At 44.9% G+C, this 133946-nt stretch overlaps 2 protein-coding genes across 4 annotated transcripts; both read left to right on the forward strand.

The window, feature by feature from the left end:
- The first annotated feature begins 17651 nt into the window (after window positions 1-17651).
- On the forward strand, window positions 17652-83249 carry LOC134346679 (natural killer cell receptor 2B4-like). Its single transcript, XM_063048181.1, has 11 exons — window positions 17652-17992; window positions 36836-37138; window positions 40298-40555; window positions 49356-49481; window positions 50053-50157; window positions 52794-52919; window positions 53010-53105; window positions 58698-58793; window positions 59750-59799; window positions 61774-61805; window positions 83119-83249. Exons 1-11 carry the CDS (start codon window positions 17743-17745, stop codon window positions 83120-83122), a joined length of 1446 nt encoding a protein of 481 aa, XP_062904251.1. The 5' UTR covers window positions 17652-17742; the 3' UTR covers window positions 83123-83249.
- Window positions 83250-92485: 9236 nt separating this feature from the next.
- LOC134346680 (hepatic and glial cell adhesion molecule-like) lies at window positions 92486-117074 on the forward strand. Of its 3 annotated transcripts, none has more exons than XM_063048183.1 (5): window positions 92486-92845; window positions 95579-95887; window positions 101530-101790; window positions 109241-109337; window positions 115765-117074. In XM_063048183.1, the coding sequence occupies exons 1-4, from the start codon at window positions 92734-92736 to the stop codon at window positions 109333-109335; spliced, it is 777 nt and encodes a 258-aa protein (XP_062904253.1). In that variant the 5' UTR covers window positions 92486-92733; the 3' UTR covers window positions 109336-109337; window positions 115765-117074. The 3 variants fall into 3 exon arrangements, with proteins under 3 accessions (XP_062904253.1, XP_062904254.1, XP_062904252.1); XM_063048184.1 differs by having other exon boundaries at window positions 115795-117074; XM_063048182.1 differs by lacking the exon at window positions 115765-117074 and adding an exon at window positions 111452-111588.
- Window positions 117075-133946: the final 16872 nt, after the last annotated feature.

The raw sequence follows: 133946 nt of genomic DNA on the forward strand, positions 1-133946 counted from the left end.
GAAGCCTTGAAAGTAAGTCCATTGGTTGTGAGAACATTTCAAAGATGGGGCAAGTAAAGTTGAGTGAAGCTATCCCCTTGGTTCAAGATCCTAGTGGTTGAGGGTTAGTAACTGTTTCTGAACCTGGTGGTGTGAGTCCTGAGGCTCCTGTACCTTCTTCCTGATAGCAGCAGTGAGAATAGGGCATGTCCTGGGTGGTGGAGGTCCTTGATGATTGTTGCTGCTTTGCAGTGACCTTGTAGATGTGCTCAATAGTGGCGAGGGCTATTCCCATGATGGACTTGCCTGCACCCACTACTTTTTGTTGGATTTTTCTTTCAAGGCTCTTGGTGTTTCCATACCAGGCTGTGATGCAGCCAGTCAATATACCCTCCAGTACACATCTACTGAAGTTTGTCAATGTCTTATTTGTCATGTTGAATCTCTTCAAACTCCTAGGGAAGTAAAGGCATGGCTGTGCTTTCTTCATAATTGCACTTACATGCTGGGTACAGGACAAGTCCTCTGAAGTAATGACACTGAGGAATTTAAAGTTGTTGACCCTCTCCACCTCTGATCCTCCAATGAAATCTGGCTCAGGACCTCTTGCTTCCATCTTACTTCGCCCATGAGATGGTTTTCTGTATATGGACTTCTTTGTCCATATACAAGTCCTTGGTCACCAGAGTTGAATATCTTTGATCTGGTTCTCAGCAAATTGTGGATCTCATGGTTTATCCAAGGCTTCTGACCGGGGAAGATTTTGAATAAATTTGTGGAGACACACTCACTACAACTGCTTTAATAAAAGTCCAAGAAAACCATGGTGCAAACATTCAGATCTACAGATGAGTCCTTGGACATGGTCCAGTCCACTGACTCAAAGCAATCCCATAGCCTCTCTTGTGCCTCCCACAATCAGCTTTTTGTTGTCCTTATCTCTGGATTGGAAGTGCGTCAGGATGGACTGTTTCTTCTTTGGAGATGGTATCATGCAGCATCTCAAGTGCTTGATTATAATCGGCCACTGGTGATATATAAACTGTGGAGAACTCTCTAGGTAAATAGAACAGATGGCACTTGACCATTAGGTGTTCAAGGTTGGAGGAACACAGGTTTGACAAAACCACCACATTGGAACACCACTGAGAATTTATCATGAAACACACACCTCCAGCTTAGCCTTTTCCAAATCAACAGTTCAGTCTATATGGAAAATCGAGGAGCCTTCCAGTTTGATCGACGAATCTTGCATACTGAGAGAATGTCAAGTTTCTCCCAGACGTAGAACACAACAGTCCCTCATTTCGCTCTGATACAGCAATCTTACTGTCGGATTCTCAATTTTGTTCCCCAGTGACAGCACATTTGCTAACAAGATGCTGGGTAGTGGGGAACCCATCGCTCTGTTTATCAGCCTTGCTTGGAGTCCCACCCTCCTGCCTCACTTCTAGCTGTAGTGATGAACCTTCGTCAGACAATCATGAAATCTGTAGATCAATAAGTTGATTTAGCGTAGATTGCTTAGGGGGAAATTGTATGCTGCAGATGACAGTTCTGTTATAAAGTTATCAATCCATGTTGTTAACAGTTTGACTCATTTCCAACATTTTCCACCGTGTGTGTGTGTGTGTGTGTGTGTGTGTGTGTCTCTCTCTCTCTCCCTCTCCCTCTCCCCTCCCTCCCTCTCTCTCTCTCCCCCTTCTCCCCTCCCTCCCCCCTCCCCTCTCCCCCTTCTCCCCTCTCCCCCTCTCCCCCCTCTCCCCCCTCTCCCCCTCTCTCCCCCCTCTCCCCCCCTCTCCCCTCCTCTCCCCTCCCCCCTCTCTCCCTCTCTCCCACTCCCTTCTTTTTTCTGCTTTCCTCTTTCCCATTTCTTTCTCCCCCAATCTCCCTGTACTGTTCCCTCTATCCTCCTCTCTCTCACTCTCTGTTCCGCTTTTTCTCTCTGTAGATCTCTCTCTCTCCCTGCTTCCCCTCCATCTCTCTCTGTCTCCCACCACCTCCCTCCTCACATTCCTCTCACTCTGCCATCAGCTGGAGCCGCTGAAGCTCTGAGTACTGGAGCTGATGTAACTGCAACCTGTAAGAACATCGGGAGGAACATTGGGAGCAGGAGTAGGCCTCTCGGTATCACTAGTCTACCCCTCCATTCAATACGATCTGTCCTGGGCCTCATCTCCTCATCTGTGTCCATTTGCCAGATATCAGTTCCCTGATCTTACAAACTACGTAAGTGGGAATATGTCTGCATCTCTGTCACACCCTCTCAGGATCTTATACAATTCCACGAGTTCGTCTCTCATTCCTCTAAAGGCTAGACAATGTACATCTACAGCCACTTGTAAAAGGACAACCTCATCATCCTAGGAGTTATCCAAGTGAATCTGTGTTATCCAAGTGCAGACAGAGGGATTAGTTTAGCTGGGAGTTTAATTACTTCAGCATCACCTCATGAGATGAAGGGTCTGTTCCTGTGCTACACTGTTCTGTGCTCTATGAAGCCCTTTGGACTGTCTACAATGGCAGCTTATCCTTGCTGAAATAAGGGAACCAAGATCTCTTGGTGTGACCTCACTAGTGTTCTGTACCATTGTATTAAGACTTCCCTACTTCTAAACTCCCGTTCTCCTGCACTAAATTCCATCTGCCTTTCCGACCTCTTGCTGAACCCTGCAGGCTAACTTTTTGTGATCTGAGCACAACATCACCTGGATCCCATTGTACTTCACTTAACTGCAATCTTTCTCCATTTAGATAAGAGTCTTGCCTTTAGATTCCTCATATCATAGTGCAGGACCTCACATCTGCCAAGTCTTCACCAAAGATAAACTGTGGATCGCACATTTCTGGTGGTGGTTACCCCATTAGAGGAGACACACAGAGACCAGATCTCTGCCAGACAGACAGAGGCACAGCCTGTTGGTTCAGGAGGTGCCTGGGGTGTTTGAGAATCTGTATCCATGATCGTTTGAGGTGACCAAATATCATATTTCCAATTTTACTGATGAAACCAAATTAGGTATGATCGCAAATCAAGAGTCGGATGTAAAGAAGGTTCAAATGGATGTAGACAAGCTGAGTGAGTGAGTGATGGATTTAATGTAATGAGGACAAATGTTGTCAGCCATTTTAGTGCACACTATAGAAAAGCGAAGGTTTTTAATGGTGAAACAGTAATGATGTTCAAAGGGACCAAAGTTTTCTTGTACACAAGTCGGTCAGATTCAACAGACTGTGCTGTATAACGTTAGGGAGGCAAATGGTATGTCGTCTTATTTATAGAGAATTTAACTACTGAAACCTGCTGCAGTAAGAGCCTTTGTAAGATGGCAGATAGACTATTGTGTACAGTTCTGGTCAGTTTAACTAAGAATAGATTTACTTGTCATAGTGGGAGATCAATGAAAATTCACTGGGATGGTCCAGAATTGTCAGTTTGCTCGAACAATGAAGATCAGTTGGACTGGGCCTGCATTGTCCAGAGTTTACAGAAGGTCTTGGTGAAACTCAAAAAATTCTTTCAGGGCTTGACATCCCAGATGCCAATAAAAATATTGCCCTCTGCCTGAGGAGAACAGCATTCAGGTTCCTGGGCATCATTACTTTGCAGGACCTTGTGGGAGAACGATATCTCCTTCATTCACAAAAATGAGGATGTACTTCATGTGGCAATTGCTAAAATTTCATCATAAGTTAGAAATGTAGAAAAAAATTTGGAATATACAAATTTTACCCAAGCATTGAGCAGCTTTTTTTTGGATTAAAGTCTGTCACAAGCCTTGTGGCCCATCAGGCCAGTGCCAATGGCGTGAAGCGACTGAGTGTACGAGACTCCCCCCACTCCCGGATAGGACGCCAGTCTATCGTGAGTTTAACCCCCAGCATTTTTGCCGGTACTCATTCTCAGGTGGGCAGTCTGGAGCATTGTGTGGTTAAGTGCCTTGCTCAAGGACACACACGGTGCCCCTGGCCGAGGCTCGAACCTACAACCTCCAGTTCGCTGGTCCAACACTCTAACCACTTTGTCACGCGCCACGAGCAGTAATGTCATGTTATTGTTTTGCAATTATTAGAACAAAGATGATGTCATTTCAGAGTGGAGTAGCCTGCCGCAGATTGGATTTTGTTAATGTGAGATTTGAAAACAGCTTTTCAGGAGAATGTATGATTCTAAAAATAAGCAGAATCTGAACTTTCCTTGTAGAACAGAGGAACAACTGTTTGGCTGCACATTGTGTCAGTCACTGCAATCCCCCTCAGTGTCGATCTGCCAATGGATTTCATCCCAGATTTCAGTCAAGCTCTTTGAGTTTCTGCTCTGAATGTATCTATAGGATAGTACAAGCCCCAGAAGCACAGATCTCTTCTATCCGTGTGGGTTACTGAGTGAAACTTCACCCTTTCATGAATATGTCTCCCTTTGATAACAGGAACCACAGGCTGGAGATGGTGTGCTCTGCACTGAAGTCAGTTGGACACAACAGACCAACGCGCAAAGGAAAATGCACACATCCAAAGATACAGTTGTGTATGCTTCAGTGCAAGAAGCAAGTGTTGAGTTTTCATGTTAAACCCACCCTAAATATCAGTGGAAAAGATTTACTGCAATATGTCCGGGTGGTATAGTTGTATTTGTCTGTGTAGTCATCCTGGTTCTCTTCAGCCCAGGAGACTGCCCCTTCTGTTACTTGTTTATTTGTTCTCCAAGGAAATATTTCTGAATCTTAATATACTAAATTTTACCTAATCTTAATAATTACTAAGCAATTCTGAATGGGGATAACAAAATGCTTCCCCCCCACCCCCCATTCAGCTTCTTCCCCTTCACAATCAGATTTCTGAATGAACAATGAACCCATGCACTACCCCACTGGTCTTGCTCTCCTTTTGCACAAATTATTTAATTAATGTGTGCGTGTGTGTGTGTGTGTGTGTGTGTGTGTGTGTGTATATATGCACACACACATTATAAAGTACTGTGCAAAAGTTTTAGGCTCATATATACTGTATAGTGAGGGTGTCTAAGACTTTTGCACAATACTGTCATATTTTATGCGTTATACTGTACTGCTGCAAAAACAATCAAATTTCACAACATATGTGGGTGATGATAAACCTGAATCTGATGTGGGTATCTGTTGTGGATTGAGAATGGGAAGGGGGCAGGGAGAGGGAAATCATGGTTGGGAAAACGGGAAGGAGAAGGGAGAAGGGAGGGAGTGGGAATCATCAGAGAGACATTCTACAAGGATCAATAAAACAATTGTTTGGAATCAAGTGACCTTCCTGGCGTCTCAGGGCTGGACATGTCTACACCTGTGCCAACTGCACCCTCCCCTCCACCCCTGACACTCCTTCTCTGCCACCTGTCTCACATCCCTCCTGTGGTGCTCCACCCTCGCCATTGTCAATATCCTTTGCTCCCGCTAGAGTTACAAACTCGCTCTCCACTCCATGTTGATAAATACAGTACTGTGCAAAAGTCCAAGCCACCCTAGCCACATATGTATATGCCTAAGACATTAAGACATTTGCAAAGTATATTATAATTTATAGTATGTTTTATTTACTCCCCTGTGATCCTGTCATAAAACAACAAATACCGAATTTCGTGATGCATTGTCTGTCAAATATACTAAACCTGAGTTTGGCAATTCAGCCTCACGTTTTCCCAATGTTTTCTACTCCTTGCATGCAGACATTTGGTCAAGAAGGTCTTGCTCTCAACTTCCTACAGAACTGGTACTCAGCAAATAGATTAGATCCAATTTTGGATTTCCTGGGTATTGCTGTTATCCCAGGAATGGAAGGGTTAATGTTTGGGGAGTGTTTGATGACTCTCACTTGTACTTGTTGGAGTTTAGAAGAATGAAGGGGGATCTCATTGAAACCTATCGAATATTGAAGTGCTGAGATAGAGTGAATGTGGAGAGGATGTTTCCTATAGTGGAGGAGTCTCAGACCACAGGTCACAGCTTCAACATAGAAAGACAGACCTGTAGAACGGAAATGAGGAGGAATTTCATTAACCAGAGGGTGGTGAGTCGGTGGAATTCATTGCCACAGATGGCTGCGGAGGCTAAGTCATTGGGTATATTTAAAGCGGAGGTTGATGGGTTCTTGATTAGTACGGGTGTCAAGGGTGACAGGGAGAAGGCAGGAGAGTGGGGTTAAGAGGGATGATAAATTAGCCGTGATAGAACGGCAGATCAGACTCACTGGGCTGAGTGGCTCAGTTCTGCTTCTATGCCTTATGGTCACATGGACTTATGGTATAGGACTTCTGTGGAAAATTGTAAGTCTTCCCAAAAAAAATTTAAAAATTCAGCAGGGTGCCCTTCATCCAAAATCATATATTAAAATGTGAAGTGTGTAGTTCCATAGGGAAGCTCAATCACTTAGTAGGAGTGCAGACATTTTCCTGTGCACTGATCCCAGATGACATTAACCTATGAAGGCACACTCCCTATCAGAGTCCTACTGTAGAAAAACACATTACAGCTGAGAGGGAGGAGAGAGGTCCCAGGTTTATATCTTAATGGAATTCTTAAACTTAACTATTCTTAAGGTTAACGCTATATGTGACTACACAGAACTAAGGAAAGGCTGACGTGCTCTTAATAATTTGGCAAGCACAACAGCACTGCTGTCACGTGACAGTCACGACCCCTCCAATACACAGGCCTGTCTGTGTCCAGCACAGGCCCCTGTCAGCACACCCCCTCCTGTGCCAATTTCTGGTGTGGAGCTGTCTGGTGTTCCAGCTGAATATGCTGACCTTCTTGGGGTCTTCTATAAGAAGAAGGCCACCTCCCTGCCTCCACGCCGGCCATACAACTAATACAGACTAATTACCCGGTACTGGTCCTCCCCAGGGCTGGCTCTTTTCCCTCGCTCATCCTGAAATGGTGGCCATGGAGGAAAACAACAAGGAGGCATTAGCCTTCGGACTTATACATCTGTCAACCTCACCAGCAGATGTGGGCTTCGTTATTGTCAGCAAGAAGCTCTGTTCCTGCATTGACCATCCGTCCCTCAACAACATCGTAGTGAAGAACTGCTACCATCTTCCCACGCTTGCCTTTGCATTTGAACATCTCCAGGGAGCAACCATATTCTCCAAGGTAGATCTGAGCAGTGCTTACAAACTGGTTCACATCCGAGAAGGGGATGAGTGGAAGACGGCGTTCAACACCTCCACTGGCCACTGTGAGTACCTTGCGATGCCATTTGGTCTGGCCAACGCCCCTGCTGTTTTTCAGACCCTGGTCCGGGACATGTTGAATCAGTTTCTTTTTGTGTATTTGGACAACAGTCTTATCTATTCCCATCCAGCATGTCCAGAGTGTCTCAGATGGCTCCTTGAGAACAACCTTTATGCCAAACCCGAGAAGTTGTAGAAAGTTGAAAACTCAGCCAACTCCATCATGGGCAATAGACCTCGCCAGCACTGGGGACACTTTCAAAATGCAATGCCTCAAAAAGGCATCATTCAGGCCCACCACCCAGGACATGCCCTCTTCTCATTGCTACATCAGGAGGAGGTACAGGAGACTGACGGCACACTTTCAGTGTTTCGGGAACAGTTTGTTGCTTTACTTCATCAGATTTCTGAATGGACAATGAACCCTTGTACACCACCTCACTATTTTATCAGATTTCTGAATGGACAATGAACCCATGTACTCTACCTCACTATTTATCAGATTTCTGAATAGACAATGAACCCTTGTACACCATCTCACTATTTTGACTCTCTTTTTGCACTGCCTATTTAATTTAGAAACATAGAAAACCTATAGCACAATACAGGTCCTTCGGCCCACAAAGCTGTGCCGAACATGTCCTTACCTCAGAAATCACCTCAAGTTACATGTAGGCTATTTTTCTGAGCTCCATGTACCTGTCCAGGAGTCTCTTAAAAGACCCTATCGTATCCGCCTCCATCACCATCACCGGCAGCCCATTCCATGCACTCACCACTCTCTGAGTAAAAAACTTACGCCTGACATTTCCTCTGTACCTACTTCCCGGCACCTTAAACCTGTGTCCTCTTGTCGCAACCATTTCAGCCCTGGGAAAAAGCCTCTGACTATCCACACGATCAATGCCTCTCGTCGTCTTATACACCTCTGTCCTGTCACCTCTCATCCACCGAGGCTCCAAGGAGAAAAGGCAGAGTTCATTCAAGCAACGCACCCCACATTTGCTGGTGAACACAGCAGGCCAGGAAGCACCTCTAGGAGGAGGTACAGTCGACGTTTCAGGCCGAGACCCTTCGTCAGGACTAACTGAAGGAAGAGATAGTAAGAGATTTGAAAGTGGGAGGGGGAGGGGGTGATCCAAACTGATAGGAGAAGACAGGAGGGGGAGGGATGGAGCCAAGAGCTGGACAGGTGATTGGCAAAGGGGATATGAGAGGATCATGGCACAGGAGGCCCAGGGAGAAGGAAAAGTGGGGGCGGGGGGAACCCAGAGGATGGGCAAGGGGTATAGTCAGAAGGACAGAGGGAGAAAAAGGAGAGTGAGAGAAAGAATGTGTGTATATAAATAAATAACGGATGGGGTACGGGGGGGAGGTGGGGCATCAGCGGAAGCTAGAGAAGTCAATGTTCATGCCATCAGGTTGGAGGCTACCCAGACGGAATATCAGGTGTTGTTCCTCCAACCTGAGTGTGGCTTCATCTTTACAGTAGAGGAGGCCGTGGATAGACATGTCAGAATGGGAATGGGATGTGGAATTAAAATGTGTGGCCACTGGGAGATCCTGCTTTCTCTGGCGGACAGAGCGTAGGTGTTCAGCAAAACGATCTCCCAGTCTGCGTCGGGTCTCGCCAATGTATAGAAGGCCACATCGGTAGCACTGTAAAGATCCTGACATGTCTATCCACGGCCTCCTCTACTGTAAAGATGAAGCCACACTCAGGTTGGAGGAACAACACCTTATATTCCGTCTGGGTAGCCTCCAACTTGATGGCGTGAACATTGACTTCTCTAACTTCCGCTGATACCCCACCTCCCCCTCGTACCCCATCCATTATTTATTTTTATACATACATTCTTTCTCTCACTCTCCTTTTTCTCCCTCTGTCCCTCTGACTATACCCCTTGCCCATCCTCTGGGTTTCTCCCCCTTCCCCTTTTCCTTCTCCCTGGGCCTCCTGTCCCATGATCCTCTTGTATCCCTTTTGCCAATCACCTGTCCAGCTCTTGGCTCCATCCCTCCCCCTCCTGTCTTCTCCTATCATTGTGGATCTCCCCCTCCCCCTTCCAACTTTCAAATCCCTTACTCACTCTTCCTTCAGTTAGTCCTGACGAAGGGTCTCGGCCTGAAACGTCGACTGTACCTCTTCCTAGAGATGCTGCCTGGCCTGCTGCGTTCACCAGCAACTTTGATGTGTGTTGCTTGAATTTCCAGCATCTGCAGAATTCGTTGTGTTTCCGAGTTCACTCAACCTGTTTTCATAAGGCATGCTCCCCAATCCAGGTAACATCCTTGTAAATTTCCTCTGCACCCTTTCTATGGTTTCCACATCCTTCCTGCAGTGAGGCGACCAGAACTGAGCACAATACTCCATGTGGGGTCTGACCAGTGTCCTATATAGCTGCAACATTACCTCTTGGCTCATAAATGTAATTGAATTTAGATATATCTATTTCCTATTGTAATTTATAGTTTATTGATTATTATGTATTGCAATGTACTGCTGCCACAGAACAACCAATTTCATGACACAGTATGCCAGTGATATTAAACCTGTCTGTCTCTGTCCATCGTTAGTGAGAGAGAGCCTGTGGCATGTCACACTGTTGGGTAAGCAATAGTTTTTGTTGACTGTAGCTCATGGTCTCTCTTTGGGTGCTTTGCTGTTGCTTGGTGGGTGGTGGGCACTGATGCATTTTGCGGAAACGGGTGGGGGAGGGGAGGTTGATGCTTCGCTGTTGTTTGTGTGAGGGAGGGAGGAGAGGGGGCTTGGGTATTCTAACGTTTTTCTGTCGTTCATTCTTTCAGGGTTCTTCTGTTTCTCGTGGATGTCTGTGAAGACAAGTATTTCCGCTTGTATACTGTATGTATTCTCTGATAATGAACGGAACCATTTGATATTAAACTTGATTTTGATTCTAATTAGTCAAAAGTATAATCTACGAAGTGAAATCGGTAATATGTGAATATGGATGTGATTGGGCTGTGAAACCTGATGATTTTCCCTCAGGATAACTTCTTATTTTTGACCCATTTACAATGTATGTCCAGAAATGGACATCCCACCATGCTGTACGTAATTGGGCTTCATCATCTGAACTTTGTGGTTGTCTCCATTTTCTTCACCCTCCTGCTACTTCCTTTGGAGTTATGTCCTCAGGTGAGGGCTTTGCTCTTCTAATGGTTGGACATATTGATGGAGCTGCTAAAAGTCACAGACCACAATGTCAACAGTCTTGAAGAAACTTCATGTCAAATTCAAGAGGTGAGTATGGGCTCTCTCCACATCTGCTGGGTGAGATCTTCCATGATGAGCTCTTCATTGCCTTTACTTGCCTGTCAGTGATCCATTTACAAGTCTTCCAGCAATAGAATGCCAGCACAGGTTGAAAGGCTCGATAATAGTCAAAAATGCATTTTTCTCCAACTTAACGCTTCAGTCCCACAGTACTGAAAACAATGCCATAATATGACTGAATGTTTGAAATTAAGATTTAAATACGCATCTTTTAAATTACATTTTTGGATCTGGTCAATGATGAGAAGGCTGGCATTTCTCACCCATCTCTAATTTCCCATGTGAAGGCGGGGGTGAGCTGCCTTCCTCAACCACTGGTAAAGGAGCTCCCACAGTGCTGTTGGGGAGGGAGTTCCCAGATTTAGTCCCACCAGCATTGAGTATGGGGATGAAACTGGAGACTCTTCTTCTCAGAATCAGTTTAATTCTCACCACTGTCCACTACTAGATCTGGAAGGACAGAAAAGCGTTGAGCAGATTGATTATGAGAATTATTAACTCTGACTATTGAATATATTTTTCAGTCCAGCATGCCATTTGCCCTCTTTTGCAGCTTCATTCGGCTATTGATTTTCCATCTATGGGTACGACAAATGTTACTCTTGACAGTCCCCCTGAATTCCTTATTGAACCAGCATTGATCCCTGGCTTGACAGCAATGGTAAGGGTATACCGGGTCATTAGGTTATACGTAGTGGTGTGTTCACTGGCTGCTGCTGAGAGTCAAGGCCCCTCATGCATGGTGACACTCATCGTGTCTGTAGGGAAGCTGGGATATTCTCCCCATGGGATCTCAGTCGTGGTCACTTCTGCCAATGAGGTCGACGTCGGATGCACCTGCTGCAGGTAATTTGGAGAGGACAAGGTCAAGGAGATATACCTCTTGTATCAGTTTGGATGCTGTGTCTACCACAGACCCAGTCTGCCAGCTCTGTTCTTCAGGTCTCAAACAGTCTTGTCAGTGCTGGATTACTATTCTGGTTTTAGTGATGGACATTGAAATCACCTAACAAGTGTAGGGCCTGTGCCCTTGCTATATTGAGTGCTTTTTCCACTGTTGTTCACTGAAATAACAGCTGAGGAACGACATGGGTGTTAATCAGGAGGAGTCCCCCCGGAGGTTTATGTTTTGCAGGAATTTTCCATTTTCACCCTGAGGCATTGAAAACACCTGGGTCTAAATTTGACTTTGAGGACTACAAATGCTACTCTCCATTGCCTGTATTGCCATCTTCTGGTAGGTTACTATGAATGCACCTAGTCTGTGAGATATGGTTCAGTCAGGCTGCTCCTTGACCGGTCAGTGGGACAACTCCTCCAATTCAAATACCGGGTGTTAGTGAGGAGCACTTTACAAGATTGATTGGACTGAGAGTGACTTTACCACATCTGAAATAATTATCTATGCCAATATAGAGTTTTCAGATCCATTAATGCCCAGCTCAAAACCTTCTTCAGCCATGGACTTTCCACTTCTGGTCTCCTACGGAAACCACTCTTTCAATTCATCCACCATCTGTAGCCATGACTTGTGCTGGCTAAGGCCGAAATTCTGGGGTTCCTTCACAACTTGTCAACTTCTTCCTCCATTACAAAACTCTCTAAAGCCCATTTTTAAACAGCTTTTCAGTGATCAGTCCTAATACCCCCTTTTGTTACAAAGAGCTAAGTTTTGTTTAATTACCTTCCTGTGAAATGCCTTGTGACATTCCACTGTATTAGAGATTCTATATAAATGCAGAACTTTGTAAATAGTCCAAAGTGTAACCAGAGTTTTGTTCCATTTGATCTCAAAGTTCATCAACGGGCTGTCCTGCTGTGTTATATATGGAGGTAAAGTCATCGGGCGTCACTAGAACTAAAAGGGAGTTCAGAATATGCTGAGATCCAAAAAATTTAGAAATGATCATTAAATATTGATTATGGATACATATTGGGCCATTTTTTGTAAGGAAGTGTTTAATTGCTATTCTTTGTCCAGTAAATGAATAAAATAATAAAATTCTTGTTTAAAGCATCAGACCATAAAACATAGGAGCAGAATTAGGCCATTTGGCCATCGAGTGTGCACTCCACCACTTTATGATGGCTGACCTATTTCTCTCTCAGTGCCATTCTCCTGCCTTCTCCCTGTAAACCTTCATGCCCTGACCAACCTATCAACCTCTGCTTTAAATGACCCAATGACCTGGTCTCCATAGCCACCTGTGGCAACAAACTCCTCTGACTAAATGAAATCCTCCTTATCTCCATTCTAAATGGACATCCGTTTATTCGGAGGCTGTTCCCAATCCTCCTAGACTCCCTCCCCCCACAGGAAACATCCTCTCTACGTCCACTCTATTGAGGCCTTTCAACATTCAACATTTACCAGAAGTGGAATCATTTCTATCTCTGGTTTTAACAACTGCATGTTGCAGCAAGGCAAGGGTTAAGCTGAGGTGCTGACAGAACAGTGTGCAGACATTGTACAGTTACCGAGCTGAACATGGTTCCCCAAGCAAAACTCAATCCTTGAGAGCCCAGCTCCTCTCTGCTCAGCCTCTTTGCCAAGCCTGGGAACCAAGGCCACCAGGCATACCAATACATGATAAGGATGAAAACAAAGGCAGTCTAGCAATTGAACAGTAATTTTACTAATTCTAATGCATTACTGGCCTTTAACTCATACATTTTACTGGCTATTAGCACATGAAAAATGTATTATGATTGGAACTTAAATATGCATATAACAGGATTCAGAAGTGCATTATGTTTGCGGATGACACGAAGCTGGGTGGCAGTGTTAGCAGTGAGGAGGATGCTAAGAGGATGCAGGGTGACTTGGATAGGTTGGGTGAGTGGGCAAACTCATGGCAGATGCAATTTAATGTGGATAAATGTGAAGTTATCCACTTTGGTGGTAAAAATAGGAAAACAGATTATTATCTGAATGGTGGCCGATTAGGAAAAGGGGAGGTGCAACGAGACCTGGGTGTCATTATACACCAGTCATTGAAAGTGGGCATGCAGGTACAGCAGGCGGTGAAAAAGGCGAACGGTATGCTGGCATTTATAGCGAGAGGATTCGAGTACAGGAGCAGGGAGGTACTACTGCAGTTGTACAAGGCCTTGGTGAGACCACACCTGGAGTATTGTGTGCAGTTTTGGTCCCCTAATCTGAGGAAAGACATCTTTGCCATAGAGGGAGTACAAAGAAGGTTCACCAGATTGATTCCTGGGATGGCAGGTCTTTCATATGAAGAAAGACTGGATGAACTGGGCTTGTACTCGTTGGAATTTAGAAGATTGAGGGGGGATCTGATTGAAACGTATAAGATCCTAAAGGGATTGGACAGGCTAGATGCAGGAAGATTGTTCCCGATGTTGGGGAGGTCTAGAACGAGGGGTCACAGTTTGAGGATAGAGGGGAAGCCTTTTAGGACCGAGGTTAGGAAAAACTTCTTCACACAGAGAGTGGTGAATCTGTGGAATTCTCTGCCACAGCAAACTGTTGAGGCCAGTTCATTAGCTATGTTTAAAAGGAAGTTAGATATGGCCCTTGTGGCTACAGGGGTCGGGGGGTATGGAGGGAAGGCTGGGTTCTGAGTTGGATGATCAGCCATGATCATAATAAATGGCGGTGCAGGCTCGAAGGGCCGAATGGCCTACTCCTGCACCTATTTTCTATGTTTCTATGTTTCTATGTTTGTATTGGACGAATGTCTATATAAAAATCGGTAATTTTGAGCTGAGACTTCAGAATAGTTTAAAGACCCTGAATGAGCTCTTCTCCTTGTGCACAAGTAAATAAAGTGTGATTGACAAACGAGTGCAATTGTAAAATACCTGTCCAATAGCCCGTGTGTGGATGTCTGAATGAATTTGACATGGGATGTGTAATCATACAATCGTTCACTATTGTCTACTCCTCAATGTGAATATTACATGCTATTTGTAAATCAATGAGATATTTTGTCATTGTGTTTATTTCCTGTTTCACTGTCAGATATGAACATTTCATTGGAACTGATTTTTCTTTTTGATAAAATAAATGCAATGTTTCACACAGATCCAATCAAAACATTGCACAGTTGTAGCAAGACCACCCTGCTTTTGTAGTCCTCCCTTCTTATGCTAAAGGTAGCAATATTTTTGCTTTTCTAGTTGTTGTATTTGAAACTTCACTTTGTGTTTTGTTTCTGAGGGTGTCTGATCTCCCGCATCCTGAATATTCATTAGCCTCACTCCATTTTAAATTCCAATGTGGCTGTTCTTCGATCATAGTCCAGTTACCATATTGTTCTCACTCTGTAACCATTCTTTATCCTGTGTTAGGATTCCTTTGTCTTTGTGCAATGTATTTTCCAACCTAAGTCCTTTCATTGTGGTCATTCATACAACTCTAACCAACACTAACTGGAAACACGAGGGATTCTGCAGGTGCAACACACACAAGATGCTGGAGGAACTCAGCACGTTGGGCAGTATATATGGAAATGAATAAACAGTCAATGTTTTGGGCCAAGACTCTTGTTCAAGTCTAACTGTGCCCCTTTAATAGTTCTGCATCCAGCAAAACTAAAACTGATGATTTACATGGTTTCCCTGTTGTTGCACAGTAACAAATTTTCTGTCAATGGGAATATGTTTTTCTCAATTGGATGAGATTTTATGCTGTGAATTTTTTTTTAAACGAGGTTTCTATCCCTCTGAAGATAATGAGAAGAGGACATGTTCCAGGTGGTGAGGATCCTTAATGATGGGTGTCACCTACTTGAGACACTGCCTTTGGAAGTTGTCCTCGATGGTGGGGAGGGCTGTGTCCGTGATGGATCTGATGAGTCGACAACTCTCTGCAGTCTCTTTCCCCTCATTCCCACTCATTCTTCCCATGCCTTCCCCGACATTCATAAGTTCATGGCTGGCATTTTACCTTCGTACCACTCTCCTGCACTAACCCCATGATTCTCTTCATATTTAAAATCTTTCTCTTTCTTTTTTGAATAGGCTATACTCAATGATGAAACCCTTGTGTAAGGAAACTCATAATTTCTGTACTGAGCAGCCAACCTCTTATTTTGTGGTTGGGGACACCCAGGAAAACATGTTTTCAGAATTTAGTAGATTTTATTGGGATTATATTTTGTTACTTTAAGCTCTGGCAAGTACAGACCCACACTGTTTAACCTCTCCTCATTTAACAAGCTTGTACAGACTTTCAAAAGGAGCCACTCCAAAACCCAAGCCAACAGTCATAGTTTCACTACTGTTTTTTTTAATTTAGAAATAAATATTCATAATACAACATATATACAAAAAGAATTGGTTGCAAAAAGAAAATTGTTTTTTTTTACATTCTTAGTACCATCTAGTCAATATTTCAGTAGATTTATTTTTAAAGCAATAGCACTATTAACACTGATATGGCCCCCCCTTAGGTGCTGAAAGCAGAAAGTGGGGAGGGGGGAGGGAAGTATGTGCTTGGTGGTGGGATCCCATTGGAGCTGGTGGAAGTTATGGAGAAATATGTGCTTGGTGGTGGGATCCTGTTGGAGATAATGGAAGTTACGGAGAATTATATACTGGATATGGGGGCTGGTGGGGTGGTAGGTGAGGACAAGAGGAACCCTATCCCTGGTTGTGTGGTGACAGGAGTAGGTAAGAGTAGACGTCCATGAAATGAGAGAGCTGCAGTTGAGGGCAGTGTTGATTATGGAGGAAGGGAAGCCCAAGTTTTACATGCACCTCCATATGTACCTCCAATTCAACCCTGATGGTGAAGGGAACATTAGATCGGCCCAGTGACCTCACTCTTACCATGGTAAACTCTGATCCCTGATGCCCATTCAGATGGTCATAGATACTGATGAGTTTGTGGCCTGACCTTGGATCTGAGCACAACTTGGGGACATCATCCATGTTGAATGAGGTTTCAGCCTGCAACACATCCCTCTTTTGCATTCGTTCTTCCTGATAGATTCAGCAAAGGTTTCTATACAGCAGACGGACAGGGGAGAGTGGACAACCGTGCCTGACACCAGAATTAATGGGGAGTCTATGTGATTCCCACCAATTGATTTGGACTGCACTACAGATATCTATGTAGAGCAGTTTGATGCAAATCCTGACTCCAGCCCAAAACCCATTTTGGAGAGCATGTCTACTGTGTATGTGTATGATATTATCCTATCTCAGTCAGCATTAAGATCCACCCCTATGTCAGCAGGTCAAGCTCCCAGGAGGCCCCCACTTGATCGTGAAGTGTTCCCATTATCCCCTTCCTCCTGATCAATTTGTATGTGCAGAGTTTGCTAACGAATCAACAAGTATTTCGGCCTCTGTGATTCCCATCCTGAGGGATCCACAGAAGAGATCACAGACTTTTTGATCACAGCTTCTCCCCTCGGGTCATCGTCCTGTTCATCTGTTCATCTGGAGGTCCAAGGTGGAGTGAGTCCAACAGGTCATGGTGCACAATTCTCCAGAGACTGGGGACAACATTTAATCAAAAGTGCCTTCACCCTGATGACCACCTTCATGCGCAGCTGCATCGGGCTGAACGTGGATAAAAGATACATGGGCACCAAGTATCACAATGAGATGAGGTTCTACTGGTCACTGGCGTTGTGGAGGATGGGTCTGTCCTGTTCCCAGGGACACACACACACCGAGATAGACATCAAGTGCTGCTGGGAGATCATCAACCAGGTGGAGGGCTCCTGTTGGTGCTTCGGAAACGTGTTGCTCTTCCAGCACAGCGAGGCGTCTGCCAGGAATGCTGCTGACTGGCACATTCAGGGTGTATGAGGACATGCAAGGGTCCAACCGAAGCTCGGCGCAGCCAATGCAAAGGCTTTGTGGGGAAGGAGCACATTCTAGGGTCCTTCTAGTTCTGGACAGGGAAGACCTGAGTCAGCTAGGATAACCCCTCAAACAATGTAACCTCAGTGTTACCCATGAATGGCATTTTTAAACGTTAGCACAGCTGAATATATTGACCATGTGACACGGAGGATGTAAATTATTTTTGCATTGCGTTGTTCATTTCGTGTAAATATTATTGTGAATAAAGATTATTTGTGAAGTTAAAAATGTACTCCTAACACAAACAAGTTCTTACATGTTCCTGAAATCTCTCGCTCCTCCTCCTCCTTGTTTAATACAGTGAATTGAAACTGAAACAGATGTGAAACTGTTGGTAGCAGACAGGTTAACTGCTGTTAAAGTGTTCACCTGGAATAGTTCTGCCCGTGATCAGCTTTACTGTTCACCAATCGTTATGAGTTCACTCCAGATCAGTCTCCTCCACTCCCCGCTGGGAAGCTCCGTGACCCGGTGTGCGGACCCTCCTCTGCTCTCTGTCCGCCAGCGAACGGGGTCAGTATCCCAGAGCAGGTCCGGCACCGATCGGTTGAGCGTCGGACCCAAGAAACGTCAACCCCGGGTTATGTCCCTTCTCAGTCTCCGGATATTTTCACTCGTTCGCCTTTTCTCGCTTCTGCTCCAGCTTGGTGTGATCGGTGCCGAAGGTAAGGGAATGACTTCATGTGTGAATCCAAGAGCCACAGTCTCCATTTCCGTGCTCGGAGACTGTGGTGTCACGACAGATTGCTGACTGAACCAGCTTTTTCTCTTGGGGAACTGCAGCTTTGCGAGCTGAAGTCTGTTGTCCGAGACATAAGTATACAGAGTATAAATAAATGACACGGCCATTAGCTTTTGTAACAGCACAGTACATTACAAACATGACAAAGATCATTTGTTCACGTGACTGGAATTATACACAATTTACAGGAACAAATAAATACAACACATTGGTGCCAGCTGAGAGAGAGAAAGAGGTAATGTTCGGGGTTTTTAGTTCAATTCCAGAACCTGACTCTAATGGTAAATTGGAGGGACATGTAAAACTTCTTTTGCAAGTCATACTGAACTCCCGCGACATCAGTACATTGAGGTGGTACAAGGGACTGTGTACAACAACGGAATGAGGTATGAAGTGTTACAGTTCCCAGAAAGCTCAGTGCAAGCAGACTGTGAGGTGAAAGGGCATGATGCGGTCAATTGTGAGGTCAATTTTGATGCTGCTGTAACGTTTGCTTGATGGCAGAAGAAGAAACAGTGCTCAGTGTGATGGAGTCAGAGATGTTCCTACCAACACTGACTGACTGTGGTCTCTCTGTCGAGAAATCCAGAATCCAGCGACACATGGCAGTGTTAAGGCCAAGCAGCGACAGTTTCTCCACTAGTCTCTGCGGGATGATGGTATTGAACACTGAACTGAAATCAATGTACAGGATTCTGGCATAAGTGTCTTTGTTGTCCCAGTGAGAGAGAACTGTGTGCAGTGTGGTGGATATTGTGTCCTCTGTAGAGCGATTTGGACCATAAGCAAACTGTAGAGGATCCAGCGATGAGGGGAGGCTGGCTGTGATATGAGGCTCGACAAGCCGTTCAAAACATTTCATCATTATGGGGTTCAGGGCAATGGGACGGTAATCATTCAACTGATTTCTTTGCTACAGGGATGATTGTGGAGGTTTTGAAGTATTTGGGGACAATGGCTTGACTAAGGGAGATGTTGAAAATGTCTGTCAGGACATCTGCTAGTACATCAGCACATTCCTTGAGCACACGTTCAGGGATGTTGTCGGGACCTTCCGCTTTTCGTGGATTGATCCTGTCAAGGGTCCTCTGTGTTTGCTCTGGATCAATGATTGGAGCCGGCTGGTCAGACGGTAAAAAAGGGACTGGCTCTCCCCCTTGCTGTAGTGTTTGATGCTTCGAAGTGTGCAAAGAAATTGTTAAGCCTGTCTGGAAGAGAGGCGTCGCTGTCATCAGTTTTCTGCCTGATCTTGTAGTCTGTCAGAGCTTTAATTCCCTGCCACATCCGTCTGGTGTCACTCCGCTCCGGCTGATCAACGTGTACTCCTCCCCCATGCGGAGCGTGCGGCTGGCCGTCTTCGAGCAGCTCCCACAACTGCTGGTGACGGCCCAGCCGGTCGTTCTGGCCGGAGACTTCAATTGATGCGGCTGGACGATCCGGCAGCGCCGACAGCAGGCTGGACAGTACCTCTAGACTCCTGATGGAAACGGTCAAAACAGTCAAGTTGCGCGACACCTTTGGCACCCCCACAGGTGGAGCGCAGCCACAAGCCACCTGGACACGATTGGACGGCTCAGCCCGCTCCCCGATCAACTTCCTCTTCCTCTCAGAGTCCCTCACGGTCAGGTCCACCGACGTTCATCCGGTGTTCCTCTCTGACCTCTGCCTTCTGAGAGCCACCTGTCGCTTACGGGAGGACCAGAAGGCAGGCAGGGGGACTTGGAAGCTGAACGTAAAGCTGCTGACCCCAGAGAACATCGAGGAACTAGAGAGGGAGTACACAGGTTGGAGAACCTTGAAAGCCTTCTTTGACTCCCCGGTTCACTGGTGGGAAGCTACCAAGGAGAACATTAGGAGGTTCTTCATTCGCAAAGGTATCCAGAAAGCAAGGCAGGAGCTGCGTAAACTCCAGACAGAGTTGCAGCAACTTCTCCTTCTGCAGTCGAAGGGGGCGGATGTCAGGGAGGAATTACGAGAGGTGAAGGGCCTGCAAGCCCAGCTCCTCGCCGCTGAATCCTCCAAGATCATCTTCCGATCAAGGGTCCAAACCGTGGAGCAGGACGAGACGTGCTCACGCTTCTTCTTCCAAAAGGTGCACAGGGGGAGCTCTGTGATCCACAACCTTAAGGAAGAGGACGGCTCAGTCGCGTCCTCGCAGACAGATATACTGAGGATCTGCAGGTCCTTCTATGCCCGTCTATACGACAGAAAGGCCACAGACAGCACAGCCTCCCGCAACGTCCTGTCGTCTATCACGCAGGTCTTAGATGACGGAAAGCGGGAGACTCTAGACCAGCCACTGACCCTGGACGAGCTGACAGGCTCCGTCCATTCCTTTGAGTCGAGTAAGACTCCCGGAAGCGACGGCTTACCGGTTGAGTTGTATTCGGCCCTGTGGAACTGGATGGGCCCAGACCTGCCGGAAGTGTACAACGCTATGCAGCATGTCGGAATCCATGAGGGTGGGCATCACCACCCTCATCTACAAGCAGAAGGGGGAAAGGGATGACATTAAAAATTGGAGGTCCGTATCATTCTTGAATGTGGACTACAAGATCCTGCCCAAGGCTATCGCCAACAGGGTCAAGTCTGCTCTGGGTCAAACCTGTGCTGTACCGGGCAGGAAGATCTCGGACAGCCTCGCGCTGCTGAGGGACACCATCGCCTACGTGCAGGACAGGGGAGTGGACGCCTGCCTGGTCAGCTTGGACCAGGAGAAAGCCTTCGACATTATATCGCACACGTACATGGCGGACGTGCTGTCCAAAATGGGATTTGGGGAGGGAATCCGGAATTGGATCAGACTGCTCTACACGGACATCCGTAGTGCAGTCCAGGTCAACGGGTGGGAAACAGACAGCTTCCCCATCAGGTCTGGAGTCAGGCAGGGCTGTCCCCTCTCCCCTGTCTTGTTTGTCTGCTGCATAGAACCCTTTGCGGAAGCCATCAGGAGGGATGAGGGCATAAGAGGGGTGACACTGCCAGGCAGTGGAGGGACCCAAGTGAAAACCTCCCTGTACATGGACGACGTCACCGTCTTCTGCTCTGATCTGAGGTCAGTTCGCAGGTTGATTGGCATTTGCGAACAGTTCGAGCTAGCGTCGGGGGCCAGGGTCAACCGCACGGAGAGCGAAGCCATGCTCTTCCCCTTCACCATCAGGTCTGACCACGTGAAGGTGTTGGGGATCTGGTTCGGAGGGGCGGAGGCGTGCAACAAGAACTGGCAGGAGCGGGCTGCCAAGGTGAAACAGAAACTGGGACCGTGGGGAGGGTGCTCCCTGTCGATAACGGGGACAATCCTGGTCATCAGGTGTAAGGTGCTCTCAGGGCTGCTGTGCTTGGCGCAGGTCTGGCCCGTCCCCCGCTCCTACAGCTCGGAAATCACCCGGGCTGTCTTCAGGTTCATCTGTGCATCAAAGATGGAGCGAGTCAGGTGGATCACCGTGGAGAATGGAGGCAAGAACTTCCCCAGTGTCAATAGCAGGCACCAAGACCTCGTCTGGCTGGCGGTGAGAGGGGAAATCCCAGTCAGATCCCTCCTGTACGCCCGGAACGTCGCCTCCACACCCCACTGCCCACGGGAGGACTGCAGTCGGGGGGGGGGGGGATCAGTGACCCACCTCTTTGCACACTGTCAGTTCGCAGAGAGAGTGTGGAGGAGGATGGACGGGCTAGTGTCACGTTTCATCCCCGGCAGCTGCGTAACAGAGGACTCTCTGATCTACGGGCTGTTCCCGGGGACGCACACGGAAACCAACGTCCGGTGCTGCTGGCAGATCATCAACTCGGTGAAAGACGCTCTTTGGTCGGCCCGAAACTTGATGATCTACCAGCACATGGAGATGTCCGTGGGAGAATGCTGCCAACTGGTACATTCTCGGCTGCAGGAGTCCGTGCTGAGGGACGCACTGAAACTTGGTGCAGCCACCGCAAGGGCCCGGTGGGGAAGGACCACGGTATAGGTTTCTCCACCCGTGGGAGTGGGAGGGGTCGGGTGGCAGGGAGTATACCCCTCAACAATGATTGTACAATATGAACCAGTAGAGCGCCACGTGAGTGGCTGAAATTGTTGAACTGTACAGAATGTAATGGTAATGTCTGTAAAGTATTCAGAGCTATTGAATGGTTTATTGTAAATAATTTTATTGTGATAAAGTATATCTTGTTAATAAAAAAAAAGCGTTTGTTGAATTCAACGAGCTTCCTCGTCTATCATTGTGGACCAAATACTCGCCACAATAAATTGGAGGTACATTTAAAACTTTTGTTTCGCAAGTATACAGAACTACCGCGCAACATCAGTACATTGATGTGGTACAAAGGAATATGTACAACAACGGAATGAGGTATCAAGCGTTCCAGTTCCCCAGAGAGTTGTTCTTTCAATAGTCTTATGAGAGTGGGGTAGAAATTGTCCTTGAGCCTGGTGAGATGTGCTTTCAGGCTTATGTATCTACTACACAAACACGAGAAATCTGCAGATACTGGAAATCCAGAGCAACACACACAAAACGCTGGAGGAACTCAGCAGGCCAGGTCGCATCTATGGAAATAAATAAACAGTCGATGTTTCAGGCCAAGACCCTTCTTGAGGACTGAGAAGGAAGGGTGGAAGATGCCAGGATAAAAAGGTGGGGAAGGGGAAAGACGCTGGCTGGAAGGTGATAGGTGAAGCCTGGTGGGTAGGAAAGGTCAAAAGCAGGAAAAGACAATAGAAGAAAGGGAAGGAGGAGGGGACCCAGGGAGCAGTGATAGTCAGGAGGGAAGAAGTGTCATAGTCCAATCCGTGAAGTCCGTATTCCAGTTCACTGTCCCGTCCATGGTTCCTTGTTCCAGGGTTTCTGGTTTTTCCCAGTTTCTGTTGTGGGCACATGTTTCTTGTTATGGGGCTGAGACATAAATACCTCTACAAACCAGGGATTCCCTACAGGATTGTCTTGTTTCCCCCCTGTCTTCCCCCTCACTGTCTTCCCCCCATCTCCCCCCTGTCTTCCCCCCCCGTCTTCCCCCCGTCTTCCCCCCCGTCTTTCCCCCCCATCTTTCCCCCCTGTCTTTCCCCCCTCGCCTGACTCTGTGCCTGTATACCCTGCCTGTACCACAGAAGTGTTATCGCCAGAGCAAGACCGGAGTCTTGTTAGGTCAAGATAAGGAACTGTCTTTTGTTGTGTGGAATTGTCTCTCTGTGTCCACGCCTTCGCTAAGTGGGTCGGGCCGTTTGTCACCACCTTGTGTTGGGATCTGTCTCTTCATATTCAGTGTTATGTGTATGAGTCCCGACCCTATGCCCTGTTCCCAAGGAGGGGTCGCGGCTCTGTGTTCCATGCTCCTGTCTCTTCTAGTCCAAGGCTCCATGCTTCTGAAGGCCCTCGTCCAGCCCGTGCCTAGTCAAGTCATATCCGAGTCCTGTCCATGTGCCTTTACCTGTCCTTGTGTCTCACCCTACCCAGGAGCTCCTCAGCCAAGCCATGTCCAGTCCTGTAGCCTCATCTTGTCCTCACCTAGTTGTGGAGTCCGAGCCTGAGTCAAGTCCCAGGTTCTGGGTCCTTGCCCAGTCTCTGGTTCGGAGTCCATACCCAAGCCTCGAAGTACCCTAGACAAAAAATCCCAGACCCCAGCCAGCAGCCAAGCTCCAGGAACCCAAGCCAAGCTCCAAGAACCCAGGCCTTGAGGATCCCAAGCCAAGAACCCAGGCCTCGAGGATCTCAAGACAAGCTCCAAGAACTCGGGCCTTGAGGAATTCAAGCCAAGCTCCAAGAACCCAGGCCTCGAGGATCCCAAGCCAAGCTCCAAGGGCCCAGGCCTATAGAACCCAGCCTGTCTCCAAGCTCAAGCCTCAAGACCAAGACCCCAGCCTGTCTCCAAGCTCAAGCCTCAAGACCAAGACCTCAGCCTGTCTCCAAGCTCAAGCCTCAAGACCAAGACCCCAAGCCTGTCTCCAAGCCTCAAGCCTCAAGACCCCAGCCTCCAGTCCTGCAATCATGTCATGTCCATGCCTGGTTCTGGTGCCCAAGCCCGAGGCAAGACACAGGCTCTGGGTCCTTCTCCAGTCTCTGGTTCAGGGTCCAAGCCCTAGTCTGCGTTCTTGTCCCTGCTCCTTGTCCATATCCTGTCACGTCCCTACTTGTGTCAAGTCCTGTTTCTTGTTCTTCAGTGTCTGTGTCTTGCATTTGGGTCCGTTCCCAGCGCCCTTTTGTGACAAGAAGTGAAAGGTCAGAGTGGGGAATGGAGGAGCGAGGGGAGGAAATTGGTTCACTGGAAGGAGGAATCAATATTCATGCCATTGAGTTGAAGGCTCAGACAGAATATAAGGTAAGATCCTCCACCCTGAGGGTGACCTCATCTTAGCACAAGTGGAGGTCATGGAACGGGAATGGGAAATGGAATTAAAATGTTTGGCCACTGAAAAGTCCTACTTGTGGCAGGTTCTGTGGAGGTGTTTGATGAAGCAGCACCCTTCCCCCCCCAACCCCCCAGTTTACGATGGGTCTCACAAAAGCAGAGGAGGCTGCATCAGGAGCACCAGACATAATAGACAACCTCAGCAGATTCACAGGTGAAGTGTTGACTCACCTGGAAGGACTGTTTGGGGGCCTGGAATGGAGGCAAGGGAGTAGCTTATATGAGCAGGTGTAGCACTTGGGCCTCTTGTAGGGATAAGTGCCTGGAGGGAGATTAGTGGGGAAGGACAAATGGACAAGGGAATTGTGGAGGGAGCGATCCCTGTGGAATGTGGCAGGGTATGTTTTGTGGTGGGAAGTTGCAGGAGATGGTGTCTTGGATGGGGAGGCTGAAGAGGTGGTAGGACAGGAGGAAGATAGCGTGAGTACAGATGTCTAGGAAATAGAAGAGATGTGGGTGGGGGCAATATTAATGGTAGAGGGAGGGAAACCCTCTTCTTTAAAGGGGGACATCTCTGATACACTGGAATGGAAAGCCTTATCCTGGGAACAGATGCAATGGAGGCAAAGAAACTGAGAAAAGGGAATAGGATTTTTACAGGAAATGGGGTGAGAAGAGGAATAGTTGAGATAACCATGGGAATCAGTAGGTTTATAAAAGACAATTTGTCTCCAGGGTTGGAGATTTTTGGAGAAAGGGGCAGCAGGTGTTTGAGATGGATCAGGTGAATTTAAGGGCAGGGTGGAAGTTGGAGAGAAAGTTGATAAAATTGACAAGCTCAGCATGGGTGCATGAGGTAGCGCCAATGCAGTTATCATTGTGGCAGAGGAAGAGCTGGGGAGTATAACCAGGGAAGGCTTTGAACATAGACTGTTCTGTACAGCCAATGAATAGGCAGGCACAGGTTGGGCCCATGTGAGTGACTATAGCTACCCTTTCAAGTTTGGAGCAAGTGAGAGGGAAAATTGCTCAGGGTGAGGACCAGTTCTGCCTGACGAGGGAGCGTGGTGGTGGAAGGGAAATGGTTGGTTCTTTTGTCGAGAAAGGAGCGTAGAGCTTGATGGGGGATAGAAGTGTATAGGAACCGAACATCAAAGATGAGGTGATCAGGGCCTGGGAATTGAAAGTTACTCAGGAGATCAAGGGCATGAGAAGTGTAGTGGATGTACGTGGAAAGGGATTAAACCAAGGAGGATAGATGGAATCGATATATGAGGACATAAGTTCAGCGGGACAGGAGGAGGAAGAGACAATGGGCCTACCAGGACAGTCCAGTTTGTGGATCTTGGGTCAGAGGTAGAAGCAAGAGAAAACCTGCAGATGCTGGATGCTGCCTGGCCTGCTGAGTTCTGCCAGCACTTTGTGTGTGTGGTAAGGGAACTATAACCTTGGTGGCAGTGGTCGGGACTTCCCCAGAGTGGATCAGATCAGTGATGGTGTCAGAGACAGTTTTCTGATGGTGTGGAGTGGGGTCCTCCTCGAGGGATAGGTATGAGGAGGTGTCTGAGAGTTGCCGGCTGGCCTCAGCGAGGTAGAGGTCAGTGCGCCACACAACAACAGCACCCACTTTGTCTGCAGGTTTGATGGTAAGGTTGGGACTGATGAGAAGAGGGTGGAGGACAGTGCATTCGGAAGGGGTCAGGAGGAGAGAGGAGAGTTGAAATCGAGTTGGTTGATGTCTCATCACCAATTAGATTGAGAAGGTCCAGAGCAGGCAAAGAACCAGAGCCAGGGCGGGGTGTCACGTCCAGGATGGAATCCCCTGAATCTTCATGTATGTGGAAGTATGTGTGCGTGCTTGCGTGTGTGTGTGTGCGTGTGTGTGTGTGTGTGTGTGTGTGTATAAAAGGCTCTGAAGCTCGTTTCCACCCAGGAAAGCACAGAAAAGCTTTTGTTCCACCACCAGTCCAGTGCAATATCCTTTGAAACCCAACAGGTCTGTCAGCATCTACGGTCCTTTGAAACCCAACAGGTCTGTCAGCATCTACGGAGAGGATTAAAGACGTCGATGTTTTGGACTGAGACCCTTTATCAGGACTGGAAAGCAAAGGAGAAGAAGTCAGAAAAAAGGGTAAGGGGAAAGGAAGGGAAGGAATACCATCAGGAAGATGTTAAGTGAAGCCACAGTCCACTCTCGTCTCCTATCCCTGGAAAGGAAGGGAGGAGTCCTTCTTATTTTGTCTTCTGCCCTCTCCCTTCCTTTCCAGTCCTGAGGAAGGGTCTCAGCCTAAGACAACTGTGTATTCCCATCCACAGATGCTGCCTGACCTACTGAGTTCCTCCAGCATGTTGTCTGTTATTCTTGAACGATATGTTCTTGGTCATTACTGTACTTCGTCAGGGACAGCAGTTAATAGGAATGAAGTCGGAGTAAAGCAAAATGACAAAAGAAAGGTAGAAATAAATACATAAAAAAGCATCAGTACCAGAAGCTAAGCTTTAGAAGAAATAATGCATCAACAGAAGAAAACCCTTGAGGGAGATGAGCAGAGGTAGAAAAACAACAACTAAAAATACACTTGGAGGTGCTGTGTCATGGAAAAAGACAAATAGAAACTTTATTGATCCCAAAGGAAATTACAGTGCCACAGTAGCATTACAAGAGCACAGATATATGAATATCAGAAGAGAAGTAAGAAAGAATAAAAATAAGTTATCTTAAAAATAAGATCTACAAGCTTTACAAGTCAAAGATTACAAGATCATTTCCCCAGCTATAAGTTGACTCATTATAGAGCCAGATGGCCGAGGGTAAGAATGACCTCATATAGCTCTTTTTGGAGCAGCACAGTCTATTACTAAAAGTGCCCTCGGTTCAGCCAAGGTGGCATGCAGGGGGTGAGAAACATTGTCCAGTATTGCCAGGATTTTCTGGAGGATCCGCTCATCTACCACAGTCTCCAGTGTGTCCACTTTGACTCGTATAACAGAACCAGCTTTTCTAATCAGTTTATTGAGCCTGTTGGCATCACCTGTGTTGATGCCATTGCCCCAGCACATCACCGCATAGAAGATTGTACTGGTGACAACAGACTGGTAGAACATGTGAAGGAGAGGCCTGCATACTCCAAAGGGCCTGTCTCCTCAGGAAGTAGAGGTGACTGGGCCCTTCCTGTTCGCAGCCTCTGTGTTGGTGCTCCACTCAAGTCTGTCATTCAGGTGCACCCCCAGGTACTTGCAGGTCCTCACCACGTCCACATCCTCACCACCAATAGTGACAGGGAGCAGTGCATGCTTTCTCTTCCTAAAGTCCATCACCATTTCCTTCATCTCAGTGATGTTGAGCTGCACTATTTGCAAAGTTCTCCACCAGGGTTCTGTATTCATCCTCCTGTCCTTTCTTCATACACCCACTATTGCTGAGTTATCAGAGACTTCCTACAGATGACCTGACTCAATGTTTTATCTTAAATCTGAGCTATACAGAGTACACAGGAAGGTAGCCAATACAGTCACCTGTGGGACCTCAGTGAGGCTGATAGCCATGTCTGACACAGCTCTGAAGCTGCACAAACTGTGGTCTGTCAGTCAGGTCGTCTATTATCCGGGATACAATGGAAGTGCCAACCTGCGTTGATTGGAGCTCCCCCCGCCCCCAGCCTGAGGGCTGTATGGTATTGAGCGCACAAGAAACAGCAAAAAACACGATCCTCTCAGTGTTGACAGCTTAAGCAAATGGCAGTAGGCTTTCATAGTTGTAATAAGGAAATAGTTGTACAAGTAACAACAGGTTTTTGGGGTAATACCACTGGAACCAGCATGAGCAACTGCAGATACAGTCATGAAGAATGATAGACAAGAAATGAATAGTAGCAACAGAGGAGTAAATGGAACTGAAATAGCACATGAATGACATGCCAGCAGCAAGTTTTTTTTTTAAAGTGCAGCAGTTAAATACTCAGCAACTACAAAATGATCAGCTGGAGAGGCTAACTTACCAAGTCTGGTGACATCTGTGGAGGGAAATGGGCATTTGTCCTTTTGGGTCGGGACCCTTGATTGGCACCGAATGATTGAGGGGACATGGCCAGTAAAAAGAGGTGAAGGGAAGGGGTGGGACAAAACCTGGCAGGTGATTGGTGGAACCGGTTGATGTGAGGCTGACGGCAGATGGATTGAGTTGGGGGAAAGGTAGAGGCTGGGTAGTGTTAGTGTGGACAAGCTGGTTGTGGTTTGTGTCAAACAGTACAGAAATAGGCCCCCCGTCCCAACTCACCCTCTGGAAAAAGTTCCTATTAAATCTTTTCCTCTCTGCTCTCTAATTTTCAGGTCTCCTGCCCTGGGAAAACATCTGATTGCCTTCACCTTATTTCTGCCCTCATGATTTTAAACACCTCTATAAGATCATCCCTGGTTGCCCTAAGTATCAATATTTAAGATTGTTTAATGTCATTTCCTGGGCACAAGTGTAAAGAGAATAAAATAATTGTTACTCCAGATCTGATGCAGCATAAAGAAGCACAAAAAGATCAAGAACACAATAATAATAATAACAAAAACTTATCAATATAATTTCTGTACATAAAATAGCTTATATACATACATTAATTGTATGTCCATAAAGTAACACTTGGTCTAATTTAAAGTGACTGAAGGGAAATGATAAAGTAGTGGTGGAGTTGGTGGGTGGAGGTGTTGATCAGCCTCACTGCTTGGGGAAAGGAACTGATTTTGAGTCTCATGGTCCCGGTGTGGATGTAATGTAGCCTTCTCCCTGATGGGAGTGGGACAAACAGTCCGTGAGCAGGGTGGGTGGGATCTTTTATGAATTTGTGCCATTACAGAGACGTGGATGTCTCAGGGGCAGGAATGGCTGCTGGCTGTGCCAGGCTTTACATGTTTCAAAAGGGAGAGGGAGGGAGGCAGAAGAGGGGAGGGATTGGCATTGCTAATCAGGAGTAGTATCTCAGCTGTAGAAAAGGTACATGTCAAGGAGGGATTGGCTACTGGGTCATTGTGGGTGGAAGTCAAACAGAAAAGGGGCAATAATGCGACTGGATGTTTTTATAGACCCCCAATAGTAATAGAGACTTTGAGGAGCAGATAGGGAGGCAGATTTTGGAACAGTGCAATAGTATTAGGGTTGTTGTGATGGGTGATTTTTACTTCTCTGATATTAACTGGCATCTCCTTAGAGCAAGAGGATTAGACTGGGTGGAGCTTGTTAGGAGTGTTCAGGAAGGTTTCCTGGCACAATATGTAGATAAACCAACTAGAGGAGAGGCTGTACTTGATCTGGTATTGGGAAATGAAACTGGTCAGGTGTCAGATCTCTCAGTGGGAGGGCATTTTGGGGGTAGTGATCACAGCCCTATCTCCTTTACCATAGCGCTGGAGAGGATAGGATCAGACAATTTGGGAAAACATTTAATTGGGGTAGGGGGAAATATGATGCTATTCAGCAAGAATTTGTGGAAATAGATTGGGAGCAGATGTTCTCAGGGAAATGCACAGCAGAAATGTGGCAAATGTTCAGGGAACTTTTGCATGGCATTCTGCATAGATATGTTCCATTGAGGCAGGGAAAGGATGGTAGGATGAAAGACCCATGGTGTACAAAGGGTATAGAAGATCTAGTAAAGAAAAAAAGAAAGGTCAAAAGAGGTAACAGAGACACTTAATGAATACTTTGCTTCAGTGTTCATCAGGGATACAGACCTTGGCAATTCTGGGGATGATTTACAGCAGACTGAAAGGCTTGAACATTTAGACATTAAGAAAGAAGATGTACTGGCGCATTTGAAAAGCATTAAGTTAGATAAGTCACAGGCTATTGTGGGAAGTGAGGGAGGAGATTGCTAAGCCTCTGGCAATGATCTTTGCGCCATCAATAGGGACGGGAGGGGTACTGGAGATTGGAGGGTTGCAAATGTTGTTGCCTTGTTCAAAAAGGGAGTAGAGATTACCCAGGAAATTATAGACCAGTGAGTCTTACTTCTGTGGTGGGCAAGTTTTGGAGAAGAAGCAGGATTTATGACCATTTGGAGAGACATAATCTGATTAGAGATAGTCAGCATGGCTTTATCAAGGGCAGGTCGTGCCTTACGAACCTGATTGAATTGAGGATGTAAGAAAAAACTTTGATGAAGGTAGAGCAGTGGATGTAGTGTACATCGATTTCAGTAAGGCATTTGATAAGATGTCCCATGCAAGGCTCATTCGGAAAGTAAGGAGGCATAGGATCCAAGGAGACCTTGCTTTGCCGATCCAGAACTGACTTGCCCACAGAAGGCAAAGGGTGGTTGTAGAGGTTGAGTAAACTTGGCCTTTTTCTCCTTGGAGTGACGGTGGATGAGAGGTGACTTGATAGAGGTGTATAAGATGATGAGGGGAATTGATCGTGTGGATAGTCAGAGGCTTTTTCCGAGGGCTGAAATGGCTAACATGACAGGGCATAGTTTTAAGGTGCTTGGAAGTAGGCACAAGGGGAATGTCAGGGGTAAGTTCTTAAACAGAGAGTGGTGGGCGTGTGGAATGCACTGCCAGCGATGGTGGTGGAGGCGGATACAATAGGGCCTTTTAAGAGACTCTTAGATAGGTACATGGAGCTTAGAAAAATAGAGGGCTATGTGCTAAGGAAATTCTAGGCAGTCTCTAGAGCAGGTTACATGAGCAGCACAACATTGTTGGCTGAAGGGACTGTAATACGACGTAGATTTTTATGGTTCTGTATTACTGACCCTACTGGTATTTCAGATGGCAAGAAATATGACTAAAACATTACTAATTACACCTTTTCTGAAATAAATTGTGATCAACTGTCATGGCAAACAATGAAGAAGTAAGCAGAGGTGGCTGATTGGAAGGATGGGGCATGTAGGTGCATTGCAGAGCTGAGGGGCAAGGTGTTCGAGACAGGGTCGTGGACAGATTTCGTATCTCTGTTGCTGTTGGAGTGAACAATTTGGAGAGGAGTCAAGGCAGAAGAGCTTCGATGCTCGTTCACCTAACCCGGGTGCGAGGTTGGATCGCTGCAAGTGCTGAGCCAATTTGGTGAGATGGAGAACGGCTTTGGGCTGTGTGAACCAAGCGCTGGGATCCGGTTCATACAGTGAGCCGGTACTCGGTGCTTGGACAATTAAAACAGTGGCCCAGATAGACTGGAAATCCCGAATGTCGGCACTGGAGGCGAGGGTTGGGCTGATATAGCTGGCTGTCCTGTGATGTCCATTCCCATCTCCGGCGGCTGTTATCTCTGCGAGTTTCGCGGTGTTTTTTCCCCTTTAATATGATGAACGGAGATGGCTTGTATGAGTAGGCTTGGGTTTACTGTGGCTGCTCCAGGAAGCTGATCTAAGGACTCAATCTGGTTCTGAATTCTGTCGTTTGCTTCTATTGTTTGCATGTTTTTGTGTGTTTTCCCCTCTTTTGTGGTCCTTTTTTTAAAAAATTGGCTTCTTCAGTTTCTTGCTTTGTGGCTGCCTGTAAGCAAACAAATCTCAAGGTGTATAACTTATGCAATCTTTGACAATAAATGGACTTGAATGTTAAATATGTCCTTGATGACAGGTGGGCTGGAGTCAGTGATATGTCAGGCAATTTTGACTACTCGTTGTACAGCCTTCCTGTTCGGTGCAGTGCTGTTTCCGTACCAAGCAGTGATGCAGCTTGACAGGATGCTCTCTACTCTGCATCTGTAGAACGACCTGAGTATGGATGTGCAAAGTCCAGCTCTCCTCAGTTTCTTCATAAGGTAGAGTTGTTGGTGAGTTTTCTTGAAGGTGTAGGAAGTGTTCTGGGACCATGAGAGATTGTGTGTGATGTGCACTCGGAGGAGTTTGAAACTGCTTGCAGTTCACACTGTTGTGCCGACAATGTAAAGGGGGCTACGAGTGGTGTGACTTCTCCTGAAGTTGCTAACCATCTCTTTTGTCTTGTTGATATTAAGGAAGAGGTTATTTGCCTATCACCAGGCCTCACCTCTGTAGGACGTCTCATCATTGTTGGTGATGAGCCCCACTGCTGTCGCGTCATCGGCAAACTCAACAATGTGATTGCTCGGGTGTTTGCCGTGCAGTCACGAGTGAGCAGAGTGTACAGCAATGGGCTCAGACCTCAGCCTTGGGGAGGTGGTGGGCACCCATGTTGAGGATGATGGGGAAGGAGGAACATTTTGTACAACCTGACTATCTGAGGTCTGTTGGTTAGGAAGTCCAACACAATGGTGTATTTAGACTAAGGAGTAGGAGTTTGTTCACCAAGGTCTGTGGGACAGTAGTTCAATAGTCAAATGCTGAACTGAAATCCAGAACAGCTTTCTTACTGAAGTGTCCTTGTTTTCTGGCTAGTGCAGTTCTGTCGGTATTCAGTAAGAATTTCTTCCGAGAATTTACTCCTGTTCTCCCTGAAAGACTTAATGAAACTAAAAGCATGTTAAATAAATGCTTACCAAATTCAGTAGCTCCCCCTCTAACTAACTTCACCTCTGCAAAAAGCTGTATGGAAAACAAAAGAACCCTGATCTGGTTTCACATTCCCCAGAACAACACCTTCCTGCCTGGGCTACGTGCGAGCCTACGGGTGTGGTACCTGATATACCAGTTACTCAACAAGCTGAACTACAGTGCAGAAATTCCCAAAAGTCATATATGGGTAACAGAATACTGCAAGGTATCTTTTGTGCCAAGGTTATTTGGGGAAGGTCAGAGTTCAACTTTAAGTTTAATTATTCAAATGTCAAAGTTCAAATGACATTTATTATCAATGTGTATATTCTTTATACAACCTTGAAATTCATCTCCTTACAGGCAGCCATAAAGTAAAGAAACAATGGAAGCCATTAAAACAAGACTGTCAAACACCCAATGTACAGAGAATGAAAACACAAACAGTAAAAGTAACCCAACAGCATTCAGAACTGAAGCTGATGAAATGCGAATCCACAGCCAGGCATCACGGCAGCCGATTCACATCAAAGTTCAAAGTAAAACTTATTATCAGGGTACAAACACGTCACCACTTACAACCCTGAGATTCTGCGGGCATAGTCAGCAAATCCATAGAATGGTAACTGTAATCAGGAATAGTGAACTACAAGTTGTGCATATGCAAATAAAAATAAATAATAACGAGAACATGAAGTAACAAGACAAAGAGTCCTTGAAGCGACACCATCGGTTGTGGGAACACCAGAAATAGAATGAGTGTAGTTATCCCCTTTTGTTCAAGAGCCCGATAGTTGAGGGGTAGTAACTGTTCTTAAATGTGGTGGTGTGAGTCCATTAGTTGCAGGCCACAGTCTCAGTTCAATATAGAAATGAGTAAATCTTGTGGAGCAGTGAGCTAAACCAGCCCGTCCATCACTTCTGGCTCTGACACCCTCACCTTTTCATTCAACCCTGCAAGAATACAGCCATCCGAAACAGCTTTACTCCAGGGCCAAGCTACGAAACACAGTACTGATAGTCACGCAGAGCAAAAGGCACATATAGCAGATACAGTATAAGATATCTGTAAAATAGAGTCACACAAATAGAGTCCAAGAACCCGAGTCCATGAATGTTGCAGCCATCTGCAGTTGAACACAATATGGCTCGTCTTCTGCTGAGCAAACACGGCGGGGGGAGGGTGGGTGAGTGCAGCACAGCATGCGGACTCCAGCGTGGACACCACACCACACCACACCGCCTCTCTCGAGCGGCAGCTTTAGGCTTAGTCCGCACTACATCTGAGGTCATGCAGCTCCACCAGCAACCCATGTATCATGTCCTTCAGCTCATAACTTCTCAGTGTCATCTGAGTTACTGTTATCTCTAACTCATACAAGTGTGGCCTGATTCTGTGTGATGATATTACGCAATGTAGCCAGGGGCTTTAAAAAAGAGGATTCACTAGTTAATGGGTAGTGTATAGTTCTGGACACTTGGCTGTGAGTCATACACCCGGTGAAGAGGAGGTGACAATGTGAAAGGTTGTACAAAACAAATTGCAAAGGGAAACTCCAAGATTAAGAGGCAAAGTATGATTCAAAATGTAGAGGAGACTTAACTCTAACATAGAGCAGTGGAGATGATTTAGTGGTGAGTGATAACTTTAATAATAAACTACAAACTAACAAGCCATGGGGAGCCACAAAACAAGAGAGAGCAGATACTTAACATGAGGGAGCAAGCTAACTGAACAGTAAGAGCAACTGGTGAAGGCTGTCTCGCTCGATAGGTAAACAAAGGACTGTAGATGTCATGGTCTGGTCCGTTAACTACTCATTTCAGTTGATTTCCTTTTCCTCGTGTTCCACTAGGCTCCCCGATTAGGGCACCTGATCCTCATTCGAACCAGCAGCATAAAAACTCTGGCTTACATCTACTCGCTGCTGGTTCGTCACCTCAGCAGTGTGGCTATGCTCATTCCGGGCCGCCAAGAATGAGTTGACTCGAGAGCCTGCCGTCCGCAGTTCCTGGGTCGAGTCGAGATCCCGCCGTCCAGATGGGTTTTGCCGGCCATTTGCCGCTTCATGTGCTACCTGGAGTCGGGATACGAATTGTCTGTCGTCGTTTGTTTTTGTCCTCTTGTGTCCGGCTGAGAATTGCAGGCTGTTTGCCACTGCTCCAGGCCGTGATACGAATTGTCTGTCGTTGTTTGTTTTTGTTGTTTGGCATCCAAGTCCAAGTCCAGGCTCAATGGCCGTGTCCATTTCCAGGCTCCCTGTCGAAGTCATGTCCAAGTCCGTCTCCGTGTCAAGTCTCCATGCCTGTGTCCTGCACTTGGGTCCGTTTTCAGTCGCCTCCTGGCAACAGTAGACGAGAGCTGACTTTAAACAGGCTGCACTGATCAGTTGGAAACTAGTGGCATTCACTCCTGTGTTGACTGGGAGGTGCCTGCATGTGCAGGCCTGACGATGTATGATGAAATCAGTGGAGTAATGACACAAAGAAGTTATTCCTGATCAAATCAGTGGCAGACTGCTGAAATGTTTGGTACTGATAAGTTATGAATGGAAAACCAAGTCACTATTGAAACTGAACTATGACATCTAGACTGAAACTGATCAAACAAGAGCCAATCTCATCAAATGGATACATGGAGCTCAGAAAAATAGAGGGCTATGGGTAAGCCTAGGTAGTTCTAAGGTAAGGACATGTTCGGCACAGCTTTGTGGGCCGAAGGGCCTGTATTGTGCTGTAGGTTTTCTATGTTTCTATGTAAGTGAACAAATAACTCTCCATGGGGAATATAAGAAAGGATGGAAAATCCACACAGATGCGACATCACTGTAGAAACAAAGTTATTATAAAGAGATGACCCTCTACTGTGTTAATCATTGATGAAACGCAACACATTTCACTGTGTTTCTATGTTTTGATGTACATGTGACAAATAAAGCTAATCTTTAATCCTAAATTCTCTACATTTGGGATGTGAGATTAGTTTCATTTTGACAGTCGTTCTATGTCAGGGAAAAAGAGATCGGACCGACATAGTTCAACATTGTGAACTGAGCCAGTCATCTTGTATAACAAATTACTTACCTAACTTGTCTTAGTTCTTGTTATATCAGCCTGAACTGTTATTGATCAGAATATTGATGTATTAAGAGACAATTAAAGTTTGAATATGGAATCCCTCTGCCTCATGAGGGAGTGACACTCAGTTAGTCGGGATCGACCATGGATATTGCATTCCGGCTGTCTCTGTGATATGCAAGCCAGGGCAGTGTGATAGGGAGAGCAAGCTGTCGCCCATGTAGCAAGCTCCCTCTCTCCATGAAGCTGATGAATCCAAACAAATGGCAGGGACTGATACAGTTTTGGCACCAGCAGCATCACAAGAGTTGCCAGCAACATGGGAGTTAATATAGTACCGCCTTAGAGACTCCAGCTCCGGAGTTTTCCTCAGGGTTTAGTCCAGAAGTATTCCCCACACGGGTGCAGATCTGCAAGGTAATGGAGGTTTGAGATCAGAATTTTCCTCCACCTAATCCCGAAGCCACTGCTGGTCAGTTAACACAGCAAGAAATAACTGAAAAAAAGATCCTGGGTTTCATATACAAAACAAAAATGAAGGAAGTTGTGATAATCCCATGTAAGGACTGGGGACCAGCCCAAAAATTCTGCACATGATAGGAAGGGTGTGAAGGCTTTGGGGAGGACACAGAGACGATTTACCACAAAGGTCTTGTTGATGAGTGATTACTGTTCTGTATAAATAATTTTGTCTGCAACTCACTTGCATTTGAGATGCCTTTTTCAGACAGTTTATTCGGAATTGAGTTGATATTATAAACTTAATTGCAACCGAACAGCCCCCACATACCCCTAATAAACCATTCCATCTGCCATGCAATAGGTGCTTGTTTACTGTACTGTTTAATTTTAATATTTCACGTCTGACACCAGTTTCATCGACTATATTTTCCTATTCTAATCAGGCAGCACAGTATCAGGTGCCCGTGGTTCATCCGTTTTACTGGATCCCGGTGTCAAAGTTAACCCCAAGAAGAATGAAATTCTTTGGACGTTCATCTCCAGCCACAAAACTCCTCTCACCATTTTGCATCACATCCCAAGTTTCCCGAAGTGGGCAGAACCCAGTAAACAGTTCAACTTCCGGCTGCAGTTTATTCAGTCCAATGGCTCTCTGATGGTGAACAGATTACAAGCCGGTGATCAAGGAGATTACAGCTTCACGATGGATGGACGACAGTTGAATGTAATAAGCTTGCTCATCTTTGGTGAGTATTGCACTTATTGGTGATGTGGCAATGAATCATTCACGGCAGAATCTGTAGTTGTGGGTTCCATTACCTGCCAGGTTAAGATCTGAAATAAAGGATACAGTCCTAACACAGGCAAATGGGGAAAGCAGTCAACACGAATTTGCTGGGCTGAAGGGCCTTTTCTGCACAGGAGGGCTCAGAATCTGTGACTAGATACTGAATGCTCACAATGCCTGTGAGATACCTGCCTTTGCATGGTAACAGATTCTCTGTCTACTGTTCTGCAGGTGATATGGGGAAAGGAGGGCTGTTTGTTATATCAGAAGGTTGGAATTTCCTGTTGGACAGCTCACTGGACAGAAAGACTAAAGGGGCAGAGGGAGCAGGTGGGGGAAGAGAATTCATGTGGGGAAGGGGGAGAAGTAATGTGCGGATGAGAGAAGGACTTTCACTTCTCCCTGGTAAGTTTCAATATGTCGTACTAAGCTTTTCTACTTGCTGATTAGATACTGAGATCGAGGCTGGGAATCTGGAAGTCTGCCCAGGGTAGCAGATGGAAGGGGTTGAGAGGCTTTATAGACTTTCCATCAATCCACAGCAATCATAATTCCATTAGTTCATATGCATATAATTGGCATGTTTGTGTTATGGTCAGTCTGCCGTGTTTAAAGGGTTAAACCTGCAAAGCGCCAGAGATCTGAAGAGGGACTGCGGCCTGTGAAACTTTGGGTATCATTGTCCAAATGTCAAAGAAAGATGGAATTCTCTCCTTCACCCTGAGTCACTTTCAGCCTTGATGTGAAGTTCAGTGTCAAGTGCGTTGCCACATGGACAAGTACACATCTGTGTAGGTGTAATGACAAACGAGCAGCAGCTTCACGGGCACACGGCATCAGATAAGCAACATTCACAAGAAAAACATAGATAATAGACATTTTTCAATCAGGAACACAATTAGAACAAAGCAAAAATCCATTTTATTGCAAAGTGATGATTGTTTTACTGTACCGAGACAGGGATTAAAATGTTGTTGGTCTGCTCAAGAACCAGATGTTTGAAGTGCAGTGGTTGTTCTCGAACCTGGTGGGGTGGGACTTCAGGCTTCTGTACATCCTGCCCGATGGTAGCTGTGAGAAAAAGGAATGGTCAGGTGGTGGAGACCTTTGATGAGGGAGGGATGTGCCCACGATGTACAAAGTAAATCCACTTCAACTTCAATATGAGAGAAAGGAATGTGCAACCTAATGCATTTTCCCTTTTTTATTGGTGTCTATTCCAAGGTCCCCATTCTCTAACCACAATGATTCACAAGTAACTCTCAATCTCCGATCAGAACCAATAACTAACCCAATCTGTTGTGCAAAACAGCTCTATAAATTTCTGTCTAATTTTACGTACAGAACCAGTTTGTTAACTTGCCATAGTCTCTGCTCACCCCCAATCCCACCATCTCCTCCCTCTCCCACTCTCACCCCCCTCCCCCTCCCCTCCCCTCCCCCCTCTCCTCCCCCTCCCCTCCCGCCTCCCTCTCGCCTCTCACCTCCCCCTCTCACCTCCCCGCCTCACCTTCCCGTCTCTCTGTACACCCCCTCTCTACCTCCCTACCTCACCCTCTCTCACTTCTCTCTCCACCCCCTCCTCTCTCCACTCCCTCCTCTCTCCACCCTTCTCTCCATCCCTCTCTCCCACTCTCTCTCCCCTCTTTACCCCCTTCTCTCTACACCCTCTCTACCCCCTCTGCCCACCTCTACCCCCTCTAACCCTCTCCCCCTCCCCCACTCCCCACCCTCTCCCATTTCACCCCTTCCCCCCTTGCCCCACCTTCTCCACCCCTCTCCCCCACATACCCCAAACCCCTCTAGCCCCTCTCCCCGACCCTTTGCTCTTTAGCCTCGATGAGTAGACAAGTAAGAGAAAGACAGCAAATGATCCAATCTACTGCAAAGCATTCTGGGAAAGGAACGGTAGGCATTACTTACCTTGTTACAACAGTGGTCCAGTGTGATGGGTACTCTGGTACGAAAAGTTATGTCGCTTTCCTGTGATGTTGCCTCCAGTAGGTTTCCTCGGTGGTAGGGGGAGCTGTACTAGCGATGGAACAAGCCCAGAGAATTGTCCTTACTCATTTCTTTGGTCTTACCGACACTGAGCACAAGGTTGCTGTTACGACACCTCTCAACCAGCCGACTTAGCTCAGTTCTTTCGTCACTTCATCACCATCCATGATTCTGAAAATTTTTAAGAGCTGTGCTTAGCCACATAGTTGTTGGCATAGAGAGAATAGAGCGGGGGTGGGGGGGGCACGCAAAGCATGCAGCTGAGTTGATGGTCAGTGAGACGCAGATGAGGTTTTACCATCTGCACTGACTGTCGCCCCTCAATGAGCATGTGAAGGATCCAGTTGCAGAGGGAGAGTCAAAGGAGCTTGATAAGTTTTCAGGGGATGATGGTGCTGGATGCAGAGCTGTTTTCATTAAATTAGCAGGTGAATTATTGCCGACAAACCAGAAAACCTTGTGACTCAGCAGGTCATTGATAATGTTGTGGAAACTTTGTTTTTCATTGAAGACTCTTTCATCTGCCTGTTCCTGCAGGGAATTAATATACTTTCACACAATGTACAAAGGTGACATATCACACGGTCACTGTTCCCATTCTTGTTAGTGTACAGTTGACAATAAATCACTCAGTAATCACCAAACAACCAACATTAAAAATAAGCTCATTAAAATCTAACACTGCTATGTTCTTTGATGCTAGAAGTGCAAGTTTTGACAAAAGGCTGATGAATTCAATAACATACGTAATACCTTTTAAGAGGTAGACTGTCCATTTTAAACAGAGATTGATTTTGTAAGTGTTACATTTACATTTTGTAAATGTAACATCAGATTAATGGCAGTGATTACTGATACAGATATAGATTAATATTTTGTTAGTGGATCAAATTGATTAAATAATATGAAAATGCTGGAAATACTCAGCAAGCCAAGCAGCATCGGCATAGAAATACGGTTAACTTTTGGGTTGACTCTGTGTTGGATCTGAGACATTTCTCCTTCCACGGCAGCTGCCTGACTTGCCGGTCATTGGTTTCTCATGAACTGGTCTCTTTGTCACGGTGAGAGCTTGCTGCTAACATTGCATCTCATTAATCAGTAGTTTCTCCTTTAGACGAACTGCCCAAACCTTCCATCTGGATCAACGGCAGCTCTTGGCATTCCACCATCCAGCTCAGCTGTAATGTTGATGGAGATTCTCCGAGCTACCAATGGCGGAAAGATGGAAGGGAGGTCTCCCAGGATCAGTTGCTGGACGGTAACAAAATCCTTGTTATCCGGAGCGCTTCCAGAAGAGACTGTGGAACTTACACCTGTGTTGTCACCAACCCCGTCAGCACTGTCCAGGCAAACTACTTGCTAACTATTCACGGTAAGCTTGTTTATTTATGACATCATGAGGGTACAGTTCGTCATCATCTGCTGTTGGTGGGCTTTTGAACACAGTCTGTGCAAATCTGTAGTGGAGCAGAGAGAGTAAAAGTTAATTAAAAGTCTTTAAATATAAGTCATCAGCAGGTTGGCAGAATGAGAAAAGGAAGAACTATTTCCCCTGAAGACAAAGGTGTTGGTCTCCTATTTCCTGTATGTATAGAAGCTGTCCCTCAGAGAATGCGGGGGGTGGTGAAAACAAAGGTGTTGGTAGATAACAGAGCGACTATCTACCATCGCCAGGTGCTGCTACAATACGGAGATTGCCCAAAAACAAACCTTCATGAAGATCTGCTGGTTAAATTGTGTGACCTCGGCTTGCTGAGGGGATCGGGCCTGCAGTCCTTGGAGTCGCCCGATGCCGGTAGCCGGAGGTGGGGAACGTCGTAAGCGGTGTGCGAGGAAGCGGAGGTGAGACAAGTGGGCAGGAGTCCATCCCAGGCAAAAAGCAAGCCCTAGCCGGCCGGATCTTCTGTCCATTCTGCTCTCCAATGTCCGCTCCCTGAACAATAAATTGGACTACAACCGACTCCAACGAAACACTCGGCGGGAGTACAGAGTCTGCTGTGCCTGTGTTCTCACCGACAGAATTCTGGATGCTGCTGTTCAGCTGTTTATTTATGTAACAGTTTCTTCCCCCAAGCCATCAGACTCCTCAATACCCAGAGCCTAGACTGACACCCTCTGCTGTGCCTATTGCTGACTATTGTGCCCCACTGTGTCTGTTGTCTTGTTTATTATTTATTGTAATGCCTGCACTGTTTTGTGCACTTTACGCAGTCCTGAGTAGGTTTGTAATTTAGTGTAGTTTTTGTGTTGTTTTACGTAGTTCAGTGTAGTTTTTGTATTGTTTCATGTAGCACCATGGTCCTGAACAATGTTGTCTCATTTTTACTGTGTATTATACCAGCAGTTATGGTCGAAATGACAATAAAAAGTGACTTGACTTGACAACAGGACAGATGTGTGAACTGACTTCATGTCCTCTTCATCACCACTGCAGGCAGCCTCTAATCACATAGGTAGCTCTCAATCTCTGATCAAAACCAGCAAATAACCCAACCTGCCATACAAAACAGCTCTCTGAATTACTGCGGGTGGCACAATGGTGTAGTGGTTAGCACAACACTTTACAGAACCAGTGACCTGGGTTCAATTCCTGCTGCTGTCTTGAAAGAGTTGTACATTCTCCCCGAGACCGCGTGGGTTTCCACTGTGGGCTCCAGTTTCCTCCCACAGTCCAAAGACCTACCGGGTGGTAGGTTAATTGGTCATTGTAAAATTGTCCCATGATTAGGCTACAATTAAATAGGGGCTTTGCTGGGCGGCGTGGCTCAAAGGGCCAGAAGGGCCTATTCCATGCAGAACCTCAATAAATACAAATAAATTTCTGCCAACTTTTACATATGGAGTTTTTTCTGAAAGGTTCTTTCTAAAATTATGCCAAGTCCAAAGGAGTATTTGGTAAGTCAACACTTGTGTCAGTTCATGGTCAGTGTTTACTGCCATTAAACTGATTACTGATTCCACACTAAATTAATCTCTGATTAAATGCACAGGTCAAGTTCCAGTATATGTTTATATACAGGTATAAATAATCTTTTTTTGCAGCAGCACAAAGCATTGAAAGATGAGGACAAACATAAGTTAACATAAATTTAAATTAATATAAATAATGCAAATTAGTTGTTTACATTTACAACAATACTAGTGCAAGTTGAGAGAGAAAGAAATACAGTCCAAGGTTGAATTAGTGTTTAGATTGACTCAAAAACCTGACGGTAGTGGGGAACAAGCTGTTGTTGAAACCTGAGGTATAGGTCTTCAGGCCTCTGTTCCTCCTGCCTGATGGCAACATCGAGAAGAGGAAATGGCCTCGATTGTGTGGGTCCCCGTCTTCCTGAGATATTGCTTCTTTCAGACATTCTCGATGGTGGGGAGAGCTGTATCTGTGTCAGAACAGGACCAAAGAGCTGACCCTACTCACCTCCTTGGTCTTAATGACACTGGCCACCAGACTGTTGTTATGACACCTCTCTACAGCCGACTCCTATCTCAGCTCTGCATGCCACCTCATTAACAGTGGTGTGATCGGCCAATTTGTTAAGAACTATGCTTACCCAGATAGCTGTAGGCATAGAGAGAATGAAATCATACAGCCCTGAGGTGCCGCCGTGTTGAAGGTCAGTGTGAAGGAGATGAGGTTTTCAATCCCTACTGGATGCAGTCAGGATAAAAGCCAAAGAGAGAATATAATGCAGCAATAATTAGTGCATGGCTACAGTATTGGGAAGGCAACGTAAAAAAAGCAAAAAGGAGAGAAAAGATGAAATATGAAGGTAAGCTAGTCAATAATATAAAATATGTTACTGATAGTTTTTTCAGACACATAGTGGAAAGGAGAGGTGAGAGTAGACATCAGACCACTGGAAAATGACTTTGGAGAGGTATTATGGGGAAAAAGAAATAGTGGACAAAATTAATGAGTATCTTTCATCATCCTTCACATGACACCAGTAGTATGCCAGAAATTGGGGTGACAGGGGGGGCAGAAGAGACTGTAGTCACTGTTACCAAGAAGAAGGTGCTTGGGAAACAGAACCTCGTGCAGATAGAACATCATTTGGGCAGGATGGACTACATCTCCGGCTTCTGAGAGAGGCGGCTGAAGAGGTTGTTGAGGCATTAGTCGTGATCTTTCAAGAATCACTAGACCCTGAGGAATGCAAAATTACAAATGTCACTCTTTAAGAAGGGAAGGAAACAAAAGGCTGGAAATTATAGGCCAGTTAACCTGATTTCATTGGTTAGAAAGATGTTGGAGTCCAATACAAAGGATGCAGTTTCAGGGAACTTGGAGCCTTATAATAAAATAAACCAAAGTCAGCAAGGCTTCCCTAAGTGGAAACCTTTCCTGATTAATCTGCTGGAATTCTTTGAGGAATTAACAGGCAGGATAGACAAAGGAGAGTCAGTAAATGTTGTTTACTTGGATTTTCAGAAGGCCTTTAACAAGATGCTGCACATGAGGCTGCTCGACAAGATAAGAGCCCATAGCATTACAGGAAAGATGCAAACTTGGATAGAGGTTTGGCTGCCAGGCGGGAGGCAAAGAGTGTTTTTTTCTAGTTAGCTGCTGATTAAGTAGTGCAGTTTTGCACAGGTCATTGTTTGGACCACTTCTTTTCACGTTACATGTTAATGATTTGAATGATGGAATTGATGGCTGAGTGGCCACGTTTGTGAACGATACAAAGATAGGTTGAGGGGCAGGTAGTGCTGAGGAAGTAGGGAGTCAGCAGAAGGACTTAAAAAGATTAGGAGAAATGGCAAAGAGGTGGTATTTAGAACATCATAACGGGAGGTGTATGGCCATGCACTTTGGTTGAAGGAATAAAGGAGCAGACTCTTTTGTAAATGGGGAGCAAATTCAGAAATTAGAGGGGAGCAAAGTGACTTGGGAGTCCTTATGCAGGACTCCCTAAAGGTTAACTTGCAGATTGAATCGGTGGTAAGGAAACCAAATGCAATGTTAGCATTCCGTTCAAGAGGACTAGAGATTCACAAGAATGATCCCGAGAATGAAAGGGTTAATGTGTGAGCTTTTTGATGGCTCAGGGCCTGTAGATGCTGGAGTTTAAAAGAATGGGGGTGGGGGGAATCATGTTGAAACCTGCTGAATTTTGAAAGTCCTGGAGAGAGTTGTCGTGGAGAAGATATTTCCTATAGTGGGTGAGACTATGACCAGAGGGCACAGACTCAGATTTCGAAGATGTCACTTTAGAACAGAGATGAGGAGGAGGGTGGTGAATCTGTAGAAGCCATCGCTATGGACGACTGAGGAGACCAAGTCATTGGATATATGTATATAAAGTCCTAACCTGTTCAATCTTTCCCTGCAACTCAACTCCTGAAGACCCGGCAAAATCCTACTGAATCTTTTCTGCACTCTTTCAATCTTACTGATATCTTTCCTATAGTTAGGTGACCAGAGTTTGGTCATCAGAATCAGGTTTATTATCACCAGCATGTGTCGTGAAATTTGCTAACTGAGCAGCAGCAATGCAATGCAATACATAATATGGAAGAGGATGAGAAAAAAAAATAATAAATAAATTATGGTGCACATATATTGAATAGATTACAAATCGTGCAAAAACAGAAATAGCATGTATTTAAAAAGTGAGGTAGTGTTCACGGGTTCAATATCCACAGGAATCGAGTGACAGAGGGGAAGAAGCTGTTCCTGAATCATTGAGTGTGTGCCTTCAGGCTTCTGTACCTCCTACCTGATGGTAAAAGTGAGAAAAGGGCATGCCCTGGGTGCTGGAGGTCGTTAATGATAGACGCCGCCTTTCTGAGACACCGTTCCTTGAGGATGTCCTGAGTACTTTGTACACTGACTAAATTTACAACCCTCTGCAGCTTCTTTTGGTCCTTTGCAGTAGCCCCCCCCCCCCCCACACACCAAACAGTGATGCAACCTGTCCAAATTCTCTCCATGGTACATCTATAGAAGTTTTTGAGTGTATTTGTTGACATACCAAATCTCTTCAAACTATCATCAATGTACAAACATGCTTCAGGTGAACATTTTGACAAAGGACTGATAAAACTCAATAATGGGTTCAATAAAAAACACACACACCTCGTATGTCTTAAAGAGTTAAACTGTTCATTTAAATCAGAGATCGAATATTTTTTTATCAGATTGATGGTAGCAGTTATTGATAATGGACTGATACGGATATAGATTCAACAACCTATATTGCATCTCATTAATCAGTAATTTCTCCTTTTGATAAGCTGTCAAAACCTTCGATCTGGATCAACGGCAGCTCTCTGCATTCCATCATCCAGCTCAGCTGTAATGTTGATGGAGATTCTCTGACCTACCAATGGCGGAAAGATGGAAAGGAGGTCTCCCAGGATCAGTTGATGCATGGTAACAAAAGCCTTGCTATCCAGAACGCTTCCAGAAGTGACCTTGGAACTTATACCTGTGTTGTCACCAACCAAGGCAGCACTGTCCAGGCAAACTACCTGCTAACAATTCACAGTAAGCTTGTTTGTGGATGACACCATGAGGGTACAATTCATCATCATCTGCTGGTGCTGAGCTTTTAAACACAGTCTGTGCAAATCCATAGCGGAGCAGAGAGACCAAAAGTTAATTAAAGTCTTTAAATATAAGTCATCAGCAGGTTGGCAGAATGAGAAAAGGAAGAACTATTTCCCCTGAAAACAAAGGTGTTGGTCTCCTATTTCCTGCATGTATAAAGCTGTCCCTCAGAGAATGCAGGGGCTAGTGAGGGAATATTTCATATTTGGTTGCCGAAACCTTGACTGTTATCAACATCATCAGGTGCCATGCCCGGTTTGAGCTTTGACTGCCATGGCCCACACACTCCTGTTTCAGGTCAAGTGGATCAATTCATTGGTATTCATTTCCAGTTCTCTGGCTGCAGTCTCCATCATCATTTGTCTTTGCCGTCCTCTTGCTTTCTTCCCTTCAGTCTTTCCCATAATTACCGTGCATTCTAACTCCTCTTTCCTAATCATATGTCCAATGAAGTTACGTTGCCTTTTTCATGATCTCATACATTATTTCTCTTTTTGTGCTTGCGCTGTTCATGACATCCTTGTTAGATATTTGTTTCGTCCATGATATTCTTTGCATCCTCTTCAAAAACCACATTTCTGCTGCTACAATTCATTTCCTCATGTTACTAGATATTGTCCAACATTTTGAGCCATATAACATAACTGGATAAACGTAACATTTTAGTACACTGAGGCGGGTTGTCATGCCAGTTTAGTGTTGGTCAGTATACTCTTCATTCTCGTAAAGGTGTCTTTTGCCGTCCCTATTCTTCTTTTGATGTCCATGCCACACCAGCCATCTGATTTCACCCATTAACTGTAGTCACTGGACTGTTACACTATAGCGCAAGGAGTAAAAAATTACTAGAAGTTACAGTACAAGTAAAATGAATAAATCTGCAAAAGAGGAAGAAAACATAGAGCAATACAGGCCCTTCAGCCCATGATGTCCTGCTGAACTTTTAACCTACTCTAAGACCAATCTAACCATTTCCTCCTACATAGCCCTCCATTTCTTTACCATCCATGTGCCTACATAAGAATTTCTTTATCTCGCTGATGTATCCACCTCTGCCGCCACTCCTGGTGCACATTCCATGCACTTAACACTCGGTTAAAAAAACTCACCTCTGAATTCCCCCAGTACTGTCCTCCAATCACATTAAAGTAATGTGTGATGGGGTCCTGAATTACCCCTACGAACTGTGCTTTTGTAAAGAGAGAGAGAGAGAGAGAGAGAGTTAGTTAACACCGACCTGTCGTTTTGAATAGACAGAGAGAAAGAAAGAGAGAGAGAGACGAAGACTAACTGTTGGACTGTCACTTTACGGCACAAGAAAGAACTGGCTAACTTTTGGATTTCTGCTGAGTTGGAGACAGCACTGAGCAGCTCGTAAGTTGCTATGGCGACTGAGGGCATTATCTGATGGACAATCAATGTTATGATTTTTCGGCAGCGTGTTGCTACTTCTCAAGGACATTTGCCTGCTTGCATTTCTTACATAGAGAGAGGAAGGAGGAGTTATTTGAATGACAGCTGGTATCCAGTACGGTGAGATAAATAAGAGGTCAGATGATATAGACCTCAGACACATGTTTTGGGCACTGAATGAGCTTTGTTGTGCCCTCAGGAAAAGTGGGTTTTTGGAGGATCGATCAGTGGCTCTTGCAGTGAACAAAAAAGGCAGTGACTGGTGGGGAGTTGTCCATGTGTCCACCCTTGCCTGGGTGATAGCTCCACCACAGAAAACCTGCCCCCTTCTATTGTGGTCACAGTTGGTGACTTTTAAAGGATTTTGAAGGACAACGAGAAGATCGGCGGCGGCGGCTCAACTGAAGACTCAAATCTCTCCTTCTCTCTCTCTCCATCACTACTCAACTCAATACCATGAACTGAACTGAACTGAACTTTACTCATCATCGTCAGACTGTATCTTTTTATCCCTAGACTTAAAGAAGCTTAACTTTCATATACTTCCACACTTACTGATTTACTTACTTATATATAATCATTGCTAACCTGTTTGATTTATCTACATTTATATTACTGTATTATGTAGTTACTAATAAATATTACTAGTTAATATCAATACTGGACTCCAAAGTGTTTTCTATTTCTGCTGGTTCTTTATTCCCATCACGGGGTACATGACAAATGTCCCGTCATATTGGCCATTTCTGCCCTGGGAGATGGTCTATGCCTGTTATCTTGTACACAGCTCATCTTCCTTCACTGCAAAGAGAAAAGTCCTACCTCATTCAACCTATCCTCCAAGACATGCTCTCTAATCCAGGCAGTATCCTGGTAAATCTCCTCAGCACTCTCTCTAAATCTTCCACATCCTTCCTATGATGAGGTGGCCAGAACTGAACACAATCTTCCAACTGTGGTCTAATGAGATAGTGTTCAAGGTTTCATGGATCATTCAAAAATCTGATGACAGAAAGGAAGATGTTGTACTTAAAACTATGAGTGGGAATCATCAGGGTCTTGTTCCTCTTCTCCGATGGCAGTAATGGAAAGAGGGCATGTCCCAGTGGTGAGGCTCCTTAGTGATAAATGTTGCCTTCTTCAGGCAATGCCTGTTGAAGATGTTCTTGATGGTGGGAAGGATCTGCCCATGATGGAGCTGGCTGAATCTACAACCTTCTGCAGCCTCTTTTCATCTTGGGTGTTTAAACCTCCATACCAGACAGTGATGCAATCGTTGTTAGAATGCTCTCCACCACACAGCTGTAAAAAATCCTTATCTTTCGTGACATATGAAACATCCTCAATCTCCTAATGAAGTATGGCCATTGGTGTGCCTTCTTCATGTTTGCATTAGCATGAAGGGCCCAGGATAGATCCTCTGAGAAGCTCTCATCCAGGAACTTGAAGCTGCTCACCCTTTCCACTGCTAACCCCTCAATATGTTCTCCTGGCTTCTCCTTACAGACATTAAGTGCAAGGTTCCCTGCTGCAACACCACTCAATCCAGCTGATCTATCTCATGCCTGTACACCTTCTCATCGCCATCTGAAATTCTCTCCACAACAGTGGCATCATTGGCAAATTTATGCGTGGTGTTAGAGCTGTGACTAGCCACACAATCAAGACTGTGTAGAAACTGGAGCAGTGGGCTAAGCGTGCATCTGTATTAATCATCAGTGAGGCAGAGATGAGGAACTTAAAAGAGTCTTCGGCGGGTACAAAGAATTGGACGGAGAATGGACAATGTAGACATGGTGTATGCAGAAGGAATTAGTTTAGTTAAGCATTTAATTATTAGCTTAGTTAGTACTGCATAACATTATGGGCCAAAGTGTCTCTTCCTGTACTGGTCTTTGTTCTTCATTGCTAATAGATCTCAGTCCTGGCACTGTGGACACATCTTCACCAGAAGTTCTGCAGTGTTTCAGGATGACAGCTTACCACCACTTTCTGACAGACAATGAGGGATGGGCAATTAATGAAGTCCTTTTTAGATATGTCCATATTGAAAATGAATTTATTAAGAAAAATCAGAGAGCAGGTCCAGTGTTGGTTTGACCTAATACGAGGACTTCAACTGAATGGGTTGTTGTGACAACAAGAGGTTGGTCACTTCCTCTGAGAATCCCTTCGTTATTCTGACATGGAACTTTTCTGTTGGCAGATCTTTGTCTGGTGGAGAATGTGTCTGAATCAATTGCCCATCTGTCAATACATGGAATAGTATTTTCTGCAGTGTCATTTATTGGTTTTCTGCTACTGTGTTGCTTGAGGAATGAATTGGAAAAAGGTAGGTATCAAATCTCTGCTCCTATAAACCCATAGCTACCCAGTTAAATTAATTTGAAAACTTTAGTCTGGTGGTGGAATTCCATTGCATTCCTAAAGCCCTGTTGAAAATAATCATAAAAATTGAGAACAAATGTGACAGTACATCTTATCAATGCCCCTCGCATATATTCATCCATCTTTCACTCCAGGGAAAACTGTCCCATTCTACCCAGTCTGTATTTGGCCCTTATCCCTCCTTTCTAACTTATCTGTCTTAATGTTGTAATTGTACCAGAACTCTAACCATTTCTCTAGTCTCATATACCACCACCGCCCCCCCACTTCTTCATGTGGAAAACGTTCCTTCTATGACCCCCCTTAAACCTCTACCTTCTAGTATTAGGCTCCCCTACCCTGGAAAAAGAGGGAGACAATTCATCTTGTCAATGACCTTCATGATTCTGTAAACCTCTAGGTCACCCCTCTGTCTCCTACGTTTCAGGGTTAAGCAATTTGTGGCCTATCCAGACTCCGACAGTGGTGTACAGAGCGTTCCAAGTGTCCATACATTTGTCTTCATTTCTCCACAGGTTCATTGAGGCAGCCCAAACACTTGTTTTTGCTCCTGTGTACCTGTGATACTCTGTCTCTTGTTGTTATCTTCATGGCCCTCATTTCCTGGATTGCAATAAAAGGTATGTGCAAAAATAATATTTGTTATTGACGTGGACCTGATCTGCTCAGGCAAGGAGGGAGGGAGAAAGCTGTGTGCTCTCTCCATCACAGAGTGTATTGGTCTCATTAAAGTTATGGGTGACTTGGTATGTTTATGCAAAATCCTTTTCTTCCAGTAGAAATGTAGAATGCTAAGGGCTATCACTTTAAGGAGAGAGGGGGAAAGTTTAAAAGTGATCTGGGGGACGTGTTTTTCACCCAGTGGTGGGCTGCCAGGGATGGTGGTGGAAACAGTGACATTCCAAAGGTTTTTAGATGCAGGGAATGGAGCGATATGGCTCATGGATGGCACAGTATTGTAGTTTTTATTTGAGTTCAAGGAGTTTGTATATTCTCCTTCTGACCATGTGGGTTTCCTCCAGCTGCTCCTGTTTCCTCCCATATTCCAAAGACATACAGGCTAGTAAGTCGTGGGTATGCTGTGTTGGCACTGGAAGCATGGTGATGCTTGTGGCTGCCCCTGGCACAATCCTCGGAATGTGTTGGTCCTTAATGAAAACCCTGCATTTCACTGTATGTTTTGATAATTTGATGTTGACAGACCTCCATTGGTCAAGGTCAACCATGAATGTTGCATTGTAGCTGACTGCATGATACACAAGCCAGGACAGTACAATATGGTAGCGTAGTGGTTAGCACAATGCCTTACAGTTCCAGTGATCCAGGTTCAATTCCGGCACCTGCCTGTAAGGAGTTTACACGTGTTCCCTGTGACCGCATGGGTTTCCTCCAGGTGCTCCGATGTCCTCCCACCGTCCAGTGACGTACCGGTTAGTAGGTTGATTGGTCATTGTGAATTGTCCCATGATTAGGCTACGTTAAAGTTGAGGATTACTGGGTGTCGCGGCTCGAAGAGCCGGAAGGGCCTATTGCACGCTGTATGCCAATAAAATGTGGAGAACAGGCTGATGCCTATGCAGCAAGCTCCTCCTTTCCATGTAACTGGTGTATCCAAAGGAATGGCAAAAACTGATACAGTTTGGCACCAGGAGTTGCCAGTCAGCATTGAACTCAATGTCGGATTGCCTTAGGGACTCCAGCTCCGGATTTTTCCTCAGTGTTTACTCCTGAAGCTTTCCCTAAGGCAGCGGAGGTTTCAGGTGTGTTCATGGGTTTATTGATCATTCAAAAATCTATTGGTGGAGGGAAAGAATCCATTACTGAATTAATTAATATCATTCTTCAACGAGAACAAACTAGTTGGATCCCCATACCCAATCCACCATTTAGTAAGGTCATGGCTCACCTTTCACATCCGCTCCGCTCTCTCACCTTGACCCTTCCCCTTGGTATGGAGTAGGAGTTATGGTACAGTTACGTACAGAGCTGACTAATTCATCATCTCCATCATGGACACCAACCTCCATAGTATCCAGGACATCTTCAAGGAATGGTGCCTCAAAAAGTTGGCATCTATCATTAAGGACATCCACCTCAATACTTTTTGGTTCTATATTTTCACTAGTTATTTAGCTATATATATATATATCTCACACTCAAATATATTTATACTGTGTATACTGTATGTCATTGTTGTTCAGTCTTTAAGTCGAGTCTGACTCTTTGTGACCTCATGGACGCTTGCACACCAAGCCTTCTTGTTGGAAACTGCCTCTCTAAGCATCCGTAAGGTTTTCTCGGCAAATTGCTGGAGTGAGTTTCCATTTCCTTCTCCAGTGGACCATATTTATTCTGACCTCTCTACCATGACCTGTCCATACGGTGTAGCTCTAGATGGTGTAGCTCATAGTGTCACTGAGATTCACGCGCCTCCTCACCATGACAAGGTAACTGTCCATGAGAGAGACTGTATATATACATAGTGTAATTCAGCTTTTTTTTCCCTCTGTTGTCATGTATTGCATTGTACTGCTGCCGTAAAGTTAACAAATTTCATGACATATACTGGTGATATTAAATGTGATTTTGATTCTGATTCATACTTGAAGGACTAAGTGTTTCTGCAGGCCATAAATTAGGAAGGATGTTATGGCCTGGAAGTGAGTGCAAAATAAATGACCAAAAATGGGTTCAAAGGGTCAGATTATGAACAGAGGCTACACAGATAAGGGCCATGGCTACAAATTTGTAGAACTGTGGATATTTCACCAAAGTTCTGAATACTTCGTGGGAACTGGTGGCATTGTTGGGGAGCACGTATTTCTATTAATTTGGGAGTCTAATACCAGATGAGCATAGTCTGAAAAAACAGAGCCAACATTTCAGAGTGAAGGGAATGAAAACAAGAGATGCTAGAAGTATCACTGGATAAAAGATCTGGTGTCTACATTCAATAGAGATAGTGGATATTTGAGTAAAGGTATGAAGTGGAAGATGTGCATGAATGGAGTCAATTCCGGATCAGACCTGTGTTCAGTCCATTCTGAGCAGATTCAGGGGTTAACTTACCTGCTCGTGTTTCAGAGTTGTGATCCTAGAAGGTCCCTCATCAATTCATAAAGGAACTTGGACTAAATTGTCCCACTGTCAGATACAACCAGAGCTGACATGTATAAACTATGAGTGAGTTGCTAAATGGTAATAATACCTTATGTTCACTTAATTTCCCTTCATTTATTGTGGTTGATAACTCCAGGAGCTGCCAGTGCATCTGTGATTGCCTTGTACATTGTGGTTGTCCTGCTGCCTTTGAATGTATGCCTGACCATCACCATTAGGAATCTGGGCTGCCAGCGTATCAGAAAGTTCTTAGTCCGCACAGGTAAATAGGAGATGATTTATAGAAAAAAAAATCCCATTTGTGAATGTTGAAACTGTTCTTCTAATCCATTCTCCCGTTTGCACTTACCAGATTTGCGAGCTTTGATTTACTTCTGTGGCATCATGAGATTGATCCCTGCGCTCATCTTTTCCATCGTCGTTCTTGCTGAGAAGATTCAGCAAAGCAGTGAGTTTACCAACAGCCTTCCATTGTCCTTTGCTTTAATTCTATGGATTGTGTTCAGCTTTGTGAAGTCTCCACTGTAAACAGCTGAGTGACAGAGGATAGGAAAGGCTATTGTCCTGGATATAATGTTAAGGCTTTAAAAGGCATTGGTCAGACCGCATTTGGAATATTGTGAGCAGTTTTGAGCCTTCATCTAAAAAAAAATGTACTCTCACTGAAGAGGATCCAGAGGAGATTCATGAGAATGATTCCGAGAATGAAAGGGTTATTGTATGTGGAGCATTTGATGGCTCTGGGTCTGTAGTCATTGGTGTTTTAAAGAATGAGGGGGGGATCTCATTGAAAACTATCAGATATTGAAAGGCCTAGACAGAGTGGATGTGGAGAGGATGTTTCCAAAACTGAATGAGTCTAGGACCAGATGGCACAGCCTAAGAATAGAGAGACATCCCTTTGGAACAGAGATGCAGAGGAATTTATTTATCCAGGAGTTAGTGAATACATTCCTGTATACATTCTGGGAGAAGACATTGTGGTGGTGGAGGAATACAAATACTTGGGTGTTCACCTTGACAACAGACTTGACTGGAAAACCAACACCAAGGCTATTTGCAAGAACGGGATGAGCAGACTCTATTTTCTAAGGAAGCTAAGATCCTTCAGTGTGTGCAACAGAAGTTTGGAGATCTTTTCTCAGTCTGTTGTAGCAAGTGCATCTTCTTTGTAGCTTTATGTTGGGGGAGCAGCATTGGTGCTGGTGATACAAAAAGATTAAATAAACTCAACAAAAATGCTGGAGACGTCCTTAGCTACAGCCCGGACTCTTCTGAGATAGTGGTGGAGAGGAGGTCACTGAGCAAGCTGTTATCCACCATGGACAATCTGGCACATCCTCTCCAAGATCTACTGAATAAGCAGCAGAGCACCCTTTCAAGCAGACTCATTCAGCTCCACTGTCACAAGGATTGTTACAGAAAATCTTTCCCACCAAATGCAATTAGCATATACAACAGTTCATCTCTGTGTGACAGGAGAACACACGTCATAGTGCAATAGTCTCTGTTTTATTATTTCACAAATTATTATTACACATTATTGCAAATTCTCGCACATTGGTAAAGAATTATTGTGTATATTATTATTCCGTACTTTATTATTAGTTAAGACTGCTAATTGTGTTTCTTTAAATGTTGCGCTATAATGAAAGAATTTCCCTCTTGGGATCAACAATGTATTTATTATTATTAATATTATTAATCAATGACATTCATCACCACATGTGGCTGTGGAGGCCAATTCAATGACTACATTTAAAGCAGAGGTTGATAGGATCTTCATTAGTCAGGGCGTCAAAGGTTACGGGGGGAAGGTAGGATAATGGGGTTGAGAGAGAAAATAAATCAGCCATGATTGAATTTTGAAGCAGACTTGATGGACTGAATGGCCTAATTCTGCTCCAATATCTAATGGTCTTATGGTCCATGCTGAGTGAGTCTTGGGGAGAATGTAATCGATCAAATATCTATTTAATCCCTTGCTATATTCAGGAGGGTATTTTGGGGAATTTGGGGAATAGTGGTTAGGTCACTAGCCTGGCAGCCAGACTTGTGGACTCCTGATCCAGAGAAGCAGATCCTATCCCATCAGGGAGTATGGAATTTACATTCAAGTCTGTCAATTAATTTTAAAAAAGCTAGTCTTAGAAACTGGTGGAAGAAGCTGTCCTGGATCCTATTGGTCCTGGCTTTTATGCTGCGGTAACGTTTCCCAGATGGTAGCAGCTAGAATAGATTGCGGTTGGGGTGACTCAGGTCCTCAATGAATCTTCGGGCCTGTTTTACACACCTGTCTTTGAAAATGTCCTGAATCGTAGGAAGTTCACAACTGCAGATGCGCTGGGCTGATGTGAATGCCAAGGAACTTAAAGCTGTTCACTCTCTCAACCCCAGATCCATTGATGTCAATAGGGGTTAGTCTGTCTCCATTCCTCCTGTAGTCCACAACCATCTCCTTTGTTTTTGCGACGTTGAGGGAGAGGTTGATTTCTTTACACAACTGTGTCAGGGTGATGACTTCTTTGCTGTAGGCCACCTTGTTATTGTTTGAGATTAGGCCAATCAATGTAGTGTCATCGGCAAATTTAATTAGTAGATTAGAGCTGTGGGTGGTGACACAGTCATGGGTATACAGAGAGCAAAGGAGGGGGCTTAGGACACAGCCTTGAGGGGATCCTATGTTGAGGGTCAGAGGGGCAGAGGTGAGGGAGCCCATTCTTACCACTTTTTGTAGACTTTTTCGTTCTTGGACACAGGTGTGTCTGTACCAGGCAGTGATGCAGCCAGGCAGGATAATATCAATGGAGGCCTGTGGAGGTTTGTCAGAGTTTTAGATGATATGCCAAATCTGCGCAAATTTCTCAGAAAGTAGAAGTGCGATTGTGCTTTCTTTGAAATGGCATTAACATGCTGGCCCCAGACAGAACCTCTGATATGATAACAGCCAGAAATTTAAAGTTACTGGCAATCTCCACCTCTGAGCTCTTAATAAGCATTGGTTCATGGACGAAGGGAGCCTTGTCAGTGGCCATTCAAGGAGATAAAGGCAGATGTTTCTCATCAGAACAGGGAAGGAAGGCTCAGTCAGAGTTGTTATCATGGTTAATATTAGCTGGTGCCTGAAAATCCAGTAAACACAGTGTGACACTTTGTGAGAAGAGGAGGACTCCCCTCACATTATAGAGTAGTACGACGTTCCCTCCCCACAACACAAAACAGGCCCTTCGGCCCACCAAGTCCATTTTAACCATTTTGCCCATTTACACGCATCCCATTAGGGCCGTATCCTTCCACATCTTGTCTATTTTTAATGTCTGTCTGACATAGTTGATAAACGTCACTTTACGTCCTCTTGCATCCCTGAGCTTAATTGCTTCAAAAGCAGCCCACCTGACGCATTTCAGATTATATTTGGTGACTCTAACCAGGCCTGTTTGAAGAAAACCCTGCCCAGCTGTGACCAGCGTGTAACCTGTTGTACCAGAGGTCACAACACACTTGACCTCTGCTACACTAGGGTAAGGAATGCCTTTCGTTCCTTCCCAAGACCGCATTTTGGCAAATCGGATCATTTGGCTGTGCTCCTACCACCTGCATACAGACAGAGCCCAAAAAGCAAGCTCCAGAAATCAAGACAACTAAGTGAAGGTTGAGGGAGGCAGAGGAATAGTTACAGGATTGCTTTGAGGCAGTGGACTGAGCCGTGTTCAAGCACTCATCTGAAGATCTGAATGAATACACCAGGGTCATAAAAGACTTCATTAAAACAGCTGCAGATGAGTGAGTCCCCAAAAAATAACATTCAGTGTTTATTGGGCCAATCAAAAGTCCTGGATGAACCATGAAATCTGGAGTTTGCTAAGAGCCAGATCAGAGGCATTCAAGTCTGGAGATCAAGAATGCTACAAGAGATGCAGGTATGATCTCCGGAAAGTCATCTCTCAGGCCAAGTGGAGATTCCGGACTATACAGGAATCAACGAGGGATGCAGGGTGTGAATGCCATAACCTTGTGACATAACAGGCAGCAGAGCTTCATTTCCAGATGAGCTGAACACCTTCTATGCTCACTTTGATCACCGGAACAGAGGGGAAACATTGTACACCCTCCATGTCTCCCGATGATCATTTGATGTCAATACCTGAAGATGATTTGCTGGATGCCTACAAGAGTGAATTCAAGGAAAGCATCTGGTCTGGATGGAGTACCTGGCCGGGTACTGAAGACCTGTGCTGACCACCTGGTTGGTGCATTCACGGATACTTTCAACCCCTCGCTCCAGCAGTGTGTGCTACCCACCTGCTTTAAGCAGGCTTCAGTCATACCAGTGCCCCAGAAGAGCGTGGTAACGTTCCTCAATGACTATTGCCCAGCGGCACTTACATCCGCAGTGATGAAGTATTTTGAGAGGCTGGTGTTGAAGCTTATCAGCTCTTGCCTCCGTGGCAAATTGTATTCACTCCAATTTACCTCCTGAAGCAAAATGTCCACAGCAGATGCCATTTCATTGGCTCTTCACTCAACCCTGGAAAAATCTGGACAGCAAAGGTGCATACATCAGGATGCTCTTTATCGGTTACAGTTCAGCGTTTAACACCATCATCCCTTCAAAACTAATCAGTAAAATCCAAGACCTGGGCCTCAATACCCCCTTGTGTAGTTGGATCCTGGATTTCCTCACTTGTAGACCCCAGTTAGTTCGGATTGGCAAAAACAACTCCTCCACAATCTGTATCAGCACAGGAGCACTGCAGGGATATGAGCTTAGCCCCCGCTCTACTCACTCTACACCTATGTCTTTGTGGCTAAGTACAGCTCCAACACCATATACAAGTTTGCTGATGACACCACTATCGTGGGCTGTATCAAAAATGGTGATGAATTAGCATACAGGAGGGAGATTGAAAATTTGTCTGAGTAGTGTAATAACAACAACCTCTCACTCAATGTCAGTAAGACCAAGGAACTGATTGTAGACTTCAGGAGAGGGAAACCAGAGGCCCATGAGCCAGTAATCATTGGAGGATCAAATGTGGAGAGGGTCAGTAACTTTAAATTCCTGGGTGTCACTATTTCAGAGTACCTGTCCTGGACCCATCATATAAATATAAATGCAAAGAAAGCACGACAGGGCCTCTGCTTCCTCGGTGGTCTGCGGAGATTTGGCATGTCATCAAAAATTTTGGCACACTTCTACAGATGTGTGGTGGAAAGTGTGCTGACTGGCTGTGGTGTAACACGGTGTGGGAACACCAATGCTTTTGAATGGAAAATGCTACAAAAGGTAGTGGATTCCTCCCAGTACGTCACAGGTAAAGCCCTCTCAACCACTGAGCATATCTACATGAAAAGTTGCCGTGGGAAAGCAGCATCCATCATCAAAGATCCTCACCACCCAGGCCAGGCTCCTTTCTCCCTTTGCCAACTGGTAGAAGATACAGGAGCCTCAGGATGTGCACCACCATGTTTGAGAACTGTTGCTACCCCTCAACCATCAGGCTCTTGAACAAAAGAGGAGAACTACACTCCTTCTATTTCTGGTGTCCCCACAACCGATGTCTCACTTTAAGGACTCTTTATCTTGTTATTTCATGCTCCTGTTATTTGTTGCTATTTATTTATATTTGCATTTGCTGTCTGTTGTTCATTGATCCTGTTTAAAGTTACTGTTCTATAGATAGATTTGCGAAGTCTGCCCACCAGAAAAGAATCTCAGGCTTGTATGTGGTGACATGCACATACTCTGATAATAAATGTGACTTTGAACTTTGTCTCACAACAGACAAAGTTGTTGAACTCTGTAAATTCAGGAGTCTCCTCCTTGAATGTCTAAGTAATCCCTCCAACCCCCCCCCCCAATCAAAGTCTATCTCTCTTTCTTCTCATTAAGATGCTGAGCAAATGTCTCGCCAACAGTCCTGGTATCCAGGCCTGGCGGTTCCATTCCAAATACGAGTTCTGTGTTAAGCTGCAGTGTAACATCAGTTGCTGTTGGTTCTGCTCTTGTAATTGAATTGTGACTTTGCACCTTTTCCAGATCGAGTTTGTCACAGACTACCTCTAACCTGGAGCACAGTGGCCCCATTGGTCATGGTTGTTGTGATGATCTCTGTGTCTTCAAAAGTATGGTTCAGTAAGTATTAAAGAGTTAAGCATATTTAACACAAGGTGTATGTTGTTGTTATAGGAGTTTACCACTGGGTCCAGCTCCAGCAGTACTTAAGTAGCACTGACTCAATGAAATCTCAGGAGAGGGTTCTGTTCCTTCATATCACACATTACTGTTGTTTACACTGAGGAATAAATGCCCGCTGTTTTGTGTAGGACTTGGGTTGTTATTCGTCCAACAACAGAATTGAGCGTGATCTCAGCTGGGATAGGATTTGAGATACCTACTGATACATAGGGATCAATCATGGGACCTTCTTCATTCAGTGACTGGGTCTGTAGGAGATGACTCGACAGAGGTTTGGTCGCTTTCATTGGGCTGCAGCTCCCACGATGCTTGTAGATTGATTAGCATCCTGGAATCTTTCATTCAGTTTTGATCAAGACATCTCATGGCCCAAACCTACAGTGGGTCTGGGTATACCTTCCTCGAAGCAGATTCTGGGTTGTAAAGGGAAAGTTTAGCAGAGGTGCAGGGATGTACTTCATTCACTGTCAGAAGGAGATGAGCGGTGGAAGTTCATATGACAATTCCTGGAAACTCCAATGGGAAGACAACCAGTGGGTAGCCTGAAGATCTCTCTTTGCATTACGTTCTGGCCTTCATCCAGCCACTGTCAAGATTCCTAATGAATAATGAGTGAAGTGGAGATTCTTCCTAAAGTCCTGTGCAGGACATGGCAGGTGAAGTGATTTGATTTCTCAATGTTTTGTCCTTTCCACTGTCAGGACCTGCACCTTCACCAAGCCTATTAGCCAGAGATACCACCAGCATTTACTGTTCAAATAACAATGGAGGACACTTGCCAATGGACTAAAGCACAACAGTAAAACAGAAACAGTTGTAAAATTTTTTTAAAGGAATAAATGAGACAAACCATATAACAAGTAAAGGACTAAGAGTATTTCATTTCATTCTAGAAAGTGGTGGAGGTTCTTGCAGTGAATCAAAGTATCAAGAAGCACCAAAGGTAATTAATTATCTTTAGTCCGATGTTGTATGTTTTTTGACTGATGATCTAACACCGAATTATGATGAGTACAGAATGCCACTGCGTGACAGAGCAAATCTAGAGTGTATTTTAGGCTGGGCTAATGATGTCACAGACACCTACCCGAGGGAACATTGGATTGTATTTACACCATTCACTGTATTTACATCACATGTATTCATGTGAATTATCCCAAGCTGATAGCATTGCAAAAACATGTGCAATATAGAGAATATGTAAACCCCAGGGTAAATTCATCAAGACATGTCAGTTCAATCTAATCTATTGTGTCACATCAGATTTGGTATTTATACATTTGTTTGCAAGTTGGTTTGTCTAACAGGGTGACTGTAAGAAGCATATCTAAAAATAAATATTTAAAAAAATTAAAAAGTAGGTCAAATATGATGACAGAATATAGTATTAATAGTAAGACTCTTGGCAGTGTGGAGGATCAGAGGGATCTTGGGGTCCGAGTCCGTAGGACACTCAAAGCTGCTACGCAGGTTGCCTCTGCGGTTAAGAAGGCATACAGTGCATTGGCCCATCCATGGGATTAAGTTTAAGAGCCGAGATGTAATGTTGCAGCTGTTAAGGACCCGGGTCAGACCCCACGGAGTACTGTGCTCAGTTCTGGTTGTCTCACTAATGGAAGGAGTTGGGAACTATAGGCGGTGCAGAGGAGATTTACAAGGACGTTGCCTGGATTGGGGAGCATGCCTTATGAGAATAGGTTGAGTAATCTCGGCCTTTTCTCCTTGGAATGACAGAGGATGAGAGGTGACCTGATAGAGGGGTATAAGATGATAAGAGGCATTGATCGTGTGGATAGTCAGAGGCTTTTCCCCAGGGCTGAAATGGCTAGCACGAGAGGGCACAGTTTTAAGGAGATTGGAAGTAGGTACAGAGGAAATGTCAGGGGTGAGATTTCTATACAGAGAGTGGTGAGTGTTTGGAATGGGCTGCCGGTGATGGTGGTGGACACGGAAACAATAGGATCTTTTAGGAGACTTTTGGATGGGTACATGGAGCTTAGTAAAATAAAGGGCTATGGGTAACCCTAGGTAATTTCTAAGGTAAGGACATGTTCAGCACAGCTTTGTGGGCGGAAGGGCCTGTATTGTGCTGTAGGTTTTCTATGTTTCTAGATTATGCTGCTGTATTCAGATGTCCTGACTAGTGTTGAGATCAATTTCTGTGGAATGTGTGCCCCAGTGATGCAGTGGGTGGGGCCACTACCTCTCACAGCTCCAGTGACCCAGATTTTGGCTCTGGTCTTCTTCCCATTTTGATTAATAATGCTTTCCATTTCACTGCCTCAGTCTTTATCTTGTCTATCTTGCTCTGTCTGAATACACACAGTGGCCACTTTTTTAGGTACACTTGTACACCTGCTTGTTAATACAAATATCTACTCAGCCAATCATGTGGCAGCAACTCAATGCATAAAAGCATGCATTCCTGGTAAAGAGGTTCTTTCATTGTTCAAACTAAATGTCAGAATGGGGAAGAAATGAGATCTATGTGGTTTTGACCGTGGAATGATTGTTGGTGCCAGGTGGGGTGGTTTGAGTATCTCAGGAACTGCTGATTACCTGGTATTTTCATGCATAACAATCTCCAGAGTTTACAGAGAATGGTGCTAATAAAAATCCAGTGAGTGATAGCTCTGTGGGCAAAAACGCTTGTTAATGAGAGGGGTCAGAGGAGAATGGCCAGACTGTTTCAAGCTGACAGGAAGGCAGCAGTAACTCAAATGAACACATATTACAACAGTGGTGTGCAGAAGAGCATCACTGAACACACAACACGTCAAATCTTGCCAAGTGGATGGGCTACAGTAGCAGAAGAAAATGAACATTCACTGATAGGAGATAGTTGTAACGTGAATGGAGTAAATGAGACAAATCAATAACAAGTGAAAGGATTACGAAACATCTTATTTTATTCCAGATAGAAGTGGTGAAAGAACTCGACTGCAGCAGGTAATTAATTGCTTTTAATTTGACATTATTAGTTTTTGATTGATGATCTAATACAAATTTATTATGAGCTCAGAATGTCACTGGTTGATTGAGTAAATTCAGAGTACACTTTCAGGCCATGCTAATAGAATAATTCAGACAGAAACCAAAGGGGACATTGGATTGATTAGCAGCTCCACCCAGTAACCCACCCTTCCACAAAACCCCACCACCATTTTATTGATTCCTGTCAGTCACCTACGTATAGACATTCCTGTACCTAGCATCACTTTGTGGATATATAATCAGTCCTATGGGATACATTTATATTTGTTGTGTTTTTTTATTACAGTGTTCTTTATCTTTTTTTTAATTTACCGTTGTTTATCTTATTATTTTAGTTAGTGTCCTTTATCTTAGAGTGGTGGGGTGGGGATACATCTCCACCATAGGAGGTGTAAGGCACTCCTTCCCCTCGGTAGCTTGCAGGTCACCCTTGGGCAAGATGCATCACCTGCTTAGCCCATCCTCCCCCCCCCCGACCGCCCACCTACTCCAGGGTCATGTGAAGTCATGGGAGCAGGTGGTGGGTGGTCGTACGAGCAGACGGTGTGTATCACAAGTCCTGGTTATGCGACCACTGGCCCCAGGCAGACAATCTCTGAAGAGCATTGCTAACGGCTGGGGTCACACTGCCCAGAAGAGGGCAATGACGAACCCGTTCTGTGGGAAAAATGTGCCTAGAACAATCATGGTCATGAAAAGACCATGATCGCCCACGTCACATAACAAACGAATGTTCTTTATCGTTTTGTGTGTTTTTTTTTGGGCTGCATCAGACCCGGAGTAACAATTGTTTTGTCCTCCTTTACACATGTGTACACATGTCAGACCCGGAGTAACAATTGTTGTGTCCTGCTTTGCACATGTGTACTGGAAATAACAATAAACAATCTTTAATTCTGTTTATAACATCACACACCTCGCACTTGTGTCATATCCGAAAACGCTGCTGTATTCAGACATCCTAACTATTGTAGCTGAAACACAAGAGATCAGCAGATGCTGAAAGTCCATTCTAACGCACACACTCAATGCTGGAGGAACACATTAACTCAGCACCTATCGAGAGTAATAAGTCCAAAGTAAATGTTTATTTAAAAGTAATATAACCCTGAGAGCCATTCTGTTGCGGACATGCACAGTAAATACAAGAAATGCAATAGAATCAATGAAAGATCACACCCGGCAGATCGGACAGACTACCAATGTGCAAGAGGCAACAAACTGTGTAAACAGAGAAAGAAGGAAAGAAAGAAACATGAGGAGAAGAGTCCTTGAAAATGAGTCCATAGGTAGGAGCAGTTCAGTGATGGAGTGAGTGAAGTTATTTGGGGCCAAGACCCTTCATCAATAGTGTGTGTATTTATTGTAGTGAGGACATTTTCTCTTAAACTGGTGTCTCAATGATGGTGGGCTCACAGCTCCCGTGACCCAGTTTCAATCCTGACCTCTCCTCTCCTCTGTGTGGACTTTGCATGTTCACGCTGTGACCGTGGGATTCTGCTGGGTGCTCTGGTCTCCTCCCACATCCTGTGGGTTGGGAGTGGTTGGTAGGGTAATGAGTAACTGTAAACTGCACCCATTGTGTGGTTGAGGGCTGGGACCTTGGGCAAGTTGATGGGAATGTGGGGAGAATTAAAGAAATCGAGGATTAGTATTAAATGGATGGTGGAGAGTTAGCACAGACTCGATGGGTCGAAGGGCCTGTTTCCGTGCTGTATCTCCCTCTGACAAAACAGATGTTGGCTCTGAATCAAGAATTCTCTCCAATTTACCGTCTCAGTCTTTATCTTGTCGAAATGTTAGCCACACATCGAAGAAATGGTTGTAGAATATTTACAGGAATAAATGAGACAAATTGTGTAACTAGTATAAAGACTGAACAATATTTTATTTCATTCTATGAAGAAATCAAAGGTTTTGGACTACAGCAAATAATTAATTTAGCTCAGTGTTGTAGATTGCTTTAACTGCTGACTGAACACTGATTTAATGAGCTCAGAATGTCACTGATGGGCAGAGGAAATCCATAGCTTTCAGGCCGTGTTAGTAATCTCCTGGACACATCTTTATAAGTTGTTAAACATGTTATATTTTGTTTTTATGGTTTTCTGTCTGAATTGATACTGTTCCTGTGGCATATCCTGTTACTGTATGTAACATGTGAAATATATTTCTTTCAAGGAAAGATATTTCTTACCTGCGAAAGCCACTGAGAAGTTGGAACACAACTTTCATCTTTAGTCGTTGTTACCGACCCTGTGATGACCTTTGCTGTCACTCAGCTGCAAGTCAGACAGAGAGATGGCAGCAACCTTCAACCAATAGTAGTTATCATGATGAGCTTCAGTATAGGCCACATTATAACATGATATAGTTCATTGGGTGACCGTGATGGTAACAGAGGGTGATAGAGTGAGTGGGATGGACAGTGGGGAGGTTGAAAGGAAGGGAGAGCACCAGGGTGTAAATGTGATTTGGGAGCTGGAGGGAGAGGCGTGAAAGAGTGGTTTGTGAAGGTGATTACAGGTGAGACAAATTGTGTCTTACAAAGACTGAACAATATCTTATTTCATTCTATGAAGAAATCAAAGGTTTCGGACTACAGCAAATAATTAATTTAGCTCAGTTTTGTAGATTGTTTTAACTGCTGACTGAACACTGATTTAATGAGCTCAGAATGTCACTGATGGGCAGAGGAAGTCCACAGCTTTCAGGCAGTGTTAGTAATCTCACGGACACATCTTTATAAGTTGGTAAACATGTTACATTTTGTGCTTATGATTTTCTGTCTGAATCAATATTGTTCCTGTTGGATATCCAGTAACTGTATGTAACAAGTCAAATATATTTCTTTCAGAGAAAGATATTTCTTACCTGTTGAAGCCACTGAGAAGAGAGATCACAACTTTCATGTTAAGTCATTGTTACCGACCCTGTGATGAAGTTTGCCATCAGTCAGCTGCAAGTCAGACAGAGTGATGGCAGCAAACCTTCAACCAATAGTGCAGAATACATGGCCTTCAGCCCACAATGCTGTGCCAAACATGTATGTACTTTAGGAATTACCTAGGGTTACCTATAGTCCTCTATTTTTCTAAGCTCCATATACCTATCCAGGAGACTCTTAAAAGACCCTACCGTATCTGCCTCCACCACCGCTGCCGGCAGCCCATTCCATGCACTCACCACTCTCTGCATTTAAAACAAAACAAACAACTTGCCCCGACATCTCTTCTGTACCTACTTCCAAGAACCTTAAAACTGTGTCTTCTTGTGTTAGCCATTCCAGCCCTGGGAAAAAGCCTCTGACTATCCACACAATCAATGCCTCTCATCGATAGTCATAGTCATAGTCATAGTCATACTTTATTGATCCCGCGGGAAACATTGATGATCAATGTTTCAAACATGATCTGACCAATTCCTTATGGAATTAGTTTAATGTTTTGAAGTTACAAGACGTAACATTGGGGACCCAAAATAGACTGCTGCAGAACACCACTAGTCACCAGCAGCCAACCAGAAAAGGCTCCCCTTTATTCTTACTTTTTGACTCTTGCCAGTCAGCCAATCTTATATCCATACTAGCATCTTTCCTATAATACCACGGGCTCTTATCTTGTTCGGCAGCATCTTATCAAAGGCCTTCTGAAAATCCAAGTAAACACTCCCCTTTATCTTGCCTGTATTTCCTCAAAGATTTCCAAAAGATTTCTTCAGCAAGATCTCCCCTAAGAAAACCATGCTGACTTCCAGCTATTTTATCGTGTGCCTCCAAGTACTCTAAAATCTTATCCTTGATAACGGTGTTTGTAACATCTTACCAACCAAAGAAATCAGGCCAACTGACTTGTAATTTTTTTTCTTCTGCCTCCCCGCCTTCTTACCTAGTGGAGTGACATTTGCAATTTTGCAGTCCTCTTGACCCGTTCCAGAATCTAGTAGCTCTTGAAATATCACTACTAATGCCCCACAAACTCTTCCGCTACCTCTTTCATAACCCTGGGGTGTAGTCCATCTGAACCAGATGACTTAACTAAATTAACAACTTGCAGCTTCCCAAGGACCTTCTCTTTAGTAATGGCAACTACATTCACTTCTGCAAACTGATACTCTCGAATTTCTGGCATAATGGTGAAGAATGGTGCAAAATACTTACTCATTTTTATCTGACATTTATTTGTTCACCATTATTATCTCTCCAGCATCATTTTCCCACACTTTGATATCCACTCTCACCTCTCTTTTTCTTTTAAACTTGAAAAAAATCTTTTACATTGTCGGCTAGCTTACCTTCATATTTCATCTTTTTTGTCTTCTATTGGCTGCTTTCCTGAGGCAATGGAGGGGAGGCTAGTTTTTGTGATGGACAGCGCCGTGTCCACAACTCTGAAATCTTTTGCAGTTTAGTTCTGGCTTTTGCCCCCTTCCTTTCCAGTCCTGATGAAGGGTCTTGGTCCAAAATATCGACTGTTCATTTCCCTCCATGGATGCTGCCTGACCTGCTGAGTTCCTCCAGCACTTTGTCCATGTTGCCATAACAAATGATGCATCCAGGTAAGACACTTTCTATGGTGGGCAGAGTCAGTGGGACCTGCCGAATTTTCTCACATTTCCAAAGAAGCAGAGATGCTGGTTCACTTTCCATCCTGGGGGTCAAAGCAACTGGACCAGGATGAGATATTGGTGACTTTTACACCAGGAACTTGAATCTGCCAACTATCTCCGTGTCTGCACCGTCGATATAATGATACTGGTCGGAACTGGCTACCGAGAACACTCGGGTGCTGTGGGAGACACCGTTGGGAACTGGCTACCGGGAACACTTGGATAGTGTGGGAGACACCGTTGGGAACTGGCTACCGGAAACACTTGGGTAGTGTGGGAGACACCGTTGGGAACTGGCTACCGGAAACACTTGGGTAGTGTGGGAGACACCGTTGGGAACTGGCTACCGGAAACACTTGGGTAGTGTGGGAGACACCGTTGGGAACTGGCTACCGGGAGCACGTGGGTAGTGTGGGAGACACCGTTGGGAACTGGCTACCGGAAACACTTGGGTAGTGTGGGAGACACCATTGGGAACTGGCTACCGGAAACACTTGGGTAGTGTGGGAGACACTGTTGGGAACTGGCTACCAGGAACACTTGGGTAGTGTGGGAGATATTGTTGGGAACTGGCTACCGGAAACACTTGGGTAGTGTGGGAGACACCGTTGGGAACTGGCTACCGGAAACACTTGGGTAGTGTGGGAGACACCGTTGGGAACTGGCTACCGGGAGCACGTGGGTAGTGTGGGAGATATTGTTGGGAACTGGCTACCGGGAACACTTGGGTAGTGTGGGAGACACCGTTGGGAACTGGCTACCGGAAACACTTGGGTAGTGTGGGAGACACCGTTGGGAACTGGCTACCGGGAACACTTGGGTAGTGTGGGAGATATTGTTGGGAACTGGCTACCTGAAACACTTGGGTAGTGTGGGAGATACCGTTGGGAACTGGCTACCTGAAACACTTGGGTAGTGTGGGAGATACCGTTGGGAACTGGCTACCGGAAACACTTGGGTAGTGTGGGAGATACCGTTGGGAACTGGCTACTGGGAACACTTGGGCAGTGTGAGAGATACCATTGGGAACTGGCTACCGGGAACACTTGGGTTAGTGTGGGAGACACCGCTGGAAATTGGAACTGGAACACTTGGGTAGTGAGGGAGATACTGTTGGGAACTGGCTACTGGGAACACTTGGGTAGTGAGGGAGACACCGTTGGGAACTGGCTACCGGAAACACTTGGGTAGTGTGGGAGACACCGTTGGGAACTGGCTAACGGGAACACTTGGGTAGTGAGGGAGGCACCGTTGGGAACTGGCTACCGGAAACACTTGGGTAGTGTGGGAGATACCGTTGGGAACTAGCTACTGGGAACACTTGGGCAGTGTGAGAGATACCATTGGGAACTGGCTACCGGGAACACTTGGGTTAGTGTGGGAGACACCGCTGGAAATTGGAACTGGAACACTTGGGTAGTGAGGGAGATACTGTTGGGAACTGGCTACTGGGAACACTTGGGTAGTGAGGGAGACACCGTTGGGAACTGGCTACCGGAAACACTTGGGTAGTGTGGGAGACACCGTTGGGAACTGGCTAACGGGAACACTTGGGTAGTGAGGGAGGCACCGTTGGGAACTGGCTACCGGAAACACTTGGGTAGTGTGAGAGATATTGTTGGGAACTGGCTACTGGGAACACTTGGGTAGTGAGGGAGATACTGTTGGGAACTGGCTACCGGGAACACTTGGGTAGTGAGGGAGATACTGTTGGGAACTGGCTACCGGGAACACTTGGGTAGTGTGGGAGATACTATTGGGAACTGGCTACCAGAAACACTTGGGCAGTGTGAGAGAACAGAGCTGGGCAATCCACGGAGGGATGATCCAGTCTTCCTGAACATGCTGATGGAAAGGCTGGGTTCAGCCCACCAAGAGGCAGGGAAATAAATCGAAAGAGAGGGAATAGTGGCTGTAGCAGATCTAACCTCTGTGAAGATGCAGGGACCACTGACCAGGGCACCTAGCAAGGAACTACTTGAATGGAGATAGAAGGGTAAATAAGATGGTGTGTTACAGTGGTGGCATTTCCTGCCGTGGTAGGGAGTAGTGTCCCAGGAAGGAAGGAAGGGATGACAGTCACAGGCAGAAACCAAAGTAGAATCTACTCTACCCACAGTGACTGCTGACCAGATTATAGAACTAATGAAGACAGCATCCAGGTCAGACACACAGCTATCAGCAGCTCCCTTTGCCAGTACAGGAGTACACACGAGCTTTAATAGGGGGCCAGCAACATGATATGTTAGTGGGCACAAAAGCTTCATACTCTATATCTCTCCTATACTTGCCCAAAACTGGAAAATCTAGTGAATGGGCTGGGGGGGACAATGAGTACAGAAAAAAGGAGCCTCATGGACTTGAGACAGAGGAAGCATGGTTTCCAGCGGATTTCTGCAGAAACAAGGAGGGTCTGTACTGCTTACTTACTGCCCATTATGTCACTGGTATTTAGGACAGCAATGAAGGTCCTCTCTCTCCGTCTCAACTTGACCATCTTCTCTAATGTGCCCCAGATGCGTTTTCAGGGTCCTCATTTCTGCCCCCATGGAATGGCACCTGGTTGTCTATGGTCTCCTGCATTTCCTTTGTCCTCTGGGGGCCAATGAAGTGCTGTCTTGATGATGGAGTTGGCAGCTCTTCTCATCAAGTGCCAAATCCATCTCCAACGTTTCCCAATGGTGATTGTGGCCATGTCCTCATGGTGACACTGAAGGAATAGGGCGTGGTTGGGGATCTTTCTTGGCCAGAGATACAAAGGATCTTCTGGAGGATTGTGGTGTGGAATGACGACAGCTTGGCAAGGTCATTTCCTGTCACGCGTCAACATTCTGTCATGGTCATGGTCCGTGAAGTCCGCATTCCGGTTCACGGTCCGGTCCATCGACCCTTGCTCCAGGTTTTCCTGTCTACCCTGTTTCTGTTCCTGTTACGCACTAATTGTGGCAGCTGATTCTTGTTGGAGCTGGCTGCATAAATGTCTCCAGAGACCAGGGCGTGGCTCCTGGATTGTTCTTGTCCTTACTTCTGGTATCCCTTCCCCTGCCTTCTGTTTCCTCGCCTGAAGTCTTGCCTTGTCTTGCCGGTAACTCTCGCCTCACCTGAAGTTCTTGTCTCCCCTTGCATTGCCTGAAGCCTTGCCTTGCTGGTAACTCTCGCCTCGTCTCGCCTGAAGTCTTGTCTTGGAGCCACCCTGAACCTAGCTCCCTTCCAGTCCCTTGCCTCCATCAGGTAAGTCAGGCCAGATTGCCGTTACCCTGCGGTTGGTTCTGTCCATTCCTGTCCCTCGCCTCTGTCGGGGGGAGATCCATGCCCTGCCCAGGAGGAGCTTCAAGACCCCAAGTCTCTAGCCTCGCCTCACCTCGCCCCAAGCCAAGCTTCAGGACCCCAAGCCTCCAGTCTCTGGTCTCGAGCTTCGTCCTGCCTGCCAGCCAAGCCATGTCCTTGCCTAGTTCTGGGGTCCGAGCCAGAGGCAAGACCCAGGTTCTGGGTCCTTGTCCAGTCTCTGGCTCGGAGTTCAAGCTGGGGCTCCTAGCTCTCTTGTCCAGTCCTGTTCCGGGTTTTCGTGTCCATGTCCTAGCCCTCACCCTGTATCCTAGTCCTGTCCCTAGTACTTCAGTGTCTGTGTCTTGCACTTGGGTCCATCCCCAGCGCCCACCATATGACACGTACAAGGGTGCGGACAGAACACAGCTCTGGTGCAGCTTCACCTTGGAGTGGACGCTGTCCTGGGGTTAAATGCACCAGGAAGGCAGGTTCTAGCATAGATTCAAGGAAGGAACAGAATGCGTGGACAGGTCAGTGTCAGCAAACACTCAAGATTCAGAAAACTGACAACATGGCCGCAGCCGCCCCTAACAGCAGAGACTGGAGCCAGGATGATGTATTTACATTTCATCCAGCGGTTCGAGCTGAACTGGAACAGGATTGTCAATCAGTCAGAATAGACTGAATTCGAATCGAAAAACCATATCAACCCACTCAAACAACACAGACATAAGAAGCAAGAGTCTGGACTGAAAAATGTCCCCAGAAGGATGAGTTGTTGTAAAGCAAGATTTGCAAAAGCAAGCATAGCCAGTTGGGACATTCTGTGCACCAGAGATCATGGGGTAATTAAGCTCTTGTCAAGGGCCAATAAAAGCAAGAGGATGAAGCGGAACAGCCATTGTGTGAATGAACTGGAGGAACTCAGCAGGCCAGGCAATACCTAGGCAAAAAAAGTGCTGAGTTCCTCCAGCATTTTGTGTGTGTTGCTCAGATTTCCAGCATCTGCAGATTTTCTCTTGTTGGAGGCTAAGGTAAGTTTCTGGTAAGTTTATTTCTTTCTTTGATTATTAGTGTGTAGCCAGTGAGGGTAAGAATAGGATGATTTGGCAGATGAATGCAAGACTGAGAAACTCCTGAAGGGGACAGGGTTTCAGATTCCTGAATCTTTACCTCGGAGGTGTAGCATTAATTTCGAGAGGATGAGAATATAAAATCAAAGGTGTAATGCTGCGGCTGTATAAGACATTTGCCAGACCGCACTAGGAGTATTGTGAGCAGTTGTGAGTTCCTTATCTAACAAAAGATGTACTGGCATTGTAGAGGGTCCAGAGGAGGTTCATGAGAATTATTCTGGGAAATTAAGGGTTTGAAGGCTCTGGGACTGCACTCACTGGAGCTTAGAAGAATGCGGGGGGATCTCATCGAAACCTATCGGATATTGAATGGCCAAGGCTCAGTGGATGTGGAGATGGTATTTCCTAAGCAACACACACAAAATGCTGGAGAACTCAGCAGGCCAGGCAGCATCTATGGAAATACGTAAACAGTTGGCGTTTCGGTCTGGGACCCTTCATTAGGTCTGGAAAAAGGATGAGAAGTTAAAACAAGAAGATGGGGGGAGGGGAGGAGGAAGTACAAGGTAATGGGTGATAGTTGAAACCGGGAGGAGGCGGGTGAAGTAAAGAGCTGGGAAGCTGATAGGCTTAGGAGATAGAGGGCTGGAGAAGGGGGAATCTGTTAGGAGAGGGTGGAAGACCATGGAAGAAAGGGAAAGGGAAGGAGCACCAGAGAGGTAGGGGTAGGAGGCTACTCAGACAGAATATAAGGTGTCATTCCTCCAACCTGAGCGTGACCTCATCACGGCAGTAGAAGAGGCTGACTGACATGTCGGAATGGGAATGGTAAGTAGAATTGAGGTGTGTAGCCACCGGGAGATCCTGCTTTTTCTGGTGGATGGAGCATAGGTGCTTGGTGAAGTGGTCTCCCAATCCACGTCAGGTCTCAAATGCCCACTATAGGATATTTCCTACAGTGGGGGAGTCTAGGACCAGAAGCCACAGCCTAACAATAGAGTTGTTGATTGGCAAGGGTGGGGAGAAGGCAGGAGAATGGGAATGGGAATAGGAGTGGGAATAGGGTGGCATGCTAACACATCGGTCAGCTCAATGCCGTACAAAACCAGTGACCTGTCTTCAATTCCGGCTGCTGCCTAAGAGGTGTGTATACGTTCTCCCCGTGATCGCGTGGGTTTCCTCCAGGCGCTGTGCTTTCCTCCCACAGTCCGGAGACGTAGCGATTGGTAGGTTAATTGGTCATTGTGACTTGTCCTGTGATTAGTCTAGGATTGAATCGGGATTGCTGGGTGGAGTCACTGGAAGTGGCAGTAGGGCTCATTCGGCAATGTCAATAAATGAATAGATAAAAAACTCAGCTATGTATTTAACGCGGAGGCTGATAGGTTTTTGATTAGTAAAGATGGGGAGAAGGCAGAATGGGGTTGGGAGAGATAATAAATCAGCCATGAGTGAGTGGCAGAGCAGACTTGACAGGCCAAACAGCCTAATTCTGCTTTGTCTTACAGTCTAACTGGAGGCAGGGGTGTATGGGGTGTCAGGGAGGGGTAGCACCTCTGGTGGGGGAACATGTCGCGTCCTTTTCAGGGCGGTTAGTCCACCTTTGGTCCCCACTTGGCACTCAGCTCTCACCTGTGGCTCCCCCTACCTGTTTGCGTGTGACAGCGGCCACACCCCGGGCAATGGCTTCGACAAGCCGGCTAAACCAGGTGAGGGTAGCTGATGGGTCTCAAACCCTCGGTGAGATAGGGAGTTGTCTATCCCAGCATGTGAAGACAAACTCCGGCGGATTGAAAGGACGAGACCAATGGAAGGTCCAACGGTCAAGAAGGCGGTCTCTGCAGGCGTCGTGGAATGTGTGGAGCAGGACAAGACACAAGAAGTCCTGGTCATCCACTGCGCCTAGTCCCATCTCCAGCCATCTCAACTCTGTCTTGCCACTGGATCCAGATGGGAATTGGGAAGAGAGAGTGAGGCTGACGTTGCACAACTCTCCCTCACTTAAATCAAAATCATGCGCTAGTCTCAACACCATCATAATGGTGTCAAGGTCCTTATCGACATTGATGATGGATGAACACAACTGGAGGCAAGCACGAGTTTTCACTGGGATCTTGACTGGAGGTTCAGTGACGAGAAATTTGTTCTCTGCGTTGGATACGTTCCTCCCTCCAAATAATGGGAAGTCAGAATTGGATTCATTGTCACTGACGCATTTCATGATATTTATAGTGTGACAGCAGCAGTACAGAGCAAGTGATCAAAATCAAAATAAGTTACAAGCATAAATAGATATTGCAAAAGGGGGAAAACAGGTTGTGGGGACGTACACTGCTGATTCCTGGAATGCTGACTGTGCATTTTTAATGCACCTGTGGAGGCTCAGCTGAGTCTTTGTGAATGGGGAGATGTCCGAACCTACCTCCAGGAGTGTTTTGGAATGGTGGTGACTGTGAGCCTGGACAATATGGGCCATGATCTGATGGCTTGGGCAGAAGAACCCGTCAGTGTACTGTAGCATTCATATATGTACACACACACACACACACACACACACACACACACACACACACACACACACACACACACACACTAATAAACCCAGTGTGTGGGCAGAACTGCATTCTGGAGCCGAGTACACAGGGGCTGCATTTCCAATGAGTCATGCTTCATCTGTGACCTGACAAGCTCTTCCACCAAGATCTCACATGGTGTTACCTGGATTGGAGAGCGTGCCTTGTGAGAATAAGTTGAGTGAACTTGGCCTTTTCTCCTTGGAGCGACGGAGGACGAGAGGCGACCTGATAGAGGTGTATAAGATGATGAGAGGCATTGATCGTGTGGATAGTCAGAGGCTTTTTCCCAGGGCTGAAATGGCTAACACGAGGAGACATAGTTTTAAGGAGCTTGGAAATAGGTGCTGAGGGGATGTCAGGGGTAAGATCTTCGCCCAGAGGTGTGTGGAATGCACTGTCGGCAGCCGTGGTGGAGGCGGATACAACAGGGTCTTTTAAGGGACTCTTAGATGGGTACATGGAACTTAGAAAAATAGAGGATTATGCACTAGGGAAATTCTAGGCGGATTCTAGAGTAGGTTACATGGTCAGCACAACATTGTGGCCAAAGGGCCCTTTAGGGAATTTTGAGATGTTTAGTTAGGTACATGAATGTGAGGGAAATTAAAGGATAGGGTCATTGTGTCAGCAGAAGTGATTAGTTTAATTGGCCATTTGGTAATTATTTTATCAACACTGCAGCAAGCAGCAGCCATCATCAAGGTCATGCTCTTTTGCTGCTGCTGCAATCAGGTAGAAGGTACAGGAGCCTCAGGACTCGCACCACCAGGTTCAAGAACAATTACTACCCCTCAACCATCAGGCACTTGAACAGAAGAGGATAACTACACTCCTCTATTGAGATGTTCCCATGACAACTGATCTCTCTTTCAGGACCCTTTATTTCAAGCTCTTATTATTTATTACTATTTGTTTGTAGTTGCATTTCTACAGTTTGTTGTCTTCTATACTCTTGCCCTTCCATTGATCCTGTTTACAGTTACTATTCTATAGGTTGCTGAGTATGCCCACAGGAAAAAGAATCCCAGGATTGTATGTGGCGACATGTATGCATCCTGATAACGCATTTTACGCTGAACTTTGAAGATAAAATTGTAATACCTTAGGTTGGTCCCTAAGTCAAAAGAGATAAACTTCTGGATGAACTTGGGAACATGGCTCCCTTTGTAAAATCAGAAGTAACAAGCCTGGGTGTTATCCTTGGTTCAGAATTGAATTTTAAATCCCACATAAAGAAAGTGACCAGAGCACAATTACCACACTAAGAAGTATTGCAAAGGTACATTTATTTGTTATATAATGATGGAAGAACTGATTCACACCTTTATATCAAATAGACTAGATTACTGCAATGTACTTTTACTGGCCTTCCAAAGCAATCTATTGACAAATTCAGCTCATTCAGAACACCGTTTCTAGACATTTAACCAAAACCAGAATGAGGGAACTTCTCACTCCCAGACTACCTGCTCTATCAGCTTCCTGTAGCTTTCAGAATTGATTTTAAACTTCTCTTACTTGTTTCTAAAGCTCTTAATGGTCTGTGACCGGAGTACATCACAGAATCATTTTCAGTTTATAACCCTACTCGAGTTTTCAGGTCTTCTTCCACCAGTCTCTTAAATTTAAACAATCTGCCTCTGCCTGGCCTGCTGAGTTCCTCCAGCATTTTGTGTGTGTTGTTTGGAGTTTAATAAAAAGTATTGCAGTTTATTTTCTTTAAACGTGGTGAGGCGCTTTGGGTTTCACTTGTGAAATCTGCAGCATCTAAGGAGGGGAATAAAGAGGACTGCACATAGCCCCCCCATCAAGGAATGTTTACCTGTGCAGTTGCTCATCTCTGTCAAAGATTGTGCACATTTTATTTTTACACTTTAAAGGTTCATTTAAAGGTGAGTTGCTTCTGCATTTTGTGTGTCTGATGTCTCAATTAGCCAGTACTGCATCATGCGAACTTTACTCTGCCTCCAGCCTAGAACACTCAGCAAGTCAGGGACTTTGGATGGGACCGAGTCCATCCCATTTGTCGCCCTGACCTCGCAATTACTCCGCTCTGCAATGTGCCTTAAAATTTCACTCCATAGGTGGTAAAATGCACCCATAGCCCTCTTTGTGGCCTTGCCTTCCACTCCCCAGCGACCCAAAGCCTTTTAATTTGATGAAAGATGTCCTTCGGTCTGCCCGAAACTCAGTGGTCTGCCCGATACTCGGTGATCTCCCAGCACGGCGAGATGTCCGTAAGGGAACGTCGCGACTGGCACATTCAGGCTGCAGAAGGTCGCTTCGGAACTCGGTGCAGCCAGTGCAAAAGGCAGAGTTTTGAGCGAGGTGAACAAAGGGACTATTTAGAGGGAAATCACCTAAATGAGTCAATTGAGCAATGTCTGTTTCTTTAGCCTCTCTAAAGTTCACACTATGCAATGTACTGACCACGAACCTAAATGTTCTTTCTAAACGGTTTCTACCTTTGTATATGGAAATAACTTGGAAAGTATGTAGCTCGGGTGGTAAATAGTTGGGTTGAGTTGTTTTACGATCTTGGGAATTTGGCTAGAATTAAATTGGGGCAACACACACAAAATGCTGGAGGAACTCAGCAGGCCAAGCAGCATCCAAGGAAGAGAGCACAGTCGATGGTTCAGGCCGAAACCCTTCATCAGTCTCGTCTCTAGGCTTCTTGGCCTTGAGGCAGCACGTGATGCTTGAAACCTCACCAAACTCCCTCGGAGACAACAAAAAGCCAGATCACTCAATTGGCCCGATAACACAACACCAAAATATAAATCACAGGCTCCAACAGTATTAGAACCAAATATGAAAGAAAAAGAAAGAACCATCTGCGGGATGTCACCATTGGCCGTGTTGTTGCCTGGCGCCATCTTCTGACTGACTTAGCACATCATCTGTACGGGGCCAGAGGCTGCCGACAGCAGCTCGACAGAGTCCTCTGTCCTGGGCCACTCTGTAAGTTGTCCCCAGGTGTGGTCTATCTTCTTGGTGTATCCTTCCTCTCCCAGGGATGAGGACTTCGGTGTTTCTGTAGCAGTGGCTTTTTACAGGATGAAGTTGCTCGCCCATACCTAACCCTCCTTCTTTCACAGCCGGGCTTGGGACCGTCCATGGCGAAGTTCTGAAGACCCACACCTCACTTTAACAACAGTTTCTGCCCCACTGCCCTCAGGATCGGGAACTGAACTGAAAAACCTAACATTACCTCAGACAATAATGTTTCTATCTCTCTTTCACTCTCGCACTAGTGTCATTGTTGATTTTTGTACAAATGAGAGTCACGTATATATTAATGTTAACTCATGATTGTAATGTACTGTGCTGCTGTCTCAAACAGCCAATTTTCATGGCATTTATATCCTAAGTATGTTTGCATCTGATCAATGCAAAGCTGAAACCTGAGATGTTACATCAAAGGCAGCATCCCAGTAAGTCTCCTCCACATTGTCCCCAATGTATCACATCCTTCCTGTTGTGTGACAAATAGAACTGTACACAGTTCTCCACCATACTCAAAGTTTTATAAAGTTGCACCCTGACCTCCACACTCTATATTCTATAACTTGGCTATTAAGGGCCAGTGTCCCACATATCTTCTTCATCAACCCAACTTTCCACGTTGGTCCTTGTCAAATGCCTTATTGAAGCTCATGTTGTCTACATCAGCCACACCACCCTCATCAACCTACCTTGGTCCCTAACAGGCTCTGCTCTTTGCCTGGTTGCCCTCTTGCTCTCAATATCCTTATGAAATGACTTGAGAATTTTGTTAATCTTTCCCGCTGATACTATTTCATGACCTCTTTGTCCATCCAATTTTTGTAAATACCACCCTCACTTACACATTCGATACTCCTGAAGGACCTTCGCCACTTTCTGTGTTCCTTCCCTGCCGAATGCTTCATTCAATCTTTATCGAACCCTCTTTAACCCTTTATCTGCAGAGTTATCTGGATTTGCCTTCCTTTCACACTGACTCTCAGCTCTCCCCATCTCAGAGTGTTGGGGATACACTCAGTGGCCACGTTATTGGGCACACCTGTACATCACTTCAACTGGTCAGGGAGAGTGAGGAGATGATAGATAGGATCAACAGGCAAGTAGTCACACCGGGACCGCGGGAGACAGATAAGTGTGTAACAGTCAGGAGAGGGAATGGCAAGAGTGAGATACTAGAGAGTACCCCAGTGGCTGACTCCTTAACAATAAGCACTCCTGTTGTTTGAGTACTGTTGTGGGGGGGGTGGGGTGACCTACCTGGGGGAAGCAACAGTGGCTGTGCCTCCGGCACAGAGTCTGGCCCTGTGGCTCAGAAGGGTAGGGAAAGGAAGAGGATGGCAACAGTGATAGGGGACTCTATACGTAGGGGGTCAGACAGGCGATTCTGTGGACGCAGGAAAAAAAACGAGGATGGTAGTTTGCCTCCCAGGTGCCAGGGTCCGGGATGTTTCTGATCACGTCCACAAAATCCTGAAGTGGGAAGGAGAATAGTCGGAGGTTGTGGTACATATTGGTACCAACGACATAGGTAGGAAAAGGGAGGAGGTCCTGAAAACAGACCACAAGCAGTTAGGAAGGAAATTGGAGAAGCAGGACCACAGAGGTAGTAATCTCGGGATTACTGCCTGCGCCACGCGACAGTGAGTATAGGAATAGAATCAGGTGGAGGATAAATGCGTAGCTGAGGGATTGGAGCAGGGGGCATGGATTCAGGTTTCTGAATCACTGGGACCTCTTTTGGGGCAGGCGTGACCTGTACAAAAAGGACAGGTTGCATTTGAATCCCAAGGGGACCAATATCCTGGCAGGGAGGTTTGCTAAGGCTATTGGCGAGAGCTTATACTAGGATTGTTGGGGGTTGGGAACCAAACTGAAGAGACGGAGGAAGAGGCGATTGGCTCACAAATAGAGGAAGCTTGTAGATAGTGTGAGAGGGAGGATGGGCAGGTGATAAAGACGGGATGCGCTCAGACCGATGGTTTGAGATGTGTCTATTACAATGCAAGGACAAAGTGGATGAGCTTAGAGCATGAATCAGTACTTGCAACTATGATATTGTGGCCATTACAGAGCCTTAAATGGCTCGGGGCAGGAATGGCTACTTAGAGTGCCAGGCTTTAGATGTTTCAGAAAGAACAGAGAGGGAGGCTAAAGAGGTGGGGGTGTGGCACTGTTGATCAGAGACAGTGTCACGGCTGCAGAAAAGGTGGACATTATGGAGGGATTGTCTACGGAGTCTACGTGGGTGGAAGTTAGGAACAGGAAGGGATCAATAAATCTACTGGGTATTTTTTATAGACCACCCAATAGTAACAGCGACATTGAGATGAAGATAGGGAGACAGATTCTGGAAAGGTGTAATAATAACAGCGTTGGCGTGGTGGGAGATTTTAATTTCCCAAATATTGAATGGCATCTTCCAAGAGTGAGGGGTTTAGGTGGGGTGGAGTTTGTTAGGTGTGTTCAGGAAGGTTTCTTGACACAATATGTAGATAAGCCTACAAGAGGAGAGGCTGCACTTGATCTGCTATTGGGAAATGAACCTAGTCAGGTGTCAGGTCTCTCAGTGGGAGAGCATTTTGGAGATTGTGATCACAATTCTATCTCACTTACCATAGCATTGGAGAGGGATAGGAACAGACAAGTTAGGAAAGCATTTAATTGGAGTAAGGGGAAATATGAGGCTATCAGGCAGGAACTTGGAAGCAGAAATTGGGAACAGATGTTCTCAGGAAATTGTATGGCAGAAATGTGGTAAATGTTCAGGGGATATTTGCATGGAGTTCTGCATAGGTATGTTACAATGAGACAGTGAAAGGATGGGAGGGTACAGGAACCGTGGTGTACAAAGGCTGTTGTAAATCTAGTCAAGAAGAAAAGCTTACGAAAGGTTCAAAAAACTAGGTAATGATAGAGATCTAGAAGATTATAAGGCTAGCAGGAAGGAGATTAAGAATGAAATTAGGAGAGCCAGAAGGGGCCATGAGAAGGCCTTGGTGGGCAGGATTAAGGAAAATATCAAGCATTCAACAAATTTGTGAAGAGCAAGAGGATAAGACATGAGAGAACAGTGTGTATGGAATCGGAGGAGATAGCAGAGGTACTTAATGAATACTTTGCTTCAGTATTCACTACAGAAAAGCATCTTGGTGATTGTAGGGATGACTTACAGTGCACTAAAAAGCTTGAGCATACTGATATTAAGAAAGAGGATGTGCTGGAGCTTTTGGAAAGTATCAAGTTGGATAAGTCACCAGGACCGAACAAGATGTGCCCCAGGCTACTGTGGGAGGTGAGGGAAGAGATTGCTGAGCATCTGGCGATGATCTTTGTATCATCAATGGGGATGGGAGAGGTTCCAGAGGATTGGAGGGTTGCGGATGTTGTTCCCTTATTCAAGAAAGGGAGTAGAGATAGCCCAGGAAGTTATAGACCAGTGAGTCTTACTTCATTGGTTAGTAAGTTGATGGACAAAATCCTGAGAGACAGGATTTATGAACATTTGGAGAGGCATGATATGAATAAGAATAGTCAGCATGGCTTTGTCAAAGGCAGGTCGTGCTTTACAAGCCTGATTGAATCTTTGGAGGATATGACTAAACACATTGATGAAGGTAGAGCAGTAGAAATTGTGAATATGGACTTCAGCAAGGAATTTGATAAGGTACCCATGCAAAGCTTTATACTTCATACTTTATTGTGGCCAAACAATTGATACTAGAATGTACAATCATCACAGCGATATTTGATTCTGCGCTTCCCACTCCCTGGATTACAAATATTAAATATTAAAAATAGTAAAAATTAGTAAATATTAAAAATTTAAATTATAAATCATAAATAGGAAATAGAAAAATGGAAAGTAAGGTAGTGCAAAAAAAAAACGGGAGGCAGGTCCGGATATTTGGAGGGTACGGCCCAGATCCGGGTCAGGATCCATTCAGCAGTCTTATCACAGTTGGAAAGAAGCTGTTCCCAAATCTGGCCATATGAGTCTTCAAGTTCCTGAGCCTTCTCCCAGAGGGAAGAGGGACGAAAAGTGTGTTGGCTGGGTGGGTCATGTCCTTGATTATCCTGGCAGCACTGCTCCGACAGCCTGCGGTGTAAAGTGAGAAAGTAAGGAGGCATGGGATCCAAGGGGACATTGCTTTGTGGATCCAAAATTGGCTTGCCCACAGAAGGCAAAGAGTGGTTGTAGTTGGGTCATATTCTGAATGGAGGTCATTGACCAGTGGTGTGCCTCAGTGATCTGATCTGGGACAGTAATTTTTACAAATGATCTGGATGAAGAAATGGAGGGATGTTTTAGTAAATTTGCTGATGACACAAAGATTGTGGTGGTGTGGAGAGCTGTCAAAGGTTGCAGCGGGACATCATTAGGATGCAAATCTGGGCTGAGAAGTGGCAGATGGAGTTCAACCCAGATAAGTTTGAGGTGGTTAATTTTGGTAGGTCAAATATGATGGCAGAATATAGTATTTATGTTAAGAGTCTTGGTAGTGTGACGGATCAGAGGGATCTTGGGGTCCAAGTCCGTAGGACACTCAATGATAGGTATATGGACAGGAAGGGAATGGAGAGTTATGGACCGAGTGCAGGTCAGTGGGACTAGGTGAGAGTAGGAGTTCGGCACAGACTAGAAGGGCTGAGATGCCCTGTTTCCATGCTGTGATTGTTATATGGTTATATGGTTATAAAGCTACTACATAGGTTGACTCTGTGGTTAAGAAGGCATATGGTGCATTGGCCTTCCTCAATCGCGGGATTGAGTTTAAGAGCCGAGAGGTAATGTTGCAGCTATATAGGACCCTGGTCAGACCCCACTTGGAGTACTGTACTCAGTTCTGGTTGCCTCACTATAGGAAGGGTGTGGAAACCATAGAAAGGGTGCAGAGGAGATTTACAAGGATGTTGCCTGGATTGGGGAGCATGCCTTATGAGGACAAGTTGAGTGAACTCGGCCAACAGCAGCTCGACAGAGTACTCTGTCCTGGGCCACTCTGTCAAGTTGTCCCCAGGTGTGGTCTACCTTCTTGGTGTATCCTTCCTCTCCCAGGGATGAGGACTTTGGAGCTTCTGTAGCAGTGGGTTTTTACAGGATGAGGTTGCTCGCCCCGTGCCCACAGTTTAGAAGACCCACACCTCACTTTAACAACAGATTCTGCCCCACTTCCCTCAGGTTCTTGAACTGAACTGAAAAACCTAACACTACCTCAGACACTACCGTCCAGTAGAATTAGTCCTTACTCTTAATAATTTCTCCTTCGGCTCCTCCCACTTCCTCCAAACCAAAGGTGTAGCCATGGGCACCCGTATGGGTCCCAGCTATGCCTGCCTTTTTGTTGGCTTTGTGGAACAGTCCATGTTCCAAACCTATTCTGGGATCTGTCCCCCTCATTTCCTTCGCTACATCGATGACTGCATTGGCGCTGCCTCCTGCACACATGCTGAGCTCGTTGACTTCATTAACTTTGCCTCCAACTTTCACCCTGCCCTCAAATTTACCTGGTCCATTTCCGACACCTCCCTCCCCTTTCTTGATCTTTCTGTCTCCATCTCTGGAGACAGCTTATCTACTGATGTCTACTATAAGCCTACTGACTCTCACAGCTAACTGGACTATTCCTCTTCCCACCCTGTTTCTTGCAAAAATGCCATCCCCTTCTCGCAATTCCTCCATCTCCACCGCATCTGCTCTCAGGATGAGGTTTTTCATTCCAGGACGAAGGAGATGTCTTACTTTTTTAAAGAAAGGGGCTTCCCTTCCTCCACCATCAACTCTGCTCTCAAATGCATCTCTCCCATTTCATGTACATCTGCTCTCACTCCATCCTCCTGCCACTCCACTAGAAATGGGGTTCCCCTTGTCCTCACCTACCACCCCACCAGCCTCCAGGTCCAACATATTATTCTCCGTAACTTCCACCACCTCCAATGGCATCCCACCATTAGGCACATCTTTTCCTCCCCGCCTCTTTCTGCTTTCCGCAGGGATCGCTCCCTACGAGACTCCCTGGTCCATTCCTCCCCCCCATCCCTTCCCACCTACCTCCCTCCTGGCACTATCCTTGTAAGTGGAACAAGTGCTACACATGCCCTTATACTTCCTCCCTCACCACCATTCAGGGCCCCGAACAGTTCTTCCAAGTGAGGCAACACTTCACCTGTGAGTTGGCTGCAGTGATATACTGCGTCCGGTGCTCCCAGTGCGGCCTTTTATATATTAGTGAGACCCAACGCAGACTGGGAGACCGTTTCGCTGAACACCTACGCTCTGTCTGCCAGAGAAAGCAGGATCTCCCAGTGGCCACACATTTTAATTCCACATCCCATTCCCATTCTGACATGTCTATCCACGGCCTCCTCTACTGTAAAGATGAAGCCACACTCAGGTTGGAGGAACAACACCTTATATTCCGTCTGGATAGCCTGCAACCTGACAGAATGAACATGCATTTGTCTAACTTCCCTTAATGCCCCTCCTCCCCTTCTTACCCCATCCCTTATTTATTTATTTATCCCCCCTTTTTTTTCTCTCTCTCTGTTCTTCTCACAATAACTCCTTGCCTGTTCTCCATCTTCCTCTGGTGCTCCCCTCCCCATTTCTTTCTCCCTAGGCCTCCCATGACTTTTTCCCTTCTCCAGCTCTTAGCTTCCTCCTGTCTTCTCCTATCATTTCGGATTTCCCCCTCCCCCTCCTACTTTCTAATCTCTTACTATCATTTCTTTCAGTTAGTCCTGATGAAGGGTCTCGGCACGAAACGTCGACCGTGCGTCTTCCTATAGATGCTGCCTGGCCCGCTGCGTTCTACCAGCATTTTGTGTGTTACTACCTCAGACAATAATTTTTCTATCTCTCTTTCACTCTCACACTAGTGTCATTGTTGGTTTTTGTACAAATGTATGTTATGAATGTGTTAATTTTACATGAATTTATGTTTGTAATGTTCTGTGCTGCTACCTCAAGCAGCCAATGTTCATGGCATTTATACCCAAGTATGCTTGGATCTGACCAATGCAAAGCTGAAACCTGAAGTGTTGTATTGAAGGCAGCATCCCGGTAAGTCTCCTCTACATTGTCCCCAAAGTATCACAGCCTTTCTGTTGTGTGACAAACAGAACTGTACACAGAACTCCACCTGTGGCTGAATCAAAATTTTATAAAGGTTTACCCTGACCTCCACACTCTGTATTCTATACCCTGGCTAATGAAGGCCAGGTCCCACGTATCATCTTCACCGCCTGTCGATCCAACTTTCTACATGGGTCCTTGTCAAATGCCTTATTGAAGATGACATTGACTACATCAGCCACACTATCATGAACATATCTTGTTACTTTATAAAAGCCAGATAGGATCTTCCACCAGCAAAACTATGCTGACAATATCCAATGAACCCTCTGCCTTCCAAGTGGAGATTAATCCTGTCTCTAAAATTATTTTTCCCAGTAATATCCATACACACAAGCCTGAGGATTCTCTCCTGAACACATCTGCAACATTCACTGTTCTCCAGTCTACTGGCACCTTCTCACCTGTAGCCAGTGGACGTTTAGAGATTTCTGTCACAACAAAACAGTTTCCTCCCTAGATCTTGTATTAAACCATCTAATATATTCATCATTTTTAATGTTAACATACTGTAAAGTATCCCCATCCCCTTCTTTGAAACCTGCAAATAAAATATCTCCTTCATGAATATAAATGTGTAGTATTCATTCAAGACTTTGCCACGTCCTCTTGCTTAAACATCAATTGGCCCCTTGGTCCCTAACAGGCTCTGCTCTTTGTCTGGTTGCCCTCTTGCTCTCGATATCCTTATGAAATGACTTGAGAATTTTGTTAATCTTGCCTGCAGGTTTTATTTCATGGCCTCTGTATGACCATCCAATTTTTGCAAATACCACCCACACCTACACATTCGATATTCCTGAAGGACCTTCACCATTTTCAGCGTTCCTTTCCTGCTGAATGCTTCATTCAATCTTTAACAAACCCTCTTTAACCCTTTATCTCCAGTGTTTTCTGGATTACCTTTCACATTGACCCTCAACTCTCCCCATCTCACAGAGTGTTGGGTATACACTCAGTGGCCACTTTATTAGGTACAACTCAATGTTTAAATGCATGCAGACATGGTCCAGAGCAGGGCTTCCCAATCTTTTCTTCTGCTGTGGACCCATACCATTAAGCAAGGAGTCTGTGGACCCTGAGATTGGTGCTAGTCAGGGTAGCTTGACTATCTCAAAAACTGCTGAGGATTTTCCTGCACAACAATGTCTAGAGTTTACAGGGAATGGTATGAAAAACAAAAATAAACACATCCGGTGAGCAGCAGTTCTGTGGGCATTAACACCTTGTTAATGAGTGAGGTCAGAGGAGAATGGTCAGACTGGTTCGCTCTGACAGTAACACAAATAACCACACGTTATGCAGTGGTGTGCAGACGAGCATGTCTGAGTGTACAACACGTACGTGAACCATGAAGTGAATGGGCTACAGCAGGGAAAGACCTACCTCGAACAAGAAACGTGTGCTTAATGAAGTGGCTACTGAGTGTAGATTTATCCACAAGCAGCTGCTCCCGGTCTACTTTTGCCAGACCCCATCAATTCGTACTGAAGGGGGCCTTACCTCACATTAGGTCATTTACTTTGTAGAACAGAGAACACTATATAGATCATAATATTGTGCGGACCCGTACAAACCTACTCAATGATCAGTCTAAACCCTCCATCCTGCGTTGCCAATAACCACCCCCCATCTTTACTTATCCAGGAGCCCATTTTGAGAGTCTGTAAATGTCACTAATGTACCAGCCACAATCACCACCAGCAGAGCACTCCAGACATTTACCATTACTCTCTGTAAAAAAACATCTACCTCTGACACCCCGCTATATTCTCCTCCAATCACATTAAGAGTATGCCCTCTTGTATTAGACATTGCCACCTGGAGAAAGGTGCTGGATGTTCACTCTATTGATGCTCCATATTATCTGATACAATTATCTCAATCAAGTCACCTCTCATCCTCTTTTTCTCCAAAGAGAAATACCCTAGGTCGCTCAGATTACCCCATAAGACATGGTTTCTCATCCAGACAGCCTGGTAAATTTCCTCTCCACTCTCTAACACATCCATATCTTTCAGATAATGTGACTAGAACTGAAAACTACTCCAAATGTGGTCTTAAAAACGCAAACAAGGGTCTCAGCCTGAAACGTCGACTGTACCTCTTCCTGGAGATGCTGCCTGGCCTGCTGCGTTCACCAGCAACTTTTATGTGTGTTGCCCAAATGTGGTCTAACCAGTTTCATTGAGCTCTTGAACACAACCCCCCGACTAATGAAGGCCAACATCCCATCTTAAACACCTCATCAATCGAGGGACCCCAAAATCTTTCTGTTCCTCCACACTACTAAAAATTCTGCCATTGTACTTGTACTCTGCCTTTAAGTTCGACCTTCCCAAGTGTTTGCATCCTATCTACATCCTGTTGTAGCCTACAACAACTTTCTACACTATCCACAACTCCATCAGCCTTCGCATCATCCTTAAGACCACGCACTTTCCTTCCCTAAACTGCCTTGAAACTTGCGGAGTTATGATCACTGTTGAGATTGCCCACCCATGTATGCTGCAGCCATATGCCCAGCTTCATTCCCTATGATCAGATCCAGTACTACCCCTTCTCCAGTACGACTATCTACATACCAGTATAATGACTGGTTGCATCATGGCCTGGTATGGAAACACCCATGCCCTTGAATGGAAAATCCCACAAAAAATAGTGGATACGGCCCGGTCCATCACAGGTCCCTCCAACCATTGAGCACATCTACATGAAATGTTGTCGCAGGAAAGCAGCTTCCGTCAGGGTCTCCCACTGCTCTCTTTTCACTGCTTCCATCAGGAAGAGGTACAGCAGCCTCAACACCCACACCATCTGGTTCAGGAATAGTATTCACCCTCAGCTATCAGGCACTTGAACAAAAGGGGATAACTTCACTCGATTTCACTTCCCCCATCACTGAAAAGTTCCCACAACCAATGTTCCCTCTAAGGTTTGTGCACACACACATCTTTTGCTGCTAGCACACAAAAATTTTGAACTGGTCACCCTTTGTCTTGTTGGAATGCTATGTTTATTTCACGATCGTACACAATCACATTTCCTTTTCCAGTTTCTGATGTGGATGTTGTTGACATTATAGAACTTGCGATGATTTGTCTGCAGATTTTGGAACTGGATTATTTATCCTGTTTTTAGTGAAGAAATGATTGAATCAGTCAGTGTGGAGTGGAAATAACGTCACCTTCTCACTGGTACATCTCACAGATGTGTACTTAGCCTACTGATCTACTCTCTCTGCACCCACTGTATGTGCCTAGCACAGCTCAAACACTATAAACTGAGACTCAGCTATAGCTGATGAATCAACTATTGACAGAAATTCAGATGGTGATAAATCAGCTGGTTGAGTGGTGTTGCAGTAACAACCTTGCTCTCAATGTCACTAAGTTCAAGGAACTGATTGTGGACTTCAGGAAGGGGAGTTCAAGGGAACACATACCAGTCCTCATTGAGGGATCAGAAGTGGAAAGAGGGAGCAGTTTCAAGATCTGGGTTCAACATCTCTGAGATTCTATCCTGGGCCCAACATATTGATGCTGTTACAAACAGGCATGACAGCAGCTATAGTTCATTAGGAGTTTGAGGAGATTTGGTATCTCACCAAAGGCAGTCAGAAATTTTTACTGACGTACAGTGGAGAGCATTCTAACCTGGTTACATCACCGTCTGGTATGGAGGAGCCATTGCACAGGCCCAGAATAAGCTGCAGTCAGCTCCATCATGGGCACCAGCCTCCCCAGCATACAGGACACCTTCAAACAGCGATGCCTCAAAAAGGCAGCATCTGCCATTACCCCCATGACCCAGGGTATGCCCTCTTCTCATTGCTAACATCGGGAGAGGGGGGTGTCTGAAGACACACACTCAATGATTCAGGAACTGCTTCTCCCCTGCTATCAGATTTCTGAATGGACAATGAAGCCACAAACACTGACTCTTCGAGGGTTTTACAGCTGTTGTCAAACAGCTTTAAGGTGCATTACTGCTACTTTCTGAACGGGAGTGTGGGTCTAAATCCTACATACATATTAAATTCTATAAAAAAGACTGTATGCTTAAGGAACCGCAATATATATTTAAAGCACCAATTCTGTAATCCTTTTTGCAAAGTATTGTTAATGTCAAATTGTATTTTACTCCGTGATAACTTTAAAATCAGCTGTCATCTCCTGAAAGCTGGAAAATGCTCTGCCGGTCATGGGTCACCGTTAGAGCGGGAACTCGAATGTTTTCCTTCTTCTTCTTGTTTTACAGTGGTTGGCACTCAGCTTAATGGTGCATTACCGCCACCTTCTGCTCTGGGGTGTGGATCTGACGATAGACTTACATTCTAAATCCCTTCACCCATTCTCACTCTCTCTCTCTCACACGCGCACACACACACTCTCTCCCTAATCTACACTTTATCCTTCCTTCTTTGGCTATCCTAGTACCCTATTCTTGCTTATCCATCATATCCTATAAAAAAAACCTGTACCCCTTAAGAAAGCTAAAAGCACCCTGACCTGTGCTCTCTCACCCATGCCCAATAACCCTTTTAACGTGAACTCCTGCACCCCCAATTCCCTTAGATTGATTCTCATCGTCTCTCTCTGTATCCCATAATTCATGCAACTCAGAACTACATGTTCTACTGACTCCTCTTCCTGACATTCCTCACACAACCCTGTCTGGTGTTTCCCTATCATTCTCAATGTTTTCTTTAGAGCACAGTGCCCCAGCCTTAACCTAGTCCACACAATTTCCTCTCTTCTGTATCCACTGCCTACCCTAGTACCTGTAACACTCTTTTGTATTTGATATAAATGCCTCCCTTTCCCCTCCCTGTCCCATCTTTCTTGCCACAATTGGTTGATTTTTTTCCCCAGATTACACACTTAGCCTCTGCTTTACTGATACTAATCTGCATTTCTATATTTTCTTTCTTTAACGCCCTCTTTGCCAACTCATCCACCTTCTCATTCCCCTTCACCCCTACATGAGCTGGAACCCATAGAAATTTTACCTGACCTCCCTGATTTGCAACTCTTGTGACTGAAGGAAGGACTTCATAAAATACATCTTGCTGGCTGTTTGAGTGAAAAGACCTTAAACTTGCTAGAACTGAGGATGAATCTGAGCATATCAACACTTCGACTTGTCTAGCTTTGTTGAGTGATCTCCTGAGATCCTCCAGCATTTTGTGTATTCCTAGTAGTCACAATGTAACTTTATTTATCAAGCACTTTTCATACAAATGATGCAGTTCAAAGTGCTTTACAGTGGGATAAAGTAGAAATATGAAAGCCAGATAGGATCTCCCACCAGCAATGCTGTGCTGACAATATCCAATGAACCCTCTGCCTTCCAAGTAGAGATTAACCCTGTCTCTCAAGTTGTTTTTCCCAGTAGCATCCATACGCACAAGCCTGAGGATTCTCTCCTGAACACATCTGCAACATTCACTGTCCTCCAGTGTACTGGCACCTTCTCACCTGTGGCCAGTGGACGTTTCGAGATTTCTGTCACAGACACAGCAGTTTCCTCCCTATATCTTGTTAGGCCTTGGGATTTTATCCACCTTTAGGTCCATTAAACCATCTAATACATTCATCATTTTAAATGTTAACATACCATAAAATATCCCCATGCCCTTCTTTGAAAACTGTAAATAAAATATCTCCTTCGTGAATATAAATGTGTAGTATTTATTCAAGACTTTGCCACGTCCTCTTGCTTAAACATAAATTGGCCCCTTGGTCCCTAACAGGCTCTGCTCTTTGTCTGGTTGCCCTCTTGCTCTCAATATCCTTATAAAATGTCTTGAGAATTTTGTTAATCTTGCCTGCGGATTTTATTTCATGACCTCTGTATGTCCATCCAATTTTTGCAAATACCACCCACACCTACCCATTCGATATACCTGAAGGACCTTTGCCATTTTCAGCGTTCCTTTCCTGCTGAATGCTTCATTCAATCTTTATCAAACCCTCTTTAACCCTTTATCTCCAGTGTTTTCTGGATTACCTTTCACATTGACCCTCAACTCTCCCCATCTCACAGAGTGTTGGGTATACAATTGAAGTCAGAAGTTTACATACACCTTAACCAAATACATTTAAACTCAGTTTTTCACAATTCCTGACATTTAATCCTAGAAAACATTCCTTGTCTTAGGTCAGTTAGGAACACTATTTTAAGAATGTGAAATGTCAAAATAACAGTAGAGAGAATGATTTATTTCAGTTTTATTTCTTTCATCACTTTCCCAGTGGGTTAGGAGGTTACATACACCTTGTTAGTATTTGGTAGTATCGCCTTTAAATTGTTTAACTTGGGTCAAACGTTTTGGGTAGCCTTCCACAAGCTTCTCAGAGTAAGTTGCTGGAGTTTTGTTCTATTCCTCCAGACAGAACTGGCGTAACAGAGTCAGGTTTATAGGCCTCCTTGCTTGTACACGCTTTTTCAGTTCTGCCCACAAATTTTCTATCGGATTGAGGTCAGAAAATGATGTCAAGTCTGGTTCATTCTTGGCAGCAATTTCCAAATGCCTGAAGGTACCGTGTTCATTTGTACAAACAATAGTACGCACGTATAAACACCATAACACCATGGGACCATGCAGCTGTTGTACCGCTCAGGAAGGAGACGCATTCTGTCTCCTAGAGATGAACGTACTTTGGCGTGAAAAGTACAAATCAATCCCAGAACAACAGCAAAGGACCTTGTGAAGATGCTGGAGGGAACAGGTAGACAAGTATCTATATCCACAGTAAAACGAGTCCTATATCGACATAACCCGAAAGGCTGCTCAGCAAGGAAGAAGCCACTGCTCCAAAACCGCCATAAAAAAGCCAGACTATAGTTTGCAAGTGCACGTGGGGATAAAGATCTTTCTTTTTGGAGAAATGTCCTCTGGTCTGATGAAACAAAAATTGAACTGTTTGGCCATAATGCCCATTGTTATGTTTGGAGGAAAAAGGGTGAGGCTTGCAAGCCAAAGAACACCATCCCAACCGTGAAGCATGGGGGTGGCAGCATCATGTTGTGGGGGTGCTTTGCTGCAAGGGGGACTGGTGCACTTCACAAAATAGATGGCATCATGAGGAAGGAAAATTATGTGGGTATATTGAAGCAACACCTCAAGATAACAGACAGGAAGTTAAAGCTCAGTCCCAAATGGGTCTTCCAAATGGACAATGACCCCAAGCATACCTCCAGATTTGTGGCAAAATTGCTTAAGGGCAACAAAGTCAAGGTATTGGAGTGGCCATCACAAAGCCCTGACCTCAAGCCGATAGAAAATTTGTTGGCAGAACTGAAAAAGTGTGTGCAAGCATCCATCATTACAGACCCCCATGACCCAGGGTATGCCCTCTTCTCATTGCTAATATCAGGGGGGAGGTGTCTGAAGACACACACTCATAGTTTCAGGAAATGCTTCTCCCTGCTATCAGATTTCTGAATGGACAAAGAAGCCACAAACACTGGGGTTTTAAGCTGTTGGCAAATATCTTTAAGATGTATTACTGCCACTTTCTGAACTGGAGTGTGGATCTAAATCCTATATACATATTAAATTCTATAAAAAGGCCTGTATGCTTAAGGAACTGCAATATATATTTAAAGCACCAATCCTGTAATCCTTTCTGCAAAGTATTAATGCCAAATAGTATATAAATCCATGATAACTGTAAAATCAACCATCTTCTCTTGATAGCTGGAAAACCCCTTCCAGTCCTGGGTCACCGTTAGAGTGGAGACGCCGATAAGACCATAAGACATAAGAGCAGAATTCGGCCATCTGGCCCATCAAGTCTGCTCCGCAATTCAATCATGGCTGATTCTTTTTATTTTAATCTCCTCCTCAACCCCAGTTCCCGGCCTTCTCCATGAAACCTTTGATGCCATGTCCAATCAAGAAATCATCAATCTCTTTATTAAATACACCCAGTGACCTGGCCTCCACAGCTGCATATGGCAACAAATTCCACAAATTTACCTCCCTTTGGTTAAAGAAATTTCTCTGCATCTGATTTGAACGGGCGCCCCTCTATCCTGATGCTGTGCCCTCTTGCCCTAGACTCTCCCACCATGGGAAACATCTTTTCCACATTTACTCTGGCTCGGCCTTTCGACATTTGAAAGGTTTCAATGAGATTCCCCTCCCCCCCCCCATCCTTCTAAATTCCAGTGAGAACAGAGCCAGAGCCATCAAATGTTCCTCATATGATAACCCTTTCTTTCCTGGAATCATCCTTGTGAAACTCCTCTGGACCCTCTCCAAAGCCAGCACATCTTTTCTAAGATGAGGGGCCCAAAACTGTTCACAATACTCAAGGTGAGGCCTCACCAGTGCCTTATAAAGCCTCAGCATCACATCCTTGCTCTTCTGATCAAGACCTCTTGAAATGAATGCTAACTTGGCATTTGCCTTCCTCACCACTGACTCGACCTGCAAGTTAACCTTTAGGGTGTTCTGCACGAGGACTCCCAGATCCCTCTACATCTCAGATTCCTGGATTTTCTCCCCATTTAGAAAATAGTCTGCACATTTATTTCTACTAATGTGCATGACCATGAATTTTCCAAACACCGTATTTCATTTGCCACTTTCTTACCCATTCTCCTAATCTGTCTAATTCCTTCTGCATCCTACCTGTTTCCTCAACACTACCTGCTCCTCCGCCAACCTTTGTATCATCTGCAAACTAGGCAATAACGCCATCTATTCTATCATCTAAATCACTGATATACAGCATAAAAAGTAGTCACAACACCGAACCCTGCGGTACAGCACTAGTCTCTGACAGCCAGCCAGAAAATGATCCTTTTACTCCCAATCGCAGCCCGTGCTCTAACCATAACTTTATCCATGTGACTCAGACACTTTTACATTTCCAAATAAACCTTACTAGTAAAAATTTTTATTAGTAAAAATTGTCACATTTTTGGCAGAAAAAAAATTTGACTAGTTCCGCTTGTATCCTCAGAACATGTGAGTGGTTTTCACAGTTTAACAATCCAATCACAACAGGTCGAAGTTTATTTAAATACAACAGTGGGCTCATCCTTGACAACCAATAGGAGTTCTCTGACAAAATGCAAATTAAAAATGTTCTTCGGATGATGCAAGCCACATGTAATTCATTAGTAAAGATTAAAAAGTTCGCCTTCTTCACTCTAACGGTGCCGGGACCAGACGGTTTCAGACTAGATTTCGCTCTCACATGAACAGCATGTCTCGCATCTGCGGAATTTCTCGCCTTTGTAAACCTCCTTCGAAGTCGTGGCTTGCTCTTTACTTGCCGCTGTGTGTGTGTATTGCGTTCCCTTCTGGAGGTAGGAAAGCCGGAAGGGAGGCGCGGGGTGGTTGGGGTGGAGAGCATTAGGTCGGAGTGGGTGTGGGTTCCCCGCGACCCGCTGTAACCGGTTGAATCACCTCTTGATCCTGACTCCGAGGTTTGTCGCCGAGACCTCAATGGGTTTGATACCTTATACTGAAAGTTGCAATGCAATTGGTGTCGAAACTGCCCTGCCGAAGAGGTCTCGACCCGAAGCATTGACTGCACTCTTTTCATAGATGCTGCCTGGCCTGCTGAGTTCCTCCAGCATTTTGTGTGAATGAACGAGTTTTGGGTATAATACTAAAACTAAACTGCTCCCCACAATTAGAACAAGTGCGATTTTGTTGTTTTCCGTCGTACCCAATGTAAAGAGGCTGTGACTTTATATACTTAAAATCATGGAAACACGAGGAAATCTGCAGATGTTGACTCGTTCTCCGATCCTGGCAAAGCCTTGAATTGAATAAATTGCCGAGATCTAAAAGCAACTCAGCCCACCCACCCGAGCGACATGGTTTCCCAGTTATTTCCATAATACTAAGATAGAAACAACATTTTGGTTCGTGGTCAGTACTTTGAGTGAGGCAAAAAAATGAGACTGCGTAATTGACTCTCGTGACTAGTTTAGGTGATTTTCCCTTTAAATAGTCCCTGCCTTCGTCTCGCTCGAAACTCTGCCTTTCGCATTAGCTGTACCGAGTTCCGGATTGACCTTCTGCAGCCTGAATGTGCCAGTCGCCGCATTCCCTTTCGGACGTCTCGCCGCGCTGGGAGATCACCGAGTTTCAGTCAGAGCAAAGGCCACCTTTCACCAAATTAAAAGGCTATGGGACGGTGGGGAGTGGAGGCGAGGTTACAAAGAGTGTTATGGCTGCCGTTTGCCAGCTACGGAGTGAAATTTCAAGGCGCGTTGCAGAGTGGAGTATCTCATCGCCTGAATTGGTTAATTGAGGAGTCAGGGAGCTAAACGGGATGGTCTCGACCTGAGACGTCGATTGTTTATTCCCCATCCAAAGATGTCCCAGCTTTCTTCCTGTGTTCTAAGCTGCAGGCGGGGCAAAGTGAGGCAACACTGGCTAAGTGAGACATCAGACACTCAAACGCTGGGGGAACTCGCCTTTAAACCAAACTTTAAAGTGTAGAATCAAAATGTGAACGATCTTTGATAGAGATGAGCAACTGCAGAGGTAAACATGCTTTGATGGAGGTCATGTGCAGTCATCTTTCTTCCCCTCCATAGACGCTGCAGGTTTCGCAAATGAAACGAAGTGCGGCGTTTTATGTTTAAAAAAAAACGCTATCCCTTTTTTAAACTCCAACCCTTTAATTACGTCATCGCGTCAGACCAGCCTCTTAAAGTAAAACCACAACTCGATGTCGGTGGTTGTAAATTATGTACATTTCTGCCAATTACTTAACCTGCAATGTTGACTGATCTCCTGAGATCCTCCAGCATTTTGTGTATTTCCAGTAGTCACAATGTAACTTTATTTATCAAGCATTTTTCATACTAATGATGCAGTTCAAAGTGCTTTACAGTGGGATAAAGTACAAATATGAAAATACAATAAAAACTAAAGCAGGAAAATAAAAGTCAAAGATGTTGGTTAATAAATCGGTTTTGATCTCCAACTTAAAAGTGTTTAAAGTGTTAGCTGAGTCTGCATCCCTTAATTGTTTTAGGTACTGAATTCCACAGTTTAGGAGCTTGGTTCTAAAATGTTGAACTGCCTATTAGCTTTTGAGGGAGATTATCTAAATTTAAGAACATAGGAGAGAGACTACAGCATACAATGTTGTACTGACCTTCTAACCTACTTCATGAACAATCTACATCACCCATAACTCAGATAGGCACATGGATAATGTCCCTAGTGTATCAGTCTCTACACTGCCCTCAGCAATGCACTCCAGGAACTTAATACTCTTAATAATAATACCTCTGACATGTACTAAATTCATAAGAATTTTCTCGACCTCCAGCAGGACCACAATCTTGGATGTGGTTTGGATGCTTGCGTGCCTCAGTGACCCAGAAAGCTACGTTGGCTGGAGTCGGGGTCTTGTGCTTTGACTCTTGGTAGGGTCACCAATGCCAAACAGGTCAAAGGCTAGAGGCCAGGCTAAGCGTGGTCTTACTGGTCCTCCAGGTTTGGAGGTTGTGCTCAGGGTGAATGACTGACTGGTAAAACAAAATTGTTACGGAAACAGCAATGAAGAATCCTCCATCTGTGTGCGATGGTGTTCCTGGGTCTCCACCCGGAACTCGCATGGCTGACCGTGAAGGCTGAGTGAATGACAAGTTGAAGGAATCTCTGGACCCTACCGGAGGTGGAGGACCTTCATTGCTGCCCTAAACATCAGTGGTGTAACGGGCAGTAAATAAGCAGTTGTACTTCAACCAACACACGTCAATAAACTAACTTTGGATTGCTGGACACTTGGCTCGTGTTAAACTTCGCACAGTGTCAATGAGCAGCTGGGAATGAGGAAACGGGTTTTATGTGTAAGAATTTTCTACACTCTACAATATTCTTTGGGTAAATGTCAGCTAGCGTAGGATGCGTGGCTTTGGGATTTTGTTAATCAGCAGGGATGATATAGGCCACAAGTTCTACCTGTTTATTGATATCAGGTGCACCAGTAGCCTGTAGTTTTCTCGTCTGCTTCACTTCCCTGTTAACACAGTTTCAGTGATTTTTTTCTCTCTCTCTGTTGCCCTCACCAGCTGAATGGGAGCGGATGAATGGGATGATTGGTTCATCAGTGTTACTGGATCCTAAAGTCAAAGCTGATCCCAGCAAGGAAGAAATTATTTGGACGTTCATCGCCAGGCATAGAAGCCCTCTCACCATTTTACATCACATCCCAGATTACCTGAAGTGGGCAGAGCCCAGTGTGCAGTTCAGGTCGCGTTTAGGATTTATTCCATCTAACGGCTCTCTGATGATAAATGGATTAAAGGCCGGGGACCAAGGAGACTACAGCTTCACAGCAGCTGATCGTACACTAAAAATAATACAGCTTTTCCTCTTCTGTGAGTGTTTTCATTTGTTTGTAATGCAGTTTAAAAATGACTCACTGCAGGTTCTGTAGTTAATAAAAATCCAAACAAAACCTGCAAACACTGGAAACCAGAAATAAACCAGAAGATGTTGTGGGGGGAGGGGATGAAATACTTCAGATTGGGCTGCATCCGTGGGGAATGAAAAATTAAATGTTCAAAAGACAGACCTTTATTGGCCCTGAATTTATTTTTAAGGTTTTGAGGACAGAGGGGAGTTAGGGGGTTTAGTTAGGTTTTAGGGACAGAATGTGGGGGAATTCGAGCTCAAGCAGGAGCCTAAGTCTACACCCACGCATTTGAAGGCCAGCAACGAGGAGGTGGGACGTCCATGGTTGGGTGTAGGTCTGGGGAATAGTGGATGAGCCTCCCCCCCCCACCCGGGGCTTGCAAGTTGTTGGCCGGTTCCAGAGTTGGGGTTCCATGTGGTTGAGATGAACATGCTCTGATGACACCACTAGGTTCCTGAATTGGCAAGTTCAGAGCCTGAGGCCTGGTGTTCAATGATCAGGGTATCCTGGGATTGATGCCGAGGATCAAGACCCAAGAGTTGAACTGGAATTCTGGGGAAATTGAGGCCTGCTGGCCAGAGCTGAGTCTGCTGGGTAAGTGGAAGATTGGTATCTCCAAGTCCTCTGGAGGCCGATCCTGAGGGTAAAGGTTTGTGTGAGCATAGTTGTGAGGGAGGACTGGGGATTGTTTTATTGCTTGTTCTGTGCTATTCTGACAAACATTGTGGAAATGCTATGTTGAGGCAGGAATGTGTGGCAATACTTACAGACTGCCTCTGGCACTCCCTCACGTGTATTGGTAATGCATGAGATGCATTCTACTCTGCTTGATGCAACTAAACTTGCTCCTCAAACTTTCCAAGATTCAATACGTTGGTTTGGGTGGTGGTGAAGATGGGGGAGGGCAATGGGCAGAATATTCTAATCGAGTGAAGTCATGTGGTCAGTGGGACCAGACTAAGCTATCATGCCAGTGCAGTTTGTTGCTTGTGTGGTTCTGCTACAGTGGGCTGTGCCCAGCAGGTCAGACAGTAGGCAGTGTGAAAGAGAAGAGTGTGGCAGGGGAAATGGCTCTTGCATTTGAACAAAGAGCACGTATTATCATAAAGGAGGTGAACTCAATATTGAGTTCTGCAGCCTGCAACACGCCCAAGCGGAGGATGTGGTGTTCCTCCAGCTTGTGTTGTCCCAAAGAAAAGGGCAGGAGGTCACTGACCGGGAGATGAGAAGGGGCACAGTGAATTACAAGTGTCAGAGTGTTGAAGCTCAGGGTCACTGCTATGGACTGATTCATAAAACCATCACATAGCCTGTGCTTGCTTCCTGTGGCTTGGGGGAGACCAGGTTATGATCTCCGAATGCAGTCTGGCGAATGGGAAGAAATGCAAGGTCAATGGCTGCTTCCGCTGAAGTTCTCAGTATCTGGGTGATGGGGTGGGGCGGGGGAAGGGGAGTGCCTGCAACGCCATGCCTGTGGGGCAGTGTTAGCCAGGAACGCATGTGTGGCCAAGTGAGTGATTCCCTACAAAGTGCCAAGGATTGGGATGGGGGGTGGGGGGTGAAAGAAAAGAAATGTGTCCAGTGCAGAATCTCATTGGATCTGCTGGGAATAGTGAAAAATGTTCAGTTGACTGTAGGGGCTGGTGGGGTGAAAGTGAGTATCAGGATTCCGGATCTTTGCTCATCCCTCTTGACCGAGCGTATTTTGTTTATAAAGATTAGATTTATTTGTCACATGTACATCAAAATGGATGGTAAAATAAATCATTTGTGTCAAATTAAATCAGCAAGGATTACACTGGGCACCAACAAGTGTTGCCACCCTGCTGGCCCACAACTCGCCCTGAACTGTATGTTTGGAGTGTGGGAGAAAACTGGAACTTCTGAAAGAAACCGCCGCAGTCATAGAAACATAGAAAATAGGTGCAGGAGTCGGCCATTTGGCCCTTCGAGCCTGCACTGCCATTCAGTATGATCATGGCTGATCATCCAACTCAGAACCCTGTACCTGCCTTCTCTCCATACCCCCTGATCCTTTTAGCCACAAGGGCCCTATCTAACTCCCTCTTAAATATAGTCAATGAACTGGCCTCAACTGTTTCCTGTGGCAGAGAATTCCACAGATTCACCACTCTCTGTGTGAAGAAGTTTTTCCTCATCTCGGTCCTAAAAGGCTTCCCCTTTATCCTTAAACTGTGACCCCTCGTTCTGGACTTCCCCAACATCGGGAACAATCTTCCTGCATCTAGCCTGTCCAATCCCTTTAGAATTTTATATGTTTCAATAAGATCCCCCCTCAATCTTCTAAATTCCAGAGAGTATAAGCCTCATCGATCCAGTCTTTCATCATATGAAAGTCCTGCCATCTGAGGAATCAACCTGGTGAACCTTCTTTGTACTCCCTCTATGGCAAGAATGTCTTTCCTCAGATTAGGGGACCAAAACGTACAAACTCACGGGGAGAACGTACAAACTCCTCCCAGAGAGCAATGTCAATTAAACCAATCTTGCATCTCTCACAACGTTCTGCCGATTGCAATGCCAATGTGCCACTCTTTTACCTTGCCTCTTACATTTTGACCATCCAAGGATGAGATAGCCGTACTTGAGCATTTGTGGAATTTGTTAAGAAATAAAAAGCAGGATAGACAAAGGAGAATCTGTAGATGTTGTGTATTTGGATTTTGAGAAGATGATTGGCAAGGTGCCACACATGAATCTACTTAAGCTATGAGCCCATGGTATGACAGGAAATATTCTCGCACAGATGAAGCAGAGGCTGATTATCAGGACGCAGAGAGCGGAGTAAAGGGAACCTTTTCTGGGTGACTGTTAGTGACCAGTGGTGTTCCACAGTGGTCTGTGTTGGGCAGTTCTTTTACATTATATGTCAGTGATTTGGACGATGGAATTGATGGCTTTATTGCAATATTAAGATAGGTGGAGGGGCAGGAAGTTTTGAGGAAGTAGAGAGACTACAGAAGGATTTAGACAGATTAGGGGAATGGGCAAAGAAGTGCCTGATGGAATAGTATCAGGAAGTGTATGGCCATGCACTTTGGTAGAAGAAATGAAGGGATAGACTATTTTCCAAATGGAGAGAAAATGAGAACTGGGGTACAAAGAGTTTGGAGTCCTTGTGCAGGATTCCCTAAAAGTTAATTTGCAGTTTGAGTCTGTGTTGAGGAAGGCAAACGCAATATTAGCTTTTGTTTCAAGAGGACTAGAAGATAAAAGCAGGGATGCTATATTGAGACTTTATAAAGCCCTGGTGAGGCCTCACTTGGAGTATTTTGAACATTTTAGACCCCTTATCTTCGAAAGGATGTGCTGAAACTGGAGAGGATTCAAAGAATGTTCACAAAATGATTCCAGGGTTAAATGGCTTCTCATGAAGAGTGCTTGATGGCTCTAGGCCTGTATTCACTGGAATTTGGAAGAAGAGGGGTGATCTCATTGGAACGTAGTGAATGGTGAAAAGGCCTTGTGAGAGTGTATGTGGAAAGCATGTTTCCTATGGTGGGAGAGTCTAAGACCAGAGGAAACAATGGTAAAATAGAGGGGTATCCTTTCAGAATGGAGATGAGGAGAAATTTATTTTGCCAGAGGGTGGAATACTTTGCCACAGGCAGCTGTGGAGGCCAAGTATTTATGTATATCTAAAGCAGAGGTGGATAGATTTTTGACTGATCAGGTCTTGAAAGGATACTGGGGGGGTGGGGGGAAGGCAGGAGATTGGTGCTAATTTTATGGCCTAATTCTGTTCCTCCATCTTGTGGTCTTGTAATGGAACATGCCTTTCATACATCCAATTGGTGTCACATCTCCTCAAACATTATAGGTACCCACAGCTTATTATCAGTCTACGTGTTTCTCAAGCCATCAGCTTTACACTGTCAGTTCTGTTAGTTCTCACCGCTATAGCAGGCTTAATTTAGTAGGTGGGTGGCAGGGCTCCTCCCCTCTGCTAGCCTGCAGGTCACCCTTGTGCAGGGTGTGGCACCTACTTGGCACCGTCACCCCAGATCAGGGTCGCGTGAAGCCACAGGAGCAGCTGGTGAATGGTCGTACAAGCAGACGCTGCATATCACAAGTCCTGGTTCTATGACCACTGACACTAGGCAGACAATCTCCGAAGAGTATTGATACTGGCTGGGGTCACCCATCTTGTAAAGACACTGCACAGAAGAAGACAATGACAAACCACTTATGTAGAAACTTACCAAGAATATTCATGGCTGTAGAAATACCATGATCGCCCACATCCAACACAGCACATAAAGACCAACTGAATGCCGTAGGATGCCCTGAGTACCTTTCAGAAACTCTAACAAAAATAGTTTTTGTCAGCGAGCTTTGTAAAGATTTTAGCGAGGGACCAAATGGTTGCTAAAATATCTAAAGGGGCAAGAGATGAGGGAGAAAATTCCAAACTCCTGGGAAATAATCAGGAATGGTAGAAGGTAGTATGTCAGGATTGTACAAAAAGCTGGAGTGGAGGAAATCAGTGTTCTGGGTCTGCAGGATTTTCCAGAGAAAGGTGGGGGGAGACATCCTGGAGAAATTTGAGATTGAGATGGAGAATTGAGAATGTCAAGGTCATTATTATGCTAGGGCAGGAGGCAGTGGAGTGTGGGTTAGTGGGTGCCGGGACTTTGCTTGTTCACTTGTGACATCCTAGTCTTAGGTCAGGTAATTCTGATGATGTTGAGGCCAGGCAAGAGCATTTTCACAGCAAAAAGGAGGAAGGAAAGAGTTTGTCATAAACTTATAAATGGGCTTCAGTGACTTTTAGAACATTGCACTCTAGGGTGGATATTGAGGCCTCCAATGTTGCAGCCACCTTCAGAAACAAGGTTTCAACTAGGAACCAGATGAGTCCTTGGTAATAATGTCAAACACCCACACTTGAGTGGATAAAGCAGTCCAGACCTTAAAGAACTTGAGCAAATTTCTCAACCATTACTTACCTTTGGAGATTGAAGGTCCTGTCATATTTCGTAGAGAGGAATGGGGACAGTCCCCTGTTTTCCTGTCCCTGTTCTTCTCTCTGCCTTGACACCACATTAACAGCCATCCGTCAGTTCCTGTTTATACATGGCAGTTGCCAACACCACCTCACAGGTCTGACCATGAGCTCACTGGGTGTGAGTTTGTTGTGATGCGCAGTTATTTGATTTTATTTATTCATTTACAGGATGTGGGTGTCACCAGCGAAGCCGGCATTTATTGTCCATCCCTCGCTGCTCTTGAGAAGGTGGTGATGAGCTGCCGCTTTGAGCCACTGCAGTCCCTGAGGTGTAGGTACACCCAAGGTGCAGTTCGGGAGGGAATTCCATGATTTTGATCCAGTGACAATGAAGGAACGGTGATATTTTTACAAGTCAGGATGGTGAGTGACTTGGAGGGGGATTTCCAGGTAGTGGTGTTCCCAGGAATCTGCTGTTCTCGTCCGAGATGATGGTGGTTGTGGGTCTGGAAGGTGCTGCCTTGGGAACTTTGTTGTTGCAGAGTGTTGGTCTTTCCAATGCATTTGGTGTGTCGCCGGGTGGTAAGTTTTCATTAGAATTGTTCACCATGCATTAACCACACTCTCCCCTTTAGGTCCTCTGTCAGAAGATCTGATCACCATCAATACCATCTTCATCGGTTCCACCATCCAGCTCACCTGTAAGGTCGATGGAGATCCTCTGGAGTATCAGTGGTGGAAAAATGGAGTCCAAGTCTCCCATAATGACCAGATCATAGATGGCAACAGGACTCTCCTGATCCAGAATGATGCATGGAATGAGAGAGCCACATACATGTGTGTGGCAAGCAATCCAGTCAGCTCCGTCAGGAAGGATTACTTCCTGACAAGACCTGGTAAGCTAAGTTTTCTGAGGGTAGCTTTTCATCACCATCTTCTGTTGGTGGGCTTTAGAAAACAATCTGTCAGCACTGCAGCTGAGATGGCCAAAGGGGGGCTGGAGTTCCAACCAATGATGTGACGTAGAAAGTTATGGGTCCATCAGCTCTTTGAGTAATCCAGCTACTTCACATATTTCTTCCCTTTCCCAACTGCCCAATCAATGATCTTTCCAGAGCCTATGGAAGCTCGGAGTGTGAGTGTGAAAAGAGCAGACTCTGGTAAAGCCAGTCTCTTTTCTGCAGCTCAGGCAGGAAGAGTGAGCATTGGGTCAGAGCCATATCTTTCAGGAGAAAGGATGAAAGGAGCAGATTCGGGCAAGGCTGGTGTTTTGGGGCTGTGCAGGTGTGGAAATTGGCATCAGAGGCCTGACCTCAGCTGCAAATAAAAGTATCTCAAGTGGAGTGGCCATTGATTGAGTGAACCAGTGGTAGAGTGGGAAGGCTTTGGCTTGACAGAATTCTGCACGTGCAGGTAAATGCGCATTTAAGAAGAGGCAAGCCTTTTTTGGTTTGGAGTAGTCAAGATGGAATGCTCCTCCTGTTAGATGTGGGAATTCGGGATATCTGATGGTTTCCCTGATGACTGCATCCGTGAGAAGTGCACCCAATTTCAGTGCCTGACTGACCGGATCAGAGAGCCGGAGTTGGATGTACTCTGGATCATTCGGGAGGCCAGAGATATTATAGACGGGACTTTGGAAGAGGTGCTCATACCCAGAGTATAGACTTCGGATGGTAGATGTGTGCCCACTAGGAGAGGTAAGGAGATTAAGAAGCCAATGCTGAGTTCCTCTGTGGCCATTGCGCTCAGCAACAAGTATACCCTTTTGCGTACTGCTGGAGTGGGATGACCCATCAGATCACAGCAGCAGCTGTGGCTGGTTCTGAGCCTCGACAGGGGAGGGTGAAGTCAGGCAGTGTCATTGTTATAGGAGACTCAATAGTTAGAGGGACAGAGAGGAGATTCTGTAGCCACAGAAGAGACACCAGGTTACCTCCTGGTTCTCGGGTCCATGATGTATCAGAACGGCTGCAGGACATTCTTAAGGCGGATGGGGGACAGCCAGAGGTTGTGGTGCATATTGTCACCAATGACATAGGCAGAAAATGGGAAGACGTCCTGTGCAGTGAGTATATAGAGTTAGGAAAGCGGCTGAAGGCAATGACCTTCGAGGTTGTAATCTCCAGATTACTCCCTGTGCCATGGGCTGGTGCAGAGGACACAGATTCAAGTTCTTGGATCATTGAAACCTTTTCTGGGGAAGGAGTGATCTATACAAGAGGGGTGAGTTGGACCTGAACTGGAGGGAAACCAATATCCTGGCTGGGAGGTTTGCTGATCTTACTGTGGAGAGTTTAAACTAGTTTTGGAGCCCCAGATTAGTAAGCGAAGGATCAGATCAGAAGATAAATATCCAGAAAAGTGTTGAAAAGCAAAATTTAAATAACAGTTTATGATGGGCAGGATGTTTTGAAGTGTGTATATTTAAATACCAGGAGTATTATGGGTAAAGATAACCTTGGAGCATGAATCAGTACATGGGACTATGATGTTGTAATCATTACTGAAACTTCTTTGAGAGAGGGGCAGGAATGGGTGATTAATGTACCAGGTTTTCAAAATTTGAGAAAAGATAGAGGAGCTGAAAGTGGGAGTGGAGTTGCACAAATGATCAGGGGTTATCATAGATGCACTCAGAGGAGAGATAATGGAGGGGTCAGATACTGAGTCCATTGGGAGGAACTCAGGAATAGGAAGGGTGCAATGATGGGATTGTTCTACAGACCCCTAATAGCTACCAGGACATTGAGAAAAAGATATGTAATCAAATTAAGGAATATTTAAAAATGATGGGTTTGTTTTCATGGGGGATTTCAACTTCCATAATATATTGTAAACTAGGACCTTGGTGTAAGAGGTTTAGCTCGATCTGAATTTAAGTATATCCAGGAAGGTTTCTTAAGTCAGTATGTGGATGGTCCAATGAGAGGAGGAACTGATCTCCTCGCATTCTTCTAAATTCCAGTGAGTACCAACGTAAAGCTACCAAATGCTCTTCATATGTTAACCCCTTCATTTCTGGAATTATCCTCATGAACCTCCTCTGGACTCAATGACAACACATCATCCTTTCTGAAATTTGGGCCCGAAACTGTTGACAATAGTCCAAGTGCAGTTTGACTAGTGTCTTATAAAGGCTCAGCATTAACTCCTTGCTTTTATATTCTATTTCCCTTGAAATAAATGCCAACATTGCATTTGCCTTCTTTACCACAGACTCAGCCTATAAATTAACCTTCTGGGAGTTTTGCAAGAGTCCCTCTGCACCTCTTTTTGAACCTTCTCCCCATTTAGATAATCTGCATGATTGTTCATTTTACTAAAATGCATGGTCATACATTTCCTAACACTCTTCCATTTGCCACTTTTTTGCCCATACTTCGAATTTGTCTAAGTCCTGCTACAATTGCATTGCTTCCTCAGCACTAGCTACCTCTCTACCCATCTTCATATCATCAGCAAACTTTGCCACAGAGCCATTAACTCTATTATCTAAATCATGGACAAACAATTTAAAAAGCAGCATTCCCAATACAGACCCCTGAGAAACACCACGAGTCACCGGCAGCCAACCAAATAGGGCCCCTTTTATTCCCACTCACTGCCTCCTGCCTGTCAGCCATTCCGCTGTCCATGCCAGTGTCTTTCCTGTAATGCCATGGGATTTTGTCACGTTAAGTGGCCTCGTGTGGCACCTTATCAAACACTTTCTGAAAATCCAAGTAAATGACATCCACTGCCTCTCTTGTCCCACCCTGCTTTTTACTTCCTTGAAGAACTCTTACAGATTTATCAAACAAGATTTCCCTTTACGGAAACCATGTTGACTTTGACTTATTTTATCATTAGTCTCCAAAAGTACCTCAAAACCTCATCCTTAATAATGGACTCCAACACTTTCCCAACCACTGAGGTTAAGCTAACTGGCCTATAATTGCCTTAAAGAGCAGAGTGACACTTGCAATCTTCCAGTCCTCTGGGACCAAGCCAGAATCAAGTGATTCTGGAAAGATCATGACCAATTTAGAAACATAGAAAACCTACAGCACAATATAGGCCTTTCGGCCCACAAAGCTGTGCCGAACATGTCCTTACCTTAGAACTACCTAGGCTTACCCATAGCCCTCCATTTTTCTGAGCTCCATGTACCTATCCAGGAGTCTCTTTTATATATAAAAAAAACTTGCCCCGACACCACCTCTGTACCTACTTCCAAGAACCTTAAAACTATGCTCTCTTGTTCTAGCCATTTCAGCCCTGGGAAAAAGCCTCTGACTATCCACATCATCAATGTCTCTCATCTTGTATACAAGATGACTGCATCATCTTATGTGGTCCTTAACTTTCTTAGTCAGCCATGGTTGCCTACCCCTGCCATTTGAGAACTTCTTCCTCTGTGGAACATCCTGCGCCTTGTGAACTATTGCCTCGATGCTGTGAAATGCAATGTTTCCATATGGTATCCCCCATCAAATATGTGCCACCTCACAGGACAACCCAATATCCCTGCTAATTTCCCTCCTAATCTATTCTTTCACCTTCTTCCATCCACCCTAGAAGTAATTTACAGTCAACAATTTGCATCCCAACCTTTCCACCTATGTAATGTGGGAGGAAACTGTGTTACTGGGGAAAACCTACACAGTCCCAGGAAGAGTATGCAAACTCCACACAACAGCCCGGGGCCAGGATTGAACCCAGGTTGGTGAACTATGAGGAAGCATCTCATACAGCATGGCATACATTTAGATGGTCTGTAGTACAATCCCATCAGTGTGATTGCACCCTTCCCATTCCTGAATTCGCTTTTATTCAGTTTAGGCTGATTAAATTAGCCTGGGATTTTCAATGTCTTGCAATGTTCTTGTTGTCTTTGTGGGTTATTGCTTCATCGGGATACTGGGGCTGTCTGATTGGTCCTGAATTCTTGTGTGTTCCAGGCTGTATTTCAGGGAGGCATGCCAGCCTCTCTTTGTGGATCCTTGTCTGGTGAAACTCTGACCTCTGGCATGCTGGCCTTGAGCAGTGAGGCAGAGTATAATAGATGGAACGTTGTTGTACCAGACACTAGTGAGGCTGCACTTGCAGTGTATGGCGAGGGCATTAGACAGGAACTAAAAAGCGTCAGCTCCACACTGGACACTAGGCTCCGTAGTATCCTCAACATCTTCAGGGAGTGGTGCCTCAGAACATTGATGTCCATTATTGATGACCCACCCACCCAGGAATGCCCTCTTCTCATTGTTACCATCAGGAAGGAGGTACAGAAACCTGAAGACACACACTTAGCAACTCAGGAACAGCTTCTTCCCCTCTGCCATACAATTCCTAAATGGACATTGAACCTATGAACACTACCTCACTTTTTTTCTTTTTAAATTTATTAGTTAATATTATTTGTTTTTCCACTATTTTAATCTATTCCATATATACTTCCTGTAATTGATTTACTTGTTTATTTTTTTTCTTTATATTATATTGCACTGTACTGCTGCTGCTAAGTTAACCAATTTCACAACCCATGCCAGTAATAACAAACCTGATTCTGATTCAAATTGGGATCACCTTTTCTCTGGCAAGTCCATATCAGACATGTGGAGGCCATTTAAAGATCAGTTGCTGACAGTACAGGAAAAGTGAGTTCCTGTTAAAAGGGAAGGATGTGGATGGAAAGATAAGAGAAACTCGGATATCCAGAGAGGTGATGAATTTATTCAAGAAGAAAAAGGAAAAGTATGTGAAGTTCAGAAGTTGGTATCAAACAAAGCATGAGAATTATAAGCAAGCCAGAAAAGAACTAAAGAAGGGAATTAGTAAAGCCAAGAGGGGCCAGGGAAAGTCCTTGGCAAATAGGATTGAGGTGAATCCCAAGGCATTATATACATCAGAGTAAAAAAGGATAACTATGAAAAGGGGATGGGATCACTCGATTAAAGGGGGGAAACATTTGCTTGGATGCAGAGAATATTAGGTACCTAATGAGTGCTTTGCTTCAGTATTTATCAAGGAAAAGGATATGGAGGACCAGGAGATCAATACTGAGTGCATAAGTAAGTCAGGGTGTTCAGAAATCAAGGGGGTGGAAGTGTTGGGTCTCTGAGTGAGCATTAAGGTGGATAAGTCCCCAAGGCCTGATGGGATTTACTCAGGTTATTGACGGAGGCAAAGACCAAGATTCCTTTTCCCTTTGACCAGTATCTTTGTGTCCTCTCGAGGCACGGTCGAGGTCCTGGAGGACTGGCGGGTGGCTAATGTTGTACCTCTATTTAAGAAGGGAAAATCCTGGGAATAATAGACTGCTGTGTCTCACGTCAGTTATAAGGAAATTGCTGGAGAAAACTTCTGGAAGTTGGATATATGAACATTTGGAAAACCATGACCTAATTAGGGAGAGACAGCACAGCTTTGTGCGGGGCAAGTTGTGCCTTACCAACGATTGAGTTTTTTTGACAAGGAGTTCGAAGGTTGGGCAGTAGATGTCTACATGGATTTTAGTGAGGCGTTTTCCAAAGTCCCTCATGGGAAGCTAATCCAGAAGATCAAGATGCATGGGGTCTGCAGCAAATAGCCTGTTTGGATTCAGAGCTAGCTTAGAAGACAGAAGGTAGTGATTGAAGGAACTTTTTTGAGCTGGAGGCCTGTAATTAGTGGAATTCCACAGGGATCTGTAGTGGGACCTCTGCTGTTTGTAATGTATATAAATGACCTGGATGAAAATATAGATGGATGGTTTAGTAAATTTGTGGATGATACCAAAACCGGAGTTGTGGACAGTGTAGAAGGCTGGGAAAGAATACAGCACAACTGAGATCAGTTGCAGAGGTGGGCTGAAAAATGGCAGATGGAGTTAACCCAGATAAGTGTGAGGTGTTACAGCTCGGTACCAGAATGCTGCCTGGTTTAGAGAGCTTGTGCTATCACGAGAGGCTGGGTAAACCTGGGTTGCTTCCTCTGGAGTGCTGGAGGCTGAGGGTGGATCTGGAGGTTCACAAGATTCTGAGAGGCATAGGTAGAGTTGACAGGGATTATCTCTTTTCCCGTGGGGGGGGGCGCTGAAATGTCTAATAGCACAGGGCATGCATTGAAGGTGAGGGGGGTAGGTTCAAGGGGATGTGCGAGGTAAGTTTTTTTTTAAACTCAGAGTCCTGGATGCCTGATATGGTGAGAGGGGCAAATAAATTAGAGGCCTTTAGGAGAGGTTTGGATAGGCACATGGATATAAGGAGGATGTCGGGGTGGCGGTGGGGGGGGTGTTGAATTGGTGTTTGGGTGTTTTGGGTTTTCTTTTTGCTGGTTCAGCACAACTCTTCTACCTATGGAGATACGTCTGCAGCTTCCTGGTGAGTACGACATTAAATCAGCCTCCACTACAACTCTCTCAAAGCAATCCAAACCCAAAATCCCATCACAGACTGAGTTTGGTTATTACGTGTCTCGGTCATTAATACAGAATGATCAGAATCAGATTTATTATCTTTGTTTATCATGAAATTCAGTGCTTTGTTGTCGCAGTACAATGCAAGTCGTAATAAAAGATAAGTTACGGGAAGAATTTTTAAAAAGTAGTGGCAAAAGAGAGGGAAGTGGTGAGATGGTGTCCGTGGGTTGTTGGACCATTCGGAAACCTGATGCTGGAGGGGAAGAAGCTGTTCTTAAACGTTGATTGTGTCTTCAGACTGCAAAACCACCTGGCAGAAGTGAGAAGAGGACACGTCCCGGGGCAAAGCATCCTTAATGACGACTGTCACTTTCCTGAGGCACCGCCTCGCGACTGGTGGGTAGGTTTGTGCCCACGATGGAGCTGGTTGAGTCTGCAAACCTGCAAGTCCCCCCCCCCACCCCCCCATCCTGTGCATCCAGTCAAATGCTCCCCACAGTACATCTGTAACATACCATGTCTTCGTGAATGGATCAGCCTGTTGGGCCCAGGATAGATCTTTCAGAGTTGTTGACACCGCGGCCTCCCCAATGGCCAGTATATCGGCAATTGGGCAGAGATGGTTTGATATGGATCAGGGTGATGTTGCTTCTGATCCTGTGCTGTGATCACACTGAGACAGTGAGGTGTGGCAGTACAGGGTGTCCCCCAGAAGCTGTCCCCTTCTAATGATGGGCTGGCTGTTCTGATGTTGATGACAGTGCACCAGGCTGCGACTGTTGAAACTAGATCCTTTGGGTTTAGAAAGTTGGTATGCCAACTGCACCCTCTGCTGTGACTGTCCTGCATTGCAAATTGTGATGCAGCTCTGTAACATTCCATTGGACGCGTCACCTTGTCAGATGTGTGTCAATGTGCGAACTCGGTGTCTGGTTACTGAGCTGTTTCACTTTGTACACTTACAGATGTGGGATGTGGCAGCAGCCTTGTAATCATGAACAAAAAATTCACAGTGATCGGATGTGGACTAGTCTGGTGGGTGATGTCCTCTGGAATGTAGAAGTAAGTAACAAGATTACCAACAACTCCATCACTTTCTGGAGAATTGGGTTACAGTGAAAACTTCCCACCCTGTGTCTCACTGATACTTCAATTACCGGAAGTGTAGGGAAAACTCCAACGCGTACACTGTCTGTCCTTGACTAGATACTGCCAATGCTGAACTGCTTTAGCCCGGATTTTATCGGGTTCTGCCATGAGCTCTCAAATACGGAAGTCCAGAACTTTCTCCTGAGCCTGCTGCCGCATTCCTTGTGGACTGATGGGGTAGTATTGGGCCATTCAGCCCATTGAGTCTGCTTGGCCATTCCATCATGGCTGATGTACTATCCCCACTCAACCCCAATCCCTGCCTTTTCCTGTAACCTTTGACACCCTTACAAATCAAGAAACTGTCAACCTGTGCTTTAACTCCACCCAATGAATTGGCCTCCACAGTCGTCTGAGGCAATCAATTCCATTGATTCCTCACCCTCTGGCTAAGGAAACTCCTCCTCATCTCTTCCGTTGTAACTGAATGTCCCCCTATTCTGAGATTGTGCCCTCTAGTCTTAGACTCACCCACGATAGGAAACCTCCTGTCTTAGTTTCCTGAAGTCTCACCCAGGATCGACCCAACCAGTTAACCAGAGAGATCATCAGCACTTGGAACAGTACAAAGCCAGATGGACCATTCGGCCTGCAATATTGTGTGGATTTTGATGCCAGTTTGTACTAAATGTCCCCTGTGTAGCATCTGTATCCCTCCCTTCTCTCCATGTGTTTATCACACAGCCTCCTAAACTCCACCAAACTGCCTGCTTCCACTACTGCCCCTGGTTACCCATTCCAGGTACCTACCTGCTCCTGTGCAAAACTTGGTTTTTAACTCAAGTGTGAAGATTAAGATGCACTGAAATATGATAAAAGAAAACAGCAGAGTAGATTGTAATTGTCAGAGGCTGGGGGTGAGGAACAAATAATCAGAATATCCGGGATTCTAATTGACTATACATTCTATGCAAAAATAAAAGAACTAACAGGCACAGATACACAAAGTGAGCAGGTACGTGTTGGTGTAAATTTCTGTAGATTTTCCTTTTTTTTTTGGTGTGTGTGTGTATGCATGTACATCTGTGCGTGCGTCGATGTCGTCTTTTTCTCATGCCTTTACCAGGCGCAGAGAGAGAGAGACTGTGTACGCGCCACTCCTCACGCAGACATTTCGCAGTATTTTTCCCTTTATTTTACGAAGTTGAGTTGCGATCTCGACACGCAACCCGGCGCAGATGGAACGCGTACTCGGGAGCGGGCCCCGACTGGCTTCGAACCTGGGAACCTCCGTTCCGTAGTCTGGCACCAATATCATTGTGCCACCAGCCGGCCCAATTTCTGCAGATTTTCAGCGTTCAAGTGAGTGAAAATACAGTGGCATGCAAAAGTTCGGGCACCCCCGGTCAAAATTTCTGTTACTGTGAATAACTAAGCAAGTAAAAGATTAACTGATTTCCAAAAGGCATAAAGTTAAAGATGACACATTTCTTTAATATTTTAAGCAAGAAAACTTTTATTTCCATCTTTTACAGTTTCAAAATAACAAAAAAGGAAAAGGGCCTGAAGCAAAAGTTTGGGCACCTTGCGTGGGGGTGAGGAACAAATAATCAGAATATCTGGGATTTTATTTGATTATTTTATACATTCTATGCAAAAATAAAAACTAACAGGCACAGATACACTAAGTGAGCACTAAGTAACATCCCCTTTGGCAAATATCACAGCTTGTAAATGCTTTTGTAGCCAGCTAAGAGTCTTTCAATTCTTGTTTGGGGGATTTTTGCCCCTTCTTCCTTGCAAAAGGCTTCTAGTTCTGTGAGATTTTTAGGCTGTCTTGCATGCACTGCTCTTTTGAGGTCTATCCACAGATTCTTGACGTTTAGGTCAGGGGACTGTGAGGGCCATGGCAAAACCTTCAGCTTGCGCCTCTTGAGGTAGTCCATTCTGGATTTTGAGGTGTGTTTAGGATCATTATCCTGTTGTAGAAGCCATCCTCTTTTCATCTTCAGCTTTTTTACAGACAGTGTGATGTTTGCTTCCAGAATTTGCTGGTATTTAATTGAATTCATTCTTCCTGCTACCAGAGAGATGTTCCCCGTGCCACTGGCTGCAACACAAGCCCAAAGCATGATCCATCCACCCCTGTGCTTAACAGTTGGAGAGGGGTTCTTTTCATGAAATTCTGCACCCTTTTTTCTCCAAACATACCTTTGCTCATTGCAGCCAAAAAGTTCTATTCAAAAGGTTCAAAGGAGCATATAAACAAGCCTGATACATTTTGGAAACAAGTCCTGTGGCCTGATGAAGTTGAAAAAGAACTAAGAAGTGTATATAATGTTTATAAAGTTTTTTTTTAAAAAAAAGGCGTATATAAATGTCTTTTACCTAACCTAGGGTTTTTGTTCTGCCGTATAAGGAAATTTTTGAACCAACATTATCAAAAAAAGGATTTTCGAATAAAAATTGGTACCGTTTGAAATACATAAAAAATCTAGGCAAAATAATCATCTTGATAGCATTGATCCGACCGATCAGTGACAAAGGTATTGGTAACCATTTAGTAAACAAAAGTTTAATCTGATCAATTAAAGGTAAAAAAAAAATAAATTAGCTTTAAGTAAATCTTTATGCTTTTTTGTGATTTTAACCCCCTAAATATGTAAAAGAGTCAGTAACCAATTTAAATGGTAAACATCCATAAACAGGAACCTGCTTATTTAGGGGAAATAGTTCACTCTTATTAAGGTTCAATTTATAACCAGAAAAGTTATTAAATTGAGCCAACAAAGAAAAAATAATAGGAATTGATTTCCTCGGATAAGAGATATATAATAACATCGTCTGCATATAATGATAATTTATGTAATTCATTTCCACGGGTAATACCAAAAAAGTTAGGCGAGTCTCGGATGGCAATTGCTAAAGGTTCAAGGGCAATATCAAATAATAATGGACTAAGAGGGCATCCTTGCCTAGTACCCTGAGATAGACAAAAAAAAAGGGAGATCTTTGATTATTAGTACAAACCGAAGCTACAGGGGTATGATATATCAATTCAATCGAAGACATAAATATCAGACTAAAATTAAATTTCTTGAACACACTAAAATATGGCCATTCAACTCTATTGAAAGCTTTCTCAGCATCTAATGAAATAATACATTCCAGATTGTTAAGTGAAGGAGTATAAACAATATTCATTATAATACTCCTAATATTAAAAGATGAATAACAGTTTTTAATCAATCCTGTTTGGTCCACAGAGATAATTTGAGGTAATACCTTCTCTAACCTAGTTGCTAAAATTTTTGAATCTATGTTCAAAAGAGATATTGGTCTATATGATGCACAATCAGTAAGATCTTTATTTTTTTAAGAATTAAAGAAATAGAAGCTCCATAAAATGATTGTGGTAATTTACCTAAGCTGATTGCTTCTTTAAATATTCTAGACAACCAAGGAGAGAGAATAGAGGAAAAAGACTGATAGATAGATAAACAAATAAATTCCACTGTGAAACCATCAGGACCAAGTGCTTTGCCGGAATTCTTACAAAAGGAAACCAAGAAGGTCATTAAGAGAGAAAAGATTAACTATGAAAGGAAGCTAGCAAATAATATTGAAGAGGATACTAAAAGCTTTTTCCAAGTATATAAAGAGTAAAAGACAGGTGAGAGTAGATATAGGACCGATAGAAAATGATGCTGGAGAAATTGTAATGGGGCAGAAGAACTGAACAAGTATTTTGCATCGGTCTTCACTGAGGAAGACATCAGCAGTATACCGGACATTCAAGGGTGGCAGGGAAGAGAAGTGTGCGCAGTCACAATTACAACAGGGAAAGTACTCAGGAAGCTGAATAGGCTAGAGGTCGATAAATCTCCTGGACCAGATGGAATGCACCCTCGTGTTCTGAAGGAGGTAGCTGTGGAGATTGCGGAAGTATTAGCGGTGATCTTTCAAAAGTCGATAGATTCTGGCATGGTTCCGGAGGACTGGAAGATTGCAAATGTCACTCCGCTATTTAAGAAGGGAGCAAGGAAGCAAAAAGGAAATTATAGACCTGTTAGCTTGACATCCGTGGTTGGGAAGTTGTTGGAGTTGATTGTCAAGGATGAGGTTACAGAGTACCTGGAGGCATATGACAAGATAGGCAGAACTCAGCATGGATTCCTTAAAGGAAAATCCTGCCTGACAAACCTATTACAATTTTTTGAGGAAATTACCAGTAGGCTAGACAAGGGAGATTCAGTGGATGTTGTATATTTGGATTTTCAGAAGGCCTTTGACAAGGTGCCACACATGAGGCTACTCAACAAGATAAGAGCCCATGGAATTACGGGAAAGTTACATACGTGGATAGAGTGTTGGCTGATTGGCAGGAAACAGAGGGTGGGAATAAAGGGATCCTATTCTGGTTGGCTACCGGTTACCAGTGGTGTTCCACAGGGATCAGTGTTGGGGCCGCTTCTTTTTACATTGTACATCAATGATTTAGATTATGGAATAGATGGCTTTGTGGCTAAGTTTGCTGATGATACAAAGATAGGTGGAGGGGCCGGTAGTGCTGAGGAAATGGAGAGTCTGCAGAGAGACTTGGATAGATTGGAAGAATGGGCAGAGAAGTGGCAAATGAAGTACAATGTTGGAAAGTGTATGGTTGTGCACTTTGGCAGAAAAAATAAACGGGCAGACTATTATTTAAATAGGGAAAGAATTCAAAGTTCTGAGATGCAACGGGACTTGGGAGTCCTCGTACAGGATACCCTTGAAGTTAACCTCCAGGTTGAGTCAGTAGTGAAGAAGGCGAATGCAATGTTGGCATTCTTTTCTAGAGGAATAGAGTATAGGAGCAGGGATGTGATGTTGAGGCTCTATAAGGCGCTGGTGAGACCTCACTTGGAGTACTATGGGCAGTTTTGGTCTCCTTATTTAAGAAAGGATGTGCTGATGTTGGAGAGGGTACAGAGAAGATTCACTAGAATGATTCCGGGAATGAAAGGGTTAGCATATGAGGAATGTTTGTCCACTCTTGGACTGTATTCCTTGGAGTTTAGAAGAATGAGGGGAGACCTCATAGAAACATTTCGAATGTTAAAAGGCATGGACAGAGTGGATGTGGCAAAGTTGTTTCCCATGATGGGGGAGTCTAGTACGAGAGGGCATGACTTAAGGATTGAAGGGCGCCCTTTCAGAACGGAAATGCGAAGAAATTTTTTTAGTCAGGGTGGTGAATCTATGGAATTTGTTGCCACGGGCAGCAGTGGAGGCCAAATCATTGGGTGGATTTAAGGCAGAGATTGATAGGTATCCGAGTAGCCAGGGAATCAAAGGTTATGGTGAGAAGGCAGGTGAATGGGACTAAATAGGAGAAAATGGATCAGCTCATGATAAAATGGTGGAGCAGACTCGATGGGCTGAATGGCCTACTTCTCCTTTGTCTTATGGTCTAATTAATTGAGGAGATTACAGCTGTTATTTCTTCCACTGTAATAGGAGTTTCTAATGTTAAACAATCTGCGGGTGATAATTTCAGAAAATTAAATTTTCGTAAAAAGTTGTGCATGATGTTAAAATCATGAGGAAAGTCAGAATGATATAAAGAGGTATAAAATTAAAGTTTTGTTTATCTCGTCATGACCAACTGTCAAAGTATTAAGGATCTTAATAATTTGACGTTTAACCGAAGTAGTAATTTACCTGATTTATCACTGAATATAAAACTCACTTCTAGTTTTCATTAATTGATTTTCAATCGAGGATGTTAATAATAAACTGTTCTATTTGGAGTTCAAGTCTGTTTATAAAGCTCCTTACTAGGAGCAATAGAATATTTCTTATAAATTTCTTTAATTCTATCAACCATAAAGTATTTCATTCTTAATACGTTTTTTCCAAACCAACAGAATAGGAAAAATCCGTCCGCGGATATAAGCTTTAAAAGCGTCCCATACTGTTCCATTGGAAATTTCTTCCGTAATATTAGTTGAAAAGAGGAAATCAGTCTGTTCCTTCGTAAAAATTGTTTTATGTCCTTTGAACAACTATCTAATATAAAATTAAGACTGATTGGGAAAGAGAACTTAAGATCACTGTACTGATTGAAAAATGGGAAAAAATTCTTCAATTAGTTAATTCATCCTCTATATGTGCTAAACAAGTGTTGATACAGTTTAAAGTAGTGCACTGGGCTCACATGTCTAAAGATAAACTATCTCGTTATTACTCTTATAAATCCTATACGTGATAGATGTCATTCTGAGATACCTTCTTTAACTCGTATGTTTTGGTCGTGTCCTTTGGAAAAACTATTGAAAAGATATTTTTGATACTGTCTCAACTGTTTTGAATATTGACTTACAACCTCACCCAATTACTGCTATTTTTGGGTTACCAGTGATAGAATCAACTCATTTAACCTCTGCAGCTCGTCGGATGATTGCATTAATGGCTAGAAGATCCATTTTGCTGAATTGGAAAGAGATTAATCCTTCTACCACATTTCATTGGTTCTCTCAAACTATGCTGTTTTTAAATTTGGAAAAATTAGAAGTGTTTATGATCCCTTTATTAAATTCGAAAAGACCTGGAGGCCATTTATTTGACCTTTTTCAAATTTATTTTATTTCTTTGTAATATTGGTTGAGAGGAACGGAGTTGTTGACGCTAAGGTTTCCTTTTTTTAATGATGTTACGTAACAGCCCATGTCTTTTTTTAGTTTAGTCAATACTGTTTAGATTAGGTTTTTTTTGGGTGGGGAGGGGTTATAGTTTTATTTTTTCCCCTTTTTCATGAGTTTTTTTTAGATATTTTTGTTTGTTTTATATTGTTCATCTGTATCCTATATGATTGGGAGTTTTATCATTTGTGTCAACTGGCTTAATAATTAACTATGCCAATTATAACAATGTATTCCCAATAACTTTGTACCATTACTATGTTATGTTTATTATTATGAGATTGAGAAAGAAAACTGTAAATAGTGTATAGAGTGTAAATAGTACATGTGTGTAAAGTGTTTATACAGTAGCATATGAAGTGTAAAAGTGTAGTGTACAAAGTGTATACAGTGTATAACGTGTAAAGTATGTACAAAGTGTATATAGTGTGTACAAAGTATAAATAGTATATAAAAGTGTAAAAGGTATATAGTGTGTACAAAGTATAAATAGTATATAAAAGTGTAAAAGGTATATAGTGTGTACAAAGTGTAAGTAGTGTATAACATGTAAAAACTATGTACAGTGTATATAGTGTACAACATGTAAATGTACAAAGTGTAAATAGTATATATAGTGTGTGCAAAGTAAATAGTGTACAAAGTGTATATAGTGTGTACAAAGTGTATATAGTTTGTACAAAGTATAAAAAGTATAGTGTGTGCAAAGTAATGTACAAAGTATAAAAAGTATGTACAGTGTATATAGTGTACAAAGTGTAAGTAGTGTATAAAGTGTAAAAAGTATATACAAAGTGTGTATGTAGTGTGTGGGGTGTGCGTGTGGAGTATGCGTCGGACACTTTCTCATACATTCACAGACTTGATGAAATCCCAGAATCAGGTTTATTATCACTGGTGTACACTGAATGCCACTTTATTAGTTACACGTGATCACCCTTTTAATGCAAGTATCTAATCAGTCATAGACTGTTAGCAACTCGGTGCAGAAAAGCATGCCCGCATGATCAAGAGGTTCAGTTGTCCAGATCAAACATCAAAATGGAAGAGGAATGTAATCTTAATGACTTTGATTCTGGGATGATTTTTAGTGCCAAATAGGGTGGTTTGAGTATCTCAAACTTCAAAGCTCTTTCACGTACAACAGCCTCTAGCGTTTACAGCATGGAGCAAACATCCAGTGAGTGGCAGAAAAACCTCGTTATTATTGGGAAGTCAGAGGCTCCGGTGTGGTCTCAGGTATATCGGTGAGAACCAAAGTAGATGGGAATTTGCCTAGCACTGCCAGAAAATGCAGGGTATGCCGGTAGCCACCCATTTCAATGCTACTTCCCATTCCTATGTGTCAGGCCATGGCATCCTGTACTACTGCAAAAAGGCCACACTCTGGTTGGAGCAGCAACACCTTATTCCCTCTGGGTAGCTTTCAACCAGTGTGTGGCCTCTCACGAACTTCTGGTACTTGTGCCCCCACCATTCCCATTCTAGTTTCTCTGCCAGACTGGTTCAAGCTGACAGGAAAGCCACAGTAACTCAAATAACCATGCATTCATGGTGTTCAGAAGAACAGCTCTGAATGTACCTTGAAGTGGATGGGCTGCAGCAGCAGAAGAGCAGGCACTCAATGACCACTTTATTCAGTGCAGGAGCCATCTAATGGCTACTGATTGTATGTTGTGACATTTATTTTGTAGCTGCAATACAGTGCAAGAAATTGCTGATAAATAGTGCAGTGGAGAAATAGTGAGGTAGTGTTCATGGACTACTCAGAGATCTGACAATAGAGGGAAGATCATAGGAACAGAATTAGGCTGCTTGGCCCATCGAGTCTGCTCCACCATTTCATCATGGCTGATCCAATTTTCCTCTCAGCCCCAATCTTCTGCCTTCTCCCTGTATCCCTTCATGTCCTGACCAATCAAGAATCTATCAACCTTTGCTTTTAATATATATATAAAAACTTGCTCTCTACAGCTGCCTTTGGCGAAGAATTCCACAGATTCACCACTCTCTGACTGCAGAAATTCCTGCTCATCAGTGTTCTGAAAGGACTCTCTTCTCTTGTGAGGCTATGTCCTCTGGTCTTAGACTCTCCCACCATAGGAAACATCATCTCTACATCCACTACATCTAGGTCTTTCACGATTTGATAGGTTTCAAGGAGACCACCCCTTACTTCCCTGAATTCGAGTGAATACAGGCCCTCATATGACAAGCCATTCAATTCTGGAATCATTTTTGTGAACATCCTTTGAACCTTCTCCAGTTTCAGCATGTTCTTTCTAAGATGAGGAGTCCAAAATGGTCCCAATACTCCAAGTGAGGTCTCACCAGTTCTTTATAAAGTCTCAACATTAAATGCCCGCTTTTATCTTTCAGTCCTCTTGAAATGAATGCTAACATTGCATTTGCCTTCCTCACCACACTCAGCCTGTAAATTAATCTCCACAAGGACTCCTAAGTCCCTTTGCACATCAGTTTTCTGTATTTTATCTTCATTTAGAAAATAGTCAACATTTTCATTTCACCTACCAAAGTGCATGACTGTACACTTCCCGACACTGTATTCCATCTGCCATTTATTTGCCTATTCTCCTCATCTGTTGAAATATTTTCTGTAGCTTCTGCTTCCTCAAAATTACCTACCCCTCCACCTATCTTCACATTATCTGCAAACTTTGCAACAAAGTCATCAATTCCATCATCCAAATCAGTGACATATGAAGTAAAAAGTATCCGTCCCAACACAGACCACTGGAAACACCACTAATCACTGGCAGCCAACCAGAAAAGGCTCCTTTTATTCCCCACCTTTGCCTCCTGCCAGTCAGCCACTGCTTTATCCATGCTAGGATCTTTCCTGTAATACCACAAGCTTGTAGCTTGTTAAGCAACCTCATGTGTGGCATCTTGCCAAAGGCATTCTGAAAACCCAAGTACACAACAGCAACCAATTCTCCTTTGACTATCCTGCTTGTTATTTCTTCAAAGAATTCTGACAGTAGTCAGACAAGATTTTTCCTTGAGGAAACTATGCTGACTGGCCGATTTTATCAAATGCCTCCAAGTATCCTGAGACCTCATCCTTAATAATCAACTCCAACATCTTCCCAACCACTGAGGTCAGACTTGCTAGTCTATGGTTTCCTTTCTTCTGTCTCTCTCCCTTCTTGAAGAGTGGAGTGACACTTTCAATTTCCAGTCTTCCAGAACCATTCCTGAATCTATTAATTCTTGAAGATCATTACTAATGCCTCCTCTATCTCTTCCGCTACCTCTTCCAGAACTCTGGTGTACACCATCCAGTCCAGGTGACTTGTCTCCCTTTAAACCTTTCAGTTTCCCAAAAATATTCTCTCTCATAATGGTAACCACACATTTCATGAACCCCGACACCTGGAACTTCCATCATATTGCTAGCGTCTTCCACCGCGAAGTTCATCCACCATTTTGTTCTCCCCCATTAATCCTCTCCAGCATCGTTTTCCTGCGGTCTGATATCCACTCTTGCCTCCCTTTTACACTTCATGAGTCTATATTATCAGCTAGCTTACTTTCATATTCCATCTTTACCTTAATGACATTCTAGTTGCTTCTGTTGGTTTTTAAAAGCTTCCCAATCCTCTAATTCCCACTAATATTGGCTCTATTATATGCCATCCCTTTGACTTCCATGTTGCTCTGATTTCTGTTGTGTTCTCTTCTTGTTCTCTTCTCTTGTTCTCATGGTTGTTTCATCATTCCTTTTGAATACTTCTCCCTCTTTGGGATGTATATATCCTGTGCCTTCTGAATTGCTTCCAAAACTTCCAGCCATTGCTGCTCTGCCGTTATCCCTGCCAGTGTTCTTTTCTTATCCATTCTGGCCATCTTCTCTCTCATGCCTCTGTAATTCCCTTTACTCCATGCTGATACTGATACATCTGATATTAGCTTCTCCTTCTCAGATTTCAGGGTGAATTTGATCGTATTATGATCACTTATCCCTAAGAGATCTTTTACCTTGGCTCTCTAATCAATTCTGGTTCATTGCACAACACCCAATCCAGAATAGCTGCTCCGTTAGTCCTGACGAAGGGTCTCGGCCTGAAACGTCGACTGCACCTCTTCCTACAGATGCTACCTGGCCTGCTGCGTTCACCAGCAAATTTGATGTGTGTTGCTTGAATTTCCAGCATCTGCAGAATTCCTGTTGTTAGCTGCTCCTCTAGTGGGCTCAACCATGAGCTGCTCTAAAAAGCCATCTGGTAGGCACTCGAGGAACTCCCGCTCCTGGAATCCAGGAAGAAGCTTTTCCTAAAATGTTGTATGTAGTATTTCAGGTTCCTATCGTGCTTTCATGAGTCACAGGCTCTTGAAGATGTCTTCAGGTTCCAGTTCCTCTTTGTCATGCTTTTTTTTTGACATGTTCATGCAGACAGCCCAGAAGGAAGTCTGTCCTGGGGTAATTCTATAATATGTCGACTGATTTTAAAAGTGCATGGTTTCTCTTCCTGTTTCACTGCATCTGTGCCTGGATACATCAGTACATAAGTTCTGAATGATTACTACCTTTCCCAGTTTCTGCCTTATCTGCTGAGTGTTTCTCTTGGTTCTTCTCCCTGGGCATCATTTTCCTGTATCCTGCTTGTCATCTCTGCCTGACTCTCGCCTGTTTAAGTCATATAACCATACAACAATTACAGTACGGAAACAGGCCATCTCGGCCCTTCTAGTCCGTGCCGAACTCTTAACCTATCCTATTCCCACCGACCTGCACTCAGCCCATAACCCTCCATACCTTTCCTGTCCATATATCTGCAACACACATCAAAGTTGCTGGTGAACGCAGCAGGCCAGGCAGCATCTGTAGGAAGAGGTGCAGTCGATGTTTCAGGCCGAGACCCTTCGTCAGGACTAACTGAAGGAAGAGTGAGTAAGGGATTTGAAAGTTGGAGGGGGAGGGGGAGATGCAAAATGATAGGAGAAGACAGGAGGGGGGGGGGATAGAGCCAAGAGCTGGACGGGTGATTGGCAAAAGGGGATACGAGAGGATCATGGGACAGGAGGTCCGGGAAGAAAGACAAGGGGGGGGACCCAGAGGATGGGCAAGAGGTATATTCAGAGGGACAGAGGGAGAAAAAAGAGAGAGAGAAAGAATGCGTGCATAAAAATAAGTAACAGATGGGGTACGAGGGGGAGGTGGGGCCTTAGCGGAAGTTAGAGAAGTCGATGTTCATGCCATCAGGTTGGAGGCTACCCAGATGGAATATAAGGTGTTGTTCCTCCAACCTGAGTGTGGCTTCATCTTTACAGTAGAGGAGCCCGTGGATAGACATGTCAGAATGGGAATGGGATGTGAAATTAAAATGTGTGGCCACTGGGAGATCCTGCTTTCTCTGGCGGACAGAGCGTAGATGTTCAGCAAAGCGGTCTCCCAGTCTGCGTCGGGTCTCGCCAATATATAAAAGGCCACATCGGGAGCACCGGACGCAGTATATCACCCCAGTCGACTCACAGGTGAAGTGTTGCCTCACCTGGAAGGACTGTTTGGGGCCCTGAATGGTGGTAAGGGAGGAAGTGTAAGGGCATGTGTAGCACTTAGAAACATAGAAAATAGGTGCAGGAGTAGGCCATTCGGCCCTTCGAGCCTGCACCGCCATTTATTATGATCATGGCTGATCATCCAACTCAGAACCCCGCCCCAGCCTTCCCTCCATACACCCTGACCCCTGTAGCCACAAGGGCCATATCTAACTCCCTCTTAAACATAGCCAATGAACTGGCCTCAACAGTTTCCTGTGGCAGAGAATTCCACAGATTCACCACTCTCTGTGTGAAGAAGTTTTTCCTAATCTCGGTCCTAAAAGGCTTCCCCTCTATCCTCAAACTGTGACCCCTCGTTCTGGACTTCCCCAACATCGGGAACAATCTTCCTGCATCTAGCCTGTCCAATCCCTTTAGGATCTTATACGTTTCAATCAGATCCCCCCTCAATCTTCTAAATTCCAACGAGTACAAGCCCAGTTCATCCAGTCTTTCTTCATATGAAAGTCCTGCCATCCCAGGAATCAATCTGGTGAACCTTCTTTGTACTCCCTCTATGGCAAAGATGTCTTTCCTCAGGTTAGGGGACCAAAACTGCACACAATACTCCAGGTGTGGTCTCACCAAGGCCTTGTACAACTGCAGTAGTACCTCCCTGCTCCTGTACTCGAATCCTCTCGCTATAAATGCCAGCATACCATTCGCCTTTTTCACCACCTGCTGTACCTGCATGCCCACTTTCAATGACTGGTGTATAATGACACCCAGGTCTCGTTGCACCTCCCCTTTTCCTAATCGGCCACCATTCAGATAATAATCCACTTTCCTATTTTTGCCACCAAAGTGGATAACTTCACATTTATCCACATTAAATTGCATCTGCCATGAGTTTGCCCACTCACCCAACCTATCCAAGTCACCCTGCATCCTCTGAGCATCCTCCTCACTGCTAACACTGCCACCCAGCTTCGTGTCATCCGCAAACTTGGAGATGCTGCATTTAATTCCCTCATCCAAGTCATTAATATATATTGTAAACAACTGGGGTCCCAGCACTGAGCCTTGCGGTACCCCACTAGTCACCGCCTGCCATTCTGAAAAGGTCCCGTTTATTCCCACTCTTTGCTTCCTGTCTGCTAACCAATTCTTCACCCACACCAATTCCTTACCCCCAATACCGTGTGCTTTAAGTTTGCACACTAATCTCCTGTGTGGGACCTTGTCAAAAGCCTTTTGAAAATCCAAATATACCACATCCACTGGTTCTCCCCTATCCACTCTACTAGTTACATCCTCAAAAAATTCTATGAGATTCGTCAGACATGATTTTCCCTTCACAAATCCATGCTGACTTTGTCCGATCATTTCACTGCTTTCCAAATGTGCTGTTATCACATCCTTGATAACTGACTCCAGCAGTTTCCCCACCACCGACGTTAGGCTAACCGGTCTATAATTCCCCGGTTTCTCTCTCCCTCCTTTTTTAAAAAGTGGGGTTACATTAGCCACCCTCCAATCCTCAGGAACTAGTCCAGAATCTAACGAGTTTTGAAAAATTATCACTAATGCATCCACTATTTCTTGGGCTACTTCGTTAAGCACTCTGGGATGCAGACCATCTGGCCCTGGGGATTTATCTGCCTTCAATCCCTTCAATTTACCTAACACCACTTCCCTACTAACATGTATTTCACTCAGTTCCTCCATCTCACTGGACCCTCTGTCCCTTACTATTTCTGGAAGATTATGTATGTCCTCCTTAAGACAGAACCAAAGTAATTATTCAATTGGTCTGCCATGTCCTTGCTCCCCATAATCAATTCACCTGTTTCTGTCTGCAGGGGACCTACATTTGTCTTTACCAGTCTTTTCCTTTTTACATATCTATAAAAGCTTTTACAGTCCGTTTTTATGTTCCCCGCCAGTTTTCTCTCATAATCTTTTTTCCCCTTCCTAATTAAGCCCTTTGTCCTCCTCTGCTGAACTCTGAATTTCTCCCAGTCCTCAGGTGAGCCACTTTCTCTGGCTAATTTGTATGCTACTTCTTTGGAATTGATACTATCCCTAATTTCTCTTGTCAGCCACGGGTGCACTACCTTCCTTGATTTATTCTTTTGCCAAACTGGGATGAACAATTGTTGTAGTTCATCCATGCAACCTTTAAATGCTTGCCATTGCATATCCACCGTCAATCCTTTAAGTGTCATTTGCCAGTCTATCTTAGCTAATTCACGTCTCATACCTTCAAAGTTACCCCTCTTTAAGTTCAGAACCTTTGTTTCTGAATTAACTATCTCACTCTCCATATTAATGAAGAATTCCACCATATTATGGTCACTCTTACCCAAGGGGCCTCTCACGACAAGATTGCTAACTAACCCTTCCTCATTGCTCAAAACCCAGTCCAGAATAGCCTGCTCTCTGGTTGGTTCCTCGACATGTTGGTTCAAAAAACCATCCCGCTTACATTCCAAGAAATCCTCTTCCTCAGCACCTTTACCAATTTGGTTCACCCAGTCTACATGTAGATTGAAGTCACCCATTATAACTGCTGTTCCTTTATTGCACACATTTCTAATTTCCTGTTTAATACCATCTCCGACCTCACTACTACTGTTAGGTGGCCTGTACACAACTCCCACCAGCGTCTTCTGCCCCTTAGTGTTACGCAGCTCTACCCATATCGATTCCACATCTTCCCGGCTTACGTCCTTCCTTTCTATTGCGTTAATCTCTTCTTTAACCAGCAACGCCACCCCACCTCCCCTTCCTTCATGTCTATCCCTCCTGAATATTGAATATCCCTGAACATTGAGCTCCCATCCCTGGTCACCCTGGAGCCATGTCTCTGTGATCCCAACTCTATCATAATCATTAATAACAATCTGCACTTTCAATTCATCCACCTTATTACGAATGCTCCTTGCATTGACACATAAAGCCTTCAGGCGCTCTTTTACAACTCTCTTAGCCCTTATACAATTATGTTGAAAAGTGGCCCTTTTTAATGCTTGCCCTGGATTTGTCGGCCTGCCACTTTTACTTTTCTCCTTTGTACTTTTTGCTTCTACCCTCACTTTACATCCCTGTGTCTCTCTGCACTGGTTCCCATCCCTCTGTTGTGAACTAACCTCCTCACGCTTAGCCTCTTTAATTTGATTCCCACCCCCCAACCATTCTAGTTTAAAGTCACCTCAGTCGCCCCCGCTAATCTCCCTGCCAGGATATTGGTCCCCCTAGGATTCAAGTGTAACCCGTCCTTTTTGTACAGGTCACGCCTGCCCCAGAAGAGGTCCCAACGATCCAAAAACTTGAATCCCTGCCCCCTGCTCCAATCCCTCAGCCACGCATTTATCCTCCACCTCATCGCATTCCTACTCCCACTGTCGCGTGGCACAGGCAGTAATCCCGAGATTACTACCTTTGCGGTCCTTTTTCTCAACTCCCTTCCTAGCTCCCTATAGTCTCCTTTCAGGACCTCATCCCTTTTCCTACCTATGTCATTGGTACCTATATGTACCACGACCTCTGGCTCCTCACCCTCCCACTTCAGGATATCTTGGACACGATCAGAAATATCCCGGACCCTGGCACCTGGGAGGCAAACTACCATCCGGGTCTCTGGACTGCGTCCACAGAATCACCTATCTGACCCCCTTACTATCGAGTCCCCTATCACAACTGCCCTCCTCTTCCTTGCCCTACCCTTCTGAGCTACAGGGCCAGACTCTGTGCCGGAGGCAGGGCCACTGTCGCTTCCCCCGGGTAAGCTGTCCCCCCCAACAGTACTCAAACAGGAGTACCTGTTGTTAAGGGGCACAGCCACCGGGGTACTCCCCATCACCTGACTTTTCCCCTTCCCCCTCCTAACCGTGACCCACTTGTCTGCCTCCCGTGGCCCCGGCGTGACCACCTGCCTTCCACTCCTCTCTATCACCTCCTCGCTCTCCCTAACCAGACGAAGGTCATCGAGCTGCAGCTCCAGTTCCGTAACGCGGTCCCTTAGGAGCTGCATCTCGATGCACTTGGCGCAGATGTAGACGTCCGGGAGGCTTGGAAAGTCCAGGGCCTCCCACATCCGACACCGAGAACAGCAAACTGCCCTCACAGTCATAATGCCCCTCTCCTCAAATAGCAACAAAAAATGAATGTCAAACCTTCCTCGCCTCGCCCGCTTCCGCCTAAGCCCGGTGAGCCGAAGCCCTTAAGTCTTCACTCTGCTCCCGGCTCAGTCCGCAGCCCGCAAACTACGCTGCCCGCTCTATGAGGCTTTGTTCCTTTTAAATCTGCCGCGCTGCACAGCCCGACGTCACACGCCTGCGCAGTCCCGCCTCTCAGAAAGCCGTTGGAGAAAAAAAATAACGAAAATTTCAAAAATCTCTTTCTCGGCACTCCCACTCAGACTCTCAGACTCCTTCTTCGAATCAAACACTTGTTCCGCTTACACGGATAAGTGCCAGGAGGGAGATCAGTGGGGAGGGATGGGGGGGACGAATGGACAAGGGAGTTGTGTAGGGAGCGATCCCTGCGGAATGCAGAGAGAGGGGGAGAGGGAAAGATGTGCTTAGTGGTGGGATCCCGTTGGAGGTGGCGGAAGTTACGGAGAATAATATGTTGAACCCGGAGGCTGGTGGGGTGGTAGGTGAGGACCAGGGGAACCCTATTCCTAGTGGGGTGGCGGGAGGATGGAGTGAGAGCAGATGTACGTGAAATGGGGGAGATGCGTTTAAGAGCAGAGTTGATAGTGGAGGAAGGGAAGCCCCTTTCTTTAAAAAAGGAAGACATCTCCCTCGTCCTAGAATGAAAAGCCTCATCCTGAGAGCAGACGCGGCGGAGACGGAGGAATTGCGAGAAGGGGATGGCGTTTTTGCAAGAGACAGGGTGAGAAGAGGAATAGTCCAGATAGCTGTGAGAGTCAGTAGGCTTATAGTAGACATCAGTGGATAAGCTGTCTCCAGAGACAGAGACAGAAAGATCTAGAAAGGGGAGGGAGGTGTCGGAAATGGACCAGGTAAACTTGAGGGCAGGGTGAAAGTTGGAGGCAAAGTTAATAAAGTCAACGAGTTCTGCATGCGTGCAGGAAGCAGTGCCAATGCAGTCGTCGATGTAGCGAAGGAAAAGTGGGGGACAGATACCAGAATAGGCACGGAACATAGATTGTTCCACAAAGCCAACAAAAAAGCAGGCATAGCTAGGACCCATACGGGTGCCCATAGCTACACCTTTAGTTTGGAGGAAGTGGGAGGAGCCAAAGGAGAAATTATTAAGAGTAAGGACTAATTCCGCTAGACGGAGCAGAGTGGTGGTAGAGGGGAACTGATTAGGTCTGGAATCCAAAAAGAAGCGTAGACCTTTGAGAAAAACACATGCCCTTACACTTCCTCCCTTGCCACCATTCAGGGCCCCAAACAGTCCTTCCAGGTGAGGCAACACTTCACCTGTGAGTCGACTGGGGTGATATACTGCGTCCGGTGCTCCCGATGTGGCCTTTTATAAATTGGCGAGACCCGACGCAGACTGGGAGACCGCTTTGCTGAACATCTATGCTCTGTCCGCCAGAGAAAGCAGGATCTCCCAGTGGCCACATATTTTAATTCCACATCCCATTCCCATTCTGACATGTCTATCCACGGCCTCCTCTACTGTAAAGATGAAGCCACACTCAGGCTGGAGGAACAACACCTTAGATTCCGTCTGGGTAGCCTCCAACCTGATGGCATGAACATCGACTTCTCTAACTTCCGCTAAGGCCCCACCTCCCCCTTGTACCCCATCTGTTACTTATTTTTATGCACACATTCTTCCTCTCACTCTCCTTTTTCCCCCTCTGTCCATCTGAATATACCTCTTTCCCATCCTCTGGGTCCCCCCCCCCCACCTTGTCTTTCTTCCCGGACCTCCTGTCCCATGATCCTCTCGTATCCCCTTTTGCCTATCACCTGTCCAGCTCTTGGCTCTATCCCTCCCCCTCCTGTCTTCTCCTATCATTTTGGATCTCCCCCTCCCCCTCCTACTTTCAAATCCCTTACTCACTCTTCCTTCAGTTCGTCCTGACGAAGGGTCTCGGCCTGAAACGTCGACTGTACCTCTTCCTACAGATGCTGCCTGGCCTGCTGCGTTCACCAGCAACTTTGATGTGTGTTGCTTGAATTTCCAGCATCTGCAGAATTCCTGTTGTTTGCTGTCCATATATCTATCCAATTTAACTTTAAACGACAACATAGAACCTGCCTCAACCACTTCTGCTGAAAGCTCATTCCACACAGCCACCACTCTCAGGGTAAAAAGTTCCCCCTCTAATTCTCAACCCATGGCTTCTTGTTTGAATCTTCCCCACTCTCAATGGAAAAAAGCCTATCCATGTCAACTCTATCAATCCCCCTCATAATTTTAAACACCTCTATCAAGTCTCCCCTCAACCTTCTACGCTCCAAAGAATTAAGACCTAATTTGTTCAACCTTTCTCTGTAACTTAGGAGATGAAACCCAGGCAACATTTTAGAAAACCTCCTCTGTACCCTCTCAATTTTATTGACATCTTCCTATAATTCGGTGACCAGAACTGTACACAATACTCCAGATTTGGCCTTACCAATGCCTTATACAAATTCAACATTACATCCCAACTCCTATACTCAATGCTCTGATTAATAAAGGCCAGCAAACCAAAAGCTTTCTTCACCACCCTATCCACATGAGATTCCATCTTCAGGGAACTATGCACCATTATTCCTAGATCGCTCTGTTCTAAAGCATTCTCTAATGCCCTACCATTTACCATGTATGTCCTATTTTGATTAACATAGAAACATAGAAAATAGGTGCAGGAGTAGGCCATTCGGCCCTTCGAGCCTGCACCGCCATTTATTATGATCATGGCTGATCATCCAACTCAGAACCCTGCCCCAGCCTTCCCTCCATACCCCCTAATCCCCGTAGCCACAAGGGCCATATCTAACTCCCTCTTAAATATAGCCAATGAACTGGCCTCAACTGTTTCCTGTGGCAGAGAATTCCACAGATTCACCACTCTCTGTGTGAAGAAGTTTTTCCTAATCTCGGTCCTAAAAGGTTTCCCCTTTATCCTCAAACTGTGGCCTCTCATTCTGGACTTCCCCAACATCGGGAACAATCTTCCTGCATCTAGCCTGTCCAATCCCTTTAGGATTTTATACGTTTCAATCAGATCCCCCCTCAATCTTCTAAATTCCAACGAGTACAAGCCCAGTTCATCCAGTCTTTCTTCATATGAAAGTCCTGCCATCCCAGGAATCAATCTGGTGAACCTTCTTTGTACTCCCTCTATGGCAAGGATGTCTTTCCTCAGATTAGGGGACCAAAACTGCACACAATACTCCAGGTGTGGTCTCACCAAGGCCTTGTACAACTGCAGTAGTACCTCCCTGCTCCTGTACTCAAATCCTCTCGCTATAAATGCCAGCATACCATTCGCCTTTTTCACCGCCTGCTGTACCTGCATGCCCACTTTCAATGACTGGTGTATAATGACACCCAGGTCTCGTTGCACCTCCCCTTTTCCTAATCGGCCACCATTCAGATAATAATCCACTTTCCTATTTTTGCCACCGAAGTGGATAACTTCACATTTATCCACATTAAAGTGCATCTGCCATGAATTAGCCCACTCACCCAACCTATCCAAGTCACTCTGCCAAGTTCTACCAAAATGTAGCACCTCACATTTTTCAGCATTAAACTCCATCTGCCATCTTTCAGCCCACTTTTCTAACTGTCCTAAATCTCTCTGCATGTTTTGAAAACCTACCTCACCATCCACAACACCACCTATCTTAGTATCATCTGCATACTTACTAATCCAATTTACCACCCCATCATCCAGATCATTAATATATATTATAAACAACATTGGACCCAGTACAGATCCTTGAGGCACACCGCTACACACTGTCCTCCAATATGACACACAGTTATCCACTACTACTCTCTGGCATCTCCCATCTGGCCACTGCTGAATCCATTTTACTACTTCCATATTAATGCCTAACGATTGAACCTTCCTAACTAACCTTCCGTGTGGAACTTTGTAAAAGGCCTTACTGAAGTCCATATAGACAACATCCACCGTTTTACCCTCGTCAACTTTCTTAGTAACCTCATCAAAAAATCCAATAAGATTTGTCAAACATGTCCTTCCACGCACAAATCCATGTTGTCTGTTCCTAATCAGACCCTGCTTATCCAGAAAATTATATATACTATCTCTAAGAATACTTTCTATCAATTTACCCACCATTGACGTCAAACTCACAGGCCAATAATTGCCAGGTTTACTCTTAGAAGCCTTTTTAAACAATGGAACCACATGAGCAATACGCCAATCCACCGGCACCATTCCCATTTCTAATGACATTTAAAATATTTCTGTCAGATCACCTGTTATTTCTGCACTAACTTCCCTCAAAGTCCTAGGGAATATCTTGTCCGGACCCGGAGACTTATCCACTTTTATATTCCTTAAAAGTGTCAGTACTTCCTCTTCTTTTATTATCATACTTTCCATAACTACCCTACTTGTTTCCTTTACCTTACACAATTCAATATCCTTCTCCTTAGTGAATACCGAAGGAAAGAAATTGTTCAAAATCTCCCCCATCTCTTTTGGCTCCGCATATAGCCGTCCACTCTGATTCTCCAAGGGACCAATTTTATCCCTCACTATCCTTTTGTCGCTAACATAACTGTAGAAACCCTTTGGATTTATTTTCACCTTACTTGCCAAAGCAGCCTCGTATCTTCTTTTAGCTTTTCTAATTTCTTTCTTAAGATTCTTTTTACATTCTTTATATTCCTCAAGTACCTCATTAACTCCAAGCTGCCTATATTTATTGAAGATCTCTCTCTTTTTGCGAACCAAGTTTCTAATATCTCTCGAAAACCATGGCTCTCTCAAACTTTTAACCTTTCCTTTCAACCTAACAGGAACATAAAGATTCTGTACCCTCAAAATTTCACCTTTAAATGACCTCCATTTCTCTGTTACATCCTTCCCATAAAACAAATTTTTCCAATCCACTCCTTCTAAATCCTTTCGCCTCTCCTCAAAGTTAGCCTTTCTCCAATCAAAAATCTCAATCCAAGGTCCAGTCCTATACTTCTCCATAATTACACCTGAAACTAATTGTATTGTGGTCACTGGACCCGAAGTGCTCCCCAACAAATACCTCCGTCACCTGCACTGTCTCATTCCCTAACAGGAGATCCAACACTGCCCCTTCTCTAGTTGGTACCTCTAGGTATTGCTTCAAAAAACTGTGCTGCACACATTTTACAAACTCCAAACCATCCAACCCTTTTACAGAATGGGCTTCCCAGTCTATGTGTGGAAAATTAAAGTCTCCCACAATCACAACCTTGTTCTTACTACAAATATCTGCTATCTCCTTACAAATTTGCTCCTTCAGTTCTCGGTCCCCATTAGGTGGTCTATAATACACCCCTATAAGCGTCACAACACCTTTTCTATTCCTCAATTTCACCCAAATAGCCTCCCTAGACGAGTCCACTAATCTATCCTGCCAGAGCACCGCTGTTACATAATCTCTGACAAGCAATACAACACCTCCCTCTCTTGCCCCTCCTATTCTATCACAACTGAAGCAACAAAATCCTGGAATATTTAGTTGCCAATCACACCCCTCCTGCAACTACGTTTCACTAATAGCTACAACATCATATTTCCAGGTACCAATCCATGCTCTAAGCTCATGCACCTTTCTTACAATGCTCCTAGCATTAAAATAGATGCATTTAAGAAACTCTCCCCCGCCCCACTCTCTGTTTATCCTTAATTGAGCAAACAACTTTGTTATCTTCTTTAAAAACGCAAACAACAGGAATTCTGCAGATGCTGGAAATTCAAGCAACACACATAAAAGTTGCTGGTGAACGCAGCAGGCCAGGCAGCATCTCTAGGAAGAGGTGCAGTCGACGTTTCAGGCCGAGACCCTTTGTCAGGACTAACTGAAGGGTCTCGGCCTGAAACGTCGACTGCACCTCTTCCTAGAGATGCTGCCTGGCCTGCTGCGTTCACCAGCAACTTTGATGTGTGTTGCTTGTTATCTTCTTCTTCTTTTTCCCTTACATCAACCTCCCCTCTCCTAGTCTCCTTAATTTGATTCCCCCCCCCCCCAATTATTCTAGTTTAAAGTCACCTTAGTAGCCCTCGCTAATCTCCCCGCCAGGATATTGGTCCCCCTATGATTCAAGTGCAACCTGTCCCTTTTGTACAGGTCATGCCTGCGCCAATAGTGGTCCCAATGATCCAAAAACCCGAATCCCTGACCCTTGCTCCAATCTCTCAACCACGCATTTATCCTACATCTCATTGCATTCCTATTCTCACTGTCGCATAGCACAGGCAGTAATCCCGAGATTACTACCTTTATCGTCCTTTTTTTCAACTTCCTTCCTAACTCCATATATTCTTCTTTCTTGACATCTCCCCTTTTCCAACCTATGTCATTGGTACCTATATGTACCACGACCTCTGGCTCCTCTCCCTCCCACTTCAAGATCTCTTGGACGCGATCAGAAACATCACGGACCCTGGCACCAGGGAGGCAAACTACCATCCGGGTCTCCTGACTTCGTCCACAGAATCATCTATCTGATCCCTTAACTATTGAGTCCCCTATTACTATTGCCCTCCTCTTCCGTTCCCTATCCTTCTTAGCTACAGGGCTGGACTCTGTTGCTTTCCCCAGGTATGCTGTCCCCCCCCCCCAACAGTACTCAAACAGGAGTACTTATTGTCAAGCAGCACAGCTACAGCCACAGGGGTACTCTCTATTACTTTATTCTTCTTATTCCCCCTCCTACTCTTGACCCACTTGTCTGCCTCCTGGGGCTCCGGTGTGACCACCTGCCTGTAACTTCTCTCTCTCAACTCCTCACTCTCCCTGACCAGACGAAGGTCATTGAGCTGCAGCTCCAGTTTCCTAACGCGGTCTCTTAGGAGCTGCATCTCGACGCAACTGGTGCAGATGTGGATGTCCGGGAGGCTGAGAGACTCCACTACCTCCCACATCCGGCACTGAGAACAACAAGCTGCCCTCACACTCATACTTCCCCCTCTCTTCAAATAACAGTGAAAAAAAAAAGAATAATCAAACCCTCTTCTCCTCACCCTTTTCCGCCTAAGCCCATTTAGCCAAAGCCCTTAAGCCTTCACTCTGCTCCAGGCTCACTCTGCAGCGCGCAAACTCTGCTGCCCAACATATAAGGTTGTGTTCCTTTTAAATCTTCCTCGTTTCCCTTTACGACGTCACATGCCTGCGCAGTCCTGACTCTCTCAACGCCAATGAAAAAAACCCGAAAAATTTAAAAAAGGTTTCCTCCACACTCCCGCTCCGAATCTCAGTCTTCTTTCACCCAAGTCAAGTGCATTTTGTTTTTCAGGATAATGAAGAACTGCAAGAATTGGCATCTGCTGAACCACGTGTTGGGTCTGTCAACTCTCTGAGAAAGGAAAGGCCAGGCTTCATTCCTCAAGTGTTACTGCAGCTATGTGGAGCAGTGATGGTGGGTGGGGAAGGTGTGGAAATGGTAGAGTCCCCTATCAAGCAGTTGCTCAGTATGAGCTGTGACACAGGCCTTGCCTCTCTCTGCAGACCCTCAAACCTACAGCCAGCAAAGAGATGAGCAACTGCCATGTCCCCTTTATAGCCATCCTGCAGGCAACACGCTGTAGGAGTGATGTTCTGGGTATGCTGGGAGGATCTGACTGGGAAGGGCACCCCACACCACTGACCAGGCAGTACCTTGGTGCAAGATGGTGGCACTTGGTAATGAAGCGTTCTGCCAGATGGTCCGGACAGTCTGCTCTGGGAACCATCCCACAGTGTCAATCAAATTCTCTTGCAGTTTTGTGCTGACCACTGTCTGATGGCTATATGGTCAAAGGTGTTTGTATGGAAGCACTTTTCCATGAAGGACAGGAAGTGCTGCATTGTCCAGCTGACAGGGACATTGTGTGGCAATGTGGCCGGATCCACCCTTTGCAACACCAGAGAGAGGTGGAACTTCAGCACATAATTGTACTCTGTGCCCATGTATTTGTTCAACACAGCCCCATACACACAGGGTCATCAGAGTGAGGGCAGCACTGAGTTGTACACTCTCCCTGTTGCTGTGACTGCCCAGGTTTCCTCACACATTCCAATGAGGTATGGGTTAGGGTGAGTACATTGCAGGCATGTTTTGTGGACTTCAGAAGCATGGCCTCCAGCACACCCCCAACACAAGCAAAACACTGAAACAGAATAAAATGTATTGATGTATGTAATGTCCTGGTTAAGATCTCTACTGCTATGCTGAGAGGTATTTTTATTTT

Source organism: Mobula hypostoma, chromosome 5 (assembly GCF_963921235.1).
Source record: "Mobula hypostoma chromosome 5, sMobHyp1.1, whole genome shotgun sequence".
Taxonomy (NCBI): domain Eukaryota; kingdom Metazoa; phylum Chordata; class Chondrichthyes; order Myliobatiformes; family Myliobatidae; genus Mobula; species Mobula hypostoma.

Excerpts from the sequence above, each read along its gene's own strand:
- LOC134346680 (XM_063048183.1), top strand. The coding sequence starts at position 92,734 with ATGAACAGCATGTCTCGCATCTGCGGAATTTCTCGCCTTTGTAAACCT. Across the intron at positions 92,846-95,578 it reads TATTGCGTTCCCTTCTGGAG|CTGAATGGGAGCGGATGAAT; the intron begins GTAGGAAAGCCG and ends TGCCCTCACCAG. Across the intron at positions 101,791-109,240 it reads TTACTTCCTGACAAGACCTG|ATGTGGGATGTGGCAGCAGC; the intron begins GTAAGCTAAGTT and ends GTACACTTACAG.
- LOC134346679 (XM_063048181.1), top strand. The coding sequence starts at position 17,743 with ATGAGTTCACTCCAGATCAGTCTCCTCCACTCCCCGCTGGGAAGCTCC. Across the intron at positions 40,556-49,355 it reads CTACTTGCTAACTATTCACG|ATCTTTGTCTGGTGGAGAAT; the intron begins GTAAGCTTGTTT and ends TTCTGTTGGCAG. Across the intron at positions 59,800-61,773 it reads AGTATCAAGAAGCACCAAAG|ATAGAAGTGGTGAAAGAACT; the intron begins GTAATTAATTAT and ends ATTTTATTCCAG.